This window comes from Larus michahellis, chromosome 5 (assembly GCF_964199755.1).
Source record: "Larus michahellis chromosome 5, bLarMic1.1, whole genome shotgun sequence".
Lineage (NCBI taxonomy): Eukaryota > Metazoa > Chordata > Aves > Charadriiformes > Laridae > Larus > Larus michahellis.
Window position 1 is genome coordinate 73320145 of NC_133900.1, and position 126926 is coordinate 73447070.

At 39.3% G+C, this 126926-nt stretch overlaps 1 protein-coding gene across 2 annotated transcripts; it reads right to left on the bottom strand.

Moving 5' to 3' along the window:
* Positions 1–55003: 55003 nt before the first annotated feature.
* GABRG1 (gamma-aminobutyric acid type A receptor subunit gamma1) lies at positions 55004–112461 on the bottom strand. Of its 2 annotated transcripts, XM_074587959.1 has the most exons (9): positions 112157–112461; positions 94664–94812; positions 86597–86664; positions 71555–71775; positions 68420–68502; positions 67031–67168; positions 66749–66901; positions 63385–63596; positions 55004–58540 (listed from the first exon to the last, which is right to left on the bottom strand). In XM_074587959.1, exons 1-9 carry the CDS (start codon positions 112246–112248, stop codon positions 58262–58264), a joined length of 1395 nt encoding a protein of 464 aa, XP_074444060.1. In that variant the 5' UTR covers positions 112249–112461; the 3' UTR covers positions 55004–58261. The 2 variants fall into 2 exon arrangements, with proteins under 2 accessions (XP_074444060.1, XP_074444061.1); XM_074587960.1 differs by lacking the exons at positions 86597–86664; positions 94664–94812 and having other exon boundaries at positions 58117–58540; positions 112157–112270.
* Positions 112462–126926: the final 14465 nt, after the last annotated feature.

The window sequence follows — 126926 nt, forward strand, 5'->3', positions numbered from 1 at the left end:
CATTTATTTTATTTTTTCCTAGATGAGAGGCTTGAGAGGGAATTGTTGTGAGGAACAGTAAATATATCAGGAACAGGGAGCAAAACTTACTGCAGATCCTGGTGGAAGAAGCAGCTATGTCTAGCCTACTGTGAAGTCAAAGGAAACAAAAAGGCATAATAGGAGACACTGGAAGAAGGAAGATGATGAGAGAGCTGTGCAAAAGACAAAATCAAGAAGTCCGGAGAAAGTAGTTTAATGAGAAAGAGAAGCAGCCTTTGAAGGTCTTGAAGAGAACAGAAGTCTGTTGGGGACAGCCTAGGAGCAGAGAGGGAGAAAAACACAGGTGTGACACAGGAGATACAGGGCCCCTCTCCTTTAAACTGGTCTTACAAGAAAGCAAGCATGATTAGTACAAGCTTACTAATGGAAAGCAGGGACTCTCTTCTTCAGGTCTTTAGGTATGAAATAAATCAGACTAGCAGGATAGAAGAGCCCTTGTATTTGACGGGGTGGGATAGCTTTTACCAAGCTGGTGGCATCATTAAGCTGGTGGCATCATTAAGTTGATGCCATCATTAACCTGGCCCCTATGGGAGTTCTTGCTTCCAGGATCAGCTAAAAGGTGGAAGAGATAGAGGAAGAAAGGGATGGCTCTGAGAGTTACGTCAGTGGGGGGAGAGGAAAGCCTGAGAAGTCCTGAATATACAAACTGCAAAACAAATTCTTTTGCCTGCTGTGAATATTTCACGTTCTTTAAAAATGAAGCTTATCATTAGTGCACCAACTAAAATGCTAGTGCTGCACAGCACCGTGAGGGCACACCAGATGATTGGGAAAGGTGTACCTGACAGCTGTTGAGAAATATTCATTAAAAGTGAGGCAGAAGAGCACAACCCAAAAGTATTCTAGAGGGATCGATACGGTGTTTGAGGTACATTCAGCACTTCACTGAATTAACTGAACAATTATTACATATAAACTGTGCAGATAAAACGAAGAGTGGTAGCACCATAAATAGTAGTAGGGACAATGCCACAGACAAAATTACACATAGGCAAATATGAGATGCTGTACTGAAAAAAATGTCAAAAGCATATGCTTTTAAAATAGGTTTAAATGCTTTTGAAAGAAGAAATATAACTGGGATTACTGAGTAACAACAGGGAAGTGATTTTCACTTCTCCTTATGGCATGATAAGACCAACACAAGCATAATGAGTAGCAATGGGGGTTCACGCTACACAAAAACATTACTGAGAAATCACAAAGGGTGCAGAAAAGTATTCAAAGGCTAGAGAAAATGCCCTCCTGTGGGAGATATAAAGAATTCAATCACTACAATTTATGCAAAAGAAAGTTAATGATAGTGGCTTCACACTGTCCTAGAGAGAAAATTTCTGTTATTAAGGCACTTGGTGAGCTATAAGAGAAAAGAAAGGCAAAAACCAATGTCTGGAAGCTAGAACCAGACAAATCCAATATGAAAATGCACACAGTTTTAATACTGATTAATGAGAGGAAAAACAATTAACAGAGGAAGTGATAGATTTTCTTTCTCTCTTGATTTCTTCCCATTAAAACTGGCTTTCTAGAAGCTAAACTGTAGCCAAATCAGTTAATGGGCACAGGAAAGGGGTAGCTGGATATCGGCTGCGTAACCTTTTACTAATCCTTCTAGACTTAGACATTCTCAAATTTGGGACATTAGCAAAGCACTCTTAGAGGGCATTCACTAGTCTTTGCTTTACTGGTCTTTGGGGGAGAGTGATGGGGGGGGGTGTGGTTAATTTGTCCCAACAGTGGACAAGGAACCTTTCTCAGTGAACTCTGGCTGAGCATTTGTATTTCAAATGGCAGCCAGCTGTAATGCCCTTGTGCTTGGCAAGAAGTAGATAAGAGCCACTTTGAAAATAATGACAGTTTGGGGAAAGTTTTGCTACGCAGGTAGGTGGCCACTGCATTAGATGCAGAGGTCACCACATGACTTGAGAGTGGAGGGAGAAGCCTGTTTCTTACTGACCTGTATTTTATATCGCTGCAACAGAAGCAAAAGTTGTCCCTACATATTTTTCTTCTAGAGTTAGCCCAGACTGGAATGCCCTTTAGTTTGTCCAAAGGTATGGAAATCATGAATTATAGAAAGTATGTATTCTTTTGAGCAATGTGCATATCCAACATGGCCCATCTCCAGGTTCTCGTCCCTTGGGAAATCTAGCACACAGGCAGCTAGAGGGTAATTAAGAACAACAATTGCTTTAATTATGAATGCCTTTGCTTTTATCCGTCTTAGAACAGCAGCTTTAATATGCGGTCAAGTGTTTGTTAAGAAGCATCTCTCAATGTGATGTCAATTGTCCACAGATACTTGCTGTTTACAACCTCTAATCATATACCTGTAGCTTTTCCATACAGATGGTAGATAACAAAGCTTTGTCTCTCTCGTTCTATATATGTTCTATCAAAGTGATAATTAGTGAAATTAGCGAAAGAACACACCTGCCCTTGTAATGGACTTCATAGGTTTGAAATGTTGGTATTTGACAATGTGCTTAACACAAAATGGTAAAAATGAAGCATTTTAACAGCTGCTGCGTATTTTATAACTGATTTAATTGACTATGCCATTTGAGACATGAATGACATTTTAGCTGACAAAGTTCACGATAAATTTGGCTGCTGGCAGTGTAATTATCCCTAGTCGTTTATTCATCTGTATGCTTCCAAGCGGCAAGATTTCTGTGGTTTTGCAGATGTGATAGTTAACTGTGCCTCTTTCTTACAGGATGATACCTATGTTTCTTTTTGTCTGCTTATTTGTTTTATTTCAGATGAAATAATGACTGGACTTGTTATAGTAGGAAGAGAACATTCTTCCAAGGATAAGAGATACAGTACTGAAGAGTGGAAACTGGAGCAACTACCTTTTACAAATAATTCAGTGATATCCAGGGAGTAAAGGAGAAAGTTGAGCATTATCTGTCAGAGTTTCTTAACAAAACAACATGCGAAATCTCTGGCCTAATCAGTGAAAAATAGGTCAGTTTGAATTTCAACAGATTTAAATATGAATTTGCATTTCTGGATGAAAAAAAACCATAGGCCTGTAAATACTTGTCTGCATGGAATAGTTAGAGCAGCATAATTAGACTGCAGGGATTTCTGCACATTAACTCCATGCCTGGAAAACCTCAGTCTGTGCTGAGAGATCCTGTACTGAGTCCCTCTCTGGATAAAGTTACCTCCTTTCTGTATGTGCAGAGGAGCCTCGTGAGATTAACCTTGCTAGGCTAAAACTAACCTCTGTGAATTTAATCTACAAGTGCTTGTGTGCTGTAATTTAGTAGCTGCCCAGGAAGAAAGTCGTGCCATAAATTATTTCCTTCATTTACTGTGGATTAACTGGTCTGTGAAGACAAAGTGTAAGTCACCTGGGTACCTTTGAAATTTATACTCACATTTTTAGCTTCACAGAACAACCACTTTCTTGTCATACTCAGACATAACAATCAAAGTCTTGACCTTGAGCAGCATCTAGGAAGCAGCAGTTACTCAAAATCAATCTTTAGAAATACTCAAAGGCAGAAAATCCGGTTTCGGAGCAGTTTACTTTCTAAGAAACCCCAGTAGACTTCTGGTTGATTTCTAGTGCTAGCTACAGAGGCTCTAATCACTAAAAGACATCTAACAGTTCATGGCACGTATTTGCAACACTAGACAATACTGCATTTTATGAGGCACATGTAATGGTCAACTAAATTTAATGTCAATTAAGACAATAGCGATCCGCAGTTTAAATACATGCTGTTTCTGTTCTGATGCTATCCTGGTCTGAAAAAGAAAGAGTTCATTTTCTTTTTTGTGATTGCTGTGAAAGGAATTTCAATAATGAATATTGTTCTAGTTGTTATTAAGTGATGTTTATACTTTTCAAGGACTCTTTTCAGCTTCCCATAGAAGCTGGGAAGGAGCACAGACAGAACAACGGAATGGCCAATGGAATATTCCGTACCATAGACATCACACTGGGTATAGAAATGGGAATTGGCCGGGGTGGGGGAATCTGCGATCACTGCTCCAGAACGTACCAATTCTCTGGGTGGTGCGAGTGATCTGTGTCAGTATTATTGTTATTGTTATTCTCCTTTTCTTTTATTGTTCTATTCAAATGCCTTCATCTTGACTCACGAGTTTTTTCTTTCCCTTTCCCCTCCTTTTCTCCCTGTTGTCCCCACCCTTCTGGGGCGAAGAGGGATGCATATGAACAAAGAGGACTTTCTGGAAATAGGGAAAGAAGACATCTAATAGACACTTGAAGCAGCTGATGTTGATTTCCAGGACATCCTTCAACTAGAAAAAAATAGAGTAACAATATTGTTTTCTATTTTTGTTTGTGCCTCTCCCTGATAATAGGTAAATAGCAGTACTGCCAGCTGAAGATGTGATCTTGAATTTTTTTTCTCTGACAGTGTACAGGATATTTGGCAAATTCTATCAGAACTTTTCAAACATTTTGTGCGATAAGCTTTACATCTTAGCCTAGAGGTCTTATTTGAGTTACTACTGATTTTTAGCAATTTTTATTAACAAGAAATTATATGTGCAATCAGTTGGGTTGGCAAAATCAATAAACTCCAGCACTTCATTTTTAACACTGTTTTAATGGTTTTAACAGTGCTTTCCGGACTAAGGAAACAGTGAATGTAATTCTAGTTCATTATATATAAGGCCTCTGGTCTAAATACAGAATTTTCTTTGAGAAGAGCAGGGATACTTTGTTTGAATTATAATAGCTATTATTCAGGCTAATGCATACATCACAGTTTTGTTATGTGGTAATTCTAAGTGTACTGGCCTTATAAAAACTTTCCATGATATCTGATCATTTGTGAAGAGATGGAGGAGAGAGAAGATAGAAGAAAGTAAGATGACCCACCCATCATGGTTATTATGTGGCAGGTGGTTTAATTCTGTCAAACTTACAGCTCCAGGTCAGAAGTTTAGAAAACTTCATAAGCCTAGAGATATCCCTACTGACTTTTGAATTAGCATGTGTAAGATAAAAGCAAATGCAATTCTTAAACCATTACCATAGCAACACTATTAATGTTATGTTAGTTAAGACTGCAGCAATGTTTCTATTTTTAAAAAAATAACAGTGCTTCCTTCCTCCATATAAAATGGAAAGTATGCAGAAATATTTACTTCATGTCTGCTTCAAAATTAGAGCTTATCATCTCAAGCGATGTTCCATCACCACTGAAATGGTGTAAAATCTTCAGTGACTGATGCATTGTATTAAAAATCTAACATCCTAAAGTAACAGATCTAAATATTTCAGTTACAACTGATCCACAATACTGAAAATTCCAATAAATCTTCTCATTTGGAGTGTAAAGCCAATATACTTTCCACCCATTCGAGCAGCTGCTACATAAGGATACCTTTATGAACACATGTACGTTGAATTTGCTAGGCAAATTTTTTGGCATTATTTGACACAAATTACTTCAGCTCATAATTTAGATACCTCAATATTTGCTGTCTTCACAGCAACAGGACTCACAGCACACCATTTCTTATTACTGTTTGCAGTTACTCAAAAGTAACCAACATAATCCTATTTCTGTATACGCTATTTCTGTATACGCTATATGTAGCAATGTAGCATGACAGTTACATTTCCTCTTTATTCTAGATTGTCAGAACCTTTTTGCAATTTGCCTAGATGTCTCCTACTATTGCTACCTCTTTCTTTTCCTGGGAGATTAAACCCTAAAATACAAATGTATACTTTTTAATCATGAAAAGAGCAAGAGATGAAAAGTATTACTCAGAGATTGTTGAGTGAAAGCAAGACTTACGTGGTCTTCTGAATCCTTCAGCCTTTCGATATTAGGTCAACAATTAATGGGTGAAAAACGAATTTACATTCGAATAATATGCTAAAGGGTAATTAGACAGCTACTTGGGAGTAGAAATACACGTAAAACTCACAGTGAACGAGAATCACAGTTCTCCCCAGTGCCCTCATTTGCACGGCACTTGGATAACTTTGCGTTTACAGATGCCTGCGATGGAAACTGCAGTGGGAGAAGTGAGTTCCCATAAAGCGGCTGTGTCAGCCAGAATGATTGGCACATTATGTGCTCTGCCGTTCTCCTTGCATGTACCTGCCTCATCCTGGAAGGCATTCTGGGCTGCAAGAGGATGGGAAACAAGGTATTGCTTGTAATCAGCCAAGAATCTTTGGCAAAAAAAGAACATTGAGGGTTTTGCCTTCAGCCAGCTTTAAACTTTTTTTTTTTTTTTCTTTTTTCTTCTGCTGCTGTGTGTCTTCAGGAAGGGACAACCATTTTTCCAGGCCTCACGTAAAATAAATATAAAGTACTCTCTATTCCCAACAGTAATAAATGCCCATTCTGAACCAATTTATTGTAGCCATCCTGAAATGAATAGCTTTCTCTTAGTGCCAAAAAATCTTCACCTTTAAATTAACTCCATATTCTCAATAAGGGATCTTTTTGCTGTAGTGAAGTGTTGATCTGCGTGCTCTCATTTGAAATGATATTACTTCTAAACGTGTCCAAATTTTCAGAATTTGGAAAAACACCCAAAACTGAATTTTTTACTTGTTGCTTTGAGGTAACCAGGTGTCACACTGGTAGGAGGTTGCTAATCCAGAATAATTGGGTTTCTGTGAATACAAGGCACCAGCAAGGATGAATTGTAGCAGGAAGGGTAAAACTCATCATTAAATAGCAAGGGACTGTCTAATTGAAATTTGAAAAGTGAAGAATGAATCATGCTCTATGTCCTGGAATGCTGTGAAGCTTTCAAAGGAAAAAAAGCCTACTCCTTTCAGAATACTATCCAGGCTGCTTATGTGACCTAGCAGGCCATCTCTGAGTCAGAGAGCATTCGGTATGCACTGACCTTCTGAAAGGAAATTTGTCTTTTAAACTCTCAATGACTGCATATGGAAGAGGTGGGAAAAAAGTATCTGGTTGTCACATGAAAAGGAGGTTTTAGTTCTTTAATAATAATGAAGAGACAACTTCCTTCACCAATTCTTTTTCTAGTGACGTTCCTGAGCTGATATATCACAGAAAGCAATGCTGTATTTTTAGCCTTATACATTTGATTTAGACATGCTCCTCATTAACAATAAGCTGCAAAAATTGTGTGACACTGACTCAGTTCACAGTCCTATAATTTACCTGAAGTACTAAATTATTAATAATCGCTCCTCAATTGTAATTAGGAAAGTAAGAGAGCTGTTGGATTAGCATTTTGAGTCTGATGGACTATTTTCTCCTTCCTTTCAGAAGTGCAAGTGTCTCTGTAAGTAGCTAATGAAGCATACAGTAACTTGGCATCCTTATAGGGATACTGAAGCAATGTTGCCGGGCCTTCTGTTATCCTAGTATTTTTTTACATAAGTTTTCTTATCCCAGAAAGCCTTCTTGCAACAAGATTAACCTCTTTCTAGGGGAATGACTGCCCTGGGCCAGAACAAATGTCCCTCTGCTGAACGTGTCTCATCCCCAGTGGTGGGCAAGAGCAGATGCTGAGGGAAGAATACCAGAACAGGGCAATTGGGCAGCAAGGCTTTCCCAGAACACTCTCCCAGCCTCCGATATTTTACAGCTCAAGGATTTATTCTGCCAAAAGTGATATGCTTGTATTTAATAGCCCTTGGGGATTCCACTGATTTGCCTAATGGCTTTTTGAACTCATGATAGCTTTTAACAATCACAGCATGTCATGTCATGGAGCTCCACAGCTCAACGGTCTACCACACACAGGTGGTCTTCCTTTAGTTTCTTTTGCATAAGCCTATCGATGGTTTCATCTGGCCCCTTGCTCTTGAACTGGAAGAAATAGTGAACTGCATCTTTTTTCAGGATGTTTATGTTTTCACAGATTGTTACCGTGTTTGCTCCACTGTTTCTCTTCTAAGCAGAGAGGCCTAGTTTCACCTGTTCCTCGTAGAAAATGATTCCATATCTTTGATCATCCTTGTTACCCCTCTCTGAAGTTTTTCTAGCTTTACCACAGTCTTTTTGAGAAGGGAAGGGTGCGTGGGAGAGGCAGATTTTCAGAACTATGCGCATTATCCAAGATACAGGAGTACCTCGGATTTACACAGTAGGGTAAAATATTTTTGATAAAAGCCCAAGATTTCACTCCAGAATCCTAGTAGCCAGCTTACAGCCCAGTAGGTTTTAAATTTCCAGCTCATTCCCTCACCAGCAATAAAAATCTAAATTCTGTTTGCTTACTCCAGTAGAGCACTCTGGCAATCAAGTCGTCCCACATGCTTCTGGAGTCATGTGTGGAGACGATACAATCAATACTGCTTGGTGTCTTTAGTCATACCTCCCTGAGGTTTGTGCTACCCACTGCTCAGTCAAGAAGAAGGAATAATTGTTCCAGATGTTCACAAGTCAATGTTATCAGTGGTGTAACAGCACTGAAACCAACAGTGACCCGATAAGATAAGTTGCATTTAAAGGAAATGCTGGCTTCTCATGGGGAAAATAAAGCTTCTGCTCAGAATCCAAAAGCTTTCAGATTATTTCAGCTTTATATCATTTTGTGAAGTGTACATGGCCCCTGATTAGCAGCAGCATTTTCTGCTTAATTCAACTTGCTTTTATCACACAGTTCTATCAGGTTAAAAATTCTGAACTGGCGTGCCCCTAACAATGAACTGTTTGCTTATATTTATTTTATGTAAAAAAAAAAAAAAATTTAATGATGATAAATCATGTTTTCTGGGAGGTGTTACATTTCTGCCTCAAATCTTAAGTGGCCAGAAGCCGGAGCTTACACACGGACTCACTGTCATTTATAATGATATTCCATGTCCACAAATTATTATCTTCCTCGGATCAGCCAGCAGTCACACATGAGTTCAATGAGACCTGCCAAGCTTAAGAAAATAACCTTTCCTTTCTCTCAAAAATATGTTCAGAAACCAAGTTGGATGAGACGGTAACCCAAAACGACTAGTTTTAAGCACAGAAAAGGGGCACAGCTTTTCCAGTATCCTATTGAACTGGCCATTTTCAGTTGTTCCCCATGATGGCTGATAGCGTCCACAGTCTGTCATAATTTGATGAGGACAGCTCCTGGTGGGTTTTTTTGTTTTGTTTTGTTTCTTTTTTTTATTATTTGGGTTTTTTTAATGCGAATGTAACAAAGTTCAGAATGGCTTTCAACGTGAAATTCTGCTGTTCCATATTCATTCTCTTACAATGCTTTCCAGCTCAATTTCCTCAATTGCAATGTAAAGATAATTTCCCCTGAACGGTAACCCTGTAAACGCATGCAAGGACATGTGGGTCACTGCATAGCCATGTGCTGGGAAACGCATTCTCGGTAGCACTGAGTAGGACAATTGGCAACCCTTTTAATTGTCTTCATACCTTTAAGGAACTCAGTATTTATTATTATTATCCCTGTATTAAAATTAAATATAATTCATTGTGTTTGAATATTAAGATTATTTATAATACTGTGATACACTGAAGGAAGACATTTGAATAAAAATACCTCTTCTCTTACTTTGAATTATCATTTAAAAATACCATTTTAAAGAACCATAAAGCTAAATAGTAGTACCTTTACTGCATAATTTATGTCTTTCAGCCAAAGATTTGGGATGTGGACAGAAACAATTAAAACTCTACTGAAAAAAAAAGATGTTTTAAGGAGAAATAATATAACTCTGGGCAATAAGTTTCCATTAGGCTCAGTAAGTGAAAGAATCTTCTTTTCACCTCACAGACTGTTATGTCATTGCTACTCAAATCCTGAGGCAGTCTCTACTGTATAATTGAAAAAGAGAAGCCACTGGCCAAAAGCATTTCCATGGGGAGAGTTGTTGTGTGTTTTTAATCCAAAATATTTTTTCAAACAAAGGATAATTCTAGTCAATACATTTAAATAACAGTAGGAAAATTCTATTTCACATTACTTCTAATGATACTCAAAGCTTATGATTTTTTAAAAATTGAAAAACTTAGAATGTTATGTTATTACATTTTTGGTCTAAAAAGTAATCTGATTTGATTAACATTACCCAATGTACAACTAACTGCAAAAGCTCAGCCAAATTACTCTGCAATTTACCAACATTAGTTCACACAAATGAAAAACTCAGACCTCCGACGTTGTTACTCAAATTTCAAAGTGGAATTGTAGGTTATAGCTATGGGTGCTTCTCACCAGAATGCGCAAAATAATTGGAATAATTATGTTCCTTAAAACCTATGAACAGTGCACTCAGTGCATAAGCAACTCTGACACCACCACCTAGGAGCAATACTCTATTCAAAACGCCACTCTTCTTACACTGCAAAGTTTTGTTTCAGGCTAATTATTGACACCAACATTTTGGCTGACATTCTCTGTTAGGATCATTGTAACGCCAAACATTTCTATGCGGTATCACTTTCCCATACGCTAATCTCCAATCTTGCCCTGGTGTTATTGTGTAGGAATTCCCAAAATCCTGAAGGGTACTTCACCAGCATCCTTCCTGCCCCAGGAAGCATTGCCCAGTTTTGCATAGGAGTCCCAACACTTAATCCAGTAATAACAATTTCAGTGACAATGTCCATTCCAGGTTTCTTCTTCCACAGCTTTGCCTTACCAAGTGCAAAACCACATCGCAGTTCTGTTTCATGTCAAGTACTCACAAAAGCAATGGATTCTTGGGGCAATATAACCACTACCCTTGTTGTATTGGTTTTGGTTGGGACAGAGTTAATTTTCTTCATAGTAGCTGGTATGGTGATATGTTTTGGATTTTCGATCAAAACAGTGTTGATAACACACCGACGTTTTAGCTGTTTCTGAGCAGTGCTTGCACAGCATTAAGGCTTTTCTGTTTCTCATGCTGCCCCACCACACGAGTAGCCTGGAGTGCACAAGTTGGGAGGGGACTCAGCCAGGACAGCTGACCAACTGACCAAAGGGATATCCCATACTGTATGATGTTGTACTCGGCAATAAAAGCTATGGGACAGAAGGAGGAAGGGGGGACGTTCAGAGTTATGGTTGCACAAGCAGCTTTTGCTTTACCTATTAAACTTCCTTTATGTTAACCCACCACTTTTCTCACTTTTACCCTTCTCATCCTCTCCCCCATCGCACTGGCAGGGAGCGAGCAAGTGGCTGTGTGGGCTTGAGCTGCCCACTGGGGTTAGCCAACAACACCTGTCGTTAAAAATTATCACATCTTTTCCTCAAGAATATAATCCTCTTTTAATAGCCAGTTTTCCTACTCAGTTCTGACTTTGTGTGGAGTTGCAGTGACCAATGAAGTCCTACGTAGTCTACTCAGATGAAGGACCTTTCTAGTAATCATCTCCCTGTTCAGAAAGAGATGCAAGAAGACTTTTGTAGTAGTCTCCCCCCGGGTCCCTACCGCTCTCTTTGGAGCATAAAACCCAAAGATTGTCATTGCTGTAAACTTTTGGCATTGGAGACAGGTAGTTAAATGTGACCCATCCTTAAAATCTCTGTTAGAGGAAAAAGATTGTTGAAGACAAAACAGCTCAAGTGTTTTAGATTATCTCTGTAGTCTTCAAATGACAGCAGAATACAGAATCTCCTTTTTCCTAAACGTGAATTTAAAAACTGAGAATTTCTTTTTAATTCTTTCAGATAATACATTAAGCTCAAGTTTATCTAAGATGCATCAGGAAAAGTAGGTGAAACACAGAAAGGTACCTGGGGTAGAAGAGTAGTAGATCTACCAAATCGCCCTAGAATAAAGTGAACTAATACAGAATAAACCATAATCTCACCTCATTTAATCCAGAAGAGCCATGATGGGAGAGAAGACTGGCTGGCTGACTGTTTCAGAAATATTTATTAAATATTGCTAAATATTTGCACTTCCTACCATCTTCCCCTCTCAGATTCAGAGAAAGATATAGCGAAATGGAATAATGATCATGAGTAGAACAACGAAAAGGTGGTAACAGTAAAATGAGCAGGGTTAGTGCATTATAAAAGTGTTCATTAACACCTTTAATATCCATTAGAGATTTACTAATGCCAGAGATCACACAATAAGATTATACACCTTTTTCAACACATTTGACAAGCAACACATTAATAAATGAACATTCAGGTCTAACGATTTGTCCATCAAAGAGTAAAATTATGTGTTATTTCGTGAATTGTGCAAAAATATAGATGCATTATGAGAAGTGTGTGAAATGACCCTCCTAAAATGCTTTAACTGCCCAAACGGTTACTGTGCAATTTGCTGCAAGCTAAATTTACTGAGTCATCCATCAGCTGTCTAATAGAAGAGATAATGCACTGTACCAGGGGTTAATATGGCTAACATGCATCTTTCTTTGGCATCGTCAAGCCTTGAGAGGAAATTATAAAGGTTAAAGTTTAAAAAGTTATCTGTTATAATATTTTTTTCCGTAAGAAAGCAAACTAAAAAAATATTAATTGAAGATAATGAAGATTAAAATTATGATGATGATAAAGATTTTTAAAAAACACCTTTGCTCCACTTTTTGCATTCTTTGAGAATTAGACAAAATATTCATCAGAGAAATATGAGCAGAAAGACCTCAGCAACAGTATGAGACACACACCTCGTAGGTGAACCAAAGCTGACAATCCCTAACAGCTCTAATAGTGTCTTTGTCCTGCTGAAGCTTGCCATTTAGGCTGGAAATAGCCTTACTCTCCCCTTTAGAGCTGCCCTGAATGTCAGTATCCCAGCAAAGTATCAACTGTTGAGCCTGAGGGCAGCGAGGAAGGGACAGAGGGGAAAGGGAAGTTTTTGCATTGTATATGACTGAGACGAGTTAGAGCTAAGGCTTGTTATTCCGTGATAACAGTAAAAGTCTAAGCCCTATAATCTGCAAACTGGCAAAGCTGAAAACCTTTCTGAAAACTATTTTATTCTAATTAAACAATAGAAAGGATTAGGAATCTCTTTCTGTGTATCAGATACAGTAAATGACATTAAATGTGTATGCGCCAGTTCTGAGAAGACGGCAAAAGCAATAGCCACAGTTTGTTGTCTTTCCACAGGATGGTTATTATTCAATGCTTGCACATTCTTTTGTTGCAGTGTTGGTCTTAGACATTACGAATTGGTCCTCTGTTATTTAAAGTAAAGTATCAGATCCCATCTGGAATTCAATTATTCTCTCAGTAAACAACTTTTATTTCCTAAATTAACCTCCTCAATCTTTTAATCTACTGTAACAACAAAAACGATCTGTGAGATTGTCAGGAAAGAGATATAACTTTCTTAAAATTATTAAAATGACCCACATCAATGTCTTCACAGATTTTTATGAAAGTTTTTTTTATGAGATACATTATGGGTTCGTCTTTACATGTATTGAATGAATGAGAAGGAAAGCAAAATAGAGCCTGAAGTCACCAAGGGAAACATTGAAAGTTATTCTACCAGAGCAAAATAGACTGCCCTAAGAAAGGGAGTAATCTTTCTTCTTGAAAGAAGAAAAGTCATTAAGAACTAGCCTTCATTTTCCTTGGGGCCATTTCCAAGTGTTGCTAACCACCAAATATGATTATTTTTTTAAAAATACCAGGTAACTATACTATTATTGGAGTAAAAGCAAGCTTCTAATTTTTATTAAGATATCATTATTCTATCTATTATTCATAGACAGTGAACAGTCCAGAGTAGCTACCCTTGTATACCACATCCTGATGAATGAGCAAGATATTCAGCTGCCAGTGATTAATTTTCTGCTGCTGCAGTAAGTATCAGTCAGGAGCAAACCAGGTTAGTATGTCAGAGAGCACACTGGAGAAGACTATATCACCTCTTCCTTATTTTTCAGTGGAACACAAGTTTTGATCATTCATTGCCAGCACTGACAAGCACCTCTCAGCTCTTCACATTTCCATCCATCTCCCCCCAAAAATACTTTTAAGTTTACAAAGCAATTATGGAGTCAGCATGGGTTTCAGTTCTTCACATAAAGAGATGTAAGACGTTATTATGCCTACCATATTGTATGCTTCTGAGAGATGAACGTCCTACTGAAGCCTACCCACAGCTGAGGAGGTTTCAAAACAGACACTTTTGCATACCTAAGGAAAGGTATGTTAGGAAACAAAAACCCACAACCTGAAACAAAAAAAAAATTATGACCTTTTGAAGAATGCTGTGGTCATAACTGTCATTACTCAAATAGTGGGACTGCCGTAAGTCGCAAAGATGGATTGGACAATGCAGTAAGTGCAGAAATAACTTCTATTTGGTGAACTTGAGTGTGGAAGAAGAAAATTTGAAAGCAGAGAAACGCAACTTTGCGGTAAATCTTTTGAGATCTTAGCCATTGGCAGCAAGGGAACACCTAGGACAGGTAAGGCAGAGAAGGAGAAGAGAAGGAGACATCGCTCCCCAGGCGTTCAGCAATACCCTTTCATTATTCAGCTGTTTCCTCTGTTCCTTCAGAAATATAAAAGTCAAGTTCCATGTGTGGAGAAATCACAGGACATGCCAAGTCTGTTAAAAGGGACCCAGAACAGAAGTGCAAATAGAAGGTAAAGTATGCGGCATCTCCCACAGGTTAGATGATGCATGAAGCAGTACCATGTACCCTGTGATAGTGATCCTCACAACAAGAAAGTCGGTAGAGTTGTCTGCCCAGCCACCAGACAGGGCTTCCTTCTTCCTGCCAAATCAATTGAGGGTGATAGGACTATGAGAGATTTTTGGCATGGAAATATGCTAGAAAAAATTCAGTTCAATGCTATGTTTTAAAGCAATTCAACATATAATAGTTTAGTATGTTGTAAGAACAAACTTTGTTTATATATTCTCAAAACAACAATGCTTTGGAGTGAACAGTTAGCTATGCACCAGACATTTCAATATCAGGAACAGATTTTTAGGCATAGCTCTGTACATTGGCTGTGGCCACCACAGAGTGGTGGGAGTAGCACATTTCCCACTGCTGGAAAAGCAGGACCATTAGACACTTTATCTTCCCTGACAGTTTCTGGCAAAGAGGAGGACTTGTAAAAGGAGAAAATGTAAAAGGAGGAATCTAAAGATAATGAGATACCAAGACACCTGGCAGGAATCTAAAGGTTGCTGGAAGATTCATGAATGACTGTGAATAAGTAGGTTAGCATGGAGATGGGCAAAGCAATCTTACTGCAGCTACAGAACAGTGAGATGAAGTGCTGATAAGGTAGTCACCATGGGTCTAAGAAGGCTTCATAGGTAAGACGAACCATAAATATGAAAGACTGAAACGTGAGATTCCTCATCTAATTTCTGTGACATTGACAGTGAACGAAATAATCCAAAAAATTGGCCTGCACTGATCTTCAACAGTTTTAAGCATTTGTTTAAAGCTTTGTATACATGGTCTTCATTGAGTTCCAAAATGTTTATGGAGGAGCAAACTAATTCATCGTAATATTAGAAAATGTTTTAGAATTAAAGGGAAGAAAATATGAATACAATTGCAGAGTAGCATCTATTCTACACCAATTTAATTGCTCAGGAAATAAAATAACCAAGCAATCAATCTGAACTACCATTTTCCCAAGCATTACAAAAAGCCAAAAAAAAAAAAAAAAAGAAATAGCACCTTTCTCATAAATCTGAGAAGACCTTTAGTGTTAAAAATAGATTTTTAACAAGGAATCCTTTTGGTTTTCTAGCACACATTTTTCTTTTCACAAGAGCTGGAATTTGAGAACTCATATAGGAGTCCTTTAAATGATTAAAAAAGCCTTCAAAGACACTTAAAATGCAAAAAAAAAAAAAAAAGCCAAAGAACAATTAAATTTATTTTATTTTGTTTTTTTTAGATACATTGAAAACTAGTTTTATAATGTTTTGACAGGTCTTGGTAATAGAATGGAAGCAAGACCAAATATCATGCCACTCCACAGCAAAAGGCATTCATACTACCCTTGGGCTTCCATCTCTCACAAAAAAATGTAATCCTGCTGCAGTGGGAAATACTCACAGATGGCCTGTCTCTTAGATAAGAGATCTTCACTAACTTTTAAGGGCAATATATATCCTCAAGATAAGATATTTGGTGTGAAAAAACTGATGAAGGAACTCTCCAAAATGGAAACTTGTCTCTTTAAAAAAAAAAGATGTTCAATTTTACCATGTAAGAACTGGGAACTGCCCAAGCACGCATCAAATGTGCAGGAAGTTCAAGAAGTCAGGCAGCAGTAAAGCTCCCAGATGATATTTCTGAATTTCCACATACTGTGTTGTTTAAGTAGTGCAAATTCTACTGTGTTGAATGTATGCCAGACTGTGTCAGTCCTTGGCCATGTTTCTGTGCAGTAGGAGCATCTCCTTTACTGTCTGGAACTGATGTCTTTCTCAACTCCAGACTGTATATGTGTAGCCCTGGATTCTGAAGAGGGAATTATTCAAAAGGTACTTAGCAACTAAAATGCCAGCCAGGAAGAAGACAAACATTGATGAAGTCTCGTCTAATATCAAACTCCCTGCGCTGAAAGTCTTCCTCCTCGTAATGAATGTTTGAGTCAATGGGAGGCACTCTGCATTTCCAAAACAGCCTTAAAGTTATGCAAGTAACAAAGTGTCGTTTCACAGGCTGTAGACTACTCCTGAAATTCCCAAGGAACTATCAGAGGATTTCTAAATTGGAATTGGTTAGATGGTAAAACCACTACATCAAAAGCAACCTGCTCTGAGCCTCACTATGGAACCTTTATTTTTTCACAGGATTCAAAGACAGAAAATGGATTTTTTGGAGGAAAAGTCTTAGTTTGAATGAAGCAATGAAGTGTGAATTATTCAAGCTTACCTGGAAAAATTTCAACTACGTGTTTCTGAGGGAATTACTGACTCCCCCCGACAAGTCTAGGTGAAAGCGAAGCCTCTAATGTCGACATAAATTTCCTGTTATCTTTCTCTAGTTAACCAAAACTAGTAAGTTTAGTAGGCTTCTCTATTTCAATTTCATTCTGCACGCAACTAGAATGAAAAACGTAACAGAAGCCCCAATTTATGAAGTTACAGGATAAAATCTATATTTATTAATTTACTCAGACATTTAGAATTTCAAATTAGCACTCAGAAAACTCAACAGGGGATTTGAATGGCAATTTCATGTAGGTAAGTTGAAAAGTAGGACCATGAGAATTTTGCTATTTCATATTTCTTCTTTGACCTAATTTCAAGTCTTTGTCTATTTGTGCTTATAAATGCATTGTAACACAGTTTAGGACAATATGGACAAATGCCTCTTCACAGACGTTAGTGGACTGCATCCATTTACCACCAGCTGCAGATCTGGTCCATAATTCACAGTTTTGTTGAAATGTTCTATAAAATGAAGTGAGTAAATAAAATTTATACCCTTTGCTTAAAACTAGGCTTTGGACAACCAGCAAGAATAGAACTCGTGCCAAACCATCTGCAAATCACGAGAATGCAGTTCAGCACATCCCTCTTCCAGCATATAAACTGGAACATTTGCCACTTTGTCTCTTAAGCTTCTCCATAGCAAACACAGGACACACAAAAATTAAGCGTTCCCTCAGGCACAGAAGTAATTACCCAGTAGATACTAACAGGTGCATGTTATCTTAATGTTAGAACAACGAATGTAGGCTTAAAAATAATTGTCAGCTTGTTCCCTGAGACACCTGTTACTTGATTTTCTCCATTTTGACAGGTGACAGTGGGAAAGATTGTCCAGGCTGCAATTAGCAGGAGGAGACTTAAATGTGTTAACATTCAAAAAAAACCCTTTTTCATAAGTATTTCTAGTCCTCAAAGGAAAGGTAAAATTTAAAACATTTATTTCCCCATAGCTTCCTCTGCACTGTAGTTAAAACGCTGAATTTGGATGTCATTTATACCAACAATATGAGTGTATTACTTTTAAACATAAGGACCTGTAAAAAAAACCCAAACACCTTATATGACTGTTAAACAGTGAATTTTTATAAAGCTCTGATAAACACACTATCAAGATTAGTTCTTGCGCCCTGCTTAGTGACAACGAAGAGCAGGTTCTTTGAGCTCAATGTTGTAGGCCAAGTTTCCACGATGAGAACAGAGTACGCTCACTCTTCTTGGCTTGGGTAGGCTTTTGCCTTCTCCTTGGTCTTTCTGTTCTCACTGATGCCAGTGGATCCTACATCATCTGCCTTCTGGGAAGTGCCAGAAAATGTCTCTACAAAGTTCTGTATAATGCTGCTCAGTTCTAAGTTCTGGACAGTCGGTTCATTTTGGTTACTGTATGTCATTAAGGTGCAGCCGTCATTCAGCTGTTCACAAGTCAAAACATAACTTTGCTCATCTAAACTCATGTACTCCGGGGCATCATCCCCGATATGAACTTTAGCAGGGACATGCCATGCATTGTTGCTAGGATCCACTTTCAGTGAGGTGCCAGTCAAGATCTGCTTTTTCTAAGAGATCCTCAGGCACTTTATAAGTGAAAACAAATGAACTTAAGTTAATAAAGACTAAGGTCTTAATAAAGAATAGGTTGGTCTCAGTATTCAGATAGCAATGACCCAGAAGAACATTTATGTGTACCGGTGAAATTCAATATTCATTCTCACAACACGGTCATGTTTCCAGTTCTAGTCAAAAGGAAATACTAGCATCCTATAAGGGTGGACAACTGCCTGATAAGTACTGGTAATAGTACTTATATTCCCCAGCTTAATTTCACCTAAAAGATGTCAGATTGATCACTAGCTCATGGTTCTTCTACTTACTGTAATTAATACTGTGCTAGCATGTCAAAATCTAATCCACGACTGGGTTTCTGTCATATCTGGTTTTGCACATACAAAAAACCATAAAGACCAGAAAGAGCTCTTGCAGGCTCTGCAGTTCTCAGCTTAAGATTTAGATAATGTGTACTGGGTAAACAAACAAAACAACTTCATGACTTATTCCCACTTCTGTTATATCAAGTTATTTTCCCCTTCTTCCTTTTAACTGCACGGTTCTGTGCAACAGAAGCAACACAGAAAAGTCAGATTACTTTCCAAAGTTATCACCTAATGCTGCAGATTTATTTTCTCCTATTCATTTTCATAATGCGCTCAGCAGTTTTAAATGGACGAGAAACAGTGTTTCTATTATTAGTCTAAGGGACTTATATTACCACTAATGGTTCTAAAAGTGAAAAGATCTAACTTAATCATTATCTTTTACAATGCATTATTACAGAAAACATCAGTACCTACAAATGATAACTATTCAACGTTTACATACAGCAAGAGATTTGAGATAAGACAGCTTTATTATGCGCATGGGGTGCAACTACCATCTCTGGAACCCAGTATGAAATAGTGGCTTCTGTGCAATAAGCAATGTTCTGTGTTAGTATGTCCTGAATCAGTAGATAGATACTATAGAGAAAATGAAATACAAATGGAAAGATACAGCTATATTAAATAGACAGAAGCTCTTTTTACAGGTTTCCCAATGGAAGAAATAGCCTGTTACTTTGTCCTTCTGGTAAGCGAGAATTGGGTTTATTGACTGTAATATTAGCTGTAATATTAGCTAGCTTTGTGACAAACACTTTGTGCTTGGATTTCCTCATTGTGTTTGTTTTGAGTGAAATGCTTTGGCATCACTGAATTGAAAACACTATCTGTTTTGTCCTTCTCCAGTACTCAACCTTACTAAGGTTTTAAATAACTATTAGATCCCATTGGACAGGCTCATTTGTTTCATATTACAAACACTAATGAAGAAACGGTACAAACTTGTTTGAAATTTTCTGGAACTCTCCCAAGATGAGTTTTTCCCCTGCTATTGAGTTTTAGCAGCCAAAGTGCACTGCTGAGAGATATTAAACCTAGAAGCAATGACTGTTCTTCATATATATGTGCATTTATGTATATGTATGTGTGTACATATATATTTACAGATTTGCATTCTTTCCCTGATCTGGAACTCTGAGCAAGGAGGAACCAGATCAACAGATGATATAAAATGACTTATGAAGCCATATGGATGAAGTACAACTAAATTTATACTACAAGAGAGCTGTACAATACAATTGTTTGTGACAGTTGTACTGCTGACAATACAAATTTGGACAAAAATATTGACAGTACAAACATCGCTATACATTTTTTCACCCCAGAAACTAGTAACATACAGAGAGCTAAAATAAGAGGAAGAAAAATAAACCAGACTTACGGAAAGATGATTAGATGGAGGAGATAAACATCTGTTCCATAAAAACTGAAAAAAAAAAAAAAAAGAGTAAATTCTAGAGCTGAATTGAACAGGATAGATTAGCCTGTCATCTAAAAAAGCCCTGTTTAAACATACATATACACATAAGTGTGTCCCAGTTTCCGCTGGGATAGAGTTAATTTTCTTTCTAGTAGCTGCTGTCTTTTGGGTTTGGCGTGAGAATGAAGTGGATAACGCACACCGTTTTAGTTGTTGCCAGGTGATGTTTACATCAGTCAAGGACTTTTTCAGCTTCCCATAGAAGCTGAGAGGGATCACAGACAGAACAAGCTGGACAAAGAAATATTCCATACCAACACCATGCTCAGTGCTCTGTCCTTATTCCACAGGCAGCAGCTTCTGCCTGACCACGTGGGAAGTTTTACCACATCACAATGGGCAGCATACAAACCTCACATGTCTGATGTGTCCTTGGGCTCTTACGTGTCATGACTTTCTAGTCTTCACATGGCCATATCGTTATCATAGTAACCAACTTCTTGAGAAAATTTGAGTGCCTCCCAGGATTAACCAGGGGAGACACTGAATTTACCTGAACTGTAGGTAATTTCTATACTTGATCCCTATCCATCATATACAGAGTCAAGCACAGGAGATCAAAGAGCATAGAATCACAGGATCGCTGAGGTGGTCAGGGACCTCTGAAGATCTTCTAGGCCAACGTCCTGTGCAAGCAGGGTCCCACCTACAGCACGTTGCTCAGGGTCATGTCGAGTCATTTCTTGATGGATGGAGACTACACAGCCTTTCCGGGCAACGTGTTCCAACTGTTCGACCACCCTCACAGTAAAAACATGGTTTCATCAGTTCAGATGTGTTTCAGTTTGTACCTATTGCTTCTTGCCCTTTCACTGGATACCAGTGAGAAGATCCTGGCTCCTTCCCCTTTACATGCTCCCATGAGGTATTTATACACATAGATAACATCCCCCCACGATCCTTCTCTTCTGCAGGCTAAACAGTTCCTTAGCGCTCTCAGCCTCTCCTCACAGCAGAGATGCTCCAGTCCCTAATGATATCAGCCATACCCCAAAGATATTATAAACCTTAAATTTCCACATCACACAAAGCAACTGAGCCAGATTAGCTAGCTTGCTCGAGTTCAGTGTAAATTGGAAATACACCAAATTTCATTTTCTATTGAAGAAATGCCTAGTTCATCAAAACCACATTAAGTCTTACTTTTAATATATTTAGTAGTCTTGGTTTTAATATAGTCAATGGAAGCAATAGAAAACTATCTACTTACATTGCTATTTATATTGCAATACTGCACCAAGATTCCACATAAATATTTATGAAGATTTATTTGCTATTTCTTGAGAATATCTTACTAACTTACAAGTTAGCAACAAGAAAAACAGATCAGTTTGGTAGATACAACACTATATATCTGTGGACTTGTGCTTGAAAACAGTGAATATAGCTCATTAACATACCTTTCACTGAGTCTACTTGCCAAGACAGCATATGCAAAAAATGATTTTAAAACAGTTTTCAAGTAAAAATATGACTTCATATATAACCATTTTCATACTCTGAGTATGAAATGCATATTGCTGGTTTGGGCTGTTTTGTTCGTTTGCTTGTTTTTAATTGCCAGCTGATCTTTCTTGGTGTAGACATGCCTCTGGAGGCACCATAGTAAATGGGACTGGCAATGACTTAAGCGTGCTGAGCCCAAGGTTTGTATTTAATTTGGAAAGACCTAGCTCTTTCCAAAAAGTAGGAAGACTTTGAGACTTGAGTTGAAAAAAGCAACTTTTGTCACTTGCCTGAAGCTTTAAGAAGGCATACCACTTTGCCTGCAGCGAAGCAGAAAATTCAAGCTAGAAGTTGCTGGGGGTTTTCTAGTAGGAGAAAAGGGCCAAAATCAGCCTTAGAAATGTTTGTGTCTTATCTGTAGACGACCTTTAACAATTTTATAAAATTCTAAGAGTCCAGAGCCCTAAACATGACTGTGATTACATTTTTCTGAATTCAAAGCCAATGAAACTTGTTTATCTTTTGTAAAATTTAACTTAAAGGCCACATCTTCATATGGTAAAAATGTTCTCAGGTTTGATTAAGACCTTGTTCTGTCAATCCCAGCAGGAAGAAATCTCTTTATGCCCTGCTGATTGGTACACATACAAGTGACTGTACCATATAGACTTTTTAAGTGTCCATATTAAATATGCTAGTGAATAAACAATGGAACACGAACAATGATACAGTCATACCTACATGACCTATTGATTTCTTATTTTGCTGTAGATACAGAAAATGAAAATTTGATCCCACAGATTTCATGAGGTCGAGGTGAGATGTCATCCAGAAAACAGGCAAAATTCTCAGTCTGGTGTGTTGAACAGCCATAACACCTACTTTGAAAGGTACCAATATCAACCACAGTGTAAGACTCTCTCACATCCTCTTTTCTGCACTTAGGTAGATCCTAATTAGATCCACAAGTATAGGCAAAGACTTGAATAATTGCATACTGTAATGTAATATGTAAACTAAAGATAACCACAGTTCAAGATTTTTTTTATAGCAGAGTTAATTTCTTCAGTTTATTCCATGTTCTTGGCAGTTACCCAATAAAGCCGCCTTTGCTAGAGAAAAATTGAACCTTTAATTTTATTGGGATTTCTTTGCCTTCTCATAAAATTGTAAAAGGATTAGCAGCTTCTTCTGGTAAATGAACACCCACATGTCCCAGTTTTACAGAGCATCAATAATCAGATCTAGCCAGCACACTCTAAAACCTGAAACAGAGGGTGCATCTAGACTAACGTTTTAGAGAAGCTGAGGACTGTGCTCTGGAACAAACCTTGTGCTTACCACCACCTACTGCACTTCGGTTGGCATCGTGGAGCGGCCTGAAAGTGCCCTCACCGCACTTCTTTTGTATAAAACTAAACTGGGAAATAGAGATCAGGAGCATATCAGACTAAAGCTATTTCACATCACCCCTGAGGTGATTATAATACAGCTGACAGGTCCTCAGGGCCAACGGTACAGACCACTTCTACTAAGCTACACTGCTTGCTAATGGAGACATAGGCTAAAAGAACCTGTCTTTTGCCCTATATACATTATTTTATCCCAGGGAGACATCTCTTACTCTCATCCCTCCTTTGGATTGAATTGTCACCTGTTATACCTCATATTAAGAAATACAGCTGCTATTAAAGCACTTGTCAGAGCCAAGTAAGTGTTTCTGATACTTTGATAGCTTGTAAAAATGTGCAGACAAAAATCCCACTAGTGTGGATGCTTGGCTAACTGGCATTTGCAACTCTTTCTGTGTTTTATTAATATTTACAAATTTAGGCAAAGGTGCATCAAAAATTTTTGCAAGCTGTTACATACAAAACTATTCTGTTCCACTGTAGTGTTTCCCCTCAAAGAGTATCATCTTTGAGCTCTTGATGGAAAACAATTTTGTGATTTTCTTTCCTGTATGACGTCTTGACATAAATAGATATATAGACAAACTTATTTCAAAAAATCACATTCCCCGCCCATTTAGTTTTTACAGTATTTGGGACCACATCTAATGCATAGTCTAATGAAATTCAAATACTGGATGCATCATGCTGAAATTAACTCCTGCAATCAGCACGGGTGTTTGACCTTTCTAGGGACAGCTGCTTTCTGGCAAAGCAGGTAAGCAATATTATCATGCCTCGTTTTTCCCTTCATAATGAATAAAACAAGATAGTATGTGTTTTTACCTAGAGTAACTCCTGTCGTGGTTGCTTGTGGGAAAAGTATCGATTGTTTGAGAAAGATACACATTTCTAGAGTGGAGTACGTGGAAACTGTTAAGTGTCTGCTGTAATTTTTTTTCAAGGGAAAGTGTACAGCTTCTACGTCAGAAGTGAAAAGTAAACTATAGCTCTGTGAAGATTAGCTCTGACACGAAGAATCTGAATGAGCCATTTTTATCTCAGGTTCCAAATCCCCATTGTAGAGGTTCATAAAGAAAAGGTCATTTTGTATTCACAGGCCTTGTATCTTTCAGCAAGAGAAGAACATTCTCAAGTATTATGAAGAAAAATTTGCATTTGCTTTTAAAAAGAGGTTTTGCTTTATCTGTGATTTCCCCTCTTTTCAAGACAACATCTCTTAAAGATATCTTGTGAATGCATAATGTTTAAATATATATATTTGTGAAGGGAGAGGATAAGGATGAAAAAGTGCTTCATATTTTGTACGTAATGACAATCCATGTTCTTGCTACAATAACCTGAACAATACAGTTCAGTGCCTCTGCAGGTACCAAACAGCAAGAATTCAGAAGTCCTTGGTTTCTCCCTATAGCAGGATAAAAAGGGGTCCAGTTTATTATTTGCAAGTCTCCCTTACTTCATAAGCTTTGAAGAGAGGACAGTAGGAAACAATTCCTCCATTCCCTGCTTTTGCCTTGCGTAAAAATGGATCTTGGTTGTGGATCTTTTAAATGGATCTTTTAAAAATTACCATACTCTAAACAATTACCATGCTGCTCACAAGTTAAATAGGTCTAAACACAACTGTAACTTTAATTTGACACTCTAGAACATTTGATGTCCGTTCCTTAGAAGTTCTGATCTGTTTACACACAACTTCAGATTTCTATTGATTTCCAATGGCCAGGACATAAGTCCAGTTCCTTCCCTTACACATGTCACATAAATAACCTTGGAGAACTGCTATTCCAGACCCCACAACAGAAAGATGATGAATGTCTTGGCTCCATGCGTTGCTTTCAGATACCTAATTCCTTCAGCTGTCTTCACATTTAATCTTTGCTTTTTCCTGTTCTTGTGAAGTATTATAAAGATTGCCAGTAATATTTACACACAATGAGGACAGGTGTGCTTTTTTGTCAGGGTGGAGGTGAAGGATAAAAGAGGCCAAGTTTCACTCCTTTCAGCTTCTCAATAGTAAGAAGCACAGAAAAATGCAGAACATCATCTCCATACTTGCAGCTCCCAGAAATGACCATAATCTGCTCACTGCCACATATTCTACTTATCTTAATGAGATGCTACCTTATTCCTGCCAAAGGCCATGAAAAAGGATGTTGAAATGTCATCCCTCATAAGCTCCAGGCAGTGAAACCGAAACGGAGTAGGAGTTTTAGGAAAGCCACTTTTGCTGACTATTATTAGATCTATCTCCATTTAAATGACTTGTGTGTCGGAAAATTATTATTACTACACTAAATGTGTCATGTTCTTTCCACAAACGACATAATATAGTTCAATATAATGAAATAGTTTAAATCTACCTAGTTTAATTGTCCCTGCTTGTATTACATAACTGTTGGTGTGTAATCAATGGGATATGCTCACTTAACAAAGGCAAATTATTTCACTTGACGTTCTTCTGGCCTTATCAGGCTGAACTACACCTCTAGACAGCGCTATGAGCTGTATTTAAAAGTGTAATATTGACGTCTAAAACAATAAGCCCTTTTAAAAAATGGCTCTTTATCCTCAATAAAATATAGAAACATAAATTTTTGTCTCAGTTTATCACTTACCGTAACTTTAATGAAATGTTTAAACTCAAGAGTAAAGACATGTTGGCATGGGTGTGATGCATTGATGCTTGTTTCTCACGCGTATTTAGTGATATCAATATTGCCTCACAGGCACTTAAAGCATCATAGATTGGATTGGTAAAATCAACTATTTTATATGCACAGGTGACTTCCATTATTGGATGTATCCAAGCACCCAAAACCACCTGAATCAGAATCAGTCCACTTAAGAGCTCTAAGTACACATACGAATATGACTGGAATGGGGGAAAAAAGATAGTAAAAGATAAAACAAAAGGACTTATCTGAAAACAATAGCAAAGCAGATAATTTGAAAGCAAACATCACATTTTCAGGCTTTGTCCTACCTACTGGACTACTCTTATCTTATGCACTCAGAAATACAAAATAACATTTAAAAGGCACACCTTTAATTTAAGATGGTGGTGAACAGACAAGATGCGGTCTATGATGTAGTCCATCCGCTTGAAAGGACCTGTTTCCTAGTGTTGCAGAAGAGATGATCTCCCCTGTGCAATCTGGATTAGCCCGCCCTCACAAATGCTGCCCACTTCTAGAGAGCATTACAACAGAGATTCTGTTTCACTCGCACAGGGTCACTCATGACCTTTTCATTGGTATGAGACCAACCATATTTACACTAATATTGATCATAAGTGTTAGTATAACTGAATGCCAATAGCTTTTTCATCATCCAGGCCATAAATTAACAACAATAAAACCCATGGAATTCCTATATTAGAGGGAAACCCAGGAGACCTAGCAACAAACTCCAAGAAAGCCAGAGATTATGCTGCACTACCTATAAGCACTTTAGAATTCTATTTACTACATATGAGGGATTTTAGACCTACCTTTTCTCTTTGAATTCATGGCATACGGAACAGCTTAATGCAAACTGAGTCAGAGAGAAATATATTTCAGTAACCTCCTGGGACTCACATGGGTCTTGGCATGACTCTGACTATGTGGCTGCTGGCAAGCTGACTTCAATCTGGCTAATATTTATAGAGAAAACTTTAATTAGGCATTTCATGCAATGGGCAGCATGTAATTGGCATGAATATACCTTCTGCAGAGCAGCCAGATTAGTCATAAATAAGCATTGCTGTACTGCTGAGGGTAATAGATGAATACTGTGTTTTACCGGTACCAAAGCTTATTGACTTGAATAGATCGTGATGATAACATTGTTTTAATGAACTGGAGCTGCCGAGGCAAAGTAGAGGACAGTTTGTGTCATAAAGCTATAGCCCAAACATTTTAGATAATTAGCACAGAATAATTTAAGATGACACAAAATACCCTGATTGCAACTGCAATCGGGCAAACAGAAATATATATACAGTTACGTAGGTGTAATTGGAGTTTGATAGTTAACCTTTTTGCAGAATGATCACAATTATACATGCAGATCTGATTTGCCACAGTGTCCCAAGGGAAGACTATTACTGCTATTGCAAGCTGACTATAAGTTCATAATGCCACCTGACAGACAGAAACGGAAGTCAAATGCTGTTTCTCACTTCACAGGAGTCAGTTTGCTCCAGATGAAGAATTACATTAAATAGAATTTGGGTTTAATAAGCAATTTTTTTAAAGCATTAGAGACATAGATTTATTTGTTCCATAATCATATATATATATGTGTGTACACAGGTGTTTATGAAGCTATCTATATATATAATTATCTATAAGTATGTAATTGTAGAACGCGTGTGCGTACCATACATACATACATTTCCATAGTCTTAAAAAAGAAAGAGATTTTTAATTCCTGAGAGCTTGTGAACACTGGCGTATGAACTGTATGTGATAAAAGCAACAGCAACAATCTTTCAAACTCAGTAGAATTACAAATGAAATCCTCTCACTACGGTTACAATGGTTTGCTCTAACAAAGGCTATAAGGAAACTAGAGTGGAAAAGGTGGAATTCTAGATAAGAAAATCCTACAAGTTATAGATACTATTAAAATTTTAATGAAAATGCCCCCTGTGCAAGTGTGCACAGGATCCAATAGTAATCAAGTTTGGGCATATCTATCAATTATAGACACTTCAATGTTGTTGGCTGCTAGCAAACTATCATTACTAACAATAAATACATTTAAAATCTTTATTACAGATAGAACACAAAGAAAAAAAGATAAATCATGTATCAATTTTACCCTTATCTGTAAAGTTTTCTCTTCAGAATTCTTTTCTCTTGTTTTTGGGGATGTTTTTTGTAGAAAACACTGAAGAAGGTAATAACCACTCTTGTTCAAGGAAAAGTAAGTTGTTCCAGGAATGATGAGAGCATATTTTGAGCTTTTCTTAGTGCAGTTTAATCCTATTTTCCTGAAGATGAAATAAGACAAAAATACCCAAGAAGGGAGAGAAAAGAGCAGTAGAGGTAAAAAACACTGGTGTACAGTCTCGTTAATAACATCTCTGCTGGATAATGAGAAATTGGATATTTTGCATGTTCTTATGCCTTTCAGAGGACTTAATGAAAAGCATTATATTTTCACTAATCTTTAACCGTGTACAAGATTTTCTCACTGATTTTCTTTCTAGCTTCTGACAAAGTAGTTGCTGTCATTTGCTTTTGGTGTCATGTTCATTTTTCTAAACTTCAAATACTTATTTCTTCTGATTTTAGGAAGTTCCATGTTTCTTTTTTTGGTGACTTTTGAGAAAATAATATAGTTGTACAGATTATTCATAGCAAAATGGTGATTTTTAATTAATCTTAACAGACCTAAAAACCAAATGAGAGTTGCCTATTTGCAACTTTGTTTTGATCACAAAACTCAGCCTGGATCCAAATCGTGTACGGTCTCTGCAGTTGTCTATTCCCTCCCCTGGCCCCTCAAGGAGCTTTCCTTTACCATCTTCTTCCTGTTCCACCACTTCTGAGAAGAGTCCATCTTCTTACAAGTAGACTAGATTTGATATCGGCCTTTATGCCAAAGAAAATATTTTGTCAATAGATGAGAAACACAGGCAGTAGCATGGAAAAATAGGCTAGGTCTTTTGTTTATGAGAATCGTAGAATGTGTTGGGTTGGAAGGGACCTTTAAAGGTCATCTAGTCCAACCCCCCTGCAGTAAGCAGGGACATCTTCAACTAGATCAGGTTGCTCAGAGCCTCATCCAACCTGGCCTTGAATGTCTCCACGGATGGGGTCTCCACCACCTCTCTGGGCAACCTGTTCCAGTGTCTGACCACCCTCATTGTAAAGAACTTCTTCCTGACGTCTAATCTAAACCTACCCTGCTCTAGTTTATAACCATTGCCCCTTGTCCTATCGCTACATGCCCTTGCAAAGAGCCCCTCCCCAGCTTTCCTGTAGCCCCCTTCAGGTACTGGAAGGCCGCTATAAGGTCTCCCCAGAGCCTCCTCTTCTCCAGGCTGAACATTCATTTCCGTGCTCTGCACTAGAATTTTGTAAGCACACGGGGCTTCAGACAGCTTATTCCTACACTCCCACCAGCAGTGGCCAAAGGTACAAACAGTTGAGGTTTGCTTTCCTACCAAGAACAAAGAAAACTGAGCATTGCTGTAGTATTTGCTGAGGGAAAGATTAGTATCGATGAAGAATCCGAGTAGAAAACAAAACTAGGGCATGAATTCACAACAGATCTAAGTTCATCTGGGTTCAGCTTTAGCCAGCTGTTGTTCATCCATGAGCTGACCTTTTATGTGCGCTAGGCTATTTTGCTAGCAGAGTGCAGTGTCACACGTGATGCAGGCTAAGACTGGTCATTGTTCTTTATATGCAGAACATGAACAACATACCTTTTCCCCCCTCTGCCCCAATCCACAGCGCTTTCTTCAAGCGGTACTTCAGTAATTTAACGGAAAATAGTACTCTGGAATGACGCTGCAGATTAAAATTTAGTTGATATAAGCCATCGATGCAGAAGTAGTCAATCAAAAGGAAAAGAACTCATTGTGTAGGAAGCAAGATAAACTGTGTGGCCTGAATTTTAAAAACCTTTCCTTTTATTAGCTATATTAGCTATTTGCCTTTTCCCACCACTATTTCGAAACATGAACGTATGCTCTGTAAAAGAGCATTGTCCGGTCGTCACTATTTTGGAAAGAACATAACATTTTCTTCTTGAACATCCCTGTTGAATTCCAGCTGATGCCTGCTGATGGAGACTACCTTTGCGCTGTCGTGCTGATGAGCCTGTCCTGCAGACACATCAGGGTGACTTCTCTCCCTGTTCCCAACATTTGCCTATTTACACCTATCGCAACAGTTTGCCAGTGCAGCTGAGGAGCTTCTCCCACCCAAAAGTCCACTTTATAAAGTGGTGTAAAAACATTTAAGGAGAGCTTTCAGTTTCACTGGTCTTGCAGTAGTATGGATACAGCTTTAAAGGCATCCTACCTAGGTATTTCTGAAGAAAGTGGTCTTACTCTACTGCTCACTCAGCTGCCCAGTAACCGCTGTTTACGGAGCACGCACAGAGTGACAGGTGTTAATCTGTGCTACTCTGTTTCTCCTGATGATCTTGCTACGCATCTGGATTTCAAGTAAGATTATGCAGGAGAATAAGAGCTGATTTAATTTCACAGCCTAAGTACCATAGCACAATACTTGCTACATACCAAATGCATTTTGCTCATTCTTTTTGTTTTTTTAATATCTATTTCTTCGGGAGAATATTATAAAAATACTGAAAAGCTTTTTTTTTTACTAGATTTCTTAGTGTCAAGGTGTGAAATCATCTAATTTGAACTGTGATGAATTATTAGAGCTTACTACTAAGTCTGCCACTTGCTCTTTGTAAATGTCATGGGGAAAAAAAATTAAGGTACTGAAATTAGAAACATTTGCAGACAAAGCTTTTGCCATACTATAAAGCACAAGCTCTATTCTTGTTTTAAAGTAAATTTAGAACACATTTGTATAGCAACTAGTAGGTAGTAAAAATCACAAATTCATCTTACAGTTCTATTTCTTTATTCTACAGTTACCAATAAAACATACACAATTTTACAGGACTTCTCTTTTTTTTTTTCCATTGCCACTTTGTTACTCAGGTTACATATATACAAAGTGCAGAGGAGAAGTTCTAAATAGTTAGCAATATAAAAGCACTTATCAGAAAGAAATCAAAACCATAGTGTAGAAAGTCCCATACCTCTCTGATAAAGACATTCCAGATAGAAGTGCTAACAGTACATGGAGCAATGACAAATCACAGCATTCACTCCAGGACGGAGCCAGCTGGCCAAATCCCTGATCAGATTTGAACACAGTCTGGTCCCCCATGATCAGACTCGGTGAAGAAGCAATATTTACTGCCCAGTTACTGATTTTAACCCCATCAAGAGACAATGGACCATTTCACTAAGGGTGTGAAATGCTGGCTCTATGCTTTCACTTATGACACATAACTCACACAAAGAATTAATTTCTTTGCAGGAAATGCAAGTCTATTTAAAAAAAAAAAGCAAACCCAAAAACCAACCACACTAATCTATTTCCTTTAATCTGAAATTTAATACAGGATTTACATCTTTACTGTTTTTCCAATTTTTTTCATTAGTAGGGTGTTTTAAAAGTTTCCATTAGCGCTTTACCATTGTCTATTGCTACGATGAACTGCTGGCAATAATTTACCAGATAATTTGAAATCAATGTCTAAGTTTTGACCGCAGTCTTTTCTTTAATGACAATTAATTCCTTTCTACTGTATTTGCTAAATAAATGCCCTTTTTCCTTTCTCAGTCAAGTTTTAGTTTGAGCTAACAACGTCTAACGCAGCATTTTTTTCACTCTTACGCTGTTAAACATTCTTCTTTTCCATCTTTTTCATGGTACCTAATTGGCATGGAAGGAATTTTACTGCCATAAGGTCACTGGGAGTATTATTTACCAATACCATTGTCATCCTAGCAGCTGTAATCTTCTAATCATTATTTTTAATCATTGAAAACAAGGAGGCTCACAAAAATATGCATTTAAATGGCGTCTGTTCTCTTTTTTTTATCAGTTGTCTTTATCTGTATGCTAGTACATAGACACTTACAAATGAGTCTGTGTGGAAGCAACTGGTCTTTGACTGATGCTCAGATACAGCAAAGATGCTCCTGCATAATCAGAGAGAGAGAGAGAAGAGTTTTGCCCTCCTAAACTTGCGACAGCAAAGGGAATTCACAGCTGAGGAGAGCTAAATACAGCTCCTCTTATCTCAGTAAGAAACACTCTCTTCTAAACTGCCTGACTGAGCTTCACCACACCAGTAAGTTTCAGGTAACTATATCCCAAAATAAAAGCTCCGTTATTGCAGCTGCAGACTTGCTGCAGTCGAAGACTTGCTTTGCAGTCCCAAGTCAACAACAGAATGGGCACTATTGGGAGTGGCAGAGGTAACTGAAAAGCAAGAAAATCAAGAACAAAAAGACCCGGTTTCAAGTCCAGCATGCTGACCTGAGGCAACACATTTAAAATGGGCTGAAGAGAACACTTTCATTACTATTTTTCAGAGTCCTTCCTCTATTCTTGCTCTCTTTAATCCCTAAAACACTCAACATCAGCATAAATTAAACCTCCTGAAAAGCAAATGTAGTTTTAGGAGTCTGTGGTATGACTCAGTCTCCCCTGACACTCGTCTCAAATTGGAGTGGCCAGTCTTATCTGATGGCATTTCATAAACAGGTCAGAGCAACAGAACCAGAGGTGAAAAGCAGAAAAGGCACCTTTCTGCTGTGCTGAAATACTGTGGTCCTCTGACATTCTGGTTTTTGAAAATATATCTGAGAACAAGATTTGTGGAGCTACACACATACATCATCAGTCTAAGAATTGATTTTGTACCGACAGAAATTAAGTCTTGGTGATTTCAGACAGCTTTAAGATTAAGGCGATACTATTTGAGGTCACAGTTTTGGATTTCAGCACTAAATGTCTGCATGAATCCTGCTTCAGGAATCTTAATCCTTTACAGTGTCTGGTCCCTGATCTTATTAGCCTTGCCAAGACCTGGCAAACTTGTGCCACTGTAAGGAGAGTTCTTTTTACCACCTTTCTAATCTGAAGAGTAAAACATTTTTATTAAAGAATGCCAGCCAAATAATCAGCAGAATGCAAATGGAGACAGAGACAGAAAATGAATGTGTCTGGGGAAGGAAAAGGAGACACAAGAGAGGAAGAGAAAAGAAGGAACCCATATTATACATTCAAATGTACTGTTGTTGAATTCAGCGGTGGAAATACCTCTCTCACTTGTTTTGGTGAGGACGTCTTTCAGAATCACGGAATCTTCAGAGTTGGAAGGGACCTCTAGAGATCATCTAGTCCAACTCCCCTGCTAGAGCAGGATTGCCTAAAGCACATCCCTCAGGGCTGCATCCAGGCGGGTCTTGAAAATCTCCAGAGAAGGGGACTCCACAACCTCCCTGGGCAGCCTGTGCCAGTGCTCTGTCACCCTCACTGTAAAGAAGTTTGTCCGTGTATTTGAACGGAACTTCCTATGTTCTAGCTTGTGCCCATTGCCCCTTGTCCTGTCGCTGGGAACCATTGAAAAGAGCCTGGCTCCGTCCTCCTTAAACCCACCCTTTAGATACTTGTAAACATTAATCAGGTCCCCCCTCAACCTTCTCTTCTCCAGGCTAAAGAGTCCCAGCTCTTTCAGCCTTTCCTCATAAGGGAGGTGCTCCAGTCCCAGAATGAGGTTGATGAATGTCCGCCGGTGTTGTGATGATCAGAGATGGTGAAAGTAGCAGCTAGAAAGGCAAAACTCACTGTCTTTGTTTTTCTTTGTCTTTGGTTCAACCATCCCCGTAGCATCATCATTAAGTGAAGGTCTACAAGAGGTAGAAAGCCTATTATTTGGTTCCTCAGTTTGTCACAAGAGCTTTGATACATGTATATGTAGTTGTTGTTCTTGCTCATCTGACATAATTCTAAATACAGACCCCTGAATGGGCAGATTTACTCCATCTTTAAACTGTTGCTGAATATTAACATTTGTCTACTGAGCTAAGCTGCATCTTTGTTTCCTAGGACAACTTGCCAAAATTCCACATATTTCTGAGCATCTAAACATATTTCTACCATTTAGTAACATGCACTGCTGCAAAGCATTACATTGGAGTCCCCATAGCTCATGCCAGAGCATCTTAAATATCTTTCCAAGAGTAAACACAGAACAAAATTTAAAAAAAAAAAAGGAGACCTGCCCATTATAAGGCCAGCTGGAAGATGGCAAACTTCCCTAGAAAGAAAAGAACAAGACATTGGAAGAAAAAATTAGATTTTCACCTTCCGCTAGATTGAGACTGATGGAAATCAGAATGTGGAAGTCTGGTCAGAGGTAAGGTGGGAGCTCAGTGGGTAGCATTTTTGGTTTAGATCAATTTTATGGTTGAGAAAAAGGCATAGTAAACTACAAAAAAAAAAGTGCTCATTCATTTGTGACCTTTTTTTATAACTGCAGTTACAGGGGGGTTTAGGAAATAACCCTTTTGCATGCATGCAAAAAAGCTCTCAGGCAGATTTAATCAACTTGAGCATCTCAGGAAGTAGCTCTGGGCCCTGGTTAAGTTGATGAGACCACTTATCTTTCTGAAATAGTGTATTTCAGTCTTTATAAACCAAATGCCATTCAACCCTCCTGCAGCAGTTGTTCTAAGCCTCAAAGGCCTTTTCTTAGCCATGTTTTTAATTTGGAGCTCCTGTTTTAAATTGTCTAGTCTACCTGCATAGCTTCGTGTTCCTCCAGATCACAACACTGCTTAATGTAATGCCATGCGATGCAAATGTCAGCTTGAATCACTGCTAAAATAAATGACACTTTTTGGGGCAGCCTAGGAATTAGAAATGGTAAATAAATATTCTGCTGTCAGCACGTCTCTACATCAGGCTGATCAACAGCAGCTGATCTGGCCTTTCCCTGCTGTGGTGCGCTCTGAACAGCAGCAATTTTGCTTTCACATTTTAGTAAGACTAGCAAACATTACCAAGGGGGCTAGGGCTTTGAAATGGTAAATATTCAGTCTCACGAAAGATGTTATCCTTGGATAAAGCAGGATGAGCACCATGCATCTACAGGGACAAATCAAAACAACGTGGTTTGAAAAAACTATTTAGGTGATATAAATAGTAGTATTCTTGCCAAAGGAAAATTTAGTTAGTTACTAGATTCCATTGCAATCTTTTGTTAGCAATAGCTTTACTTTAACTTGGCCATTCTGAACATCACTCAAGCAGTTAGAATAATTTAATAGTATGAAAAGCATACATAAATTGACCAGAGGAACGTAGCTTACTGACTGTCAGAAATTACCTCTAAACTTTGGGGTTTACCTGCAGAATTTGTAATTCATCACTAATTTAAATCAATGGTAGTACACCAAGACTCAGAGAAGATGAGCTATTTTGTGATCAACAGCTATGTTTTTCGACTGCAACTCTCATTCATGAAGATGAATGACTGAATTTTAACCTCTTGTGATAAGGAATGTATCATTTCTACAACCTTCCTTGGGTCCTGGAGGACTTCAAAATGGAGAGTGGTCTTCTCAGTACAGGCATGCTGTATTATATTTCTCCCCTGACTGTTTCATAATACAAAATAAAATGTTTCAAGTTTCAAAACACTTTCACAAAGTTTACTTCTCAAAGTAAATGTCAGGCATAGCTAGGAGTTTGTGCAAGATTGCCCATTGGGAAGAGGCCAACTTCCAACAGGCCCACCACAGGACACATCTGAGCCCATCACACAAGCTGACGGCATCTCTGTGAAAACGTATTTTTAGAAGGGCAGAAAACACCACACAGGCAGTGGAGCAGGGAACAAGAGAGTGAGAAACAGCAGCGGGAACACCAAGGCCAGAAGAGAAGGAGAAGGGGGAGGTGCTCCATGTCAGAGCAGATACTGCTGAAGAACTGCAGCCCTTGGAGTGCCCAAGATGAAGTAGAGAGAAAATGTTAGGAGGAAGGAGCGGTAGAGAAGAACCACTGTTTCCTGATGGTAACCACCCACTTCCCACCCTCCTGCACCACTTGGTAGTGGAGTAGAGGAATCTGGAGTGAAGGAGTGGGGATGAGCCTGGGAAAAGAGGGAGGAAAGGCCTCGTTTTAATGTTTGTCTTTTTGTTTCCCCTACCCAAATTGGTAATTAAATATTTATTTTAATTTGCAATAAGTTGATTTTCCCCAAGTGTAGTCTGTTTTGCTTGGGATGGTAATTGGCAAGGGATCTCCTTGTCTTTATCTTGGCCCATGAGCTTTCTCACTCCTTTTCTTCCTATTTTTTTTCCCCTTCAGCTAGCTGAGGAGGGGAGAGTGAACAACCAGCTGGGTGGGTGTTTAGCTTCTGGCCAAGGCTAACCCACCACAGATACAACCATTTTTTAAGAGGTACTAGAAAGAGAGGGGGGCATTTTAACTGCAATCCAAGAATAAATAGATATTTAGCCACAGCAAAAGAAAAATATTTCAGAGGAGCTTACTAGCATTTCCACAATACAGGTACCAGAAATATCGTGTCAGGAAGGCTGTTCTGCAGATCAATAACAAAGGTTGGCCATGCTGCAATGACAAGACCCGTCACTTTCCAAAGCAATATCCTCACAGCTTGATTCACTTGTGTAAATGTCACCAGGCCTAAATTTCTATGTGTTGTTTTGTTTCCTTGCTTCAGTCTTATAAAAACTCCTGACAGAGATATGGGAACAACCTGCTAATGTCAGATGTCTCCATAGCAGGATTGCAGCAATTCTCAAGTTCCAGTTTCCAGATGTACAGAATGTTCTTCTTTCTACCTCAGAAAGAGCAAGCTTGTTATTCTAGCACAGCCCAAAAAGCAGGATAGTACGCATACCAAATCCCCTCTGGATGGCACTCTGGCTTAGAAACATCTTTTGCTGACCAGAGGGTAATTTAGTAAAATTATGACTCAGCCATTCTGGCTACTAAGTAGAAGCAGTCCCAAACCACTGTAATCTTCTTTGTCTCTGACAAACAGATCTTCTACTATTTAGATTAAAAAAATTATTTGTTAAGAAGGCATTCAGTAAAATTTCTTAAACTATTTTGACACAGAGAAGCCTCAGCAGCAGTGGAAATTTCTTCCCTCCAGGTGTCTTTAATGAACTTCTTTACCTTCCCAAAGGTTTAAACAATCAAATCAGAAAAAAAAAGATCTATACTGTGATCAAGACTCAGCTTAAACCACTTGGTAATATCCAGCAGGACTGTACACAAGACTATCCAAACCCCACAATTTCAAGTGGAAAAGGAAGACTTGCTTAGCATTTCCATTATATTTCCATATTTTCATTTGTCTTTTTACTCTGTGAACTACAGAATTAAAAAAAAAGTCACCTACAGCTTACAAAGAGACTGAAATTCAATTTAAATTCAAAGCAAACTCTATAAGACCCAAAACAGTTCTCCCTGACTCCATTATTTATCATCTTCTATACAAGCCAAAGGCCTAACCCAACTGATGCTTTCATTCAGGTCCTACACAATGGATTGTGGCTTTCTAATTAGTTCTGCAGATGTTCCTGCATCAGGCTTTGGCTAAATTATTGCCTAGAAGCACAGCTCCAAACAAGAACTGGTAATTTTGGATGAGCTGAGCTCTCCACAGAGGCACAAGCCATTTCTGAGCAGCCAACAGTATATGTCCTCCAAGACTCTACTGTTTGGAGGTGAGATGTGGGGGAGAATAAGTAGTCATTTTAAAGCTGATTCAACTAAATCACTTCCAACTTATCCCTGTTGTAACTTCCATAACAAGATCCACAAAGACAGATCCCTGGGCTCTCGAGTTTCAAGAAGATTTGTGAAAATCTCTGCAAGAAGCCTACATTTCATGTAAAAATGTCATTAAAAGATGTTTACACAACTGTTACCAGCTATCTACGCAGCAGGAGGAGCTGTCAGGCTTCAATAACTTCTGACTAAGGAGAAATCTCTGGTAAATCTGTGATCTGTTCATTTCACATCTACCTCAGCCCTAGAAGGGGCATAAGAAGATCCCTACACACAGCAATGCAGGAAGAGTCATATTTCAGGGCCCTACCTCCAGCCAGCAGTTCTGCTTCAAGAATGGATTATGAGCAAAGACAAATCACTGGGAACCTTATGCAGTTACTCATGACAGAAGCGCCTAAAAATTTAAACAAGCAATGCAGAATGCCAGGTCAAACATACATCATATGTTGAGAAGACCTTTTTGGATTATGGGCAGAATGATCTAATAACCTCTTACATAGAATAAGGTGAGTTAACATGCAACGCATGTAGCATGGAGAATAAACAAGAGGAGTTAGAGACTTGCGCACACCTGCAGGGCTACAATATCATTGGCGTCACATAGACATGGTGGGATGGCTCCTATGACTGCAGTATTGTAACAGAAGGATACAAGCTCTTCAGGAAGGAGAGGCAGTGGAGAAGAGGAGGAGGTGTCACCCTCTGTCAATGGCCAGCTGGAGTGCATGGAGCTCCACCTGAGGATGGATAAGGAGCCAACCAAGAGCTTATGGGTCAGGATTAAAGAGAAGGCAGGGACAGGTGATTTTACAGAGGGCATCTGCTACAGGCCACCTGACCAGGAAGACCAAGCAGATGAGGCCCTCTCCTGACAAATAAGAGCAGCTTCACATTCACAAGCCCTGGTCCTTATGGAGGACTTCAACCACCTCGGTGTCTGTTTGAGGGACAACACAGCAGGGCATAAGCAATCCAGGAGGTTCCTGGAATGTGTTCATAACTGCCTTCTCCAAGTGGTAAAGGAGCCAACAAGGAGAGGAGCTATCCTGGACCTTGTCCTTACCAATAAGGAGGGGCTAGTGGGGAATGTGAAGCTCAAGGGCAGCCTTAGCTGCAGTGACCATGAGACGGGGGGTTCAAGATCCTTAGGGCAGCAAGAAGGGCATGCAGCAAGCTCACTACCCTGGACTTCAGGAGCACAGATTTTGGTCTCTACAGGGATCTGCTTTGCAGAGTGCTATGGGATAAAGCCCTGGAGGGAACAAGAAAGCTGGCTAACATTCAAGGATCACCTCCTCAAAGCTCAGAAGCCATGCATCACAACAAAGAGGAAGTCAGGTAAAAACATAGGGACAAACCAGGAGCTCCTGGACAAACTCAAATAGAAAAAGGGAGCCAAAAGAGGGTAGAAGCAAGGATGGGTAGCCTGGGAGGAATACAGATGAATTGTCCAATGTCATGGTTTGGGCCAGGCTGGCCAATAACAAGATGACAGATGCTCTCCCCCACCTCTGGCTCCAAGGAGAAGAAGAAGAGAGATAAAGAGATTTATGAGTTTAGAAAAAACTAAACTACTTTAATGAAATATTAAAAATAAAATAAAAAGGGAAAATGAAACAGATAAACTATATACAAACATACACAGAACCATATCAAGCTCCCAGGGAGATGTCACTGGCAGGCACTGGGAAAATTCCAGACTGGACTCAGTGACAAATGGGAACTGGAACACACTGACCGGGATCAAAAGGCAGATGAGTTGACGGGGTCCTCCTCAGATGTCAGTCATTGAAAGCAGAGAGACACTGAAAAAGCAGTTCACTGAAAACAAACCGCTGAAGGAGAACAGCCAACCTGACCCCCTTGATCCCTCAGCTTTTCTACTGAGCAGGGCAGATGGGATGGAACACCGGATTGGTCAGTTTGGGTCACCTGACCTGTCCATGCCTCCCCACAGGTGCAACCCCTCCACGGGGTAAACAACCAGGCCTGCTGACCCTGGTTGCCACAGCAACAAGTGTAAGCAAGAGCCTTTCTCACTGAACAGAAAGTTGTCTCTGCTTCACCCCAAACCAGGGCAACCAAGCAGCCAGGGATCAGGTTAGGAATGCTAAAGCCCAGATAGAGTTAAATCTGGACAGGGATGTGAAGGTCAACCAAAAAAAGCTTCTATAGGTAGACTACGGAAGTGATAAAAGGAAGAGTAGGGAAAACGTCGTCCCTCTCCAGAAGAAAACAGGAGACCTGGTCACACAGGATGTGGAGAAGGCTGAGGTACTCAACGACTTTTTTGCCTCAGTCTTCACCATTAAGTGCTCTAGTCACACTGTCCAAGTTGCAGAAGGCAAAGGCAGGGACTAGGAGAATGAGGTACGGCTCGCTGTAGGAGAAGATGAGGTTCGAGGCCATCTGAAGAACCTGAAGGTTCACAAGTCCATGGAACATAATGAGATAACATCCATGGGTCCTGAGGGAACTGGTAGATGAAGTTGCTAAGCCACTATCCGTCATATTTTAAGAAGTCATTGTAGTCCGGTGAAGTTCCAAATGACTGGAAAAGGGGAAATGTAACCCACATTTTTAAAAAGGAAAAAAAGGAAGACCTGGGGAACTACAGGCTGGTCAGTCTCACCTCTGTGCCCAGCAAGATCATGGAGCAGATCCTCCTGGAAACTATGCTAAGGCACATGGAAAATAAGGAGGTGATTGGTGACAGTCAACATGGCTTCACTAAGGGCAAATCATCCCTGACAAATGTGGTGGCCTTCTAAGACCACGTTACAGCTTTGGTGGATAAGGGAAGGGCAATTGACATTATCTACCTGGACTTGTGCAAAGCATTTGACACTGTCCCGCACATCATCCTTGTCTCTAATTCGGAAGGACACAGATTTGACTGATGGATACAGTGGATAAACAATTGGCTGGATAGTTGCACTCAAAAAGTTGCGGTCAACAGCTCAATGTCCAAGTGACAAGCAGTGACGAGTGGCATTCCTCGGGGTCGGTGCCGGGACCAGTGCTGTTCAATGTGGGCTGTTCAACATGCTGTTGGCGACACAGCAGTGGGATTGAGTGCACCCTCAGCACATTTGCCAATGACACCAAGTTATCTGGTGTGGTTGACATGTTGGAGGGAAGGGATGCCTTCCAGAGGGACCTGGACAGGCCTGAGAGATGGATCGATGCAAACCTTATGAGGTTCAACAAGGCCAAGTGCAAGGTCCCGCACCTTCGTCAGGGTAATGCCAAGCACAAATACAGGCTGGGCATCCCCGAGGAGAAGGACTTGGGGGTGTTGGTGGATGAGAAGCTCAATGTGACCCAGAAATGCATGCTCACAGCCCAGAAAGCCAACCGCATCCTGGGCTGCATCAAAAGAAGCCTGGCCAGCAGGTCAAGAAAGGTGATTCTGCCCCTCTACTCTGCTCCGGTGAGACCCCACCTGGAGTACTGCGTCCAGCTCTGAAGTCCTCAGCACAAGAAAGACATGTATCTGTTGGATGAGTCCATAGGAGGGCCACAAAGATGATCAGAGGGCTGGAGGACCTCTGCTATGAGGACAGGCTGAGACAGTTGGGATCACTGGCATCAAGATTATATACGTTGCCTACAGTATTTGCCATGCAAAAATAATTGAATCTTCAAATTGTTGTAGAAGTCTTTGCTGAATTTACATTGTTGTAGTTGTTAATAAACCAAGAAAACATAGCTGACAAATCAAGTCAACTCTGTCCTATACTTCTCAGTCTATAATTCAAATGGTCAACACAACATATGAGAGAGGTGAAACACAGAACCTGAAATACTCTGTATTCATGGAAAAACTAGAGCCTGCAGTTGGACTTACAAGAATATATGAGAGAGCCAAACGCTCACTGTTCACTGTTTTGAGGAAGTGCTTTCCATTATAAGAATGTTGCCGCATGTGGAGTAAATAAACATTTTGGTACCATAAGCCTTATACCACCTCTTTGGTGGAGACTCCAGATGGGGTGCTTCTTCCTTACCCACCTCTAAGTTCCGGTAAGAGCTCCAGTCAAGTTTACATCTGAACATGAAAGTATAACATGAACAGGAGTTTTAAAAGTATTGGGAGGCAATTCAGAAGGAAAGAATTCGTCCCATGTGATTATACAAGTTAATTAAAATACTGGAACTAGAAGTTTTCTCCCAACTAGGCTACTGATTAATCTGATAAAAGAATATTGTGCTCATCTCAGCATTGAAGAGCTCTCAGGGAACACAAAGAGGTCCAAATACAATTCAAAGCCCAAAGAAAGATGCCTCTGAAAAAGAGCTCTTTTAGCTTATCATAAAGAGGATTACATTATGTAATGGAGTAAAATGTCAAGTTCTATTCCAGGTAGAAGGTATTGGCTACTCACAGGTTCATTAGTTCTTTAGACATAAACATTACAAATACACTGACTAGTACTTTAAACCACAGCATTCACAGAGAAAACAAGCAACAATGAAAAAACAATGAGAAAAACTGACCTTTTTTCTACATTACCAAGCTGAATGGTAGCATCTCCATTTTCTGAGTTTTAAGTCATGAACAGACACACTTTTGAAAGCCTGATGCAGTCAGACACGTTTTTTGGATTCTGTATTCCTATATGAACTATATGGAATGTACTGCTTTATGATATACAGTAGGTCATACCAGATAATCTCCTGGGATCTCCTCAATATCCCCGGACAGCAATAAGAGCAACATCTTTATGTTCTGGAAAGCAATACCTAAAAGAACATATATCTTTCAGCAATAGGTGTTATTTCAGTCTCAAATGAAAGACAGGCCTCACAAGTTGTTTACCCGTGTTACTCCTTGACTATGGATTTTATCTCCGTAAAGTATTGTTCTTAAGCAACTTCCTTCTTCATTAAACCAAAAGTGATTTATCCAGCTGTCCTAAAACAGTGAGGATACTTTTAAGGCATTGCCACCATGAAAAATAAGAAAATGTTCTTTGCAAGAAAAAAATAATAGAAGATACAGACTTTCTGAATACTGTTCAGAATAGTTTTTTGGTAACAAAGGTTCCACATTAGCGATATTGCAGTATTTCAGATGATTTGGGTTTCATGCTAAATCAGGAAAAGAAAAAAAAGGTTGTACTTTGTAATTCTTTTTCCCACAATATTTAAGATTGTCAAGGTGCCGTGTACCTCAAACCGTTTGAATCGGCTTCAACCAGTCTTTCCCTGATCCTAACATTCTTTGCCCTGTAGATAGATTCCCCAGCAGCTAATCATATTGTTCTCAAACCTTTATGCCTCGAAGACTTCACCATCTGGTGATACACTGAAAGGTATAGTGTCTTTGACTGACATTTAAAGTTTTGTTTAGCTCCTTTGCTGCTTGGATCTTTCTGCTTTCTGTTGCTTCCTCTCTCTAGGGAAGTGCCCCTGTAGCAGGAAACTGTGAAGGGACTGTTCTTGGCAAGCTTTATCTGGGTAGCAAAAAGGAGCAAGGAGGAATCCCCAGTTTCCATCTCCCAGTCTCCCAGTAAAATGTTACCTTCACATGGCCTTTCCCAAGGGAATAATGTCTATTAGAATGCAGCTTTGGTTTACCGCATGGAAGGCTGTCATTTCTCTGCCGGACTATGAATCATGAACTAGTGGTTTATTTTCAGTCTAAATTATCAGCTAATTATTATTTCTCAGGCAAGCAATAATCCTTTTCATGAGGGAAAGCCTTCAAAGGGAGTATTTTCAATCGAGAACACAAAGAGCTTAGAAATACAAAGCAAAGAAAGGTTAATCTCAGCTTGGTGGAAGCTTTCTCCCTTCTCTAGGCAGTCCAGAGCCTCAAGTGGTTGGAAAGGCCTAGAATACAGAGATTTTCATTTACTCCTCTGCTATAATCCATTTAAAATGTACAGTTGCAAACCTGAGTGATTGGTATTTTAAGGGCAGCGGTCTTAAAGTGAAATGTGACTGTGCTGGTAAAACTGAGGCAACCTCATAAGGAAAAACAAAACTTCCCCAGGAGAACAGCAAAATACATGATTTTGGGTTAGCTGATAGCACTAGCCAGGAGGTATTTTGCAGAATTAATTCTACAAATGAAGTGACTCTAGTGTTTTTCGCCAAGCAGGAAGGATATAGATATTCTCTCAGATATTAATTTCAGGTTTCATTTTGAAGCACTGCACCAACCAGCCCTGAAAAAATGCCAATACGGAATGTGGCGTTGGTGTGGAGGTAGAAGGATAGTAGTCTCCTTCCTCCCCATGAGCCATTAGTCTCTGAGCAGAAGGCAACACTGCCTTTCTCCCAGGAAGCAGGAGGCTGGAGCAGTGCCGGGAAGTCTGACGTGGCTTTTAAAGCTTCCTGTTTCGCCACTGCCTTAAGCGGAGATGCTGGAAAAACTCATGCTAAGTAGATCGGCTGATGACTAAGGCTATGTGTGCAATGCAGGGCAGATGTTCCTGCAGCACGCCACCAGCCTGGGGCTGGACACCTGGGGAGCTGCCCAGAGCATCCTGATGGTCCACCTGGGCCTCCTGCCCGCAGAAATCACCAGACAAGCAGCAGGATTTATTTGGGTCCTGTCCCAGTCTCCCTTGCCTGTCTGATCCCGGTTCTGAGTCAAGATGCAACTACATCCTGCTCTGGAAAAGAAGTACTAGCAAAGCTGTACCAAGGATCACAGTGCTGGGGGAAAACACATCTCAGCGGAGCATGGCATAGCACTCTTCATAATGCCTCAGGATTCCTGAGGTGCCTCAGGAACCCACATCAGTTCCTCTCACCTCTCCAAAATTTTCTTTTAAACTCAACCTTTTGTGTCTTTCATTGTCCTGCTTTGCCAAGCAAGGATCAAAGGATCAAAGGAAATTATGCAGCTGCCTCTTTAGTCTGTTACAAAATAAGAATTCCAGGATTTTAATTTGATTTTAGTGTTAGGTCATAACTTCTTGATCCAGTCCTGCCTGTTTCTCCAGTCAAATAGTCAAATACCGTTTATTTCTACATATCTTCACAACATCCAAGTTTTTGCAAGTCCGTGACTGCGGCCTGTATCACAGGTCACTCTGGCTGATAGCAAGCGCATCATTAATGGTTGTCTGCACGTTCCTGACTCTGCTGCCCGGTTATTAACCACTAATCCCCAGTAGTTTGGAGGACAAGTCAGTTTTGATGTATAACTTCCCTTAATGTGTTTTTTGGGATACTGTGACGATAGCACATGCACATTTATCTTCATTGCTGCTGCTGGGAAATGTGAAGGTTTTCTGTAACACGATTTTCCCATTTAGTTCAATAACCATATTAGGATTTTAAAGCACTCTCTGTTATAAGAAGGCCGCAACACATCTCCAACCTAACAAATGGTACACGGGTGAAGATATTTTAGCAAATAATATTTCAAAGCGCTTCTGCACATTGCTGTAGAATTCCAAATACACAGAATCAAACCCAGTTCTCAGTAGAGATGACTCTGCTGTTAAGTCACAAATTTATATACTCAGTGCAACTGACTGCATGGATTAAGTAGCAGCTACTGATGAGAACAGTGCTGAATGTTCACTGACAGCCTGAACAATGTCATCTCACTAGGAGTTTACTATCTGCTGAGAAGCTGTAATTCCAAAACCAAAGCTTCTTTGATGCAAAACACTGGTGATACTTCTCACCCATGTCAGAACATACAGCTCTTAGTTATAAAATAATTTTGGTCATGCAGTTGCAGCTGTAAATCAGTGTAATTCTATTGATTTCAGAGGAACAATACTGCCTTACACTGGGATTCTGTTCCTGTCAACTTTTAAATAAAATTAGATCAGCAGTCTTGCTACACAGACCAAACTTTTCTATTAACTTTATTTATTCTCTGACAGATAGGGGTTTTTTTCCCACTTGTTCAGACCTTAGGCAGTGCTGAGCTGCACTTGTGACTACAACTTAAGTTACTGCAACTATGAAGGTCTGAGAGTCTTCTAATACTGCCTGGAGGACAAACTACAAATAAAACCAGTATTAAGATAGCGTGCTTCTTTATCAGCAACAGACCCAAAACAGGCAAGAGATAAGGAGGATAAAATTGCTTTTGTGTATTATCATTAATAACAACAGAAAGATATCACTGTACTTAGTTTCACACCTCTTTCCAGAGTTTTCATATTCAGAGGATACTTGCCAGGTAGCTTTGCTCTTCTTGATTACTTCTTGAGGTGAACCCTGATCACTAAGTTCTTCTGAGGATCTGTCTTCATTAATGACTGTTTTATTTACCTTTTAATACTTGAGTCAAAAATAGGGAGCAAGTAGGGAAGTGCCAGGCACACAACTATCACCTGTGTCCTTAATCAGTATAGCTCCCACTGAAGAGGCACGCATTTTCTTTCTCAGAATTGAAGATCAACAACATAATTTCTTCTAGTTCCCTGACAGGTCCTTCTTTACAAGAAGAGCTGAGTACTTTGCATTCATTAATTCAGTGTTAGTTTTATCAGCTCCATGAGTAGCGTTATTGACATCTTACAGACAGAAACTGAGGCACAGGGAAAATACTATCTCAAATAAAACAGAAAATATTTCCGTCATGCAGATTCAGTGGTAGAACAGGGAAAGGAGGACCTTAAAAGTCCAAATCTGAAGGCTCATATCTAACCTTTGATTAATGCTCTGAGCACAGCCCCCAGCATCAATCTTTAGTGAGGGTTTCCCGTAGTGGTCTCTAAATAACAGTTACAAGCAGGGAAATGAGGTTAGTATGGAGGTACCAGTGTCCCTGCTAGTTTATCCATTGCTGGTAAGAAGCTTAATAAAGTATCTGAACTTTTTCCAGGTTATCCATCTTAACATGCCATAGGAAAAAAGCATTCAAGAACCCAACCAGCTTTGAAGACGTTTCTGCTGAGAGCTCAGTGAGCCCAACAGCAGGGCCATGTAAGAACGTCCCAAACAGAAATCTTTCTCAAGGACGTTTTGTCCTTTTTGTCTTTTGACATCCTTAAGAGAGTGCTAGGAAAGATCTGCTGCTTATTTACCGTTTCTTGTCAGATGACTTCACACCAGACAGAAATCTCTGAGGGGTTCTTCGGACAGCAGGAGGCTGATGTACTGCATCATCAGACTGCTGCTGGTGTGAGGGGCAGAAAGGTCTTGTTTCCTATGTCAGCGTCACTTTCACAACTATCATCTCTCACCTTCCACACTTCGCGTCTGTGAATGTGTGAATTAACCCAGGACTAAACAGAAAATGAGAAAATGAAGGTGCAGAAGAAGGTAAAAGGATGGACGGTACAGTGGACGTTCAGGAAGACACAATGATTTCTAATGCAAGGAAAAGAACCAGGCATCAGATTTGCTGAGGAAAGTCATGAGAAGATGGTAGCCGATAGCTCTAAATAAGGAGAAGCGTGGGGAAACATGAGGTGGTGTTTCTCACGTGAGAAAACAGAACAGCAGCAGCTAACCTGACACAATCCATCAGGGTCTGGTAACAGGTGATGAGAATTTTCAGTTACCAATATATACCTAACATTAGCTAGTCGTGTCTGAAAGCTGTTACCATATGCTGGCTGCTCACCGGCCTGTGTGGAATGACTTCAGTGCTCACAGTCCCCTTCCCAAAAGAGAGGTGAGAGCACCACAGAAGTCACCCTTGCCCAGGGCAGCCGCGCTGGTGGGCGGAGGACGTGAGGACCAGGTTAGTCCCTCACAACAAGACACAGTGCAGGACCTTAGGGCAGGAGAGGCAGCGCAGAGACAGCTAGACCTAGTACTTTGGAAAGTAGTAGCGGTTGCTTCTTTTTGACTAGGATTGTTAAATATCCACGGGTTTTGTTTGGACACTTTGACCTCCTAATCCACGTTTTAAAAGAGCTCTTCAATTTTCCACTGCAGGTATTATTAGCAAACAATAATATTGGATATTGCTAAGAAATATTTATTTATAATGAATTCTGTTCACTAACTGTTCCAAAGTAAAACCTAGCATTAGATATTGCTAAGATAAAGTAGTTGGGAACTCTTAAAAATATACTGCCTTATTCTGGTTCGTCACTGATATTTAGTAACTTCAGTCAGGAAGTATTGTGCCCACCCCAAGTCTTAGCAGTCTTGGTTTTGTAGAAAATAATATACTTTGGCTTGTCAATGAGAAATGAATTCATTTTAGCTCCTTGCAGGCACGTATTGCTGAAATTCACCCTACTGACAGTAACAAAGAAAAATATTTACCTTAAAAATATAGATGACGGATTTTACTTTGAAGTCTGTATATAAAGGGCTTGCCTAATTCCCTCATTCATCACCTACTTCAATACCGTGGAAGCTAGAGGCTTGATTCTTTTGAGCTAAAAAGCCATTCAAAACATTATTCTCTCACAGGTTTGGTGTTATGAAATACCACAGTTCATTGTACCATCTGTGCAATGGTGAGGACATCAACAATCTAAAAGAAAAAGATAAATAGATTCTATTATACGTTAAGTAACGTTAATAATTTAAGTAACAGCTGGCAAGACATAATACCGGAGGTAGTTACTAGGGAGAAAAGAACACACAATGCCAAAGGGAATGCAGGTGTTGCTGGGATCCCTGACTTTAATCTGAAAAGGATGTATAAGAGGCTGCAGAAATTTGTGGCATTTTACAGAATTCTGAGATTCTTAAAGAATTTTGACTCCTTTCCCAGAGTTTTTATGTTAACTGCATCCCTCTTTCATCACCTTTCCACGCTCTGTTTAGAACGAATTAAAAACATTTCCTGGGACTGACCACAGGAGGAAGCTGATGCTTACAGGCAGATCCTCTAGTGGGCCAGCGAGGCCAGAGAACAAAATGTATTTGAAGAAAATAATGAGTGATTTTTCCCCTGGATATTTGCTTTCAGCGTGAGCCCAGCCCCTTGCCCCCTGGCACATCTAATAGAAACTTACAACCTTTTCGAAAATGACAAACAAGACAAAGAAGAGGGAGCCACACATTGTGGCCGTGAGAGATCCTGGAAGGAGGAGAGAGGGATTAGCCAAGCACCAGCCCTGGCAGAAGTGAAGGGGTTGGGAGGGAGAGCAGGATCACTCCTCTTGGCAGTAACGAGCAGGAGATCTTTCATTAGCTCGCTGCTATAAAACCAGCCCCGCCTGATAAAAGTGACATTTTAGCTCCAGAGCTTTACTTCTGTGAGATGACTGATGTTCTATTTACATTATTATTTCAGGAAGGAGAGGGAGTGGCAAGAGGAGAGGAAAGGAGGTGGGGAAGGAAAAATTTTATTACTCTTGGTCAGAGCAGTATACGAGACTGTTTTCACTGGAATCACTATTATCGTCATGGTCCTAAAGGAAAAGAATATATAGCATGTAGAAAATAAATAACATCAGAAAGTAAGTAGCCAGGCACTATTTATTTTTTTCACAGTGTAACCAATCAACTTCACAGCAGATACAGTGAAAACAATGCATTACAACTGCTTTACAAAGTTCAGTGTTGAAACTCTCTTGGTTCTTACCAGTTTAAGAGACATCAGAGCACAAACATCTAACCTGTTAATTTTGCACAGAACACATGGTATTCAATGGTGGGGTTTTTGTTTATTTTTAATTTTTTAAGAGTATGGCTTTCAGAGTTTTACATTTAGAAGATCACAGGCCGCATCTCAGAAACATCTGTATGAACCATGCACCAGGGTGCAAGCACATTTCCATTCAATGCACAAGGACTAGTGCGACACTTACATGAAAATCCAGCAGACATTAACATTCACAGTACAGTCATGAGCTATAAAACCTATCATTCAAACTACTGTTAGTCTTCTCCTGGCAAGAGGTTTCTGATATTTTGTTGTTTTTCTAGAAGTCCTTAAAACCCAGCTCTCTCTCATAGCCTTACTTCAGAAATTCTGTTTTCAAAGCCTTGAGCAGCCAAGCCCCTTCTGATAATGAGGGCCACAAGCACCTCCTTTCTGAGCTTGTTAGTGTTATTTCTGGCATCAGTCTCACAGTCTTATCAGTCCTCAAATAAAATCAGCTTTTAGCAACTGATGTATTCTGCATGAGGTATACTGCTGTAAAAAAAAAAAAAACAACAAAACCAACCCCATAGGGTGAAAGCCCTCCATTTGCTTTCATCTCTCCCCAGACCTCAAGAAAATAAAAAAAACAATTAAAAAAAAATAAAAATCCTACAGGCAAGAGAGAACAAAAGGCTAGAAAATTTTAGCCTTGAACAGTATTTGAACATTCTGCAATATTCTATAGCAATCTAAACTTTACATGTATTTAAAGCACTACCAGTGATGCCTAGTTACTCACTTTTGGAGTGCATTAAACCGAAAGTTTAAGGGATGATTTTTAGAAAGGACTAAACATTCACGATCTAAAAAGCAGGTCTTTTTCATATATGTTAAACTGCACATTGGAAAATGAGGTATCCAAAAACTAAGGGTATACAAAAAATGTAAAACTCCGAGTTGATCTTTTACCGTGGTAGCAATAAAATTCCCAAAATAAAGAGCAGAATCCATCTACTCCGCAAATACGATCACAGCAACTGCCTCAGCACTGAAGAAATTTGCTCCTACCTTTATCTATAAATCAACTTTTCACCAAAGAGGGAAATTTCATGTTTACCTTCAGTGATATCAATCCCTATCTTCAACCAGAACATTTGTGTTCTCCCTTTCTTCTTCAGCAAAAAGCAGTTAAATTAAAAATTAATCCACAAGACCCATCAAAGGGAGCCATAATTATTTTAACCTTCTGAACCATTTCTACATTGTAACTGTGCAAATCTAAATGGGTTTATTTAGGACATTTTTGGTCATATTTAGAACATAACATTTATGGGGGGGGGAAGCATATTAAAATGACAATCATAACTTCATGTATATGTAAAAAATTTCCTATCTTGCTTTTCAGTCTACGTATGGATATATACACATATGTCTTTGTCATTGCCAATATAATTTCTACCACAGTCACAACGTCTCAGCTCACGGGATTCAGCCAAGAGCATCATCTCTGAAGTCTTCTGGTTTAGCCACGCTCATTAGTAATGTTGTCAAATATTAAAATAATGATATCAATGTTTCATTCAAACCTGGCACACAGACTTTATCAAAATGGAGACGCACATAACAATCAATTTAATACCTGCAAATGTTTTAGTTTTGGCATTGCACACAAATGACTATGGTATCTTAAGAGAGGCTGAAGAAGTCATGGCTTAATCACATTAAAAGCCTGTGAGGATACCTTGATGTTTCTAGGTAATTGAATATAATAATGGATGACTGCATACCAAGGCTATTGGAAAAGTACCAAATAACTGAATAGAACTGTAAATATCAGCACACTTATAATAATAATAGTCCAACTGAGGAGGCTTCTGGAAGGAAAACTGAAATGGATGAATAAAGTTGCATCAATATTGTGTATTTTATATATAATCCTTAGAAGCAGCACTGAGAGTTACACAATTTATCTTAATGTTCCGTATGTTTTTCAGTAAGTTATCCACAAGGGCTTTAATAAATAATTTTAAAAGGAACATTTTGATGCACAATATTGCAACCTTGTCCACTGGTGCCAAAACACTATCAAATTAAATGCATGGTATGAACGTTCAATTAGGTAGTTAAAAATATTAGCATTTTTTAAAAACAGAATGAAATAAAAAAGGATGTGCTAGTAAGGAGCAAACTGGGAATCACTGAAACACTGTGTGAACTATAGATGCTGAGACGGAGACTTGCATTAAAAATGTAATTGAATAATGGAACCTCAATATAATAAATACTGAGATACATAAAAAAATCCACAAGTGTTATTTTTAAAAGATATTTAGTTTTTAGACCCTGCATTGTAATTGTTTATAAAAATTCAATGAATGGGAATACAAATTATAGCAGTATTATCTACTTAAGTGGAAACAGCAACTAAGAATAGGTATTAGATTTTTCAAGACAGTAATCACCATGAGACTGCCAGATTCTGATCCCTGTTTCAAGGAAGTATTTATATTCTATAGCAATTTAAGCTGTAAGTAAAAGTATCATAACGCAACCCTTCATGTTCACACAAAAAAATCTAAGCATTCACAGTGGACAACAGTGGGAAATACAAAAGATGCTGTGACGATACACAACCCACTGAGATTTTTTTCAGGGACTGATGCGTGAACACAAATTGTATAGTTACACTGGGCCTATGGATATGCAAATGTCCACATTTACCTATCTTGGAAAATCTGAGCCATGGTGCAAGCGCCATCATTGTTCCTGCTCAGTGGCAGAGGGAAGAACATGACATTACCTGTTTAAAATGACCACGACCTGTTTTCTGCCGATTTCACAAGCCAAAAGATTTCTATTTACCATCTTCCTAAGGAGAAAAAACAATTCAAGGGGAAATAGACTTCTGCAGTGAAATAATGACTCATCCTCACTTCCCGCCCGCAGTAGCTGGTTTTGGTTTTTGTTTTTAAATGTCAAATTGGCAAAGTAATATATCCTCTGCGGGGGCAGTACTGGTCATCGCTGTTAACCGTCTTCAACCTTTTCAAGTCCAAATGACAAAGCCATCTTAATGCCGCCCTATGGATCTAGTTTGCCTCCTCAGCTGCATCAACTGAAATGCATCAACACTCTTCCAAAGTTTGGTGGCAAGACATGTCATACCTGCAATGCCCAGACAGGGAAACTTCAAGGGGAAACCTTTCCTTTTGAATTCAGCAAGGCTCAAACCATGATGATAAACATCAGTCTGTGAAGCTTAGGAACACGCAAAAGAATGGCTTCCAACCTGAAAAACATCTGAGTCTCAGGTAGGCATGCAGAGATGCAGCTACTACAAAGAATTACCAAAGAGAAGCCTTATTCCTGCAAGCAGACTCCTGTCTCTCCTGATCCTGACAGCTATTGGGACTCAGGCCCTGTTGTCAGTGGCAAAATTGTCCTCATTTACACACACCATACACCTACTCTTCTGAAACTCTTTTCTTGACTAAGACAAGGAAGAACAAGGGAAGAGGAAAAACAAAGCAGAACAGTTTACAGGTCTTTTGTCTTACGTGCCCTGCAGCTCCGAGTAATGTTGATCCACCATAAGCAAAATTTGCAGGCAAAGGAAGATTTGTCACTGTGAAGGGGAATGAGATTGCCCAGGAATTTTAAAGAATTTTTTTTTTTTCCTTAAAGGGCCATGAAGCTTTTAAGATTTTTTTTTAGAAACAATATATCGCTAGTGGGAAAGAGGACCCACCTATGGAAAAAAGGGCTAGGTCTTTAGCCTATTACAGTTTTAGCTAAACTATCTCCATGGGCTGTCTGAGGTTTCCTCTAAAGCATTTGTAGTGCTCTGGCCATCTCAGTGAGATTTACTAGTAAATAACATCAAAAGTTTAGTATTCACTGCCTTTTCACTAGCATCATCACAGATCCAAAAGGCAATTCGGAACCCACAATACTGAGCCCTGTGACAAGATTTAGACACCTTGCCGAGGAGTGCAATTAAAACCCTCCCCCTGTACCAGATGGGGAATACATCAGTGCCTCATAACAGGACAGACAGCTCCATGAAACTGCTCCTGTGCAAAGATAAACATCAAGTGCAGGGATGCTTTCCCATCATTCTGGAAGTCACAGTACACATCCATCTTCTGAAGGGAAGCACATACCCTGTTTCAAATTATAGTCTAGCAGGCAGAAATCACCCTTCCTTTCAACCAGAAACTGTTACCAGCCTCCCTGGTCGGTAACCAGCTATCCTAGTTCATGCCTGACATGATCACCATCCACCTTTCCCGCTCCCTGAAGGAGAGAGGGGCTCAATGATTGAATGCAGACTGGGTCAGATTTCCATTCCCAAATGTTTGAGCCCTCAAGGGGACTAACAGTGATATAGACACCTGGGCACTAGCTCTTCCCCATTGTCTATTGTACTAAATAATACTCAGTAACTTTAAGAATAGCTGCATCATTAATAATAAAAGGAGAAAAAAGATAACCTTTTTCTGATTCAACCTGATTTCTGATCTTCTGTCTGACATTTCACCAGAATGATCATTCAACTGCCTATTGCTCATTCAGTCTGTAATTGATGTATAGGAAATGCACAGTATTATTTTTAATAAAAAAAAATATTTAATTATGTTGCAGGGAAATCAAAAGCATTATCACAGATACCAGTGAGAAACCTATTTACTAAACAGGTCGCTTAGATCCATGACACTGGATTCTGGAATCACTTCCCCTCACGAGCTTTCCTCCCCCATCTCTCCCCTCCTTCCACACCAGCTTTCACCACAGATTCTCAGCGGAATGAAATATGCCCATCATAAGAAGCCATCGCTCTGCCTCTACTCGCAAGCTCCCATCATCTGTCTTGGACCAGAGCAAATGCTCATAGTCTTGTATGGGCAGTCAGATGATCCCACACATCTGGTTGACACATTAACTTACAAAAGAGTAAAATAAAGATAAAATTTTCAGGTTTTGATTCATCTGGCAACATGGCTTTACAACCGCTATTGCTGGCACAAGTGAAGCAGAAGCAAGAGACGACTGAAAAAGGGAGGACAGATCTATTCTTTTCATTGACTTAAACCACTTGGGCAGCAAGCCCATGGCATGAACCAATGCAGAGGCCTTTTCTAAAACTCAGAGAATATTCTACCTCTCCCTGTGAGTCAGTCTCCCCCACAGCACATTATCTGGGGCGTGGGGACATTCACTGAGCTCTTTCAGAAACAGAAGCACAGCAGCTCTTTCTAATTCCTGGCCTTGTATTCTTTAGATGAGGAATCCTATGTTAGTTTCTATTTTCTACGTCTATTATAATGACTACAAAATACAGTATTATTTCACAAACATAAAAGACCACATTTAATGTATAACTGAGAGAAACTACAATGAATTAAAAAAATATTTATATTAACAACTATTTAAAAAAATTAAATCAGACGTTTTTACACTAATTCTCAGGTATTTGGAAACAGTAAGCTGAAATGGTGACTGATGCAATATCTTACATATCTTACTTCAGGCAGATAGATATTTAAATCCAGACTCCTCCTGTTGGGCTTTCAATTCAAAGGTCAAAGGTGTTTACAAATTACAAAGCACAGTTCACACATCAATTTTAAACAAATCTTTTACTACCATAGCAAGTAAGCAACAGAAAATTATAAAAAACATGTTGGAGGTGATTCTCCTTCAAAGTCTTACGCAACCCTATGTCTCTGAATGTCAGAAAACTGGATAAGGTTAAAGCCTTTGAAGCACATCAATATGTGAATATAAAAGCTCACGCTTTGGTTGCACTGCCACTACATGAAACAGATTCATTCAAACACGGAAGACATGCACTGAAGATCAGTGAGGTACAATCATAGACAAAACCTTACCAAAAAATAACACACTGAGCTGTACTCGCTACTAAAACAGACAAGTGGTGAACACTAATACAGAAATATCAAGGAAAAGTCTCTCTTTTTTTTTTTTTTTTTTTTTTGAAAAATACATTTCAGGAGATGCCTAAGATAGGTACTGTATAAAACAGTTTTCCCCAGACTTTCACCGCTTTGCCTTTATGGCAGTTTCTCCCCCTACGTCCTTCTCTTTCAGCGCAAAAAAACTTCTTACTTAAGAGGCCTTGGCTCACATCCTTAATGTTCAATCATTTGAGCTACTGAACACTCATTATTGAAATTAGTGCAAATGAAGCATGTGATAATGCATCAATTCAGGATAGCATCGCTCTTTATGACAGTACATAAGCACACGCTTTGCTGAATTGTGGTCTAATGACAGTACTGTTTAGGAAAAGGTTTAAGCATGTGCTTAAGCAGTAATGGTCAGAATAATATGACTCCAGATACTGTGATGCCAGCTATCAGTAAACGAACTTTTATCCAGGTAGGTTTGAAAAATGACTGCGGCATCTAAGTCCAAGTAATTATAGTCTCTGTTTCTTGCCATTTTTTTGATTATCATTTAGATTTCTTGGAATCAAGTGTTTGCATGCAGATTAGAAAGAAAACACATAGGACTAAAATAACACATTTATTACATGCCATGTTACAGTTCACTGCATTTCCATTTCTATTTGCATTCACAGTACTATGGGAAACTGAAATTATTTCATCAGAAACAAATGAAGTACACCGAAAAGTTTGTCAACAGACAGAAGCAAGTGTATCCATAAGCCAAACAGCCATAACATTCAATAGCTTTAATACTCCATTACATTGTTTCATAGAAATTAGAGATGAAAGACTTCTTATCCATCCCTTGCCAATTCAGGATGTTTTCTGTTCTCCAATTCAGTCACTGGAGGCTGATTGGCAACTGACAACCACATGAATAGAAAAAGCTAACTAGATGTGCCAGAGGAGAGCAGGCTGTGAAATTTGTGTTTCCCCTTGTGAAGTGCCAAGTTCTTTCAAGTTCCTTTTGTTTAAAGGTGAATTAATGAAACTCAGGAGCTCACAAAATCTGGGCCTTGTGCTGTATAGTGACCAGGCTGCTTTTCAAGTAGACATCCAACATACTGCTGCTGAGGCCACCTTCATCCCTCCTACAGAGGAATGTGTTTAGTGTGCTGTCAAAAAGCATCAAACTGCACTCTGGAATTAAAACTGACACATTTCCATTGTACTGAACATTTTCCGAAAATGAGACTCTGAAGAAACAATACGTTATAGTAGATCAGTGTTGTTAATGATGCTGCACTTCTCCGCTCAGTCTAACAGTCAGAACAAGTTGGCGCTCGGAAAGGTCACGCAACAAATAATGTCAGCCAACCTCAACAGCAGGCTTTCAAATTCTCTCAACCACTTTCATATTTCATCAGCTAAATACTGAAATAAAGTTTGCATTAAAATGGGATCTTGTCTGTCACACTTCCTTCCAGAATCACTGCACATAGTCTTGCGTTCTCTATAAAACTTCGGGGCCTAACACTGCAGTAACATTTCATCTGAAATGTGTACTGCATATCATATCTTATTATGTCTGGTACCAACTAGAATATAAAAATACATTAATCTTTTCTGAGAAATTCAGAGGAGGGAGCACATTCAACAGAAATAATGGGGGAGGGAGGGGTCCTTCATGTATCATTTTCTATTATTAGCCATTAATCATGTCTTTATCTCCAGTACTGAACATCCTTACCTACAGCCAAATGCTAATCCCATTAATCCTCTTTAAAGATCTGTAAGGTCTTCTGTGTAATTCTGACTTTTACTTAATGCATATCTTAATTTTACAGTGATTTTTGCAAGCTCACTTGAGACCAGTTTCTTTTTGAGAAAGGAGGAAAACCTGCACTTTTCCAAAATGAAGACAATGGATTTAAAAATAGAAATGAGATACTAAATGCTGCCAGCCAGCAACAGTCAACACAGAGAAGTCAGTCCAGAAAGGCTGCTACTGAAGAATTGCTACGAAGGTGAACAGAAGCTCTGACCACAGAAAGGCTGGAGAACTGGTCCTATGATTTTGCAAGGAATGTATCGCATCTTGGAGAATGATCTGCAATGCATAAGGATTATTTTTACTTCCCCCTACCCCACTAACAGGGCTTTTCCGTTAGAAACAAAGAAAGATCAAGGAGGTAATTACACAGCAATCCATAACACGGGTTCAGTAAAATCATACCGTTTGGCTTTGGCTCAGTGAGTAGCACACACAGTATCAAGCAGAATCTACAAAATCATACTGTTTGCAAAGTGGAGCAGGTCACACACTACACTCTTAGGCCTGGACATCTAACACAGTGGCTCTGATTACGACGACTATAGCACTGTTACAGGTTTTCCAAACTCTGATGATACAAATTCTAAGTAAGACTTCCGACTTCTTCTCTGGCCCTGGCCCAGACAAAGGAGCGGGGAATGGGGAGGATGTGAAGAGCATTATGCTTCATGGCCAGAATCTCAGTTAGCCAACATCAGTCTGGTTTCCATGAAATGAGCAAGCAATGGCAGCTGGCTAGGAATTTTTGAAAGTTGTATCCCCCTTGGAGACCTTCAGGGAACTCACAACAGTGAAGTAACGGCAGGTGGAGCACAGACATAAATGTAACCGAAGGTTGAAAGCCAAAAGCCTATATCAATGGTCAGGATAAGACAAGCTCAGAATTACCCTTGGGGTTTTTGTGATATATCCATTTCTTACTGCTCTAATCTCTGCATTCCGTATAAGTCTGAATGTGATTAATTATGACTTAATCACTCTTTTTAACATACTGCAGAGAACAAATGGCCGGTTGAAAAATAGAAATGTTCCATTTCAACTTTTTAAAATCAGGGATTAATAAAGTCATCACCTTGTGGATGAAATGGATGAGAATAACTAATCCCATTTTATTAAGGCTTTCTCTGTTAAGGTGTAAGAGATGCTACAAAATTCATCTGCATTATCATTCAGGATTAAAATTGAAAGCTTATGTAGAATTGTCCAGTTAAATAACACAGCCTCTTGATTCTACATTTTCTTAGAGCTGGACAAAAATATGTGTGTTCAGGCAAGTTAAGTCTTAGGGATATTTATTTTTAAATTTTCTCTTCAAAGTACCAATATCAGTTCTATAGTTGATCACAAGAGGGAGACTACATCACCATATTTCCTCTCATTGTTTCAAATTTTTGAAGCATCCAAACAATTTGAGTCATTTTGGACCAGCTCTAATTTTTGACTGCTCACTGAAAAGTGTTAATGACTGTTCAATTAGCATTTTTTTCTGAGTTTGTCAAACCTCTGAAATTTATAGATAGAGATATCCAATCCAGTAAACAAGATTGAACAATGCAAAGGCAGTTGGAAAGAAGATTCGAGAATAGGAGTCAATTTTTGCAATACGGATGTGTATTCTTCCTTCTCTCCAAGATCCTGTGCGGCAGTCTTCAAAACAACAAAAGAAGCTAGCACAGTCTTTCCCTTCTAGGCACTCATATCCATAATCATCATCGCGTTCGGGGAGATGATTAATGTTATTAATTGGAATTAGAGTTGATCCAGGTCGAACAGCAATTGCAGGTGGTTTCTTAAGAAAAACAAAAAAGAAAAATACGGTTTTGCGTGTTTTTTCGTCCTTGCATTAAATAATTCCATAGACTTTCCATTGCAAAAGCCAATGTAAGTATCTTCGGTACAACATACGGAACTTCTAATATTAAAGAAAACAGTTTGGGGAGCTTCGTGAATTATGAACTGTTGTATATAATTAGCTCATGCAGGCAAAAGATCAGGAACGATTTTCACCTGCCACAGTGAAAACTGGGTTGTGCTGGGATTTGGGAATAGTGGATAATTAGTTACACAGACAGGGTTAGCTGATCCCATCTACACGACATAAAAGAACATTTTGAAGTCAGCCACAGCTTGACAATTGGGTCACAAGCAAGTCCAAAGGAAGGTTATAAGCATCACTGCCAAGGGAATGATGGTTCTGCCATCATTTGGAGTCTTTAGAGCAAGACTGGATGTGTTTCTGGAAGCTACATTTTCACCAAAAATAAAGCTAATGGGATTGGTACAGCAACACTGGTGAAGTTTGAGGGACTGAGACACACGAGACCAGGCTATGTCATCTAACCCTCCGATGTTAAATCCCTAAAAAATATGCCCTGCCTTTAGAAACCAAGACATAAGACTCCTTAGGAGAATGCCATGGAAGGCAGTGAAACTGATTAATTCAGCTCTTACTTCTTTTACTTTCCATGGGCATAACTCAACCCTCTTACAATCTCGTAAAAAACTCAGTGTAATAGATGTTAAGGTTTATAAGTAATTTTCATAGAAAAAAATGTGGGTGCTTTATTGCCCAGTACATATACTGTTTGATATTCCTTTTCTTGTGACTTTTGCCTTTTCATCTTCCTTTTACTTGCACTACCATGGCCCATCATTCCCTCTTTTATTATTTTGCATCCACACAGTTCTTCTCTCTTCATCTTTGTTTTCCTGAGTACTTCAAAAAGACATTCTCTTTCTCTATCTGTCCTTTTTTCTCTTTCCAAATCTCATAGCCTTTTTAAACTAATCCATAATCCTTTCTTTCAACCCCCCCACCTTTGGCATCTCTTCTAAAATCTTCAGGCTGAAGACAGGAGTTATGTCAACACTACTCTTACATTGTCTTCTCCCTTTTCTGCCATCTCTGTATTTTCTCATGTAAGGAATAAATACAGCAGAAAAGGATGCAGTCAGAAGAACTAACTGTATATTTAAGTGTAGAGAAGAATCTCTCTTAAACAATTAGACATGATAGGCAATGAAAAGCTATGAACAAAATATGAAAAGCAGGAAGCCACATCATTTAGATTCTTGTTATGTTTTAGAGTCTTGTTGTCCCACTTCCAGAGAATTACTTTGGCTAGTACACAGACCTCTACACATTGCTAAGGATGCACTATTGCTCCTAAGACATTTTACCCAGTGTCCCGAGGGGTGATGTTAAAGCCGTGCAGTATCCACTGCATTTTGAAATAGCTTTATTTAATAAGTGTCTTTACCAGAGGAAGTTTCACACAGACTGCTGTTTCAACACTTTTTAGACACGGTGACCTAGGGAGCTAATTATCATCCTAAAGGACCTCATTATTCTTTTCAGTTATGATAAAATACTGACAATACTAACAAACAGCAGTTATGTGCTTCTACCCTCTAATGTGAGGCATCACGAATAGGGCTTATTTTTATAAAATGTAAAAAGTTCAAATTTTTCTTTGAACTTACAAAATTATCATTTTGTTGAAGATATATAAAGATGTTTATTTCTGATTGATGCCTACCCTGGCTTTACAAGAATTTCCTGACTGTTGGTTCTGCCAACCTAAGATTCGTGGCATGACTTGTTTCAACTAGTGGGGTAAATCCCCAACTCAGAAACACCATGGGAGGATGAAGAAATAACGGTTCTGTTCACTGCTCATGTCTCCAGCACAGACTGAAGCTGGCTACTGAATTACAGGTTTGAAGAGGAGGCCTGAGAGAGGCAGAAAGAAAGTACCACCTTATAAGGCCTAACTACCTACAGGGAATACGTAAAATGCATGTAAGAAAGAGACAATGTGAGGGAAAAGGGGAAAAAAGACCCACACCTCACAAGAAAATGACCTTCCATCAATTGTCAGAGACTTAAAAAAAAGTACTGATATTGTAGATAAAACTCCACGTATATTGAGAAGCATTTATGATACATTCTGAGAGGACCAAAACCAAACCATTCTGCATTAACACTAATACACGTACAAAAGAAAGCCACTGTCTGGAGATCATAGCACAGGTGATGCATTCACTTCAGGTGAAATGATGATCAGAACAAGATCCACAACTAATTAAGTTTAATCTCTCCTGCCCAAACTCATTATCCTTACTAATGTGGATTTACATAAGCCAATTCAAACTACCTTTCTTGAACGATGCCAGCACATATTTTGTAAGATAAAACTGCTGTAATCATTTGTAAAATCTCACCATTTTTTCACAAGATCATTTATTGCACTTTGTTGGCATCAGTTGCTGGAATAATAAGCTTTTATTGCATTTTGCAATAGAAATAGAAGAACTAGGCAAGGCAAGTTTTCCAAGGAAAAAACACCTGTAAATGAGAACTTTTCAGAAGGAATTAAACTGACTATTTTTAATTAAATTGTTATTTTGAGTTACATATCCATAACTGCAAGAGAAAAGGAATGAATAGAAGTCTTCTACAAAGATAAAGGGGGAAAAAGAAAAAAAAAAAAAAAGATATGTAATTGTATGGCTTCCCATTAATTAATCAGATGGATTCTTTAATTCTTCTATTTGGAACAAGAAATTTTACAGCTTTTTATAAAACGTCACCCAAAACCCTATTTATCAAATTAGAATCCTTGCATATAAGTACATTAAATTTAATCCCCCGTTATTTTTAGAGTAATCTCTTCTCTAGTATCGTTTTACAGCCATAACGTGCTGAAACATGTTTAAAGAATTCTGTGTGAAACGATGGTTGTTTTTCAACTACTTAGAAATTAAAAGCATGCTTTAAGAACACAGTAAACCACAACTGAACAGTGTTTTGAGTATTATATTGCCAATTTTAATCTTAGTCCAAACTCCAGCTAGTTATTCTGTAAGTGTCATAGTTTCTCTCTCACCCTTATTCTATATTTTAAATTGTCATATGCACTGAAAATCTCAAAGCATTTGGCAGATTATTGCCCAAATGGCTCATGTGTGAACAGATTCTGAAAAGTCTCGTGACTCCATTCAATAGAGTATACTTGCAAACCACTTCAGTGGCTGACCTTTAGTCTCCCTGGTTTGAATAAGCAGTATTTCCTCCCCTCTTCCTTTCCTCCTTGTTGTGATGCTTGGAGCAGACCTATTTCAGCTCCCCGTCCCCTAGGTATTGTTGAGACCTCATTGCAACAACAACCTAAAATTGAATCTGCTGTGCTGACTCTGGGAAGTCCCCCAAATTCTACTGGGGGGACTTTTATCAGCGTCTATTATCCTTCCCCCTCACTGCAGCCCTTGCCAAAGCCTGTCTCCCATCCTTTCCATTGTACCCACATTTGCTTCCACCACTAACAGGAGGAGGTTTGAGGTTTCCAGTTCTCCTGGCTGTGCTGGATTCCCTGAGGATCAGAGTGATGTCCGACCAAGGCAGCACAGGCCACTATTGACCCTTCACCACTAGCCTTGTCCTAAACACACAGCTGATCTACTCGGACCAGCTCACCACATGAAATGCATTTCCCTGGTATTAAGCCATTGCAGCCCCACAGTGCCCCCATAAGACAGTCCCCCACGGCAGCGCTGCTCAAAATGGGTGGCCGGGGCTTTCCAGCACTAGTCGCAGAATGGATACGGTTCATAACAGGATTTCTGCATTTCCATATCTGGGCTTCTGTAACTTCATTTGGATTTCTGTTTGATCTTACGCAGGTGGCATTCAGCCTTCACCCAGAAAAGACAACTGATATTATGATTCAAGTATGCTCCAGCTTCCTTTGAAGAAATGATCTGCAAGGGGGCTTTACAACATTGTCCTTCCTCTTATTCTCTCCAAAAGATGACTAAAATCAAGCCTCAGATATTAAGACTAGTGTTTGAATTAGTAAGCTATTTAATGCCTTTACCTCAATGTTTTATTAGTTTAAAGATTGGCTTTAAATATTTGTACTGGCTTTCAACAATAGATTCTTTGGAAGTTCCGGTATTCTTACTATACAAACAGAAAGCCTCTTAAAATTGAATAATACTTGTTCCTGGGATATGTGGGGATTCACACCATACAAACATCAACTTGTAAAAGCAGAAGGTTCATTTTACCATAAAGAAACGTAGAAGTAAATGAAAAAAAAATAAGAGTTAAAGTAGAAGTTCTGAAGTGGAAGGGAGTCAGAGTACTGACCTGTAATAAGCACTTACTCCTTTGCAAAGCTAGTGAGGTAAGACCTAAGTTAGGTGATGCAGACCCAAACAAATCCTCATGCCTTCAGCCCATTTACATTATCTCTACTGCTTCAGCCTTATCTATGATTCTCTGCCAGGTGATGTACTCAGAAGCACTATGCCCAGACAGAAATGTCTCCACGGGCACGCACTCCGCGGGCAGCTCTAGGAGCACCAAGGGTTTGGGCATGGCATATATCAAACCACTCTATAGCTTAGGCTTCTGTGTTCTCGTCACATGTGAGTGGAATGATCTAAAATCTCCCCTCATTAGTAGTATTAACAGAAAGTAAGTACAAGCCCCCAAACTTAAAAAAAATGATAAAAGTGTTAATTATCTTTGAACATTAGCCCTTCTACTTAAGAACCAGACTTTCAAAGTTAATGCTACAATAAAGAACATTCTGTATTTTTTTTTCCTTCTTGTTCGGCTAAACTTACTGATAGCTTAGATTTTGCCTTCTTTTCTTTTCCTTTGTCCCCTTTTCTGTTGCTGGTAAAGTAATGCAAGGTGCCGTATTCCATCAAGGCAGCGAACACAAAAATGAAGCAAACCGAAACAAAAAGGTCCATTGCTGTCACGTAGGAAACCTTTGGGAGTGACTTCCTAGCAATTGTACTCAACGTTGTCATGGTCAGCACCGTTGTAATGCCTGTTTGAGAAAGAAAGAAAGAAAGACAGGAAGAGGGAAGTGTATAAGTAATCCAATCATATAGCTGCAAAAAAAAAATACTCAAATTATCCTTTAATTCATACATGAGGCACACAAGAACTGAAGCGCAGCTGGGTTCACTGCTGATCACACCCACACACATCCGTGCTATTGCAAGAAGCATCCCAATGGATCCAGCGGCCACCATGGGGATCATACAGAAGGCAGCACCTTTCACCTTCAGTTTAAATCTCTCCCATTTTCAACGCGCACTGAATAAACAATGACACTGAGAAAGTTTGTGTAATTTTATAAATCTGTTATAGAATGCACACATAAAGCAAATGCAATAGACAAATAGGTATAAATAAGCACACAAATTTTATAAACACAAAAAAGGCTTTTGGCTCTTGAAAGATTAAAATGTACAAAAGAACATATTCAGAAAAAAAAAAGGTGTGTTACTTATCAGTGATTTCAAACTTTCAGAAAACATGAGAAAAAGGAATAATGTTTTAAATTGTTTGCTTCTGACACGTAGCAGATCAAACTAGATGGTCTTGATGGCCTTTCTGGGCTCATTCTCTAAATTACTACGTATTTTTTCAATACTGTATCTTAAGTAATAGGAAATGTTTCCCTTGATTCACTTACATACAAGTTAATTAAAAGAACAAGCTGGCCTTAATAGCAATGTGTTCAGAATCTCAACTATACCACTTTTCACTGGTTTAACATTTAGAAGGTGTTAACACTTTCTTCTTTATTTGATGCTTCAGGGAGATGCAAAGCCTTTTCCATAGTAGTCCAAAATTAAGATGCGACCTTTCCTTTCAAGAGCAATACTTGAACACCCAAATAATTTGTCATTGACATGCACAGGCTTACTGCAAAAGACGTGTTACATCAGTCTAAGGTTGTTTACGGCTTTTAAATCAGAGCATGGAATCAGGGGTCGCTATGGGCTGATCCTGCTGATCCCTGATCAGGAAAAGCAGTGGTGATTTTGCAATAGCTTTCCCAATGAAATTACATGCCTAAAAGGGCAAACAGATAACCACGGAGTTTTTCAAAAGTGCTGCGCTCCCACTAGATGCTTTTGAAAATCAATTAGGCATTTCTCTGCATAGTTAAGTATCTAAATACCTTTAATCATCTCAAACCTTTTGCTTTGGGAAACCACAATCTAACAGGATCTTCCAACACATACAGAAGAAAAAGGCCTAAGCCTTTTCAGTGTACCAGAGCCCAGCACAGCCTCCCAGGTGGGAAGTTGCATCTACCATTCCTCTTACTCACCTCTTCAGAGAGGGCAAAAGGAGATGTGGACTTTCCCAGTCCGCTCCACTATGCAAAAAGGCATACAGGGGGCTGTCACAAGGAGCGAACCTTTCACAGCATCACATCTGCTTGCCATGATGGACCTTGTTTCATTTTTGCTTTCTTGTCTTAATTTCTCAGTCTCTTTCTATAAAATTGTGTCTATTTGACTGGTATTCTCTTTCTTCTTCACCAGAACATCTGCATGTGAGAAAAGTCATCCTACAGTCTATCAAATGATGGCTTCTGCCATGGTGTTCTGCCATCTCCATGTTCACACAAAAGGAGCTGAGAGTTAACTGCAGGGAGCTGTAAATATGACATTGCAAACCTTTGTAGTACATCTCAAGCAGATGAAGGTTAGTACTGCTCAAGTGGGAGCATGAAAACTCTATCTTAACCACGAGATCAAAGGCAAATTTGCTAAATTTGTGGCATAGAAAAAGTACTCTGTAAAAAGCACAAACTGGATACAGAACTAGCAGGACACTGCTACAACAGTTTTTCCTGTTACAGCTAATGTCATTCCAGATGGTACCCATAATGATGTCCAATGATTAGTCGGTCAAACAACACTTATAATAAACTTCTAAATCAAGATCTGAAACTATCAGGAGATAGTTTCGCTTATTTATTCAATATTTTAGCCTCTCTTCGTTAAACTTTGCAGTACTTTTAAACAGCATAAAATTAATATTCAAGACTCAGATTTTCTTCCTTTATCTTTTCATTAGGCTACTGAGCCATGCTCATTTTTGCTTACTTTCTTTCTCGACTCATTAATCTTGCAGGCTTGTCTGCACAGTGGTCCATTTTCAATGGGAAGGGCAGGGAGTTAAAGCCTGGACTCACCCTTCTGGTAGGGAACACTCCTGTAAGGTGGGAACGGTGTGTTCACAACCCTATAAGCTGATGAGGAAAATTAGCTCACATATCTCACTTCCTAAGATGCTCTCTCGGCTCTTGATCTTTCCCCCAGAATAGGTCATACTGCCGTCACCAGTTTTACTAATGCTAAGCTCAAAGTTTCTAGTCCTGGAGTTCTGCACGCTCCACATCCCCCCCATCTGTCGTGCTTTATGTGGGGACTACGACTCTTCTCCAAAGCAGCGCATGAATCTCCAACGGTCCAACGAAGGAGACTGACACCATGCTAAACAGGTCAGCCAGGATGACACTAACACAGAATTATCTCTGGAGCAGAACTTGCAACACACTTCAGTACTGTCTGTAGTAAAAGCAGGACAGTGAGTCGGTTTTTGAGAGTTACATGCTTAACGACTTGAAGTGCAACTTTGGTTGCAATTTTTCTCTTCTATCCTGGGCTTAAAGGAATAACTGAATCATTTCTTATCACAATAGTAGTAGTAGTAATAATAATAATAATATAAAGCAACAACAACAAAATACCCCAACAAAACAAAAACCAGATCTTTACAGTGTTCACCTGTGTAGGAATGACAACCTTTGCTCCATGATGCTAAGTGAAGTTTAATCATACTTGTCAGACTAATGATTGCCATATTGCCATCCCCGGAGATGACAAAAAGCACATAAAGGAGAAAAAAACGTATTTATGGGAACAACAGCAAATCCACAAGTCTTGGATCAGGATTTCTAAATTTCCAGATTTCCATTCTCAACAGTCTCTCCTTAAGCCCTGCTGTGCAACCACAGCAGGATCCTCCTACTCTTAATCTTGCAGTTCAAGAGAAAGGGTGACCAATGGTCACAATCTGAAGGGGAATAAACCGTGGTTCATTTACTCCCTGCTGCAGATTTGCATTCCTGGGAGCACCAGATTCTTCAAGGTTGAAAAAAGACGTTCTTACCCAGAGAAGTCCTTGCAGGAACTGCATCCTTATTGATCCAAAATGACACCCATGAAAGAACAACTGTGAGTATGCAAGGAATGTATGTCTGAATAGTAAAATATCCCATACGTCTGCTGAGATCAAAGAAGATTGTCATAATAATATAATCACCTACAAATTTAAAAAAGAAAAAAAAATACATAGATGACATTTAAAATGGTTTTCAGTTGTATCTTCATCTGTTAGTCTTGTTAGTCTACATAGATACTACATGAAATAAAACTCAACGCTTTGCCTTACCAGACAAGGTATGAGAAATTTCAGTTGTATTTCGTAACCCCACAAATGCAAACTGATACAGTCTCCAGTATTTTGGATCTGCAACTTCAACAGAGGTTTTCTTCCATTTGTATTCAATTTCATTTCTGGGATATCCATCTAGAATAAAACAGAGTAAATCAAGAGTTCAGCCACAGTATATATCAAAGCATGTTTTGTGATCTCTGAAGTTGTTTATAAACTAAACCAGGGCTACACATAAAGTGGATCAGAGAGAAAGCCAAACTTAAAATTTAACCCCAAAATATCTAGCCTCAGTTTTAAGCTTAGCTAAATGTATGATCAATCAAAAACTATATAAATACAAATGTTTAGGAAATATCTACACAATATTCTGGATCTCAGATATGAAAAACTGGCTCAGAATCCCCACCGTGAATTAATACACAAATGTAATATACATTATCATTAAAAGACCACAAAGAGCTTAAAAGGACAGACACTTAGTACATAGTTTGATAAAATTCCTATTGGCGTTTATTGAAAATTTCTTTGTCTATTATTCTTAGAATGTTTTTTTGTGGCCCGATTCACTGTCCAGTACCTCAGCTTTAAGGAAGTGCGACCTTCTGGATTTGATGTGCCTCACATGTTGCCCCACATTATCTGGCAGAAATGAAATGACGCAAGACTTGCTTGTGTGGCACAACTATTTAATCAATGGGGCTACCAAAACTCGTTTCGCTGGAAGCACTCAAGCAGTACTAAGTGAAAACATTAATTTAAAAAGAATCACTGAAGTTTGATTTCATTGCCTATTAGGTTCCGCATTTAGGAATAAGTTGTTTAACTGTGTTAAGGTGGTTTGGGTTTCTTTTGCCAGTAATAGCACATTTCCCTTAGGATTTTTTTTTTTTCTAAATATAGTTTATATTAAAGAAATGAAGCCTGGAAGTTGTTTCTGCCTCACATAAATAAGTCCCTCTGAAAGGCGAAGGACTTCTTATACTGATTAAGCATTTACAGGAATGGGTTGAAGAAGACAGATCTTACTTTTACTTTCAAGTATACCACATGGAATTAATTCAAAGCTGGCAAGTCTGACAGGCATAAAAATAGTTCTTCCAGGGCAATATATTTCCATTAACTGGAATGGGCATTGTATCAGTCTCCTAAGCAAAACGATTATTTTTATAGTTGCAACTAAATGAAATGCATGCAGTTCAACTCATTCATTACTGCATTTAATAATGCACTAAAAAAATGCAATTAATCTAATCAAACCATAAACACGTCAGTTCTTTCCTTCACTGCAAGACTTTAAGAAGTAAACACTTGCTCTCTTGCTGACAGTATTTAAGGAAATGTAAAGCCTGAATGTAAACAAACAAGAAGTATTTTACCACCTACAGCTTGAAAACTCCAGTGGACAGGAGTGTTCATCCATAGGAAAGTTATGAAGCTGAAGATAACATTCAGCATTAATTGTCAGCCTGATTAGAAAAGGAAGGGAGAAAAAAAAAAAAAAGAAGAAGAAAGATTATATTCAAATATCTAGACACTTCAGATTAGACAGTAAAGAAAATGCACAGAAATCAGTTTTGCCAATTAATACATGTTAACACGTAGCCAATTATGTCTGCAAAAAACATCCAGCATCATCTCCAAAGAACAAAACCTCATAATAAGCAACCTGAGGACCTGCGTTGTTTCAGTTGGCATTTTGAGCCATTTCAAAAATTTCACTAGATTGGAGGAGGGGCACCTCTCAGCTCTCCACCAGAAATAGGGGATAAAAGGGAGGGCCTGAAGGCAGGGCAAGGAGGGGAGTTTATGATAACAAATAAAGGAACTTTCTAAAGAATGCATTTGTCAAGTCAAATTGTATTTGGCATCATTGTATCTGGTGGCTATATACAGGACAGAGAACGTGGGGACACTCTTGGGCTTGCTCTGTGTTCATGGAGGCAGCGCTGGCGAAGACAGCAGCATGGACAGGAACAAGCAGACGATATTTCTACTCATTTAATGTCTAAGGCATTCAAGTAATTCACGCAACTAATATACATTTTAGAAGTAGTTTAGGACTCGTAATGGTATCAACTTAATCACTTGCTGGTTTTGAAAATATTATCACAGATTTCATAGAATCATAGAATAGTTTGGGTTGGAAGGGACCTTTAAAGGTCATCTAGTCCAACACCCCTGCAATGAGCAGGGACATCTTCAACTAGATCATGTGTCTCAGAGCCCCATCCAACCTGATCTTGAATGCTTCCAGGGATGGGGCATCTACCACCTCTCTGGGCAACCTGCTCCACTGTTTCACCACCCCCATTGTAAAAAATTCTTCCTTCTATATAGCCTAAATCTTCCTTCTTTTACTTTAAAGCCACTACCCCTTGTCCTGTCACAACAGACCCTGCTGTTTCCAAAGAGCTTCCAAGCAACCAATGCAAAACCCAGTTCTGCTTTCACTAGGAAGCTAGAGTAAGGGGCTAGACTCCAAACTGCCTTCTTTGCATTTAAAATACCTCCTCCTTTGTTGGTAACATTGTGAAGAAAGTCAGAATATCTTCTAAAATCAACTTTGAAAATTAACATAATGCTTACATACTTGACTATACGCAATACATACTAGACAAAAAGGGATGGGAAAAGGAAGATTCTGCCACATGCTGCCAGAAAGCTCTATGAGTCTGTGAACAAAGTAGTTATTTTTCACAAAGTGTCACTAGGACCTTTCTTGGTCAGGACAAATTTCCAGAAATAGGTTTATAAGGGAAAGTATATTTCTTGCCATATACTGGGGGAAAAATAAAGAGAACCCCCTACACATATTTCCAAGTAAAACACCCACATCCCTCTCAAGATGCTTTTCAAATTCGCCAACTATGGTAAATGCATTTATTGCCTTTGTTTTCCATTTTCTACCTTTGAAAACAAAAAGAAAACAAAACCAGACTTTTATTAATAGCAAAATAACTAGATCTGGGTTCACTGATGGGTGCAATGGACAGACCAAGGACTACCCTCAGAGGAGACTCAGTAAACCTGACTAACAGAATCACCAAGTCTGCTCCCTGAATTACCAACGGGGAAAGAGTGGTGGTAGAGGGGAGCCCATGACATGGAGCATTGTCAGATAATATTATTGTTCCTTCAATAACCAATATATGAACCACTCAATGTTATTCCATCTTAGGCCAAATTCAGGCTGTATCCTCACCGATACCGATGTTCACACGTTACAGTGCTGGGTGAATACCTGTTCTGCTGTTTTATTCCTAGCCCATTGCACTTCATAGCTCTTACTCTAGCACACAATAATTCTAACCTATTGCTCTAGGAGAGCTCAGATGATAGTTTTTTTGGTTGCATTTGTTTGTTTCTCTGTGTTACTTAGTCGCTGTTTAAAAGAAATTGTACATTGAAACTGAATGGACATTGGAAGGGTAAAGTCCAAGTATGACCCTAGAATTGTTAGCTACAAAAAGAAAAAAATAATATTAGCATGACAACAGAAGAAGCTTTTTAGAGATTTTTATAAGCACCAGCATAATAAACTGTTTAAAAAGTGCTCTTCAGAGATATTTGTATGCTCTCAAATGAAGCATACTACGAAAAAATCAAGTGAAGAGAATCCATTTGAAACATTCTAATTCTTCTTATTTCTGATGCAGAATACATTTATGCTGAAAACAGCATAAATGACTGAAAATAAAGTAATTAAAAGGTGCTACTTTTTGGTTATTATTTTAAACTCTTAACAACAGAATCAGATTTATGTCATCCTCTGCATAGACCGCTTCTTGATCAGCTCCTTACTTAGTGCAAGATTTTTTAGGCATGTTTAAAAAATAAAACTGAGAGATGACACTAAAATGCTTTCTGGAGACTACAGCCTTTCAAGAACCGTTTGAAGGTGACTCAAAGATCAGTACAGATAGCTTAGATGGAAATCTTAAAACCAGCCCAAGCATCCCCCATTTGCCAAGAATAATTATTACCAACATGTTTGCTTATGCGTAATTTGGATGAACAGATTTGTTGATTTTAATAGCTTGCAAGGGTAAACATGTTAAGAAGTATATGGAGGACTGGGGCCTTAGCTTTAATCAAACTTCTTATGATTTTTTTTATCTGAAGCATTTAATATTTCACTTACAGAATATAATTTGGTGGATACTAGATACTGAAATAATTAGAACAGAAAGTCTGCAAAACAACTTATGACTAGATCTGCAACATGTTAGCGACAGACCGCCATGGTGCTATGCGCTGTATAATACCTTTTTTTTAGTCTTGCTTGTACCTAAATGATTAAGATTTCCCATCCCCTTTAATTGTCTTTACCCAATTATATAGGCAATATATTTCAATATTATTAACTTCATGTTTTTCATGATCTTTCTCCTTTAGTAAACTCCTTGCAAATTCCTGTGGTCCACACCAAAAAAAAAAAAATGCCACGGATTTGATACATATTCATTATTTTTATATTCCCGGTCATAACAGTTTTATTTTTTTCTAATAAAAACCCACCTTAGAGTGTACAGTACTCTTCCATCACTCCAGATTCGAAGCAAACGATTTGGAGTTGTAATCCAGTGAGCATCAGATTTCCTTGAGTTCCGGAAGAAAGTGTCTGGAATCCAAATTTTTCCGACCATATTGCTATTAAGCATAAGCACCTTCATTGAGCTGTTAAATTTTAGACGACTGTCATACCAAGTCTGGGCAAAAATTATATCTATAGTGTATTCCTAAAAACAGAGAAACAACCATATCTATGTATATGTTTACCAAAGTCTGAAAGCCAACAATTTTTAATTCATATATAAATCCAAGGCTACTTCTTCTGTTCTCTTTTGTATTACCATTTGCATAGTACGCAGCAGCCTGGAACCCCAAACGGAGAAATTACAGGCTGATAAAAGACGCACACAGCCTTCTGTCCCTACCTCCTCTCCCCTGACACATACTGATTAGTTAAGGAAGAGGAGACATGATGGGAGCTTGCTGTAACTTGGAGGTCCCCACACAATGCCACCACCTCTGGGGCCCTAGACAGAAATTTAAGGGCAACGTTAATACTTCAGGGATAGTCTACGTTTGCTAAGACAAAGATTCTACATCTCTTAAGAAGCAAACCAAATATACTGTATATACTTTTTCCCCAAAACTTTACAAATGCAATTTAAGATCCTTCAAGAAATTTCAGATTTTGAAAAAAATTCATGAATATGCGGGAAGTAAACATCACAGTTTGCAGAACTGTCTGTTACCATCTGCCTCGTATATCTACCTACATACGCACAAAAGTATCCGTAATCATCATCAGGCAGGAAACTTCCCTAAAACAATTCCACTTTACTTATTAAAGCCTAAAGAAAGCTGCTTTTGTGATAGAAAGTCAAATTCCTCAGGAGACTGATGGCCAGAAAAGAAAGGTGAAAAATCAAATAAATAAATAAATGGAAAACCCACAGCCTTTTAATGAGACAATCTTTGACACAGTAAAACTTGAGGGAGATAAAGATCACAGATGCAATGAAATATTGTTTTTCAAAGAATTCAGCCAGTTGCTCCTGCACTCCAGGCAGAGGAGTAAAGCAGCGGCCTCTTCCCTGCTGTATTTGTCACAGCTCCAGACTCTGACCTTAAGGGCAACAGTCTTGTTGATGGCAGATGTCATCTTTCCTGCACGGCTGCCCCATGAGGGCTCCAATGAGCAACTCGGCAGCTCCTCTGCAGGGAAAAAGAGCTGGAGACCAGACTTAGACGCTTGGTGTTGGCTGTTCAGCTCTCAGTCACGGGCCGAGTGGGCAGGGGGAAGAGAGGAAGAGACGGTGGTTCAAACTCTTGCTTGGGCAAAGGGCTCACTACTAGCTCGCTCAGTCAATAAAAATGCACAGTGCAGACAGCCAATTTGGTTTTCAAATAAAACAAAAGTGGAAGGCCTTGCTGGTTGGAGTGGGGGTTTTGTTCATTTTCCTTTTAAATAATCATAGCAGCCAACTGCACGAGTTACAGACTCATTCATTTCTGCAACTGATACCATCCATCTCCCAGGAAAGTTTGTGAAATCTGGCACTTCATCCCTGAGAAGTGCCAAGGCAGATATTCCAGGACTACTTAAATCTCTCTCAATTTTCCCACCTCTCCAGGTGGGAGAAGAACAGGTTCAGGAAACAGATATGCAAGAGGGAGGCTTGCCCTTTCTCTGTCGTGTGTGACAGATAAATTACCATCTGGACTGTGGTAACTCAGTGATTCTCAGAGGTTATGAATAACTAGTGTACGAGGCAAACAGTGGAGGGACAGAGGGAACAAAAGTACTAATCAAAAATGCATTTTAGAGATGACTTTGCCCTAAATCTCTCCTTATTCCTTGAGAGGCACTGCCATCAGGGGAAGATTCTGCAGGTCAAAACAAGTCCTTGATTATTTTATTTCTGTAAACAACATTCAAGACACCTGTAAAAACCCAGGGCCCGTTTAACCTTAAAATTCAGTTTTCTGTGCTCATCTATAGTGGTTACAACTGGAAAGGAAACTTGCCTTGCTGTAGTGTAAATGAGAGCCTGAGGCAGTGCACTGGAAAAGTGTTTTAATGGGCTTAAATGGAACAGAATGAACAAAGATTTACGTGTTGCCTTTACAGTACAAATAGGAGGGAAAAAAGAAGTCAGGGAGGGAAATCAACAGACACAACCAAACGTATGAGAAGAGCAGACCGTCTGAGTTTGAAGGTGCTACTCTAAGCAGCCACTTCACAGCAGCACTGCGTTGTCTGGGAAAAAGAAATTTATCAAAGTGTCACTACAGTCAAATCCACCCAGAGCGAGAAAACTCGGGTTTTCATAGAATACCAACCACCCTGACAAATTAAGATAAAAAAGGCAGAGGAGCTCGCAGATTATTTTGAACACACAAATCAAAGGAACAGCCTCAGTGGACCCAGATGCTTGTGTTCTCTTACCTTTCAGTATTAAATGTTTTTATCACACCCATGTAACACAGGTGTTGTTTAAAGAACTTTTTTTTGGGGGGGGTGGGGGAAGAAACTTTGTTAAAATCCTTCATGATACATTTATGACTGTTCAAAAAGAATCTAATACATAATAGTTTAATATCATAATATTAGTTAATTGCTTATATCTCCACTACCTTTCACTCAAGTGAACTTTAGCATAGTGGCCAAGCACATACGTGTACTCCCATTGCAGAGGTGCAAGGCACGTGAAAATGGGACTCAAATGTATATTAGCCTCCTTTCCGAACACAAGTCTCCCCGCAGAAGAGGCCAGGTGGCATAAATCCAAATAGATCCCAAGCGGCCACCAAGCACAGGCAAACATAGAGGATGATCAGACAGCTAAGAGCATGCAGCATGCAGCTGTCTCAGTGTAGACGCTTGAAGGGGAAACTATGCTATAGTTGGATTATTTCTGAAAATCTAGGTTTGAAATGAGCTTGAAATTTTCATATTTTATGGATTCATACACTGGATTCCCTTAAATTTGCATTTCCTGAAAAATATTTCCCATTTCTTTTTAAGAAGGGGAAATATGGGTCCCTAAAATTTCACTATACTGCCTTTTCTGGGAGTACTTTGTTTCCGAAAGTAGATGAATAAAAGCCCTGTCTTTGTTTAGACACCATATGAGCAAGCACAACAGCAGCCAGATACATACAATATTCTTTTAGTGCAACAAATCTTTCTGACCTTCCATGTTGTTTCCCTTATTTTCTTGCAAAAAGTTAAAATTAACACTCTTACCACTACTTTTATTAGCCTTTCATAAACCTCACCATCCTGTGCCACTGTTGTCCTCTAACCATAAAAATTGGTTTACTACTCTCTCTTTCGAATGAAACTAATGATAAAATAGCTGTGCAGAATAAAATGGAACCCATCTATGCCTGCGTTAGTCACAGCCATAGCAAAATGCCTACTTATTCATATTTAGCCTCACAGGGTTCAATAACCATGGCACACGTTAGCTCATATTTGGCGTTTGATTAGATCAGTGAACTCTTTCTTGCGCAGCTGGCATAAAGAGCCCACCTGCCTAATTATTTACAGATAACTGCAATCCTCCTCCATCTCCCCTCTTGAAAAGAACATAACAAACTCCAAAGGCTGGGAACACAGCGACTAATCACAGATTACCATTAAAGGGCCAGGCAGTGAACAAACCGTGAATATTGACAAGCAGGTGTATAGTCTGAGAGAAAATCATTTAATAAATAAAAACAATTACTTCAAATAAAGTAGGAACAGCTACCGTATGGGATTAAATGGAATCCTCAACATCAGTTTCATTGTCACGCACAGTTCAATTACAGTCAGACGTCAAAATGGGCCAGTGGACTGTTTTTTTATTGGAAAGCTGTGAAAGGGAGGCAGATACCATCCTACACGATTGTTTCTCAGCGCAAACCACATCAAACGAATTCCAACACAATATCAATAAGGATGGAAAAAAAATTCTCACATTGCAGAAAATAAACATTTGTCTTGGATATTTTGCCTGGCAGACTCACAACTGATTTGGTATTCCACAGTAAAAAGTGTGGAGAAGTCAAGCAGTGGGTAGCTAAATTGCTGGCTGGATGATGTTAACTGCAACACATTTTGTTTAAGAACAGGAAAAAGTGGCCTAGTTTTCTGAGGCCAAACACAAAGTCAATGAAAAGACCCAAAACCAAACTCAGAACTGAGAAACTGTGTTAGTGAACTACACGCCGGCAATACAGTTCATTACCAGTGAATGTCAGAGAAAAATGTATAAAAACATACTCCGGTCCTTTCATCTTCCCTCTTTACCTGGTCTAGCAGGAGGTGCCCCTGCCCAGGGCAGGGGGTTTGGGACAAGATGGTCTTTAAGGTCCCTTCCAACCCAAACCATTCTATGATTCTATGATCTTTGGTGAGAAATCCACCTCAACTTTTCTCCCAGATTGAAAATGTCACCTGAAAGGCACCTGGAGTTTTCTGGAGTGCAAAAAGCTAATTCAGAAATCTGTTTCATAAGGAGCCCCTGAACTCAGTTCAATTACCGAGTGAGGGATGACTTCATCTTATTCAGTTATCTGAGCTTCAAGCTATTTCCCCCGTATTTCTTCATTCTATCCAGCTTTCTAATTCCTTAAACTGGAACTTTATGTGAGATAGGCAGGGTATTCTTCAGAAAAAAAAAAAATTATGAAGGGGAAACTAAAGAAAACACTGTACCACTCTATATTTTTTGACATTAAGAGATGTGATTTAATATTAAAGACTCCATCTAGCATGCTGATTAAGAGGTTTAAACAACAAAGAAAGCATAGACAAAACTGGTAACCACATCCTCTCCTAAGAGGGAAGCACCAAATAAAGCACCAAGCATTAGCCAATTTATCTTCATCTTGCCAGTGTGCTGCCAATAAACTCCTGTAACCTTTACCTTGTCCCTCACCCAAATATCTCTGGACATCAATAAGGGGCTAGTAAGTAATTTATTAAAACGCTTAACCTATCTTTGATGTATAACTACTCTTAACAAAACATCTAAAATGTGGTTGCTCTCCCTGGTGGGCTGCTTTAAAAGCCCTCTAAAAAGATTTTTGAGCTGCTTCAGGGCCAGCGATGGTTTCAGAGCTTCATACCCATGGCTGGTACTGAAGCAAAAGTAAAATTTCTTGGTTTGGTAAACTCTTTTAGTTTGCTCACTAGGGCAATCTAAAGCTAGTGACCTTAGGGTGAGATCTAAATGATCCAACAAATCACAACGATCCTGACATGTACCTGTAATATCACATTAGTGATACTGCAGCTGTGGAAGAGGTGGGGGCTGCGGGAAATACACTGAACTGAAGTGCACAGCGTCTGCTCCCAGAGTCTTTTAACCGATTATGTTGTTATAATTGTGCAGATAGTCACACTGGAAGATGCTATGAGAACATATGCACGGGGTAAGCGGAAGTGTGGCAAATCACATCTACGGAAGGTACGGGAGTACAGCAAGACCTACATATACAGAAAAAAAAATAATCTATCTGTCTTCATATCATAATTTGGCATCTGGGCTTATCCAGGCCTTATTTTGAACATGCAAAGTGACAGATGCAAACAACAATATGAATAAATGGCAAGATTTATTTCAATGCTTTGTAGATTAGAAACTGTAATTAAAATCTTGCCAATAGTCAAAAGATTAGCTAGAGAACTAACTAATGCACTTCAGCAAAATCTCTGCTTTTATTTGATCAGCTTAGACTTTGGGCATTTGAAGAGAGAATAAGGAGAGGAAGCAGATTACATATATCATCTATATAAACTCCCACACTGGAAATGGTACAAAAAGTTTTGGTGTGCTTTTCAATTGAAACTTGAACACTTCAGACACTGCCACTCATAGAAAAAAAACATTACACTACAGAAAGAACCAGAGAAGAAAACTCAGGGAAAAAAAAAAAAAGAAAAAAAACCAACCACATACACCCCCCAAAAAAAACATAAACACATACATATATATTAAAAACACAGGACTGAATACTGGTATGGATTAAAGGTTTGGCTTTGAGGTTGTCAATAATGACTTATCAACTCCATTGACTGTACTTTCTAAATTCTGCAGCTACATATACCTTCCTGTAACTACAGATACTCAAGCAGTCAAAATTGGTCCCACAAATGACTTAAGTGACAAAGCTGCACATTACTCAAGCATACATGCCTTTTATAAATAAACTATAGTCTCAAACATAATGGTTCACCTTTCAGTACAGTGCAACTGCTTTTAAAGCAAGATTATTGCACAGTTGCAGTTTGCTCTTTTATTTCCATGGTATTTTTCTGTCACACTCTGAAATCCCAACACTGGCAGCAAGGAGACTTATCTGGGTTTGGTTTCTACACTGAAACTCTTGTAAGATATGTGATCTGCATGAAAGAACAGCACTCCTATCAGTGTAGCTTTCTGGTTGATGCAGCAGTCGTGCAACTCCGAATATCTGCTACACTGAAGATATAAGAAATATGCTGAAGATATGAGAGCATGGACAACTGTTAACAACTGCCTAAAAGAGCCTCTATTTCCTTACCGGTCCCAAGGGCATAACTCTGTGGGGATAACCCTCTACAATAGAGACACTACTGTTATTCAAGAAGGTGAAATCACATGCAGCACTTACGGTATGCCAATGAATGACAAACTCCAAAATAGTCCAAAACAAAGTGGTAGATGTGCATTCTCCACAGTGGTTAAAATAACCACCCAGAATGCATGAGACTTGATGAAATTTAAAATCATACAACAACAGAATGAAAATAATGAATCATAGAATCATAGAATGGTTCGGGTTGGAAGGGACCTTAAAGATCATCCAGTTCCAACCCCCCTGCCATGGGCAGGGACACCTCCCAGTAGACCAGGTTGCTCAAAGCCCCATCCAGCCTGGCCTTGAACACCTCCAGGGATGGGGCAGCCACAGCTTCTCTGGGCAACCTGTTCCAGTGCCTCACCACCCTCACAGTAAAGAATTCCTTCCTGATATCCAATCTAAATCTACCCTCTTCCAGTCTGAAGTCATTAGCCCTCATCCTATCACTACATGCCCATGCAAAAAGTCCCTCTACAGCTTTGAAGGTCAAGATCAACAGGCAGGGAAGTTACATTCACTTACTAGCAAAAGCACATTGCATTTCTTAACAGCTATTTTGCCAGTGCTGTCACCCCTGCTAACAAGGGAGCAGGGCGACACTCTTTCCAGGAGTGGGTCTGCGTCCTTGGCAAACAGCTTGGAGGAGCTGCTGGAGGAAAGAGCGTCCAGACCACTCCCCTGCTTCATCAAGTGTGATCTTCCCAAAGCACGTGCTGTCAGGAGAAAAATCCTGTAGCTGCCCAGCTTTTAAGAGAGGATGAGGTTTCGTAGTGTCAGCACAGATCCTGGCACCAGCTGTTGAAGGGACCAGGGAACGACAGCAGCTTTCCTCCGGAGCACAGCAGCAAAGGAGGCAATGATAACCTGTATGGTAGGAGCCATCGCCAAGGACCCCTTCTGTTGCAACAAGCCATTACAAGCTATTTATTGTAGCAATCAAAGCACATCCCCTGCCTTTCCTCCCGAAACCCAGTTCAAATCTAGGCCAGCAAAATCATTCCCACAGCTGGAATGCAGCATCACAAATTTCCATATAGACAGACAGATTAGGAATTAATAACAAAGAACAGGTGTGTAAGGTTCTTCAAATTGTTTATCATCTATTTGACACAGAGATGAGAGGTACAAGACAAAGAACTAAACGTAGCTTGTCTCAGCTGCAGACACGAGGGAGGCAACCACAGCAGAAGCAGACAAAGTACACAGAAGAAGCAAAGTATCTGGAGAGGATATTAAGGCATCAGAAGTTACAATACGACAGAACACCCAAGCAGTCCATACAGTTTTGGAGGGAAAAACAGGAGTAAATCACTCTTTCGGCTAGCTTTAGTGCAAGTCGGTACCTTTACCTTCCCAGTGAAGTGCTATGTGGCGCTTATATTAACATTATTCTTGGTTCAGATCGTCTCAGATCACAACTGAATTTTGCAGGCAGTCGATACTGCTTATACAGGATATGTGTCCTCTGCAAGGAGCTTACGGTTTGAATTTAACATAAAAGACAGGATTTAGAAAGGCATTGGGGGGATAAGTAACAGGAAACTGAGAACCCAACACCAGCGAGAAGTACAGGCAGTGCTTTTAGGACAACAAAAGCTTAGTTGTTTGTGATATTTTGTAGCCTCCACAAAAAGGTGGGGAAAAAAAGGGAGGAAAAAAAAAAAAGAAAAGAAAAATAAGTTTAAACAGGAACATGATGAGAAATAATGAAGCGGCTTTGCAGGCATTTACAGAAAGTTTCTTTCAACCATAAAGTGCAGCTTGGGAGAAAGTGGTATGAAGAGTTGAAAGGGTGGGAGCAGAAGCGAGCGAGATCTGAGATAGGAAATGGCCTCTTGGGGAAAAAAAAACAACTAAAAATGGCTGGGGATAGGCTTTGAAGTGCCTTGAAAGTGAAAGGAAACTGTTTATGTGTAAGGTGCAGTGAAAGAGGAGAGAGAGAAAGAACGTGAGCAAGAAATGACTCAGGAGAAACAGTGGAAAATTCTCTCTGTAATACAGACATCTCTAGATGGTAGGAACAGAGCAAGACTGCAACTGGAAAGGTTACAAAAAAAAAAGTTATCGTAACAATGGGAGTCTGGACAAGAGATTCTGTGTGACAGATTAAAAAATAAATAAAAATAAATCCCCTCAAAGTTGCTATGAAATCAGAATTTGCAAGACTCCAACTGAGACCTTCCTCCTCGTTCTAAGATCCATCTGATCATAGAAAATTTGGAGATTTCAGACCACAGTGACATATCATGATTATCCATGGCAACTGAGAGCATGGAAGGGTCAAAAAGTGGGAAGATTTAACGCTATGATTTAGCTATATTGAGCTAACTAAACATCTGTGAACATGTGAGGGACACAAGGCAATATTTTGGACTGGACAAAAGGAGATACAGAGAATAGCAGGCAACTGTCACAGAAAGGTTGCTGAATTTGTGCATGAAACTATCAAGGAGTAGTTGAGAGCAGAAGAGAAAGTGACCATGGAAGAAATCCTTCACAGAAGTACCATAGGAAGAGCTTTAAGAAGTACATTCACATCAACATATAAGTAGATAAAGTACTGGGAACACAAGAAAATAAGGTGCTTGCCCACAACACACTGACAGGCTGACCACAAATAAAAAGGAAGAAGCTTTGCAAAGTTGGTTTCTAGCCCCAACCACGTACACAGCTCAGGACTTGCTATTTCTTTAACAAATTAGCCTTATGCAAATCCAGAATCTGAAATCTCAGATGCTTCAAGGGCAGTTTGGTCATTGCTCTGGCTGTGGATGCTAAGAATCTGAGATGGTATAAACTGGATTTCCAACCAATACATGCTGGCACACTCTACTGATGTCAGGGGAGTTAAGTCAAAGTAATATTTATTTTTTTTTTCATTATTTATATTGAATCGATGCCAACTGTGGCTTAAGTGATACAATAGTACTATACAAAACCAGTATTTCCTAAAGCATGAACTAGTCTAACACAAAATTTAAGAGCGAACCACAGCACAAAAAGACTGCAGCCTTAGGTTATAGCATTGCTAAATGGCACATACAAATTAGCGCACATTTTACAGCAAAGAACATAGATTTTTATGGTGTCTTGTGCACAACCTTAACTAACTGCCCTGACTTCATATCTATTAAGGGACAACCAGTAAAGAGACTACGACAAGTACTAAATGCTGTTTAAAGCGGGGGCTGAAAAGATGCCTGTACTCTGGTTTGATTTCAGAAAGCTACCACAACATTTGTCTGTCGTACAACAGCTGCCTGTTTGCTCATCCCTCGCCATTCCTTTCAAAATGATCATAGAAATTGGGAGCGACACAGGAACTGCGGTGCTGAGCCGGTATGAGCAGAACATTGCCTGTACTTGGCTAATTCCCCTGAAACCGCACAGGGCAAGCTCAGAGTTACCTTGCAACAGCAGCAGGCAAACTACCTGCCTGCAAGAGCCAGACTGATCAATTTAAGCTAATTTTTTTTTCAGAATAAAACAGAGAACATTAATGAAACTGTATTTGTAAAGTATTACTCCAGTTCCTAGAGCTGGTAAAATAAGAAATACTAACAGCCATATGGTTTTCGACACTTAAATATATTTCATAAAAAATAAAAAGCAATGCTGAAGTCTACTGAAGGAATATTTACTCAGCTGCTGTAAATGAACTCTGTGTCCATCAATCTCAAACACTCATCTAAGTAACAGTCAATTAACTCTGATCACTTGCGGTGCTGACAGGCACCAAAATGATTGGAATCTATCTTTCCTAATAAAAACAAAAGAGTAAGTTGGGAATAAATTTATTATTCTAGCTAAATCCAAAGAAGATGCTGTGCTATAAGAAACAGGTAATATTCAAAGACTTGCCGGTACTTTTGTCCTGATTTATGAACAAATATTCCTGCCATTTTGAAGAGAATTGAACCAGTTTGCATAAAATGCATACACCTGACTCTCCGAAAATTTGCAGTGCTTGCACACTGAACCCACACAACCTTATGAAACCTCATAAATTCTCAAACACGGGCAGGAGCGCATCCTTCATGCTCTTCCTCTCAGTCTGTCATCATAAAGCTCACAGTGACAACGGTTCTCCTCAAAACGGTCATCTTCTAACATGAAAGCAATCCCAACCCCCAGGAAAAGCTTCAAATGTAGTTCACAAGCCTCGACAAGCCCTATCAAGCAGTGTTCACCCAGTCCTGAAATATTAGCGTACGCTGCAGCATTTGGATAGCACTGTGATTTATTCTCTTTATGTTTCTTGTGTGGAACTATGTTCACTTAGACACACAGCTCTCTGTAATAGACCGACAGGGAGGGAAACAGAGAGAGAGTTCGTATTTTTCTGTTTATACACTCCTTACTTTGCATTTTTTTCCTATAGTGTTTGTTAAATCCTTAAGTCAACATGACTTGGTTCACACATGAAACTGAAGTACATGCCCAGGTATGTCCAGGACCAGGGCCTTGCTAATTCCAGCATCTACTTCTGTCTCTTTCTAAGCCTCACCTTTCCTTTATGGTAGTTACTATTCATTCGGTAACAAAGCATTTAATATCATTCAAAAACAGAGTTAAAAAAAACATTGCTTTACAGAATAATAGAGAGTGTGCATCTGAGTACGGGATTTCCAGGTAGCTTCAGATAATGTATCTTTGGGTCATGGTTACTTATATTCTAGTGTGCTTAATATAAATTACCTGGCACTGTAAAGTAAGAGTACAAAACCCTCAAACCTTCAATACAAATTTAGTGACTAGTAGAATAAGCGCAGTGACACACCTGACCACAAAGCATCCTCCACGAGTACAATAACATTGAGCAATCTGTATTAGGATACTGATCACATTGACACTTGAATACCTTAAAAAAAAAAAAAATTTAAAAATCTGCTGCTAGTTACTGCAACTTGAGAATGAAATGGAATTTTGAAGTCAAAGGATGCTTAAAATTCACCATCAGCACATTCTACACAAAGCCGTAAATGGTACAATATGACAGGAAAAATTGTATCCTAACAGTGTCCAGGCCGTGCAGTCTGTGTACCAAAGCAGCACCTTGTGTATTCAGTGAATATCTGATTTGCTCAGTGGTTTATCTATCTTCTTAAAAATAAGAGTGCTCGGCTTCAAAGTATGGCCTTCAGCTTGCAGACAGAGTAGCCTTCAATGGATAACTAGCAAAGATCATGCAACAAAAGCTAAATCATCCGCAGAAGGCGCAGAAATGTTGGGAAATAACAAGGAAACCAAACTGCTTTGGTGAAGTGTAGTCCTAGAAATTTATCCTGGAATTTTCAGTCTGGACCTTCTAATACTGAGTTCCATTAATAAATACAAAAGCTGAATAGAGAGCGGATCAACACGCTTTTCTACACAGGGGCCATGTATCAGACTCTGCTACTTGTACCACCAAGCAGAGTGGGTTTTTTTCATCTTGGCCCTGGTTTGGAAGGAAAGAGAAAGGTAGCAAGAGCCTAGTACATCTACATTAAGTGCTCAACTGAATGAGCTTCCACATAGAGTAAACCAGGCTCTAAATATTCATTACATGCCTAAATTCCGCTAAGAAATCCCTAGACCACTACACAGCTATTGAAGATCAAGACTTTGGCCATAAAAATGTACTTCGCTGCATTTTACATGACTGTTGCACGATGCACAGCACAGGTTAGCTCTAAAAGACAGATTCAAAAACCTTTAGACTTAATGAGTATTAGAAGCCTAAATGCTCCGCTGATCCAGACGCTTGTTAAAAATGTTTACTCAGGTTGCAGATGCCTGAAGTCATCACATGCTGTAGAAAAACACTTCTTAAGCATGGGGTGTCCATACCATCTAGAATGTTGTGTAGATCTTTGTTAAATAGTGAAAGCCAAAACACAACAGCCTTCAAAACAAATTCTAATGAATGTCATATATATACTTAAAGCATCCCTCTTATGAAAGTCTATCAGATAGCAAGAGGAAAACAGACTGACTTATAAAAATAATAAAAATAAATCTCGTAACACATGTCCTCTGAAGCTTCTGGACAAACACACTCCCTTGATATGCTGCTTCAGCATCACTCTTAGAAAAAATGCTTTCTACATCATGCCATATCGTATCCAAACTAAATAGTTAAAGGACATCATTTGCCAGAGAGAATTAACATATCTGGCAAATGAGTAGTCCAATGGGGAATCACAGATATGTGTTCTCACAGTAAGTGATCAAATGAAGGGCTAAGGACAGCCCTTGAAATGGAAGCAATTTTTGGATTATTAGTTAACAATCTCAAACAATACTGACTCCAGGGAAAGTGCCTTCCTACTGAAACCAACAGCTCACATAAAAAGACCTTACAGGGTCAAATCTGCAATTATTTTTATGCTGAGAATGTTGTTTCCCAGATTTAAAAGATTAAAACCATTTTTTTTGAAACCTTAATCAAATTATTTGCATATATATGGTTTCATTTATTTTCACAAACATTTGATTTTTGCAGTGATGTTAGATGCTCATATGATCCAGATTCCTGGAGTCCAAGCCCAGTGAAAGCAATTGCTGTCTTATGAAGGCCATAGTGCCCCTAGACTATAATTTAAATTGCTAAGTAGTTCTCTGCCCATTTTAAAAAAACATATAATAGTTTTTAAAATTCTATGTCTTAATGGCATTTACCTTATTACCCTTAGATGGCATGCTTCATTGTTATCTTTTTTTTTTTTAACAGAAATCAGAAGGTTAGAGGGATAAACATTCAGTTGATAAACATTATAACCATTAGGATCCTGCCCTCTAATGAAGTAATACGCCTTTTCAATATGGTGCTGTCCTTGCCTTGGACTAAAAGCCTGTATGACGGGCTTCTATTAGCCAAAGCATCACCATCCAGCTCTAGGACAGCTGTAGGAGATGTGGGAAGACCTCTAAACGAGTGACACGAAATAGTCCCATGGCTGATACTGTCCTTACTGGAAGTGCGGTGCATGGTAACGCTGCCTCCCAGGCTCTGGGCTGAGCAAGCAGGAGGCAGCTGCGGGCACAGGAGAGGCCATGGTATATGGTAGCAGGGAGATTGCCCGGGGGCTGCAAAGACAAGAAGAGGGCATGGGAGACGGGGCAGGGCCACGCTGTACAAAGCCAGCCACATGCTGGCTCTTTATAACTGGAAAACCGAAGCTGCAAATATTTCCCATTTCCAGTTCCAGTATACACAATGCCTACTGGCCGCAGGCTGAAGGACTTACATTGGTTACTGGAAAAGGAAGCCTCTACCATTTGCTGTATCATCAAAGTATTTGCTCCCACAAGAAGTTCCTTCAGAAGAGGGTAAGATGGAGAGAAGCAAAAGAGAATGACTGCAGTAGGAAGACAGACAAAACCAAAGACACCACTTATAACAGATGTGGCAATTGAAAAGTTTCCCCCACCCCATCACTCTTCTGCCCTCTCACGCATTTCTTTGCAGACAGCCCTGGTCTGAGACACGGACTTCCCTGCCACAGCCCCAGGTAATGATAACACTAAGCTTGTTAGACCATTATGCTGGAATGGATATCCTTTGCCACCAATCTGCATCATCTACTTTTATCCATTGTATCTAAGTAGCACTGTTTCTTCCAGCATGGCTTACCACCACTGAAAGTCAAGATTCCTTACCCAAGCATGATGACATACGTGTAAACTACAAGATCCTTAATCTAGAATTAACTGTGCTTTGACCAAATGCCCATTTCATACAATGCGCATCGTGACAGAAAATCTAAGTGATTTAAGAAAAGGCCACAGACTCAACTTCCTCAGAAGTGCTGTTACTTCAGTGTTGGTGCCAAATAGATACGTCCGGTCTCAACAGGTCTACTAGAAACTAGATGAGATGCATTGCTCAACTTCTGAAGAAACCAGCTACGTATATACACACGCCCCTGCACACATACCCACTCTCGCTCTCTCCCTCTCTCTGAAGAGGACAAATAAGACTAAATAAGACATGGAAAAAGGAGAACAAAAGAGTCAATTTCAGTTTTTCTTTCTATGCCTTTGAAAAATAATATTAAATCACTGCACTGAAAACAGTTTTTTTCAAAAACAGTGGGTCAATTGTTATTTTTCTTAACCCCAAGAGTAGCTCCAGGAAATTATACTGGGCCGGAGATAAACCAGGTTTAAACAAACATAGTGAAAATGTTCAACACAAACCAAAATAAGGACCTCATACAATATCCTCTGTGTGGTCTCATTTTTTTTAAAAAATAAATATAGGTTTTAAATTACAACAATTTCAAACAGGGAGAGTCTAAACATATTTCTGCAATAATCACAATCATATCCAACAGCATAAGAATACACAGTAAGAAATAAACTTATTTGAATGAGATTAGAATTATTTCATAATATTAATGCATAGCATCCTTCAGATAATGTTTTCTATCAAAAATCAGAACTTACCATATTGATCGGGTCAACTGGGCCAATGCTGTTAACATAGACATCTGTTTCAATTACCGTAGTTCTCACTAAACAAAACAGTAACCATAATAGTTACATATTTAATTAACTCTGTACATTGTTAGTGTAATTTAACCTATTTACTAAAATGACAACAAATCTGATATTCTTTTATTAGATTCAGAATAATTAAATCTCTGGTTTGTTCACTCTGTGAAGGATCATATATGAATTATTGGAATTATCAACATTATTTTTTTATTTCATACTGCAATCCCCACCTGTGCTTTGTGAACAGATACAAGATAGATATAAAAAGTATAAAAGGGAAGGGAAGGGTAAAAAAAAGAAAAAAAAAAAAAAAACACAAAAACTGCCTTCCAACATAACAATTTAATCATAAACATAAAAGAAATGTTTGGAAAAAATTGCTTGTACGACAAACCATGAGGTCTGGGAGCAGATGTGTTTATAAGCTGTAAGGAATCAATCTGCACTGCTTTCTGTCGATTCCTACTGAAAACATGTAACAAAAATAAAACAACTTTTCACCACAGATTTCTTCAATTCATGCAACTACAGCACACCTAAGGATTACTAATGTCCTTTCACCAGCTTGATTTAAACACAGCTTGAAACACCAAATTGAAAGCTCTTCACGTGAAAGTCATTTAGAAGTTAAACATTTCCAAACTTATTTGTCCTTAAGAAACACAGGGAAAACACTCTCCCTGGGCAGACAAAAATTAACTGCTTTAAAAATATATTCTCTTACAGAATACACTCTCTTACTTTGTACACTTACAGAAGGGCACAAATTCTAAGTGACTTCCCATGGAAGTCACATCCAAAGTACAGATGGCGCTGATAATTCTGTTTTTTCCTCCTAACTGGATATAGGGGAAAAGGGTACAAACGAAAAGGTCAGGATGCATTTTAACATCATCAATTTACCAAGCATTTTCTTCTAGCTTGTTCTGGAGAGCCAGAATGCGGACACAAGAGGACATATGTCCTAGTCGCAGCTGGAATGAAGAGGGTTAATAATGAAGCTCTGATGGCCTTTCTCTCGCAATCAGGCATGTTAAAATGAAGCATTTCTGTCCATCTGCAGATGGAAAAGGGGGAAGGTACAAACAGAAAGGCACTTTGATTTCATAGGAGAGGGATTTCTTTATACTGCAAACCATCAGAGATCGCCTAAGTGCTCTATAACAAACCTAAAATCTGAAGTAAGAGGATTTTTCAAATCTCAAAAATCTAAAACTCGAACTGACATACAAAAAGAAACAGGATATCATTAACATCCTTGCCAGCTACAATGACAGGCAAGATACATTTCCTAAATATCCCACGATACCTTTTCCCTGCCAATCTCACTTGGGAGGAAATTCTCCCTGGTTCCAAATCCGATTACTGCTGTGACCCTGAGCCTGACAGCAAGGCACACCACTGAGGCTGCACAAAGGATTGGCTGTACGACCACAGAGCACAGAGTCACTTGATCCCTATCCTGTCCCAGCATGCTTCACAAAAAGTTTAAACAGACTCTGGAAACCAATTTATTTCCTGGGGTGAAAAAAAAAAAAAAAATAATAAGTACTTCCTGAGCTGCAAATGTTTTCAGTATCTGCAGGGCTCGTAAAGGAAGGGGGGCAACACGAGAGCCCATATCCACAGACTGAAAAATCAGAGTAAAAAAAAAGTACATAACGTATGTGGGTATATACACATATGTATAATATAACATTTTACATACGCCATGTCTCACAAACAGATATCCTCTTCCTTTAATTCCGCAACCCTATTTATCCATTACTATCTATAATATCTATTTATCTATATAACAGCAACCCCACTGCTAGACCAGAACACAAGGAGGCGGATCAAAGCGTGTCTTGCCTCCTTGCTCAAGCAATGCTCAATCCACTGTTTTTTCCCTGTAGTAGTAGGACATGCTTAATTCTCCTTAGTGTTAGGAAATCTTGCTTTGTTCTTAGGTTCAAGTTTTTGACTCCAACTCTCAGCACTGCCTAGCCGTGTATCACACCCCTTCTTCAGACGCAGGTACTTGCACACAGTGACTTACACGCAGGTCACCTCTGAAACTTGCCTTCAGTATCTGAACAGTTCATACCGCATACTGCAAATCCAACCTAATAATCTGTTCAGCGTTAACTTCTAAATTTGCTCCGTCGTTTCCAGACCCATCTTGAAATGTGGACACCGGGACTGGAAATTTTTGTAACAGCGTTATCAGCGCTGCTTGAACATTTCCAGACTTCTCGTTGTGTTCCTTTTCAAAAGGGGACTCATCTCAGGACAATGCTCAGGGATGCATAGCTAAGATCTTATACTACGCAACATATCTAAGTTTTCCCCTAAATCACTGCTTTACTATCCAGAATCTCTCACCCCCGCGCTTCCTCCCCTCCACCTCTTTTTTTCCCCTCTCACAATTTTTATGTCTCCAGTTTTACTGAAGGAGCAAATTATTACTCTGCAGATACAACCTCTCCCTTTCCAACACTCTTTGTGTCATCTGCCAACGTTACTGCAAAAATTAATTGCTGAAATTATTCAAAATATCATTATTTTTTATCAAGAATTTCCCATGAGACCTACTATAGACAGCCCAGCCACTGATATTTCCTTATTAACAACTAAATTTTGAGATCTGTCAGTAAGCCAGTTTTTAATGGAGGCTGTGTCAATTTTATAATTTATTCCAGCTTGCAGCGAGCTGTACTTGATCTGCCACAAGGGCTCTCCTGTAATGTGCCACGGAGTTCAATTTGCCTTTTCCATACTGCTCTGAGTAAGACTATTAGAGCTATTAAGAGCCAGTGAAGAATCTGAAAATCTGCCTCTGTTGAAATTATTTTAATTGACCCAAATGATCCAGAGGAAGAGATCCAATTCAAGAAGACTGGAAGAGGCTGTTTTGTTACCTTAGTCCTTCTGCATGGTACAGAGCAAAGTACTTCTGTGAATTAGAAGAAAGAATTCATTCTTCTCATGTTCTTGAACTAGAAGTGATACGAGCCCATGAAAATGACAAATGCGGGAGGAAAATATTTTCTTGATACTCGTTTGACATCCATGTAATGACTATTGTTCATTTACTCTCCACAAAGAGCTAATAGAGACAGATGGTTTGAGAAGACGTTTCTACGGTGAATACTTCTTATTTTACTTCAAAAATTTGCTATCAGCCTCGAAAACACTAGGGGTAGGAAGAACGCTATTTAATGCATCCTGCGTGAAGTGCAAAACAGTACTGTAAACTTACAGAAGCTTCTAAGGAAGAGGAGAAAGAGACAGCACACTTCAAATATTTACCTGAAAGACAATATGAGCCAGGCTAAAGAAGGTGAGAGTGCAGCAGATTGTGTACTCAACAAAGAGAAGAGCACCAAGGGGCAAGCTGCCGCCCGGGATAGTTCATCAGTTCCTAATGTGGCTGAAGCACAAAGGGAACGGCTTTGCTAAACACAATCGAGAGAGATCTACTCACACTTTCTAATTTACTGTTTTGACACCTTTTCTTCACTAGACTAAACTTCAGGTTTAAAGGGTTTGACTGGTATCGAGCATCACCTAAGATGAGCACATCACTAAGGACAGGCTTGTCCCAAGAAATAAATATAGTAAATAAGTGACTCTTGTGCCTGGAATTCAAGAGCAAGAATGAACTTCCTGACAAGCAACAGGACCTGGAAAGAAGCCTCTCTCAGCAGGCACGGATCGCTAACCTCCTAGTGAGGGATGATGCTGCGTAACGCCCAGGCATATTCTGAATCCCAGTTTGAGTTCAATATCTATATTTTGAAAAATGTTTACTCTCGATTAGAAAAATCATAGTGATAAAAACCTACCTCAGTCATTGACAAAATATTTTAGTAATTGCACTTGCTATCAAAAGTGCCTCTTTTTTAGCCTGTATTTATCCAGGCCCAATTTGTAGCTTTTGATATTTGAAATATCTCTGGCTGCTACATTGAAGAGCTCTCCTTATCAGTTATTCTCAGTTTATAAACCCTCATCTGTCAGAAATTATTAACATTATTGTAAAAGTGCAGAACATTGGACTTTCTGTTGTTCAATAGTGCTCCATTTTCATTACTCCAATCCTCAACATTACCCAATAGGGTGTTAGTCCACCTAAATTCACTAACCAGTTCCTGTAGTTTACCACAATTCCCCATTTTGGAATGAAGGTATAAGATGTATCACTATTTTTTTATTATTACTTATCGTGCTATTTAATTTAAACTAAGACCGCTTTTGATAATTTCATCCAGGCTTATTTTCTTTGAGCATGTTTTCTATAACTCCTCATTAATTGCCTAAAGAAGCATCTCTTCTTGGTGATAAAGCGGTTATTCAGCAAATAAATTAGGTGACTACCACATTCAGGAATAAAAGAGGCCTTCAATTTGTAATAGTTTTTAATGGAATAATATAATTGTCACAACCAGTTATCTAAGAGTATTACTTATATGGCTATCTGTATTGAAAATTTGGCCTCAAGTGTCTACAGCAGGCTTCCAGCTCCATCTCTGAAGAATTTTTTCAAAGTGATTTTGATGAAAGCAGAGCCCTGTTCTCCACACTTTTTCTTTTATCTTTTTATGTAAAAGAAACCCATCTTTAACAAATAATCCTACCCCACAACTTTTATTATTTCCATCATTTTCTGTGCAGTGCACACACCCAGTACCTTTAACATTCACTGCATATGCTCTTCTACATCTTGCTCTTGTATTTCCTTCAATTCTTCCAAAATATTTTTCATCTCAGAATACATACTTCTCTACCTTTACCTGATGGTTTCCTGCTTATTCAGGCTTATTACTTTTCTGCCTATATCATCCTTTCATCAATACTACACTAAAAGCACCTGTTCCACAGAATAGCCCCCTAATATCCTTATCTTTTCAGAATTAGTGCTTCTGTTAGTCTCTTGAAAGTCCACTTTTTGTTCATATATTCTTTATATCCCTGAGTACACGACATTTCACATTAGTGTACTGAGATGCAATTACTTACCCATGCCCTGCTTATAGGGCAATTACAACTATCCAAATTTCTCTAGGCATCCAATTTCTCTATGTCCATGAGCAATCATCCTCACTATTCTTAAAAATTCTACCAATGATGACTTTCCTCAAACTGTTGATTGAAAACACTCCTTAGAGTTGTAGATATGTGACGACTATTCCCTATTTTTAATTAAACTTTCAGATTGATCGGTTGTGTTTCACCTATATAATACGCAACACTCGACATGAGACATAGCTGGAAAAAATGTGCTGTACGTTGATAGGCTAATATTAATATATCAGTGTCCCTAAGGCGTGAGAGAAGGAAAGTTGAAAAGCAATAGCTAGTTTGATGCCGAACGGAAGCTAAAACAGTATGGTGATAAAATCAGGTAGCCAAAAGGTAATGTTACAGTGAGAATAACACTGTTTTAATATATCAACACTCCAAGGTTGTATCTGTAATTAAAAGGATTCATACTACAGATAAGTGACTTCATTTGGTAAGTACTATTACTTCATACTGAGAAGAAGGTACTTTAATACCAGTTGCTTCATGGTCCAAACACCTCAAAGTATGTTACATAAACTGAGTTAAAGACTAGTAAGATTAACAAACACAGCAAAGGAAGCAGTTAAGAAATCACTGCAACTTGTGAATATTTGAATGAGACAAACATAAAATGACAGAGTGTGGTTTTCTCCTATTATATTTCAGTATTGCCTCTGATGTTTCAATTTTCATTTGGCTCTCCTTTACCATCTCCCTCAACTAACTGCATATTTAGCGATGAACCCCCTTATCTCACTCGGAGACGCTGAAATTCTCTGTCAACATCAGGAAGAAAACAAAATTCTGGTCTGGTATTCAAACCCAAAATGTCCAGGTTCAAGACAAAAAATGTTGCTATTGTAACTGAGCTTTGTAATTCAATAACAAAAAATGTTCAGTGGGATATTATTGCTTTGAAAGATAATTGAAATTCCAGTTCAATAACCTTGTTGTACAAGTACTGACATATACTCTGAAGATGTGGAATCTAACACCAGATTTTATCCACATAATTGAAGCAGGCTAAGATGAATGCACTGTAGCCTGATTTTGTTTTTCTATCTATTAAATATCTGCTGCAGTTCCCAAGTCGCTGGATAGAATGCGACACCATCACCTGAAGTTGGAAATTTCATCTTATGTTGTCCAAAATTTCTGCCTTGTGGCAGAAGTCTGCAACTTCCCCTCCATCCAGAGGAGAGACTGTCTTCACACTTGTTCTCCTGGCAACAAAGTGAATACTCCCAAATGCCTCCTGTTTTCATCACTCTGGCTGATTATTCATGAACCTGACATCTTAATATATTGTATGGAGGCAGGTCCCAGATAGCAAAGGTCAGATTGGTACAGAAGTATTGCATCAAGACAGCGAAGAAGAAAAAGAAAGAGAGCATTTATGTGAGAGAAGCTAGAACCAAGCGTCTTCTTGCAGGAACGAATATTTGGAATCCAAAAAGCTGTACATTGAGTTACTCACAAAAATGCACATTTCTTGCCCTATTAATCCTCAATATATAACCTGAAAACTGAAGGTAAGGATTACACCAAAATTCTTCCATGCCCATCTAAGTTCATTTGACATGTCAGAATAATCTTCCTCTATTTTCTCTCCATTTATTTATAAGTTTTATGGGGAAGGTAGAGAAACAGAATTCTTTCTTCTTTCATTCCTACCTACCAGCTAAACATTAGAAGAAATCCTGGCGGAGACAGTTTATTCCCTCATAATCCCTTCGCTGCCTTTTGCATCAAGCAGTCAGAGAAAAAAAAAACAGTAATGCTATACATCTGTCACACGTTGAGAATTTAAGGAAAAATATGCTGGAAGACCTTTCTTGTTGTCTAAATGTTTGCAGTAATTCAATTAAATGAATGTGAAGGCAAAGACTTACAACAAACTTCATGAGATTCACATGTGATTATATTATGACAGTGAGAAAAAATTGCCATTCAACATCTTCAGGATAACAGTCAACAATAAAACAGAACTAAGAAATTTGGGGAAGAAAACAATTTGTCAGAAGCTTTCAAAAGAAAATACTTAGTTGAGATTGCATCTTTCTGTTCTCCTACATAAATAAAACAAGTCTAGATTGTTGTATTGTTTATCGTATAAGCAGCTTACAGACTTACATGGCATTCCTTTGATAGGGAATGCCAAGTATTTAACAAATAATTACGTCCTCCACCTCTCCCTTCACAGTTCAGGGAACGAACTCAGAGAAAATAAATTATTTTTCTTGGTTTGATCTAGCATGCATGTAGTAGACAAGAGCTGGCAAGGTTTCATGTATTCCATGTTTTCAGCGCAAGATTCTTCCAAATATTTAACAGTTATATGCAAATTGATGCTTTGACTATTGAAAGACAAAATTGCCTTCCTACTGGCTGCAAAGTTTGATCTATAGTAATGCACTCTTCCCTCCTATATTCCTTTAGAAAGGATATAGTCCCAAGTTATATTTTTAGATTCTTATGAAGTTTTCCAAAATCTGCGCTAGGGGAAGAAGAGGACTGATTCAAGTTAAATTTGCTCAAAATACACACTTACAATGCATTTTCTAAAGTAAGAGTAAAAATATCTAGGAATAATTTTTTAATAAACTCCTACAGACTCAAGATCAAATTTTTAAATAACCGTGGCTGGTTTATATCTGTCAGAAGATCACAGTTAAACAAAGAGAACTATAATTGCCTTTTAATGATTTATTATAGATTGCCCACTGTCTCCAAAAAGCAATACTTTATAGAAGAAAAAGACATTGTAAATAGAACATAAAAAAAAATCTACTCTTGCATAGAACATTATTTTTACCAGTTCCAGAAAACCATTGCATTTTATTGCTGTTATATTTAGCTTGCTATATTAAGTTTTAAAAATAGCATTAAGAGGATTTTTGCCATCTTTGAAAAAATGCAAGCCATCTCTGGTTCAAATCTTCTATTTAGTGAATTATTTCATGGGCTTACCCCCAATATCTGGACGAAGCTTATTGTCATATCCTTGAAGTAAGGAGTCCAGTATGTGAGTTACATCCCCACCATGAATCTTTGGTGCAAGGACCCATGTTTTATTCACTGTTAGATCTTCATCGTCCTCATCATCTGCTTTATCCGCTCTACGGTGAGTGAATAAAAAAAGCAAGGTTAGGAAAAAAAACCTAACAAACAGGGAAAGTAAATACACGAGAGGTGAAGAAGAAACTGATAAAATATTGAACACTATTTAGAGTATTTTATAAAAATCTAAACGCATTCTGGTGCCAACAGAAAGAGGCAGGCCCTTATTTAAAACACCAACACTTTGGTTTATGGCAGTAGAGAGTGTAAGCTAATAAACATGTCAAGAGAGGCACTAACACATCATCCATACAAAACTCAAGCCATGAGTCAAACCCATAAAAGAAGCAGTAGGCATCCTCTGACTGTCAGCCTTTTCCTGTTTTAAGACCCAAAATGTAATTTTCCCTGCATGTATTTCATTTTCAAATCATGCCACTAATATTTCTAAGAGATGCTTAATCATGCTTGTAGATACATCGTGGTGTCAAGAACATTAACAAAATCTCCTTCCTAGTAGCCTCCATTCTAGCTATGATATAAGAAAATAAGACTCGTATGCTTATTCAAGTCCATTCAAAATTTAAGAAAGCAAACAAACTTTACATTCCTGTGCCATGACTAATCATTCACAGAAGCTGCAGTCATGTGTCAGTTATTAATCTCCATGTATACTTCACGTAGTTAAAATGTTGTACCATTCCTTTCATTTAAGATGATCATTTGTTAGCTACCTATTTTACCAAGGTGAAACAAATGTACAAGAAAAGCACTTACACATTCATTTACTGCCTTTTAGTTAGATAAGCAGCAATATATAGTCAATCACTAAGTCATTAGAAAAAAATCACAATACCTTGGTTGCATCTGCAGATTCAGTCAGATATCACTGAAAGGTCAAAGAATGCCTGGAAGTAGTTTTCTTTCCATTTGAATCAAATGAGTGTGGACTTAAGTATTCCTCCAGTGCTAAAGTTTGCAATCTATATTACTCATCCAGCTTATTTCAGGGAACTGCTATGGGCTTCAAGTCAAGCAAAGTGCATCAGAGTGATAGCAGTAACTCTGACAGTCACACAATGTATCTTCACAAATGGACACTGGCTAGCCGTTATTACAGAACATATGCAATCCATATAAATCTGTTCCAGTGTTAACATAAGCACAGATATTCCAGTAAAAGAAAGGAATTAAATTACTGTCCTTGTACCAATTTGTATTGTACACCAAAACTAAAAATGTTACTGCTATATTACTAGAAAGGGATTTAAGGGCTTCTAAATTACAGAGACATACGCTCCTCTCAAAACTCAAGGTGAAATTTTTCAGTAAATTGCCTACAGGAATGAAGACCACCGGCATGTTCCACTGGTGACAGCTGAATGAAGACAACACTAGGTCTTCAGGGGGAAAGGACGAAAAAGTCAGGAAAGGACAGAGATGAAGTAGGCACATTGGCTTTTTACTGCACTCCTTTGTGGGAATGCACCAAAACAGTCTGTATTTGCAAGACCTTCCGTTACGGCTCAGATAACACCAGCGAGTCTCACTGAAAATCAAGACGTTATCAAACACTGGAACAAGCTGCCCAGGGAAGTGGTTGAATCACCATCCCAGGAGGTATTTAAAAGATGCGTAGACATGGTGCTGAGGGACATGACTTAATGGTGGACTTGTCAGTGTGAGGTTAATGGTTGGACTAGATGATCTTAAAGGTCCCTTCCAACCTAGACGATTCTATGATTCTAATGGCCGTGGAAACTGCTTGGTGGTTTCAGCACACCTGCTTAATTTGGGAAGTGCAACAAGGAGCTTGCCACAGCTCCGTAGGTTCCCAGCGGATGAACAAAAGGCGCTGCTCAGATATCAGGACTTTCATACCTAGCTTGCTGCAAACAAGTCCCAAGAGTCTATTATAGCTGAAAGCAATACTCATTCTAAATACAAGGTTCACTGACAGCTTCCCCTGTAACAGTCTGAAAAGCACTTTCATTCTTTTAAATTGAAATGCACTGTAAAATACTTAATCTTTACTGCACTACATAGACATTATAGAAATGTCAGATATTAAATATTTAACATTTCCCATTAGCAGGATCCCACTAATGGGAGCACTAAAAGAAGTAGGAAGCTAAGTTTTGTAAATGTACACTCTTTTTCCCTCAAAGGTACCTATTGCCATCTCTTTCATGTTTCGTTACCACGTAGCTTTTTTTTTTTTAATATATTTTTGGTCTGCTTGCACTTTATGTCATCTAATTAGATAAATTAGCTTACAGTTGCTAATAGTGCAGAGGCAATCCCAGCCTTTCCCCAGGGGCATTAAGATGATGAGTAAAACTTAATTTATAAGCAGCTCTCTAAGGAAGGAGACATGCCCACTACAAAACTGACCTTTTCTTCTTCCTCTTTTTGTCCTCCATCCCACAAACAGCAGAAAGTACAGTAAAACCATCAGAGCACTGTACAGACCCAGGGCACCTGACTCTTAGGATCAATCCAATTATTTGCAGAGAATTTGAAGTGGCAATGACACAATTTTGTCCTCTTTTAATGTTCTTTACACATCGTTATTAAGAACAGCATAGATTTAGCGAAAATGAAAAGTACAAGAGGTCATGGCAAGGGCCTACACCCACCTAAACCCAAAAGGAGTTACAACCATGATACCTCCACTGATAGTCGCTTGAATATGTTGACATTTTGAAGAGTTCCTAATTTAATTTATAGATTCATAGGACAAGTCAGGTGGGAAGGGACTGTGGGAGGTCACTAGTCCAGCCTCCAGCTCAGAGCAGGGCCAGCTTTGACCAGGATGCTCAGGGCTTGATCAGATCAGGTCTCGCAAACCTCCAAGGATGGAAACTGCACAACTCCTCTGAGCAACCTGCTCTCCACTTCTTTCTTATCCACTATATATTTTGTTTAAATAAACTTGGAATTAACAAGAAAAAAATAAAAATACAAATACATTTCAGATTTTTACTTTCTTGGTTGCTTGATTGGAGGACCTCTGGTCCTCCAATTTTAAAACTCTGAACTACAAATAGGTATACAGATGAGGATACTGATAGCTTACAGAAAGCTATTAATAATGCAATACCAGGGGGAGAGGGAAAAATTACATCCCAACATCCAACAGCTTTTCCAGTCACTACTAAGTAAATCTGTTTAAGGAGGCACTTTTATTAGAAACAACATTTCTTTACTCAGTATCTGACCTGACAAGAGTCTTGACTTAAAATGCACATTTCCTGCTATTTACGTGGAACTACCCTGTTTTACCTAGAAAATTGTATACATTTAAAAAGTGCCAGCTGCTAGAAAAGAAATACACTAGACATCCATACTCGTACACTAGGTTAACAAGAGATTGTGGCTCACTAATCCATTAGCTAAGCCGGCAAAAGAACCAACGAAAATCAGGAATTAATATAACCAAATGTGAAGGAACTGGACTATCATCGTTCCACACAGTGAACGGAGCTATTCTCACTCTCTCTATTCCTATCTCACTGGCCTTTTCAGAGATGATTGACTGTGATTAACCCATCTCACTACCCGAATACCAACTTCTCAGCTCTTCTTTGAAATGTGCCCAAGCACACTGAGCATGTAATAAAGACTATAACATCTCTGCCGTGATGGTGGCACCCAGTTCTACACTTTCAATTCCTGAGCTGTAGCCACTGACATGCAGCCACAGGACTCAGACAGACAGGAATGATGCTGGCTGGAAAAAACAAGTGACCAGAATTTATAGAAAGTCTTCTGTATGCCCTCCAGTGAAGCAGAGAGCACATCATCTGGCAGCTTGAATTCTCAATCCAGAGGTTTCGGGACAAGTTGCATAAAGCAGCTAGCTCCCCTAAAAGAGCACCTAAACACACAAAGGCAAAAGGACAGACACTGTGTACATATTCATTTCTATTAATCTCAATTACTGATCTTTGTCACGCTAAATATATTTAACCCACTGAGTTTCAAAGGTAGGAATCCCTTCAGAATTACAGTCAGCAGGACCAGTCAAGATGGTGTTACCAAGATCTAATTGAGGTTGCTAGACCGTGCTCTTTAAAAGAAACATCACTTCGGAAAATAAGATGGTTCAAAACTGTTGACCTTTTACCTGAGTTTCTGTGTCTCACATTGCAAAGTCCGTTTTTTTTCCCCAGGGTTTGGAATGGAGTAGAAAGAAAGGCAGAAGACAAAAAACTTCATTCCAAACCAGAAAATAAAGTGTTAAATTCTGGTGTGCCGTTCAAATATTTAGCAACGGTTAACTTGGGCTGAGCACCTTTTTACGTCTTTGCAGTTAAAATAAATTTAACAAGCCCATGAAGATTAATGTCAATTAACTCCATCCTAACTTCAACAGCAGCACTTTCCCCTCTCTCTCACAACCTCAGGAAGAAAGGCAAACTTAATTAAAGAGGAATTCTTTTCCTTTCCAAGTTCATCTAAAGGTTATTTCACTATACACAGAACATAATACTTGATCCTTTCTCCATTTACTGTACAATATATTTTTTTCAACAACGTTCACTCAGTAGGTATTTTTCAGGATGTCTGTAGAGACAACGATTTAGAACCAAATTGTAATATAAGACATTAAAACATTTCTGTTCCATGGCATGACGCTATTTTACATCTATAACTGTGGGTGTTAATCCTAATTTTCATTATTTTTATAAATGAGAAAGACACCTAACTTCTTAACACTCTTGTCGTTATAACACTTCAGCTAGCCTCATAAACTCAACAGTAAACTGCATGTATACAGTTAACAGTAATTAGACAAAAAGTGCCCTAATTATGCTCTCTGTCCTTCAACTAATTGGAGACATTGCCATGACTAATAAATCCCTGAGCACAAGTGACTAACGACTAAATAAGTCTTTTCAACATCAGGCAACATGCTCATCTTCAGACATTAATATCATAGGTCTTTGTTCTCCTTTAAATATGAGAAAAAACAATCAGATGAGCTTTAAGTTGCAATTAACATCTGTCAGGTTATGTAATGAACTGGAAAAAAATGGTTATAGTGAAAGTGCTCCTACTGCTATTTGCATCATGCGTATCAAAGTATTACACGTAGAACTACACATATAGCGTAGGTGGGAGTATTTAAACACAGCTAGGGATTAATTTAGTTGTCCATACCCAGGCTCCTATTCTCACCCAAGACATCCAAGGGTATCCAGTCCTCCAAGCAGGGTCGATTTATAGGGAACCCACAGACTTCTGGGGAAGCTGTAGAGGCTGGTCTGGGAAACTTAGTTACCTTCATCAACATTTCATGCCTGTGCACAAGCAACTCCATCAAGCCCACAGTGACCCTGAGGTTTAAACAACACCACACAATCAGCTCTGTCTGACTGGAGATAACAGTGTTCCTTCCATACAATGAATGCTCTGATCATCATTTAATAAATAAATAAATAAGAAGGAAAGTCAGTGTTTCACGTACTTTCTATACTGAAAGAGCTGAAAGGAACGTAACATTTCCATTTTTGCCTTACACGTGCCAATGAAAACCATGAGACTAGTTGTGTTAGTTCATTTAGCTGAGGATCTTCTCCAACAGCAGCCAAATGCAGTTGCATCAGAAGTTTTACCAATACAGGGGTAGGGCACAGTGACACTTCTCTAAACCACAAAACATGCCTTGCGATAACTGTTATTCACTGGTCGTGCTTCCCAGCATACTACATTTATGTCCTTTGTCTAAGTATAGCACAATTTATCTTTTGTTTTCCAGCACTTAAAAAAAAAAATTACTGTTTTTCTCAATTTTCAGACAAAATGGTAATGTTTTCAAAATTGTAAACATGGGAGAATACTTTGTTAGCAACAGTCCAGTTTCAGAGGTTTGTCAAAATACTGCATTTAACCAGAAAATACTTCAAAATAAGTCAGTTAAGACGGACAAGGTTTCCAGGGAAGGTTCCAACCTGTGAGACATCTAACCAGAGCCTACTTTACTCCAGAACACCACACCAAACGTGATATGCTTGTATGTGGTAAAGAAGTATATTTCATGGCCCTATCAACAAGAGTACAGAGGTTGTCTGACCTAGCCAAATCCCACACACGAAAAAAGACCTAGAGCATTGCCGAAAAACAAAACATGGTCACTGAGACCCCCACATCCAGAGTCATACAGATGCTGCTGATGACTCTAATTCAGAAGACAAAAAGTAAGTACTTAGGCATGTGGCACATGCAGGACCAAGTACAAAAGAAAAGCTGAACTCTAGAAGGATGATAAGTTTAACCAGTGCCTGAGACAGAAGACGCTTCCTTAAAGAGACAGAAAAATACAACTTCAACATGGTAGGAATCAGCAATTACTCTTATCTCAGCAATTTAAAATACATATTTACATATTTCCTTGGATCTCCCTGAGATAAAACAAGGGCCTCAGACAGACTTGTAGTATCCCTCAGAAGCTGAAAAAGGACTGGAACTCCTGCACATACACAAATATTACTTCTTTTCAGTAGCAGCAATAGCAGCAGGACTACATCATCATGACTGCTAGAATAGGACACAATTACATTTTTTTTCAGAAGATTTTCTTGAAAGCTTTCTTCCACTGGTAGCTGTCAATGCTGGACAGTTTAAACATCTCTCAAGATTTATCTTCCAAACTTGATGGCTGACTTCATACTCATCGGTTCTACTACATTTCTGCAGAAATGAACTCTTTTTTGCATTTCATCATCAGCTTCTTCACTAATATGCTCTATTCATCACAGAAAATTTCTAGGAAAATAAGCATAACTGCAAGCAAAGAAATGCAGCTACTGAAAATATGTCTCCAGAAAGCATTACTAGCTCTTCTTAACCCTGTGGGATTTAGAGTAACTGATGTTGTATTCCTTCATCTTCATCCTTCCTAAACTGGTTTAGATGTTCTCTTGACAAAAATCTCTTTTCTCTTTCTCCCATCCATTCCATCTCAGATGCTTTTATCAATCTATTGCTCCCTCCTTCTGCCTTGCCAGACTCCAGCATATTCTTTTGTGTGTCAAAATGTATTTCTCTCTCCCACTGATGTTTTACTTATTCCCTACATCTTTTTTCCAGTATACCTACCACATACATTAGGTCGATTCTTCTTCTGGATGCACATACTGTCTTGTGCTCTTCGCCATCTCTAATGTCATATTTGTCTGGCTATTCATAATTTCCTGCCCTGATTCCTCTTTCCCCTCTCCTTCATGAGCTTTTACTGAAGGGATAAATCTGGACATTAAGTCAGCTGTAAAATTATCAGGGAAAAGTGCGGAAAAATATTAGAAATTCTAGTACAGAAAGAAACATTAGATTTTTAGGACAAGCTACATAAAGAAGTTCATTTAGTATTAAATAAGTAAAGCTTTGTTAAAAAATAAAAAAAGAACAATCATAGCACTAGCAGAATAAAAGCAGGTACCTCTGCTGTTCACTCCCTGTAACGAAAAATGTTGCCTACACATTTGAGTGTTTAGACTATCAAACTTGTGCTCTCTTAATACATATCCCAAGCATCAGGTGATCAAGCTCTTTTGAGCCATTACAGCTTTGAAGTACATCTCTGAAAGATATGAAACATTTTCTCCCATACGCAATAACTTCAGTACAATTAATTTCAGTCCCAGCAAGACCTTCACTTAAAAGGATTATCACATTTCTTATAAAATGATCTTCAACATCTCTGTGATACTCATATAACAAAAACTTTACTGAACAATACGACCAGAATTCACTCTGAACACTTAATAAAGCACAACCCGACTGCAAAGAACATGTATAGAAATCTGAATTTTTAACATTAAGAACAACAGGTATTATTAAAGATTTGTTCCAGAAGAACAATTTTGTTCTGAGTTCCACATAAATTGCTCTCCTGCAAGTCAACTTTCAGATAATGCTACGTATTATTTGAAATTGCACTGGTCAAATTTGTTATTAATTCAAATGGTTTTTGAAGACCTCACAAAAATAATCACCTGGACTCACAGCATCACAGATATTCTTTATCCATAAGTCCTCACATAAAATACAGAGTTAATCTTTTCTCCTTGAAAGTTCATCCGAATGTTGATATGCTCAGACCAGTATAACTGCCGCCGCTACTCTTATCAAGTTGCAGTCCAGAAATCAATTGAAATTTTTCCTCACATCTATCTAGCCCAGTATGGGTAATTCTCTGTGCCAATTCAGAGCTGCTGGATTCTCAAACATATTCAGCTTGATTAGTATAGTGATCTCTTCTCAAATAGAAGATTTGACTGTCTTAGTAAAAATAGCTCTTTACCTCCATATGTGGTCAGAAAAAAATTCCTCCCAGTTTTGTAGACCTGATGGAGACAACTACCTGTTTCTGCACCCCTCTCTTTTATGCTATACACTAGAGAGTAAGAATCTTGCACGAGTAAGATAGCAAACCACAGGGGGGTGGGGAGGAAGGAAAAAAAAACCAAGCTGATTCCTGCTGTTTTCCACAGAATCGTGCAATTTAGAAGGGGTCTTTGGAAGTCACCTTCTGCTCAAAGGAGTGATACTGAATTCAGACCAGGATGCTTGGAGCTTAGTCCAGTCAGGTCTTGGAAAACGCCATGGAGAGATCCCACAACCTCACTGGACAACTTATTCCTCTGTTAGATTATCATAGAATGGTTCGGGTTGGAAGGGATCTTAAAGATCATCTAGTTCCAACCCCCCTGCCATGTGCAGGGACACCTCACACTAGACCAGGCTGCTCAAAGTCCCATCCTGACAGTTTTCTTTCTTTATACCTAGTTGTGATTTCCCCTGTTGCAATTCATCACCACCATGCAGCACTGCAAAGAGCCTACCTCTGTCTTCTCGATACCCTCCCCATAGGTACTGGGAGCTGCTGTTGGGTCCCCCCAAAGCCATCTCTGCTCCAAACTGAACAGCCCTCTCCTCACAGGGCAAGTGCTCCTCCCTGACCAGCTTGGTAGCCTTCTGCCGAGCTCTCTCCAGTTTAAGCCCCAAACGATGCAGTATCTAGATGCAGTTTAACAAGTGTGGATCCCTTGTTAAGTGAGGGAGATGATCACTTCCCTCAGCCTCCTGAGCGTGCCCAGGAGGATGCTGTCCCTCCTTGCTGCCAAAACACCATGCTGTCCACTGGCAGCTCCAGGTCCTTTTTGGCAGAGCTGCTCCCCAGACAGCTAGTCCTCAGTCTGTCCTGCTGATGGGGGTCTTTCCACCCAGGTGCAGGACTTAGCACTCATCCTTGATGAATTTCGTGATGTTCCTGTCAACCCATTCCCCCAGCCCCTTCAGCTCCCTCTGAACAGCAGCCCTGCCCGCAAACATATGAATTTAGCAGAAACAATCCTTCAACACGAAAAAAAATGTCTTCAGGAAAGGCTATGCTAACATTGTTATTCCTGATAACCTAAGCAGTTCTTGTTCTGCTCCAGACAAGTGAGGAAGCAGGAACTTCTCGCTTCTCTTTCCACGTTCTGATTACAAACTTGCAGAATGCATTGCGTGTTTTGTCTTGGCTTACAAAAACTGAGTATCTTATTGATCATAACACCCACATCTGCAGTGCAAGTACACCTGTTCCTCTGTTCTGAGAAAATCATTACTACAATATTTCAAAGCAGTTCTTTGCCTAGGAAGGTACTTGAAAGTACCCGTTATCTTCATTAAGTAGGCCCTTCCTTTCTTCTAGTACAACCATTTCTAATGCCAGCTGAAAAATTAGGAGGGGCCCTTATGCCAACTATATTTTAATCTTAGAGATCAAACGCATTTTGTCGTTGTAAAATTTTCAGACAAACATATATTCATCTTCCTTTATGTGATGGATGTCTTTTAAGGAAAGCCTTCCAGCCATTGCATGCAACTAAACCTAAAATTTATCAGGAAGGTAAAGTAGACCTTAGGATAATCTGTACTGCCTTGACTGAAAATGAAGTGCAAACCTACTAAAATTCTTAGGGAAATTTATTTCAGATGGATTTGAATGAAACCTAGAAATGTAAATTGGTAAGTCTTTGTGGGTTTTGGCCAGACCATGCAATCAAATAATTAAAATGTAAGCAGCCATATTCCACTGTTCATCCAGACCAAAAAGCGGGGAATAAATGAAGATTCGGAGAACAGAAGATAAAAGGGTAACAACAGCAAATTTAGAGCGTAAGTAGATATAACTGAAAAGGGACAAATGGTATTAAATAAAGGATAAAATATCCCCAAACAGCTAAGGAAGGACATGATGATGAAAAGTTATCACCTCTCTGGATATCTGAAATGTGTACTAACTACAGCAGTATCAGATCTCCTGGGAGTTTCAGAGTAGGATCATCACACAAAGACATACACACATAAATCCCTGTGCCACATGTCAGCACCCCGTTGAAGAGACTGCAGATCCTTGTCTACACTTGACTGATGAAAGGTCAATTGTCATCAAGTTCAGAATGAACTGATAGATTGTTGATGGGTTAAGTGCCTTGATCCAAGAAATACTTTCCATAGTGGAACTAGACTTAAACCAAACCTAACATAAATGAATGCTGAGAACCATAACCTCAATAAAAAGCACTTACCCCAATTAAATGCCATCCCACAGCCACTGTGACATTCATGAAATTGCAAAGTCAACTTCATTAGATCTCTACTTTAAAATGTCACTAGCATCTCAAGAAGTATATAAAATGAGTTCTCCTTTGTGAGATATTTTCAGTCATTTAAGCAACTGGTATTTCAACTTATTCATGTGAACATGTGTTCTAACACAATTCATTGCATATTTCCTGCAAAATCCTCAGGTAACTAGGAACCTTCTGTGGCCCTTCACAAAAAGCACGCTTATTTGAAATGCTTCCAAATTCTGGTAGACATAGGAGCAGGTATCAGTCTCCTGCCACAGGAGGCAAGGAAGTATGTATAGACTGAAGTAGCAACAGAACTAGAGACTTGCACTGAACTGCACACTAAAATTGTGGCATATAGGTGAATCTGGCTTAAAATAATAGAAAAAGCCATGCAACTGCAATAACCAGGCAATGACAACATGTCCCCAAGAGACACACGGTGAATGGGCTCTACTGAAATTTTAGTGTAACTGTCACTAGGCAATTAGAGAGTAATCCAAAGGTCAAGGAAATTAATGAATAATTGTACAAAGAGGTGAATATACTCCATAAGGGCTAATGTAAATACCTAAACCATGTAATAAAAAGCCTGACTGCTCTCGCTCTCTCTCTCTGCAAGCAAAATTATCTCTTTTCCACTGTAATTTATTGTGTATTAAATATAACACATATCTTTTACAACAGGAGTATTCCACCTCTTGTCAGATGGTTGCCAGAACAGTTCCCCGCTGGATGCAACCTACAGGCCAGCAGTTGGATGGTCTTCCTTGACAAAGCAAGAACCTGAGCTACGGGTCCATAGCTCACCTGCAGCAGGTCTGATACAATCCAGTACATACTCGATGGCTGTATGCTGGTGAGATCAAGTACTCTTCTCCCCCATGGAACACACTGAGGCTACTTTATTTTTAAAAAACATCTACATAATTTATTCTGCTATGTAAATATGGCATCGGACAATGAAGAAAAAAATTTGTCATGACTCATAGTGGCAGAGTTAGCCACCTAAATTAATACTTAATACTACAACTTTTTCCTAATATAAATTCCATCCAGCTGAACTTTATTCTGAAAGATAAATTGGACCATAATATTACATTAATAATAATAAGACTTAATCCCTCATGGTACACTGCCTTAAATAAGAATAAAACCATATTAAATGAAAGGAGTAACAATCTATTTAAGACGTCGAGTAGTTTAATCCAAAGGGGACGTATCTCATGTTACCTCAGATCATTCCTATTCACTATGTCTGTCTGTCTACCTGAAAATAAGAAAAAGAACTGCATATAAATTTAGAAACACAGAATTAGCCGTTCTCACCTTACCAGAGATGAATGCAGTGACATGGAAAGGATCTGAGGATCAAGGCAGAAAGCAAAAAGAACACGGGGTACACCAGGGCAGGACTGGAGCCAGTCCTGGGATAGAGTATCTCAGCAGTGTGAAGCAGTAGAAGGGAAGTAATAGTCTCTATGTATCTGCCATTAATAAGGCTAATATTTATATAATCTAGCAATTTTTGAGGTCTGTTCTTCAAAGAAAAAATGGAAAGCGTTTACAAAATGGTTAAACAAACAACTCAGTATTTTCTGAAGAAATGTAAGTAGTTCAGTTTACTTATCTGAGAGTAAAATGTAAGCTGCTATCCAGTTGCCTCTTAAACTACATATACCTAGGAAATACTTCTAAGAATACTCAGTAGGACTGTAGCATGGGTAAATCCAATTCAATGGAAAATTCCACTCTGCATAGAGTATCTCTGATTGTGACACATTTATATAAAACTTTCATTTTGGACTAGATCATTCATCCTGCAACAACTGTTAGGCATATAACAGCACTGCAGCTTCTCATCTCTGAGAGGCGAGGGGGTTTCTCTGAGCAAATAATCTACAACGTATCATGAAAGACTAGGCTGGAAATAAAAACACAGCAGGATGTTTTCTGACCAAAATGCTGATTCCTTTAAGAATTTTCAGGATTCATTTGAGGTGCTCTGAGTTCTCATCAAGGCAAAACTTGGCAGAGGCGGACAGGGCAAGGAAGAGCTTTGGTGACTGGCTGTCCCGTTGAAGAGCAGCCACTGCAGACCACACTCCGTTCCCGAAGAGCCACTGCAGCCGTGGGTCTGCACCCTGAGGCTGCCCTGCAGAACCAGAGGTACGAACCAAGATTTCCCCAAAGAGAGACATGGACATGGCCTTGAGTGCCTGAAACAGCTGCAGCAGGTGGAACTGGGGAAAAAAAAATCAGTGTTTTTTCAGCTAGCAGAGGAAGACAGGAGATCCGCTGGCTGGAAGCCAGAGAAACCTCAGACTAGAAATACTGTGCAATACCTCATCAGATTCCTCCTCCTCAAATCTTTATGCAGGGACTTAGAACAGTTATACTGAAGCAACAAACCTGATGCAAAAGCCAGGGTAAATTCTCCAGGTTTGTTTATTCTGGTATCAGACTGGATTATCACAACAGATCCTGCTGTCTTGAACATCCACCAATGAAAGCATATTTTAGAAACTATTTCTTTCCATCTTTTTCCATATCACTGACATTTACCTCTTCTCTTCTGGTCAGCTCCTGATGACCTTTCTAGTCTCTCCAGTTACCTCTATTAGTTCAGTGGTTTCGCATGATTTACCATTTCACTTTTAGACAGATAGAATCAAGTGTTTACATAGGCCAGTAGGCCACTGAACCCACCACACTATTTTCAGCCTTATTAAAAACATTCATATGTGTAAAAATGCAGAATCAGGACTTCCGTGTCGTCTCTGGGTTAAGTCAATTGCATCTGAATTACTCCTTACAAATTATTATCATTCAGAGAAACTGTTAAGAAATAAAAGTTACTGTCACTGTCAGCTACCACCCTTTGAAAGGTTCCTGTCAGTGTGCTACATGCTGTCATTTATAATTACCACTTCTCACTGCTGCTCTTTACCAAATAAGTTATGATATCATTATTTCAACTAAGTACATGCTCAATTTAGTATGCAGTGCAAGAAAGGGCTATGCAGGTAATCAAAAAAGGCCTAGTCCTCTTCTCTCGTAAATGTTAGCACAAAAACGGCTCTTTGCCCATCTTGGGAGACGCTCGCCTTCATTCTTCTGCAAGTTCAACACACATGCCTTTTCTTGTATATATATATATGATAGCACAAACCAAGGCAACCCACTTCCAACCAGTGCATATGCCAAGTCCATTTACGTAGTCCTACCTGCTGGCCACAGCAACTCGTTGAACTATTTGACCCACCTTATTGCAATTCCTCCACAGCTTCGAAGAAAAACCACAGATCCCCCAAACCTCTTGCCAGTTACTCCGTGGCCAGACTTATGTATCCAGAAAAAAGTTGACTAAAGTCAATGAGTGCTCACCTTTAATCTTTTCTATCCAGCTCAGAAAAGCTTGAATCGGTAGCAAGGGTGCTCTTATCCAACATCAGGTATATTTAAAAAAGCAGAAAGTTAAAAGTAATTGAGAATGTAGCTCAATTAGCTATGAGAGCCTTTTTTTAATGGATTGCCGTAGTCTGAAGGTTTCCTTTAAATCCATTGCAAGAAAATTATGTGCAAAGTATACAAGTATTTCTCAATATTTATGTCTCATTAAACTTTATAATAACAGAAGAAAATATTAATAAACTTTTAATAAAATAAACCATATTTTAAACCACTGGGGCTGCTAAATAACAAGTTCTTCACCGTCACATCATGAACAAAGCACGTAAGAGTGAGGATAATAACGAATAAACATCACAGATGTTCAAATGAAACAGTAAATCACTATTATCAAGCATTAAGAAACCCATGTTGTTATGACAGGCTTAACTCTGATCCAGGAATTTATATGAGAAGAAAACGTAGGCCGTATTATATAAGTATTTTCCTAAGAGATACTTTGAAATGGAAAAGAAAATATTAGTTGACATTTGCACCCGCTGACAGTTACATTGCAATGGAGCATTTATAAATTATTTTTTTTTTAGAACATCAGGTTACAAAACTAAAGCAAAATTAAGTTAGCTTACAATATACTGTTAGGGATGCTGACCAGCACATACCATTTGAAGCAGTATAAATTAGTATAAATTAGGAGAAATGTTACAGTTATGCTGCACCTGTATGGTTAGAACTAAGGAAATAATATTAATTATATTGTCAGCTCTTGTGCTCTCCCCATGAATTATCTATTTATTTGAGTTCAACAGGAATAATGGGTTTGCCGAACGTTTAGGACTGCAGTGACTGCTGGGTAACTACGCTGTTCCTCCACATACCTTGTAGAAAGGCTCACAGCCCAACTCCTGCTGCAGAAGAGATGTCAGCTATTGACAAAAGGAGTCCTTCAAAACCCTGACTCATGAAGTTACATCAAGTGCTTTGGCCATTCTGGTCTGTTTGTGGGGCGCACGCAGAACTGGGGGAAAACAGTTTGAAGGGGCAGAGTTCAACTGCAATGAATCCCTTCAGTGAAGGAAGTTCGGTCTAAGGTCACGCTACAGCTTTTGGGGCAGTACATTAAAAGCATAAACTCCTGGTTGGACTCAACTTCCAATGTCCTTGCATTTAGCGAAAGCTAAATGGCTTTAGCTCCCTTCATTACACCTGAAGTAACTTTACTCTCAGTCAGCACAAAGTACTTTGTGTATAAATGCATACTAGAAGTGATGCCATTTGAACCTTTTAAAAGTATGTGCTGAAAACGTGCGTTGGCTCCTGCAAGATTTTTTTAGAAAAACAGCCAGAATTGGTGCAGCCTGGTCTGTGCTTGAGAAAAGCAGTACTTCTGTGTTTTAGTTTGAACTTTAAGGAAGACTTTGAGCTGAAACTAGAGAAAGGCATCCAAAGAAGCAGAAAAATAGTATTTCCATCCCACTTTGTGGCAGGCTGCTAAAGGGCGCTAGAGCTCCTGAGCTCTCTGCAAACACCCCTGAGTTGTAATGCACTACATACCCGAGAATCAGGATCTGAAAAACATGTCCATTTGTGTTCACTTAAGGGAAAAAAAAAAGGGGGGGGGGGAGAAAAGAAAAATCTCTCAGCCACCATTTTCCCATGTAGCCTCTGAATGAAAGGCAAGCTTGAAAATAGTTGATTCAGATACCTGGATATTTACACCAAAGATTCCATTTTATCTGAGATGTTCTGGAACACAAAATAAAATAATGCATGTAAGTTACCTCTTTTTCTCACTAAAGACATCTTATCAACTTATTTATAAATGCTACTGTTAATGAGATGTATACATAGTAATCTACTCCTAGTCCTGTAATCACAACCACACTTTGACAAACAAAAAAAATTATAACTTTTTTTTTAGCTAGTCCTCCTCCTTTGTAACTAAGTCTTTGAACTGATAAATTAGCATGCATATTCTTTTCTCTCAAACCACTTGATAATTTCTTTCATACCTGAGGTACAATATGTTCATTAAGAAACATTCTGAAGATGCACAGCTGCACTGGTATAATTTCCATCAATGCTTTTGAAAAATATTTCCATAATATGCCAAGGTTTTAAAAGACACAGATTAAGAGAAGTATAATCAGTGGTGTTTCTAACTAGGATAACACAGCAGCCTTCTGAAGATGAGAGATGAGCTGAGATCAACACACTTCACACAGACTAATAAATCATCATTCAGTATGGGGAAGGGGTCTAGAGTCTGACGAACTTAAAAAAATGTTTAATAGCTTTTTTCTTTTCTTTTTGACAGCCTTTATACTACATATTTTGTATACCCTACCCTCTTAGAATGATAATTTGGTCTATCATTAAAAAGAAAGACACACTGGGCAACAGTCAAATACCCTTTCAATACTGCCTTGTGATTTTTATGAGAGTGTAACCTGTGGAATGATTCACATTAGCTCTGAATTATTAATGGAGTTGAACGATCAGATTGCTTTTCCGTTAAGTTGTTAGGGGTACCAATAACACATTTGCACAGCAGTACCAAACTGTTCTTTCTTCAGAGCCCTTCAATTTTGCAACTCCCTCTCAAAAACGCAGGTTTCCAACTTCTGGGACTTGGGCGGCTGCCCGGCACCATCCCACGCCCGGGCCCAGCCCCGCTCCCCAGGGCTTCGGAGGATGCCCCCCGCCGCGGGGACAGCACGGTGACAAAGTACCGGCACCCCGACGGTACCCACCGACGGCTGGACCAGCCTCTTCCGAAGCATCCAGCAGCGCCGCAGCCTCCCCTCTCCCACCAGCCGCCGCCGAGCTGCGGGCGCTGCGGGGAGCCGCGGGTACCGGGGAGCTGCGGGCACCGGGCGGCCCCGCACCGCCGCCGCTCCTCGGGCCGCGGGGCTGCCCGCATCACCGGGTGCCCCCGGCCGCCTCCCCCCACCCTCCGGCCCCGCCGCTCCCCTACGGGGGGCGGGAGCGGCGGGCGCGGGGGGGGCAACACACACGCTTTCCCCAGCACCGAGCTGAGCCCGGACTCACCAACTCGCTCCGCGAACAAGTGGGATGCGGCAGAAGTTTTACTTTGCCGGCGCCGGCTTCCCCCGCAGCCGCCCGCGGGACCCGCCGCAGCACCGGGACCTTTTTTTTTTTTTTTTCTCTTTTTTTTTCTTTTTTTTTTTTTTAAGTTTCGCAGCGCGTAGCACGCCCCCTTCTCCCTTCCTTCCCCCTCCCCGAGCCCCGCCGGAGCCCCCCGAGCTCAGCCCGGGTGAACGATGCTGAGGGAGGCGGGAGCCGGCGGGAGGGTGCGGGTGGCCGGGACCGGTGGCGGTGCGGGGGTCCCCGCCGTACTCACCCGCTCCCCAGCCGCACGGTCAGCAGCAGCAGCAGCAGCCGGGCCCCGCGGCGGCGGCTCCAGCGGGGCGCGGGGCCCCCCCACGTATCCATGGGCGTGAAGGCGCTCTCCCTTCCCCGAGTTTTCTCCGGAGAGGCTGGGGAATAGCGACCCTGCCAATCCCACCGTCCCCCCCCCCTCCGGCACACGGCAGGCAGAGGGAGGGGAAGGGAAGCGGGGGGGGGTGGGGTGGGGGGGAAATACTAAAACACCCAAACAGGTAGGAACCCACTCTACAAGGACCGAGCAACTCGCCCAATAGGCTCATCAGGTTGCTCCATAAATTATCCTAAAAACTGCTGGGCGAATCAATCCCTAGCAGAGGTGGAGCCTCCTTTACTAGAAGGGAAACATGCTTGGGAGAAAGGGTGGCACTGATTTGCTGTTTTCTCCGAAGAGGGAAATAAAATAGATCTTATATATATCTATAAATATACATAATACATTAAATGTTAAATATATATTTAAGGCTACATTATATATATACATCTTTAAATCTTTTTTATTTATTTTTTAAAGCTACTCAGAGGGCGGCTTGCAATGTGAGAAGCAGCGAGGCGCAGACCCGCCGCCGGGAGGAGAAGCGCCGGGGGATGTGCGCGGAACACCCGCGGGGACTGCGCGGCCCCGCGTCCGGCACGACCGCGATTTTGGGGAGGGCGGCACCAGCGCGGGCGAAAGGGGTGCCCTTCAGCCCCTCGTCCGTCCCCGGGAGAAGGGGGCCCCCCCCTCCAACCGCCGTCCCTAAAGCCGTGCTGGGCGCGCAACTGCGACCGCGGGAATTCCGCGCACCCAAGAAAGGAGAGTCGCGCAAGCCCGCAGGCTGCAGACGGCTCTGCGCGGCCGCGGAGCGCCCCCGGGGGGGAAGGGGGAGGAAAGCGGGCGATGCGCGGTGCTGCGCTATAAAATGCACCGGAGCTTGTCACAACATGCAAAACGCCTTTTTTTTTTTCTTTTTTTTTTTTTGCTTTTGCTTTTTTTTTCCTTCTTGTCTCCCCTCTGAGGCTCTCCCCTCCCGCCTCTCTCGGGAGACCTACGGGGGAAAGTAGCCAAAAAAAAAAAATCCAAGCAAAAAAACCCCTGATATAACCCCCACCAAAAGCAAACCCGAGGCAGGTAAAGAAACCGCGGTGGCGGAGGCGCGGCGCAGGTTCCGCGCCTGCCGCCCTCTCCCCAGGCGGGGAGGGGGAGGGAGGCACAGACGGTTACGTCTCGGCGGGACTAGCGCTTAAATAAAGCGTATTTCTTTGCACGGCTTCAGGATCAGATGGCCTCTGGATCCCTTCCCAAGCCAATTCCTGGAGATGTCCCCGCTTGCAGCTTGCTTAGGGGGCACTGCTGGAGTAACCTGCGCTGCGTGATGCTCAGCGTGAGGAGCAAACCGTTTTGTAGTCATCATCATCATCATCATCCTTTGAGTCAAGATATAACTGCACAGAAATGTAAATAATCCCCCATTCAGTGGTTATTCCGATGAAAGGCAGCGCTTTGTTTTGGGTTCTCTTGCTTCTCTACACGTCATCATCTGGTTATTATTTTATACATACAGTTTACAGCTGCTTTAATGGTTAAAGAAACTCACCACGCTTCAGAGCGCTGCAGTACATTAAGTGAAAATTCAACGACTTGACAATTAATTGCCAGCCCTGGGGGTACTGGCAGAAGGTGAAGGCACATATTATTGTATGACCTGAGGTCTCTTTATTGGTGGATTAACACAGCAGGCAGCGTCCTAGCGTGATGGCAGAGGCATGAGCTCAGAGGAGAGAACATGCATTTGTTACAGAGTAAGTGCAGAAGCAGCTCCCCTGCTGCAGCTGGTGGCACTGGCTCCAAGGAGCGGGATTGCCGTCCCCCTCAGCAAGAAAATAAGCACAGCCCGTCCCCAAGTCCCCTTCTCTCTGGGAAGTCCTTTTGCCCTGAAAATAGCCGTGGTCTTTAGGTTTGTTACGGATTGATCTGTCAAATTGACTGCAGTTCACAAAATATGCCACAAATGCTTCTTTTGCCTTTGCATTCTGATGTTTATGGAGCCATTAAAACTCTTTACTAATCTATAAAATTTCATCCTGTCACTAAAATATATTATGTAATTAATGTGGCTACTGAGAAAGTTTGACATAAGAAGTTTAAGGGTACTTACAGGATTACAAGACATCTTCTTTCTACATGAGCAGTTTGGAGCATCTGCTTAAAACCACTTAATTTCACCCCTGCGTAGGTCCAGCAGCTTGCTAGCGCTGAAGGAGGTGGAGGATTACAGGTAAAATAACATGTAGCATGAAATAGGGAGAAAATAACATTTTTCACTTGATTTCTAGGTTTAGAATGCTAAGGCACATAAAAGTGCCATTAAAAATAATTTATAATAAAATCAGTGCCAGTGAGATTTCTCAAATAATACGAGACTAAGGATGGTATCAGGACAAGCTGGTTTCAGAAAGTCCCAAATCTGAAATTTCCTTGCACTTCAATGTAAACAATAGAAATCCATCCCTCTCGAAACTAGATAAGAAAATATTCCACGAGCAATCAAAATACTAGATGAAAAACAGGTTTAAAAATTTTGAAAAGCAAACATGAAACAAAAATAATAAAAATTCTTTAACTACCAGAAGAAAACCTGAGGGGAAAAAAAAACCATCTCGGATTGTTTGTATTCCTAAGGAACAAAGGAAGCAGTAAAGGAAAACTGCAAAATGGAAAAGAGGATACTGAAGAAAAGCTGGGGAAATTACCTAGATGAGTGTCAAAAGAAGGAGATGCCAATGCAGGATAATAAGCTAGAGGACAGTCAGTTACCAAGGCCTGCTGAATACTCATCATCCACTTGGTGCTGGAACAGCTGACCTAACAACGATACTTAAATTCTCAGTTAAAACCATCTTCTCCCACTCAGAGTAGGAGGGCTGCCTTTAAAAAAAAGAAGGGAGGTGAAGAAAGGGGTCAACAGTGGAATTTCAAACCTGCTAAGCATCACGTCAGAGGCAGCAAATTGAACAATGTTAATGTACAAGCAAAACTGTAGAATTCAGATCGCTATTATTATTGAAGAGGCACAAACCAGAATGGCTTCTGCAAAGGAAAACCACTGTCTCTAACTTCTTCAGTCATATTTAATGAGTCCGGGAATAGAAGAACAGGGCTACATAATTCACTGTCTTTCAAAGCCTTTTTAAGTCTATCAGTTATTTGTTAAAGGAGCTGCATAGTTATAGGGTGAGTAGGACAGTAATGCCATCTTTCAGAAACTGCTTGAGACTACCATCAGAGTGGTCAGCTTTCCACATTAAAAAGATGAATCATGAGCTCTCATGAATCTGCTCTTGAGATTCCTTTATTTAACCGATTCCTCACTGAAATAATGGTTTTAAAGACAAGAAATAGAAAAATTTGCAGATAAAAGTTTCAGTTCGGTTAAGTCTATAGGAAAAAAAAAAAGAGAGAATACTGACTAATTCATCAGAATATAGGCAGTTAATTATAAAATGGGAAGCAATGGCATGTTGGCAAACAGAAAAAGAAAAATAATTGAAGGGTTAAATTTGGTAAAAAATTTAAGTACCTAAGTATGAAATCACATCTCAGCTCTCACCTCTGTTGCTGCCAAATAGTGGAAGATGCAGAGAAAGCATGTGAAAACTGAAATTTCTCTAGGACTGTAGAGCAGCACCCATACAAACACCCAAAAAAGCACTAGTTTGAGCAGCTCAGCACCTGCATTCTGCCCAAGCTCATCTGAAATCTTTCTCTACGCTCCAGGTTTGAGTGGTGCAATATAATAGGACAATCAAATGCAAAGTAAAAGTCCTCTAAAACACAGCCAGAGTAGGTCATCCCTTTCCTAACTTCTTAAAAGTGTTAGAATTGATTTGGATTCCATAAAAATACGCCTAACCTCTGTCACTGTAAAAGGAGCAAAAACACTTAGCACAAGCTTGTGATTTCCGGTCTGGAAGCCACCTATTCAACTCAAAGGTACCTGCAATCTGTAAGGCATCGAAAATGGTACGAGAAAGAAGCTTTGTGCTTAAAGCTGAAGTCCAAATACAAGGAGGAGGGGAAAAAAAACCTCAAAACTAGTTAATATCACTATATTTTGCACCTGGGAGCCTTCATGCCTAGTATCAAAAAGCATTTTGGTTCCTCAAAACTTAGTTGCTCAAGATCACAGAGGAACCTAAAAACACCCATATCTAATTTTCCATAGTTGACATCACACATCTGCTGTACTTCTTCTCCTGGACATAACTACTTTCCTGACAGGAACATGTGAAGCAATGGCAGGTTTGTGTGCCTGCATATCTCTTTGAGTGTGTGGAGAGCTTTGAACTCCAGCCCTAGTGGATGGCCCGTCTTCTGTCCTCCACACAAAAAAGCATATACAATAGGAAGAGCTCAAGGACCATTGCAGCCACATCTTTAAAAGGGTAGATTCAAATTGACATAACACACTTTTGGTGAAGTTACGTTTGTAGACCTTAACTGTGGATGCACAAAGCAATTTCCTGTGTGTACCTCCCCCCTTAGATTCATAGACTCATAGAATGGTTTGGGTTGGAAGGGACCTTTAAAGGTCATCTAGTCCAACTCCCCTGATGAGCGGGGACATCTTGGAAAAGCATGCACCTGTGAGTTACATGCTTGCATTTGAGTAACAAAGTCACAGTATTTTAAACCTGCAGCCCAAATTAAAACAGTTCAATTCTACTTAGGGCAACTCAGAAAAGTCATTTTAAATATATTTAACCCTGCCTGAATGTTTACTCTTTAATACATTTCAATCCTAAACAGCACAGTATCTTACTGTTGCAATAGATGTAAAAAAAAATCTCAAAAACAAAGAAAACAAGTGCAAAAATTTTGGCACTGGCCTTTTAATATGGGCCTTTAATGAAGAGGATGGTGTATCTCTATGGGAGAACTGAAAGACGCAGAAACGTCACTTCAGTGCAGCTTTCATATTGTGACTAAAACCACAAAATAATTGCATTCAGTGAAACAGTCAACATCTTAATAGAAAATAAATTATAAAACTCTCACTTCCCATAGCTAAATACCATTTTAATTAAGATTTCATCTCCGATACATTGATTTAACTGCTCACTCACTTACGTTATTCATTAAAATGATTACTAACAGTGTGACTTTAGCGGCACTTAAAAATTCAATGAGAGAAGTAATCTCAAGTAGAGAGCGATGTAAGTAGGAAAGAAGAAGACTGCACCCATCTTTGCGTCCAGGGGAGAGAGGAAGGGTTAGAGAATGTAAGATAATATTCCTTTACATTTAGCATGTTACCCTTCTTCTCCATTTAAGCTATGATAAAATGAAAAACAAACTGAAGCGTAAGCAGATCTATAGTACCTAGGCCAAAGTGCTTAGGTACAGAAAGGTAACTTCAAAGCACAAGTATTCCCTTGGTCTATGACTATTGTCATTGCCTTTCACTAGACCTCCAAGTGTTTGCAACATGAGTCAGAAAACAGCAAATAAATACATTTTGATCCTTCCTGTTTTGCAGGGCATAAATCCACAATCCCTCCCTCTTCTTCTCCCTAAGAGCACAATTTTATCTTTGCCTCTCCCTCACCTTTCAGCCGCTTTTCCAGAAAATGGAGGCCAGGACCCTGGATTTCTCAGGAGCCTGGATTTCCCATCTGCCAAGACACATCTTTGAAGACAGCGCACTTTGCTAGGGAATATGGTGATGGACGAGAAGAGGGATACTTGCAAGTGTGAGGCCTGTGTATGCTGCAGACAAGGCAAGGAGTCTTACAGAGGACTGGGGCACCAAGATGCATTTAGCAAGTTAAGTCCAGCTTGAACTACCTCATTGACATGGGCAGGAGCTGAGCACTGACTCAAACCCTTCTCCAGCCTATGCTCTATTTTCCCAGGCAAGGAAGCCACATATTTCAACTCAGTGGTGCAAATGTACAGAGAGTAGATTATATACATTGGGACTTCAGTTCAAATGACGAGTGCGCTTTCAAAGTGAGCCTCCCAGTAATCTCCACCTACTGAGCTGCAGCTGGCATAAGAGGCCCTGGAGCACATGAAGATACTTGCAACACCTTTCTGGAGGTGCTTTCTAAGAGTGCTTGAACCTACTGTGCTGCATCACTAATGGGTCTTCAGTTTATGGGACTATATTTGTGCTAGTCTAAAGTAAACCCCCCAAAAACCCACTTACTGTGGGTGTTGGGTTCTCAGCGCCGACCGATTCTCTCTGAAGACCTGTTTCTGTTTCACCACAGTATTTGCCAATGTAGCCAAAGCCACAGTGAATCATTAGAGGACTAGGATCCTGGCATGAATCATGGCAAATCAGCCTGCCAATGTAGGTGCTCCCGTACTTTGAAATCGTACAGCAAAGAACTCTTTTCTTTTTGCTGATTCCTCTCGTCTCCAGGTAGGATGGAAATTCCGTGCAAATGGTAAGAATAAGAATTGTTTCACGGCTTATAGCATGCTCTCAGGAGACTAATATTTGATTATCTGTCTGGTCTTATTTTGTTAGAGGCTAACAGGGCAGCTGTTCTACCCGACTACTGCGAGCACTTACTGTTCCAGCCAGATCAGGAGGACAAAGACATGTGAAAATGAAAAATAATGGGGCAGGCAAAAGACTGTGGTCTGTACTTTTTCCAGTTTCAAAAAGATTCAGTTGATACTTGGCTCAGCCTTTGTTGAAAGTTGAAAGTGGCTTTTCGGTATACCCTATCCTGACCAATCCTTCTTAGAGTATAAGAAGTTTTTTAATCTGCAAAGCACAAGACATAAAAAGGTCTCTTCATAAGACTGGTCGGTCTGATAAATGAAAAATATTCTCTCCAGAACACCGATTTAAACTCTTGGTAACAGAATCCCAAAGCAAATCTAAATGAAGGGTGATATAATTGCTGTCCAGAACATTAACACTCTCTCTGCAATATATTATGTCACTTGCTGAACTTCTATAATTGTTATTAATTGACCTCTAGACCTCTCAATTGTAGCAAAAGCCTGAAATATTTAGAGATTGTTTTTTGGTGTATTACATTGTGTTTTGCTGCCTTTTACAGAGCGCATACATTCTCTGAAGTTGCACTTATTTTCTCCTTTTCTTTTGCATCTCCATCTTTCTTCTTAAGGTTCTTTTTCCATCTTCACATTATTGGTTACTATAGGATACTTTAAAAAACAAATGTTTAATTTCCATTTTCAATACATCACAATAATCAGTAGCTCCTTTGCTTACTTGGGAAATAAGCGGAGATCTGACTAAGCTTTATTTTAATTGTTATTGAGTATTCACTACGTAATCAAATAGAACTGTCCTACAATATAGCTTGGTGTAAACTCAGCTGTCAGGTCAATAGATTTATTCACAGTGGCAGGAATAGGTCAAAATACATCATGTAAAGCCAGCATTGCTTCCAAGCTTAATAATGGAGAGAAAAAGAAAAACAAAAAAACAAAAAAAAAACCCAAAAAACAAGTGTCATGACAGGTCCTCACTAGGTTGTGTAAAGAAAATGCTGCTAATTACCAGTAATCATTTGCCGATGATATCAAACATGTCAACATTAAGCAGCATTGAGATAGCGTGGAGCTTAAAGAATAAATGCATATTCCACTACGTCAAAATGCACAAGTCTGCTCATCTTTTAAAGATGTATTTCATGGTACAGTTTCAAAACTACTTCATTGCATCATCAGTACAGAAGTGCTTTGACTTTGTTTTTTAACACGTCCCAGAGAAGAGCATTTTTCTCTCTCAAACAGTACCAGAAACTAGGACTAGAAGACCCTTAGTCTTAGGTCTTTTGTTCCTAGACAAAATCTTGCTTCTCCAGTTGTCTTTAATCACTGACTTGCATATTCTAGCATCTGCATATGATGAAAATTCATCATTCTAGCATGACAAAAAAATGTTGCTGTGCAGACATAATTCTAGTGAATGACATAGAAATCAACTATTTTTAAAAGTGGAAGAATTATCTTATGGTTTATCATATGCTCTCAGGAACGTCATTATCAGTTATGACTATCAATACCGATTCACCCTTTTGATTGGAGACTAATGGAACAGCTGCTTCAGCTTGTATCATTGATGACTCTATTATTCTTGAGTATGGTTCTTCCCTGGGTAATTCAACCATTCTCTTGGAAGTATCTCCTAAAATAATTCCACTGACAAGATTGGTGATACTCGTATTATCTTCTGCTTCAGCTGTGTTGCAAGGAATAGTCTGGATGTTAGAGCCTTTGATTTCCCTAATAGCTGTTAAAGGCATTGCATGTTTTTGTGAAGCTTCACCTCAATTACCACACTGTATTAGCCACGTAAAACATATTCTTTGTTTAGTCTGAAAAATAGCATTATAATTTAATAAAATAAAATGTAAATTAATATTAATTTTCTAATCTATTTTGTTTCATATCTCCTTTCCTTTAAAATATTTCTTCTAAACTACTAATCCTTTTTCACCATTAAATACTCATTAGCTCCTGGCAAAATATTGTCCACCCAGAGGCTAGCCTTCCTCTTTAGGAAGTATTGCAAAGATTGCAGTGTGTTAATAGCTGCCAGTCTCGGTGTGTCACAGGCTTATGACAGGTGTCGAGTAGAAGCTGCCATTCGTGCAGAATTTGACAGTGTGTCCCATAGCTGAGGAATTTCCACCACCCATCTTCCACAGCTCTTTATCATAGTCCCCACTTCCTTCCAGATCACTACCAGGACCTGGATGTCTATTTGCAAGAAAGTTTGCAGCTCCTCCTGGATCACACTGTCTCTGCTAAGAAAAGACTATTTTAAGAGGACCATACCCACACTTCCATTTTTCCAACTTGTATCTTTCTCATCCCAGAATTTCTTCAAAGTATATACTATAGTGACTTTGTAAAATTTCTTAAACTACCTTGTTAAATTTCAGTTGTGGTTGCACACACTCTACTTCGTGAAAAGTGCAGGGTTTAAGTGTAAAATCTTATGGAAAACTGAAAAAAAGACAGACAGATATAAAGGCAGTCACTCTTGTCAGCGCTGTCTGTCTGCAGAGCCTTGTTTCCATCATGAACCTTACTTGCCTTTGCTCATTCTACAAATTTCTTCTGGTAAATTGTTATTTTGTCTTCTGATAAAGTCCTGCCTGCAGGTTTTGACATTTATAGCCTGGGTTGTGAGCATTACCTGAAGTCCAGCTGCGCTCTCTAGGTGAATCATGGCAAGAATGAGAGACTTTGCTTTTAGCTGGTCCCAGACTTCGCTGTAGCTCCACAGACCGGGTCCATAACAGAATGAGAGCTGCCCCTTGGAATAAACGTCTCTGGGCCTCGAGTCACTGCCACATTATGCCGAGCAGTAGTCCCTGCGTAAGCCCCAGATAAAGTGAGTCATAGCTGCACAAATACCAGGGATTGCCCGAGCCTTCTGCAATTGCAAAATACTTTTGAAGAGCAGTGATGTAGTCCCGCGCCCAACAGATATCACACAGCATTTTTGTCATGGTGAGTAAACACTAAAAACTGTCTTTAAAAAGTAAAGCTACTTGCCTTCTTGGGATGATGGAGATTCTTGCTAGCGACAAGTATTCTTTCTGTAGCCTTATGTGAATGTCCTAGTCAGGAGCACCCATTTCTTGTTTGGACTCAGACTCGGCTGCCTATTCATAAGCATATCATCTTCAAGACTTGTGACAACCTGGTGACTTACACAGTGCATCTGTTGGGGACAGATGAGTTCATTAATCCTATTCAAGCCCTCGATGATTAAGAATGTATTGAAAATAAATCCATAGGCTAAATTGCAGCATAGAGTTTTGATAATACAAAGCGGTGGGACATCTTACTAGGTGTACCTAGTGTAATCTTACCTAATATATCTTGTTGTGATTGCCTTTTGTTCTTGTTTAGAGGCATTTGAAGATAGCAGGATAAGCTTTTATCTTGTAAGAATGCTCCATGAAATATTGTCAAATTTTCCTTAGAGAAGTAATCTAGGTTAAAAAATTCACTATACAGAAACAATCTTACTTCTTTTATCTCTCCATAGAAATAAAAAAGAAAAGTAAAGTTTTTAAAAGTCATCTACATGGTTTACTAGTATGTGCGTTTGGAAAGCAAGGTGATTAAGTCCAAGTTACAGCTTATCTTCAGGAAGACACGACTTGACCTTGATCAGTGTCTACAAATGGAAGAGATGCCCCTGAGAATATGCAAAATGATGTCAGTAGCCAAGTGCTAGGCTAAAACTAAACTGATTTATTAGCCTAAATTATTTAAGCTACCACATTTCTTTATTAGCACGTATGCTGTCCTCTCAGCCTTAAGTGTGGCATTATGACTGCAATGCTATAATGCATCTGGGATGAACAGGTAAGTAAAGTAACTATTCTATACACAAGCTCTGCTCTCACATTGTAAATTTTGATGTTGGCTTTTAATAGTAATTTTCCTTTCAGAGTAACAGAAAATCATGCTAATGAACTTCCTTCTATTTTATACCTGCTGTTTTATACAGCTTAACTGGTTACTCTAGTGGCTTTTTTGTTTACTCTTGTAGAGCTTTTAGGAAAGAAAGAAAAGGCAAGAAACAATGAGTATGCTGCTGCAGACAGAGATCCAATGTATTTGGTTTTGGTGCAGTCATACAGATCATGGTAGCACCTGAATCGGGAGCCCTGCGGACTTCTATTTACCTGCAAAACAGGTACAGCACACGTAATCCTATTGCACAGAGTCTTCCTACCTATGGGGTGTGGGAGAGTGAAAGCCCAGCTCATTCTTTTGGTCTAGACATTTATGTAGAATCTGAATCTGATAAGAACATCAACTAACATTAACTAGGAGAGTCATTCATCATACTGAAGAACTACAATCTCACTCCAGCAGAAATTACTTCTTGTTACTCTTACTCTGCTACCAAGTAGGTGACCACTGTTGTAAAGCTCAGTGTTGTATAACTACGTCAAGCTCTCTGATTTGCAGTTCTGCATTTGTCCACCCAATACAAAAATATTTCAAATTTTTTTCTATATTTGTGTCCATGAAAGCAGAGATATTTATAATGTTATAGCTATTTTAATAGTTAACACTTGGGAAGCGAACAACTAAGATGCCAGTTTAGCAAGTGACTAGATAAATACGACATACAATTTACTTTGGTGTTGTTCTGAAATGCTTAGGTTAAGAGATTTATTTCCCAGCATCCCTATGTAGTCCATGGAGAGGGAGAAAATCATCTTTTGGAGGATTCAGTTTCTCTTTCTCAGCTGCATAGAGAACATACAGTTTAGTTGTGCGACTAGTCCCTCCCTCCCATTTCTTCAGATGCTGTTCACTGTAGATGACACTACTGGTAATTACCCTTTCTGTCAAATTAGTAGAGCGCACTCAATTCCTAAAAGCTCAATACAATCAGAGTGTCCCTTCTGCCTTATGCCCCACGGTACAGCCTCTTGCGCTCTTCCCTCCAAAATGCAGCTATTTGGAGTTTTGAGGTGGTAAAAGCCAAAAAAACCCAACATTGCTTATCAGGGTCTTGCAGATCTCATGCTGCTAATGCTACCTATGGTAATCACTGATGATTTTTCCAACTAGAGGTAACCAAAAGAAACCCTATGCTTTTCTAATTCACTTCTCTGAAAATCTTCTTGTCATAGAAGAATGTGATGAACTCTACCTATCACTTCTCTAAAGGTGAATAGTCTTTTCCAGTTTCATCATACACGTGCTTGTGTTTAATTTTCTTCTTCTCTGGAAACAACATATAAAATCACCCTGCTGGCTACAACACTAACTATAGTAACAGACAGTATGGTACCCCTCAATGTTTTCATCTTCTTAGATAGATAAACTAAACCCAAATATTAAACTATGAAGCTTTTATCCTTTTGTGTGACATCCTTATGTCTATGTGACTGGAAGATGTTTCTAGGCTGGGTCTGCAGAAGGCTTTCTGTCGTCATCGTGAAGAGCCTGTCTTTGCTTTCACTGGACTAAACATTGCAGGATGCCTTTCCTCTTTGTTGTCACAAACTGTCCATCTAGTCTCTCTAGATAGACAGTAGATCGCAGCATCTCTGTTTCCTACAGCAGAGATAGGTACGCGCAATGTAAGTTAATGTAGATAAGTTTCCTTCTATGGTTTCCAGTTTTAGTCCTTCATCCTTGGTTATAGACGCATTTATAGTCCTCATCCCTCTAAATAATGGTGACTTTCCAATATCTTCTAGTCTTGTTTTAAATTTCAGATCTTCTTCCTGCTGTTGTCCGGGAGCCCAAAATACTGCTCAGGCTTGCAGGCCTGGAATCTTAATGTTGCATGCAGATTGTCCAACATTACACCCATATTGCTTTACCATCCAGGATACCAGAAACACAACCATTGTGACAATTTTTATCTTTTCTGAGGGAAACAAATGTAAGATAGCATATTAGAGCAGCTGAAATAGCTGGAGGAAGTGTACAAGCTTGCAAGTACACGATGTCGTCACCAGGTCTGAAAAAAATTTTGAAAAATTCCAAGCAAAACAGCAGTTAAGTGCAGTTGCTTTGGATTTAATGTAGCTGTATTTGTCAAACAGACAAGTTGAAAGCAAAGAGTCCTTAGAACCTGTTCAACAAAGAACTACAGGAGGTAGCAGACAAGGTAGATGGGTTTAGTGATTCATTTGTAACGTAGTTCTGAATCAGAATTTTAGGTTTAAGTAGCGCTCTGAATTTTTGATTACTGGGCTAAGATAATTGATGTTTGCTGCTTGAAGCTCTGAAGAAGGGTTGACTTTTTAGAGCAGAATTCTCAAAAAACCAGGGGAGTCTTCTGCCACCAGGTCTTCAGACACTATTTTTCCATCAAATGCTGTAAGTTTTAGTACCTTTAAAAGCCTTTAATTCTTTCACTAAATCCTCTTCAACTCCTTGACAAACTTATTCAAATATTCTTTTCAAAAATCAGGTCAAAATTTTGTCCCCTGAAGAGCTTCCACTAATAAAGCTCTTAGGAGTTTGTCTCCCAGTTCTCCTTCTCTGCAATGTTTTACTTCTTCACAGAATTTTTCCTGATAGCTGGGATGTTTTATTTTTATAGTTCTTTCTCCTAAAGGAGCCAGTCCACAGTTTTCAGAAAGAAATTCCAAATCGCATTTGGAATATGTAACTATCAAAATATCTGGCCTTGGACAGGAGAGGAGTTGGTAACAGGCATATCAGGCTGCCCCTGTTCTACATTATCAACCTGCTTCAGGTGGTGTCATTACCAGTGCAAAACATAAATGGATTTTAAACAACTGTTAAGTTTGCAAAATTAAATCATGTTTGTAATAACAGTGAGCTGGAATCAATGAGTTAGGAATCGCATCCCAATGCCATCTACCAATGAATTTTGCACATGCAGTGCACTCAAAAAAAATTACTCCACCGTTAATCCAACACAGCTTTCGACAATGTGCAAAGTTCACTAAGGATTTGAGTTCAACTGCTTAAATCTGCAAAGAGCTCTAGAAGCCACTAACTCGCACTGACAAGTTATAAACATGCATTAGAATGGTCACCAAAAGTAACACAATATAAGCTTTTTAAAATAGCTACTCTAATTCTAGTGACTGAAATCCCTCTGGTTGTAAAGCAATTTTGATAGCAGTGATACTGCCATAACTAATAAGTATTAATAACAAGTAGTTACCAAAGGATAATTGGTATACAAGTAGATGTGCTTGTGGAGGATTCTTTTTGTGAACTCTTGAATAACCCTTGGACGAGGATGTATGCATGACTGGGTTGTGCTAATATAACATTAATTACATTATTGGGAAAGAACAGCTGCGAGGCTTTTGAAGAACAATAAGGGCTTCAAAAAATTCAAGCACAAGATGACAGAATGGGCCTTGAAAGTGCAAGATCAAGATGACACCAGCAGCCCTAGGGCTGCAGACCCGGGTAGTGTTGGATTTAGGGATAACAAAGACAGCAAAAGACAAGTATCCAACACATGAAAAACACACTACATATACTAAACACCAATGATAACATGGAATTTGCAGACCACTGAAGAAAGAGCAAATAAGTTTGTCAGCAAAAATATAAAAATAAACTCAAGTGAAACCACAGACGAGGAGGAAGAAGTCCTACTATAACCACCATGTTCCTGACGGTGAAATACCTGAGATGCTGGATCTTTGGTATAACTCTGCTCCTTTATTATATTCTGCTTAAGGAACAGTAACACCATCAATCTACTGACCCAGAAAAAAAAAAAAAAAAAAAAAAAAAGATGAGCGTAAAATAGACAAGGATAGATAGTAGGAAGTCTGTGTTCAACAGTTGTATTATAAATGAGAAATAGCTGTAATTGGATAATTTCTACTGTACATGTTATCGTTGTAACTAGATTAGTAGTAAGTCTTTGATTAATTTTCTAATACTTTAATTGAACTAACAGTAAATCCTTGACTTTGCATAAGGTGTTTTTCTTTAGCCCACATACTTTGCACAGGCCTGGTACCCCACCCTTGAGGCATGATTGTAATTTGGATGCATTGCTCCTTAAAGATATGTAGCATATCTCAGGTATCTTTTATTCTTTTGCTTCTTAACACATACATCCAATGTAATCATAGACAGATTAATAGGATAACTTTTCTTTTAATTAAGCGCTGTTCATACATGAGGGCCTACATGAGTAGGTGTGTTTCATCACCTTTTATACCACGACAACCATAATGGCAATTTGGTGAAAAGGCTG

Excerpts from the sequence above, each read along its gene's own strand:
- GABRG1 (XM_074587959.1), bottom strand. The coding sequence starts at position 112,248 with ATGGATACGTGGGGGGGCCCCGCGCCCCGCTGGAGCCGCCGCCGCGGG. Across the intron at positions 94,813-112,156 it reads ACCGTGCGGCTGGGGAGCGG|AGCGGATAAAGCAGATGATG; the intron begins GTGAGTACGGCG and ends CACTCACCGTAG. Across the intron at positions 67,169-68,419 it reads TCCACTGGAGTTTTCAAGCT|ATGGATATCCCAGAAATGAA; the intron begins GTAGGTGGTAAA and ends GTTTTATTCTAG.